Source organism: Theobroma cacao, chromosome 4, assembly GCF_053813885.1.
Source record: "Theobroma cacao isolate CCN51 chromosome 4, ASM5381388v1, whole genome shotgun sequence".
Lineage (NCBI taxonomy): Eukaryota > Viridiplantae > Streptophyta > Magnoliopsida > Malvales > Malvaceae > Theobroma > Theobroma cacao.
Window position 1 is genome coordinate 23804744 of NC_142642.1, and position 144179 is coordinate 23948922.

At 32.5% G+C, this 144179-nt stretch overlaps 7 protein-coding genes, 1 long non-coding RNA gene and 3 pseudogenes across 10 annotated transcripts; 7 read left to right on the plus strand and 4 right to left on the minus strand.

Annotated features, from left to right (window-relative positions):
- Positions 1–11472: 11472 nt before the first annotated feature.
- LOC18601527 (granule-bound starch synthase 2, chloroplastic/amyloplastic-like) lies at positions 11473–13243 on the minus strand (annotated as a pseudogene).
- Positions 13244–19244: 6001 nt separating this feature from the next.
- On the plus strand, positions 19245–22447 carry LOC18601528 (uncharacterized). Its single transcript, XM_007032492.3, has 4 exons — positions 19245–20354; positions 20649–21029; positions 21592–21812; positions 21929–22447. The coding sequence occupies exons 1-4, from the start codon at positions 19565–19567 to the stop codon at positions 22181–22183; spliced, it is 1647 nt and encodes a 548-aa protein (XP_007032554.2). The 5' UTR covers positions 19245–19564; the 3' UTR covers positions 22184–22447.
- Positions 22448–23210: 763 nt separating this feature from the next.
- SS2 (starch synthase 2) lies at positions 23211–28983 on the plus strand. The gene is made up of 8 exons (XM_007032493.2): positions 23211–23990; positions 24443–24974; positions 25102–25166; positions 25495–25572; positions 25676–25786; positions 26244–26288; positions 27008–27181; positions 27780–28983. Exons 1-8 carry the CDS (start codon positions 23688–23690, stop codon positions 28734–28736), a joined length of 2265 nt encoding a protein of 754 aa, XP_007032555.2. The 5' UTR covers positions 23211–23687; the 3' UTR covers positions 28737–28983.
- A 794-nt stretch (positions 28984–29777) lies between these two features.
- AAR3 (defective in cullin neddylation protein (DUF298)) lies at positions 29778–33465 on the minus strand. Its single transcript, XM_007032494.3, has 9 exons — positions 33192–33465; positions 32476–32608; positions 31886–31937; positions 31649–31724; positions 31419–31501; positions 30820–30916; positions 30697–30742; positions 30394–30482; positions 29778–30293 (listed from the first exon to the last, which is right to left on the minus strand). The coding sequence occupies exons 1-9, from the start codon at positions 33247–33249 to the stop codon at positions 29962–29964; spliced, it is 966 nt and encodes a 321-aa protein (XP_007032556.2). The 5' UTR covers positions 33250–33465; the 3' UTR covers positions 29778–29961.
- An 8789-nt stretch (positions 33466–42254) lies between these two features.
- On the minus strand, positions 42255–43597 carry LOC18601532 (Ribosomal protein L34e superfamily protein). Its single transcript, XM_007032498.3, has one exon. The coding sequence runs from the start codon at positions 43171–43173 to the stop codon at positions 42445–42447; it is 729 nt and encodes a 242-aa protein (XP_007032560.2). The 5' UTR covers positions 43174–43597; the 3' UTR covers positions 42255–42444.
- Positions 43598–51117: 7520 nt separating this feature from the next.
- On the plus strand, positions 51118–54600 carry LOC148763186 (cyclic dof factor 2-like). Its single transcript, XM_088805567.1, has 2 exons — positions 51118–51634; positions 52840–54600. Exons 1-2 carry the CDS (start codon positions 51407–51409, stop codon positions 54175–54177), a joined length of 1566 nt encoding a protein of 521 aa, XP_088661693.1. The 5' UTR covers positions 51118–51406; the 3' UTR covers positions 54178–54600.
- A 17524-nt stretch (positions 54601–72124) lies between these two features.
- LOC148763187 (cyclic dof factor 2-like) lies at positions 72125–75759 on the plus strand. The gene is made up of 2 exons (XM_088805551.1): positions 72125–72649; positions 73999–75759. Exons 1-2 carry the CDS (start codon positions 72422–72424, stop codon positions 75334–75336), a joined length of 1566 nt encoding a protein of 521 aa, XP_088661677.1. The 5' UTR covers positions 72125–72421; the 3' UTR covers positions 75337–75759.
- A 14592-nt stretch (positions 75760–90351) lies between these two features.
- On the plus strand, positions 90352–93987 carry LOC18601533 (cyclic dof factor 2-like). Its single transcript, XM_088805553.1, has 2 exons — positions 90352–90877; positions 92227–93987. Exons 1-2 carry the CDS (start codon positions 90650–90652, stop codon positions 93562–93564), a joined length of 1566 nt encoding a protein of 521 aa, XP_088661679.1. The 5' UTR covers positions 90352–90649; the 3' UTR covers positions 93565–93987.
- Positions 93988–111530: 17543 nt separating this feature from the next.
- Positions 111531–112466, plus strand: LOC148763188 (uncharacterized). Its single transcript, XR_016025764.1, has 3 exons — positions 111531–111812; positions 111929–111987; positions 112082–112466. It is a non-coding gene; the product is annotated as an uncharacterized LOC148763188 (long non-coding RNA).
- A 5599-nt stretch (positions 112467–118065) lies between these two features.
- Positions 118066–119356, plus strand: LOC148763189 (staphylococcal-like nuclease CAN2 pseudogene; annotated as a pseudogene).
- An 833-nt stretch (positions 119357–120189) lies between these two features.
- On the minus strand, positions 120190–123101 carry LOC18601536 (protein transport protein Sec61 subunit beta pseudogene; annotated as a pseudogene). 2 transcript variants are annotated; one of them, XR_001927316.2, is made up of 3 exons: positions 122964–123039; positions 121570–121638; positions 120190–120720 (listed from the first exon to the last, which is right to left on the minus strand). The product of XR_001927316.2 is annotated as a protein transport protein Sec61 subunit beta pseudogene, transcript variant X2 (transcript). The 2 variants fall into 2 exon arrangements; XR_016026041.1 differs by lacking the exon at positions 121570–121638 and having other exon boundaries at positions 122964–123101.
- Positions 123102–144179: the final 21078 nt, after the last annotated feature.

Here is a 144179-nt window from a genome sequence, read left to right on the forward strand (position 1 = left end):
TTGTGATACATAAAACCTAAGCATAAATGCAAGTCATGAGAAGAGATAATTCGTATGATAAGAACCGCTCAAGACTAAAAGCTAAGAAGATAACACCTGATACAAACACCATATTCTTTAAAGCAGCAATTTCCATACCCCTAGCCATCAGAAACAGCATAAGCAATTTGGTCTTGCTTGTATTTTTGCCATGTGGATCTTAATTTTGCAAGTGCTTGATCTGTTCTAATTGATGACTTTGTTGAGCATATGTTCTAATTGATGACTTGGTTGAGCAGTTTGGTTTCTGTATCTTTAGCACTTTGTTCATTGCTATTTCTTATTACTTAGTTTATCTTTAGGCTATGCGAATTCTTATTGTAATTTTTTTTTATATATTCTTATATTATCCTTCTACATTTTTTCTTTTTTCTTTTTGTATTTTATTGGGAACTCTTGTATGTGTTAGAAACACATTGCTCATGGGCTATTCTTAATCTTTCTTTACTTCATACTTACAAAGACATCTCACTAACACCCCATTACTTCTTTTGTGGTATAGTGTACCATGAATCAAAACAAAGTGTTTTAAATGTGAAATAGTAGCAGAACTTGGATTAAGTAGCTCTTTTATAATAGGTTTCCACCAATCCTTTTCCTCATACGTTGGAGGTAATTCATTAGATGAACATGGGAGAGTTCTCTTAAGTACAACCATAAGAATACTTCATTCTTTCTCTGTCATATGGATTTTGGAAGCTAAGGTAGCAAATGCATCTGCATAACGGTTCACAGTTCTTGGAGTCTGTTCAAATCTCCTTACTTGAAATTTCTCTAACAAGGATTAAACAAAAGTTCTATAAAAAGCAACCATGGGCTCTTTCAGGGAGAACTTACCATTGGTCTGCTATACCAAAAGATTAGAATCTCTACGAATGCAAAGATTACTTACTCTAATTGTTCTTGCCGCATACAAACCTAAAGCTAATGTTTCCTCTACTTGATTATTGATGCATGGGAAATCTAACTTGAAAGCTAAAGAAATAAGTTCTCTACCTGACTCTAAGGAGTTTATCTTTAAGCCTGGAATCAAGGAGTTCTCCTTTTCACTTGACGCTTTGAATACATGAAGATCTTTTCACTCCAAGGAGATATGACTTCTACTCAAATGAGAGGAGATTAACTTAAAACTCTGTATCAAGGAGTTATTTTTTCTACTTGGTGGAATGAGAATTATTCCAACACCTCCTCCAAAACTGTTTGAAGAGCCATCAAAGTATAAATTTCACTTCCTTCTTCTGTATTCACTGAACATACCTTTTCATGAAATTCAACTGGAATGGCATCAAGAATAACTTCTTCAAATTGAGATGGGAAACATGCTAACAAATCCAAAAAAGCTTGAGACTTGATAACTTTTGGCTGAACAACTAATATATTGAATTCTCCAAATAGAGTAAACCATTTTACTATTCTTCCTAATAAAGCTGGCATAAAGAGTAAGAACTTGATGGGGTCTGACTTTGTCACTATTAAGAGCTTGTGAGCTAAGAAATGTTGTCGGAGTTTTTGAGTTGTGTACACTAAAGCAAGATAATACTTTTCCATAGGTGGATAATCCACTAAAATAGTACATAAGTTTTTCTTCTCTATCCACTTCTTGCACAAGAAAGGCACCTATTGAATATGGAGTAGGAGTCGGATATAACATCATTGGCTTTCTTTTAATATGCATGATCATCATTGTTGGAGAAACGAGAATCTTCTCGATTGTCTCAAATGCTTGTTGTTGTGGTTCACTCCATGTGAATGAAACACTTTTTTTAAGCAAGACTTGGAAAGGCACTATGATTTCTCCTAAAGTTGGAAGGAATCTCATATTAGAAGAGACTTTCCCCAACACGCTTTGAGTTGTTTTTGATTCACCCAAGATGGCATAGATTGAATAGTCTTTTATCTTTGCAAAATCAATATCTATACCTTTTCTATGAACAACAAAATCCAAAAATTTCCCAATTGTTACTCCAAATGCACACTTCAAAGAATTCATGAGAAGGTTGTACTTTCTACACCGTTCAAATACTCTTTTCAAGTCTTCAAGGTGATTAGAAGCCTTTTTAGATTGCACCACTATATCATCTACATAATCTTCCATATAATCATGCATCATGTCATGGAAGATTATTGTCATTGCACGTTGATAGGTTGCACCTGCATTCTTTAATCCAAATGGCATTACAATGTAGTAAAAATTATCAAATGGAGTTCCAAAAGCTATTTTCTCCACATCTCCTCGTACCATCTTTATTTGATTGTATCCACTGAACCTATATATGAAGAAGAACATCTTATGACCAATTGTAGCACCCACTAAAGTATCAATATTGGGAAAAAGAAAGTTATACTTTAGGTATGCCTTATTCAAATCTTTGAAATGTACACACACCCAAATTGTTCCATTCTTCTTTTTCATAAAAACTACATTTGCTAGCCAAGTAGTATAATGTATAGGTTTGATGAATCCAACTTTGAGAAGTTTGTTAATGTTAATCTCCTTCTTTATCTGACTCTCTATCTCATGAGGGAATACATAAGCATGTTACGTCATTAGCTTACTTTAATGAGAAATACGTAACTCATGAGTAATAAGGTTTTCATATAGTCCAAGCATCTATTCATAAGTTCAAGCAAAAATATCCCATAATTTTCTTAATAACTCAATTAATGTAACTCCTTGCTCACTAGAATGACTTTTGCTTATGAATAGTAGCTTATTCATCTTTCATTTTTCCACTATATTTATTTTCTAGAACTTATCACCTTGAGGCTTGGGTTGTTCTTGGAGCTGTTCCTCCACGATTAATACCTCTTATATTTCTTTTTTCTTTGTGTCCACTCGAAGACATAATGGTGATGCATCCGGTGGCTCCTAAAGTTTAAGGTTAAGAGAAGATGTTTCCCCAAACCTCGTGTCCCATCATAAGCAATACACAATTTTTCCATTTTCATGTGCATAGGAGGTTACCCTATTAGATGTCTTTTCGTCAATTACTTCCTTATCTATAGAGTGTTTCCTTTTCTTCTCTTCCCACCTCATTTTTTCTTCTTGCCACTATTCTCTCCCTTATTCCTAACATACTTTTCCCATTACAAAAGTGGAATACCTATAGGTCTAGCCATGGTAGGTTCCCCATCTTCTGCTAGATCGTCAAAGAAAGAAGCATTTATATAACTCACCTTAGGCTGTTCAAACAATGCTTTAGTGGTTGGAATGAAAATCAACTTCCCCTTCCAATGTCCCTTAATACATTGAAGGCATGAGGAAGGAATGATACTATGCATGTGCAAAAACTTTCTTCCAATTAAAGCATGATAAGCCACATTTGCATCAATAATATGGAAACATGGTTGATCTTAAATCAGCCCATCTTGAAGTTCATAGTCACTTGACCTAGAGTCATGATCTCCTTGTTATCAAAAGAAATGATGGTCATAGGACGACGTAGACTCTTCAAATCTATGTTTACAGCCTTTAAAATGGATAGAAGTATGAGTTTTATAGAAAAACCATCATTAATGAATGTTCTCTTAATAGGATATCCATTGATAGTGGTTTCTATTATGATAAGGATGAGGTGTACACATGTTTGCTTTTGTAAACACAATAGTATTTTGATATGTGCTAAGCATCTTCCCTATAAGTCTTCCTATTAAGTTGTACTTCTCATACTATTCTCTAGCTATATGAACTTGTTCTATAGCCATTTCTTTCCTTGCTTATTCTGAAAATCTAAACTAGTCAAAGAAATAGTTGAAGCTAGGTTTCTTCATGAGTGAGTTAGTAACCAATGAAGTAACCACAATAGCTTCACTTGCATCATTGAACTGAGTGTTTGAAGAAGAAGGGTCATTATGGTGAGTGTGAATTATTACGCTTACCTACCTTCGAGGATTTAGATGAGTGGGGAGAGAGTTATTTTGGACTCTATTTTTTTCAATCAATACTTCTCTTACTTGCATTCATCAATGAAACATTCTCTGAAGGTTTCTGCATTCAGCAAGTGGATGACTAACTACTCGATGATAATCATAGTACCTTGGATTGGCTTTCTCTTTTGTTGTTAGTGGTCATGGGGTGTAGGGTAAGTTTATTTGTCCATCCCTAATCCATTCTTGGAGAAAAGCTCTCATTTTATCTAGAAGTACTGAGAATGGTGGACAAAAGTCATTCTCTTCATTTGGTCTTCTCCTTGGGATATCATTTCTAGTACATAAATTTGATCAAAATGGACCTTTTGTTTTTACCTTCTTCTTAAATGGCATTTATCGTTAGGGTATTTGTTCTATCGAAACGAGTGATTTTGTTTTATCTAAGAACTATATTATTGGTCCTTCACATAGCTTCCACTAAGGTAGCAAAGGTTGGAAGAGGTAGATTCTCCAAGAATTGTTTATACTCATCAAACATCCCTTGAATGCACATATTTACCAACTTTTTCCTATCATAAAGCTCCTGTATGTCTAATACCTTCTTTCTAAAGTGTTGGATATACTCCATGAGATTTTCCCTAGATTTTTGGAACTCTCTTCCAAGATCAATGAGAGTAACTTTCTCTTGAGTAAAGAATAATCTCTTCCTAAACATCCTACACATTTGATTCCAAGACTTAATGGAACCAGGGGTGAGGTTAACATATCATGTATCAGCCTTTTTAGTGAGAGACTTAAATAACTCTTTCAACTTTAGGTCATCATCCACTCTAGCAACTCCAAGAGTCTTCACAAAATTTATGACATGTTCCCATGCTTCTCCAGTCTTTCCATTGAATTACCTAAACTTGGGGCTAGTATAATCCTTAGGATATGGTTTTGCAACTACACTGGCTAGGTCTTCCATTGCTACAAATCCTTGGGCAGGAACATGTGAGATTACTACAGTAAAGGTAGTTATTGGCGTAACTGTAGCACTAGAGTTGATTGGGTTTAGGTTTGCAACAACTACTACATTAGCTGCACCTTCGTCATTTCCTCCATTCCCATCAATATTTGCAACTGAGAGAGTGGCTTCTTCAAATGCACTCTCATTAAGGTACACAGGTTAGGCTTGAGAATGGTGGTAATAGAGGACACAAGTTAAGATATAGTCTCCATCATCTGCCTATTATTATCCTCCAATGTTTGCATCCTCTCTTGAAAAGCTTGGATCATTCTTATCAGATCTTGAATGTTAGAAAGAACATGTATATCTTGGTTACCAGTGGAACTCTCTATCTTTTCCATTAACACAAAGTTGTGATTGTAAGAGTCTTACTTAATGGAATCACTCATCCTCAGTGGAGTCACCAAAATGTAAAAAAGGTTCTTGTGATAAGGAGAGGAAGCGTTACAAACAAGTAAATGATGCACTAAAGGCGACGGATAGGAAGATCGAAATAGTTCCTAAAGTATTGAGTGTGATGGTAGATGGAAAATAGTAGGAAAAGAATAGGTAGAGAACTAGATAATAAAAGAGAATTAGAGAGAAAAGCTCTAGGTGAGAATGTTATGGCTCTAAAAAAAGTCCTCCAAATGAATTGTGAAGGCTCTATATATAGTACTAGAAATGGTAATTACTCAAAAATAAGCTTTAATGCACGAAATGAATATGTAAATGACTAGGTACATGAAAACAAGGTAAAAGGGAGAAACATTTATACTTCAAGAACAAGTTAAGAGGAAGACCTCTTAATTACCTCCATATTTGAGCCACCAAGCAAAACTTTTAAGAACGTCTCAAGATGAAAGTAACTTGAGAACCCTGTCACTTACTCCTAGGGTTGTCAATGGGTAGGGTACTTACTAATTTTGAGGTACCCAAACCCTAACCTTATAAGAAATAAAATCCCCGAACCCTATTAACTACCCAAATATTTTTGAAATTACTACCCTTACCCTAACCCTAATACATCCCAACTACCCTATAATTACCTTAACCCATTTAAAAACTCGATTATGTAAAAAAATTATTAAAATGCTATTCATGGGTATCTAATTACCTGAACTCCAATCCTTACCCGTATCCATATACAATAATATTTCTCTTACATATTTCATATAATTTACTAATAATTAAATTAATAAAAACAAACAAATAATAAAAATTAAATTTAAATAATACAAACAAATATCTCAAACATAATTAATAATTTTATAAGTTATAATTTTTGTAATGTTAACACAAAATATAAAGAAAATATGTTTATATTTAAGGGCATATATACTAAAAGTATTTTAGTATATATATATATAATAGTAATTATATTTCTTATAATTGAACCCAATGTATATAAAGTATATGTATTAAAAGATATTACAAGTCAATTAATAATCATAGTTTCATTAATTAATTTAATTAACTATATAGGCTTGGCTTTAATTATAGAAAATTAAAAAAAAATAACTAGGTTTCAAAACTATTCTAATCTTACAACTTCTCTTTAGATTTATATATAATAAATTTATATAAATAAAGGTATATATAGTATAATTAATAATTATATAAGTTATAACTTTTGTAATATTAACACAAAATAGAAAGTAAATATGTTCATATTTAAAGTACATATATATATATATATAAGTATTTTAATATATATATATAATAGTAATTATATTCCTTATAAATGAACCTAATAAATATAAAGTATATATATTAAAAGACATTACAAGTTAATTAATAATTATAGTTTCATGAATTAATTTAATTAACTATATTGGTTTGTCCTTAATTACATGAATTTAAAAAAAAGCTCAGTTTCAAAAATATTTTAATCTCACAACTTTTTTATAGGTTTATATATTTTAAGTTTATATAAACAAAAGGATATATATTATAATTAATAATTTTATAAGTTATAATTTTGTAATGTTAACACAAAATAGAAAGTAAATATGTTTATATTTAAAGTATATATATACTAAAAATATTTTAGTTTATATATAATAGTAATTACATTTTTTATAAATTAACACAATATATAAACTATTTATATTACAAGACATTACGAGTTAATTAATAATCATAGTTTCATAAATTAATTTAATTAACTATATGGATTTGTCCTTAATTTCATGAAATTAAAAAAAAATAGTTAGGTTTCTAAACTATTCTAATCTCAAAAGCTCTTCAAGTATATTTATTATAAGTTTATATAAACAATAGAATATATATTACAATTAATAATTTTACAAACTATAATTTTTGTAATGTTAACATAAAATAGAAAGTAAATATATTTATATTAAATATATATATATATATAGTAGTAATTGTATTCCTTTATAATATGATATGGTATTCATATTATTTAAATATAATTAATAATCTAATATTTTTTAATTTAAATACATTAATGTCATCACATTAATAATTAGAGTAACCATATTTTTCATATATTTGTTAGTTTTTAACAAAAAGAATTGCTTGTAAAGTTGGTAAAAATTGCATATTTTTAATTTAATTATTAAAATAATAATAAAATATTTATAAATGGTAATCGGGTTCGGGGTAGTGGGTACCCAAGGGGTGGTATCCGAGCCTGATATGGGTAGTGAAATCACTACTCGAACCCATCCCAAACCCTATTATAGGGTACCTTAACCCTATATAACCGAGTCAAGTATTCGCAGGTACCTTGTTACAAAGTACCCATTGCCATCCTTACTTATTTCGGGTTATTTTCACTACTATCTATGTGGAGTGATTATTCTATATGAAGTAGTTGTCACATTTGCATTAGTTATTTCGCATGGAGTAGTGTTTTCTTTATTTTAATTGTTCTGTATAAAGTAGTGCTTCATTTTTTTTAATTGTTCTACATGAAGTAGTGCTTTACTTATTATAGTTGGACGAACTTCCAGCAAAACTGAAGAATCAAGTTTTTCCCTGAGAATGTTGAGTATATGGCACTATGGAAGTTGCAAAAATTGTCACAAATGGGATCATTGCAGAAGTTCATGAGGAACCTCTTTACTTTAAAGCTAGATATCAAAGATATGATTGAAAAGGATAGACTATTCTATTTCCTCGAAAGTCTGAAACCATGGGCGAATACGGAGTTACAACAATAAAAGGTACAAGATGTGACTTTGGTGATGACGACTACCGAGCACCTTACTGATTATAATGAAAACTCTAACAAAAGAAAAAACCCTTCATGCAGAACCAGTAGCTCTAGTTCAAACAATGGGGCAAATTTTCGAGAGTTTGCAAACCTGTGAGTGAGGGAGGCGATAGGATATCACCTACTAGAGACTCACCCCAATTGAGAACAAACAAGCCATGGAACTTCAAGCCACAACTTTTGATATCTTTTTTTCTATGTAAAGAACCATATTGAGTAGTTGATTGTCCTCACCAAGCAATTCTCAATGCGATATGCACTATCAATGTTGAGACACCACTACTTCACACCACATTGAAGAAGCCAAGGAAGAGCCAACATGAATGAGTTCCATTCGTTTCCTTAGTGCCTTACAAGTGCAATTAGAAAAGATGGAGAATGGCCCTCAATGAGGTCTAATGTACGTAGAGGTGTTGTTGAATGAGAAAAGAAGCAAAGCCATGCTCGACAAGGAGGCCTTAAACACCTTCATTACCTAGGGAGAGACAAAAAGATGCGATCTTAAAGTTGAGAAAGACTTTGGGTAGATGAAAGCAGTCAACTCACCAGCTTCAGCTATTATATGAGCTCTAAAGACATAAAGGTTAAGATTGGCTCTTGGGAAGGGAACGTATAGATGATTGTAGCCTTTATAGATGACTTTGATTTTGTCTTAGGCTTGGATTTTATGTCGAAAGCACAAGCGATCCCTTTCCCTACTATGAGCTGTCTAATTTTTTTAGAGAATGACCGTGTGTGATACTGGCTACAATTCTACCTAAGAGTGGGAAGATGATTATATCAGCTAAACAGTTTAAGAAGAGGATCAAGAAATGTGAGCCAACCTACGTGGCCATGCCTATTTACAAAGACGAAGATAACATGAATCCAATACCCAAAGAAGTGAAACTGGTTTTGGAAAAATTTCAGGATATAATGCCAAAATAACTACCCAAGGTCTTACCACCTCGACGAACCATCAATCACAAGATAAAATTACTCCCAAGAGTCAAGCCACTTACAAAATGGCCATACAGAATGGCTCCCACAAAGTTAGCAAAGCTGAAAAAACAATTAGACAAGCTAATGCAAGTTGGATTTATCTTACCATCAAAGGCACCTTTTAGGGCCTCAGTACTCTTTCAGAAAAAGTAGGATGGGAGTTTATGATTGTGCGTGGATTATCGAGCTCTGAACAAAGTCACAGTTAAGAATAAATATCCTATCCCTCTTACAGTAGATCTTTTTGACCAATTAAATTGTGCACTTCTACAAATTAGATTTGAGATCGAGATACTATCAAGTAAAAGTGGATGAGGGAGATGAACCAAAAACCATCTACGTAATGTGGTATGGCATATTTGAATTTCTTTTTATGCCTTTTAGACTAACCAATGCTCCAACTACCTTTTTCACATTGATGAATCAAGTGTTCCATGATTATCTGAACAAGTTTGTGGCAATCTACTTGGACGATATCGTGGTGTACAATTCAACCTTAGAGGAGCATCAACGACACTTGTTGCAAGTCGTTCAAAGGGTACATAACAACTAGTTGTATAAGAAAAGGGAAAAATATGCATTCGCGCAAATACGAATTCAGTCCCTTAGCCACATAATTGAACAAAGGCATATTCAGATGGACATGTAGAAGGCGAAGGCTATCAAAGAGTGGGCCATCCCTAATAATACAATTGAGCTTCGTTCGTTCTTAAGGCTAGCCAATTATTATCGGAGATTTATGGAAGGATATTCAAGAAGGATAGTAGTATTGACAAAATTATTGAAAAAGGAATAAAAGTGGAGTTAGATGTCGTAGTGCCAAGAAGCCTTTGAAGTCTTGAAAGACCAGATGATGATAAATCTCGTTTTGTCATTCCCGGATGTTGTAAAGCCCTTCGAGATACAAATGGATGCATCAAACTTTGCCCTTGAATAAGTGTTGTTATAAGAAGGACACCTAATTACATTCAAAAATTGAAAGTTAAATGAAGCTGACAGAAGATACGCAGCACAGGAGAAAGAACTACTAGTAATGAGTCACTATTTATGGACTTGGTGACACTACTTGCTAGGATCACAATTCGTAGTTAAAACCGACAACATAACTGTAAGTCACTTCCTCACACAGCCAACATTTACAGCAAAATAAGCGAAATGGTAAAAGTTCTTAGCCAAGTTTAATTTCTCCTTCAAGCACAAAGTTAGAAAGGTGAACCGTGTGGCAAATGCCCTTAGTAGGAAGGTCGAAAACGCAACTCTAAGGGTGATCGCACCAATGACAACTCACAAAATGACCACAGATATTCGTAATCTTATCAGGGAAAACTTGCATCTAGATCTTCAAGTAATGGCCATTATGAAGTTGGTGGAGAGTAGAAAATTGAAACACTTTTGGGTGGAGAATGGACTCTTACTAACGAAAGGACCACGTATATTGGTTTCAATAGTGGAAGAGCTTAAACAGAAGTTAACACGGGAATGTCATGACACTCCTTAAGCAAGACATCCAGGTTGGCAGCGAGCCATTACACTACTAAAACAGGGTTATTATTAGCCTCATATACGACAGGATGTGATGGATTATATGAAGACTTGCCTCATTTGCCAACAGGACAAAGTAGACAGACAATGACTGGTGGGAATACAAGAACCTCTACCAGTGCCAACCAAACCATGAAAAAGTATTTCTTTAGACTTTATTGTAGTACTTCCTAAAGTGGGAGACATGACAGCAATCTTGGTAGTGGTGGACCATTTCTCCAAGTACACGATGTTCATTTCAGCGTAAAAGTTTGGCTCTGTAGAAAAATGGCTCGTACAATTATTAAACATGTGGTAAAATATTGGGATGTTCCTAAAAACATTATCAGCGACAAAAATCCAAGGTTTACAAGCTTTTTCTAGAAAAAGCTTTTCAAGCTATTAAGGTCAAAGCTCAACATGGTTGGTTTACATATAAGCGTCCACTCAAGTACCGCACAAACTATCATGTACTTAAGTGATAGAGCGTGCTCCATAACACTATGAATACTTGTCGAACATCAATAAAATAAAATGTCTTTAATTTTATCAATGATAATAATAGTAATAGTAGTAGTAATAATAAATTAAATTTCAAATTAAATTAAATAATTTACTTTATGATATTTTTCTCTTTTTCCTTCCTTTATAAATATTAAGTCTAAAAGTTAAAAAAAAAAAAAAAAACATATGTTCAATTGTACTATCAACACTTTAAGACTCAAGGGGTGACTGCAATCACTTCAAAACAGGATTTCCACCAAGTCAACCTACTCTGCTAGCAACACAAGGTCAAAACGATCTATGCTCCATTGACAACAAACAGAGCTCACCATTGGTATTTGGTAGCCAAAAGTACCTTCTCATACTTCTTTGTAGCATTGTCCTAGTTGAAGTCTTACATCACACCCCGTCTTTACAGTCATTCCTAACTCTTTTTTTACTTGCGATAAGTTAATAAGCAGTTCCCTAATGCATGTATCAACTTGTTTGCATCCGCACTATCAAATGTCCCACCCAACTTTGACTTTTCAAATGCTTTGAAGGGCTGCACAATGTCCTTCATTCCATTAATGGCATGAACAACTAGAATTGTCCTATAGTTCATAGCATACATTTGGTTTAGTCCACAAGGCTAAAATCTTGATGGCATGAGTAAAATATCAACCCCGACTGTTATTCGATAAGCTGTCTTTACAAAGAACCCAACCCATTCCCTCACACTGTCATAATGTTGGTTTTCAAACTACCTAAGCATCTCTTCTAGGTCAGTCTGCCAATGCCTAACATGATTAATTGCACATCCTGGCCCATCATCTAGGGAATTGTCTTAGCAATTAGATCAACACCTTTTGGTGATCCAGTCTCTCAATAAAACTAATCAGTCGAACATCTTCTTGAAGAGGTAGCCCAAGCTTTTTTTGTAAGGCTGCCTTGCACTATGCCTTGCTGATTTTCATTGTTTCCAATGAGTAGTTAGTATAACCATATGATTTGAAGTGAAGAACACACTGCAAATTTCAGTCCTTTGTATCAATTCTATTCACTATTCCCCTCAATTCCACTCACTTTCATTTATTATCCCATGCAAATCCCAACCATATTTAGAAATTTTATGCTCCCTAACATACCCATGACTAACAGTGACCACTATGTCAGTTGTTTTTAGTCCTGCCGTAAAGATATTGAAGTGGTCACCTTCAACGGGTTCATATAACTTGAAAAGGTCCATGTAGTGTTCTAAAAAATCCACATGGTAGAAATCTTCCACAAGCCCCTTCCCCTGGATGCAATTATCAGTTAGAACAAGATATAAACAAATTCAATTAAATAAATCTATGAAAGCATTTCTAGTAATAGTAGTCAAAATTTCTTCTCCAAATGATATCCAAAGTTTAAGCAGAATTACATTCTTGACTTAGAATGTAGTTGACTTAGAATGTAGGCATTTTGAGAGACAGAAAAATTAAATTATCTTTTCACCTCAGCAAATATTCCTTTTTTGGGAGATTAATTCATGCACTTAGATGCAACAAAGCAGCAAACAAATCATCCAAGTTCATGGAACAACCATAATTGCCTTAGAGATGACAGTGGATAAGGCATGTGAATTGTCGTTTGTGATTTAAAATAAGTTATATGCAAGTCGTTTTTTGTTTAATAGGTAATACAAGATGACAATTTGATATTAATATATAAAATTCTATCTGCATGCAAAAACCAAAGCGAAGGATTAAGATAAAAATGTGAGTACACTTGGACATCAGTTGTTTATTTTAACGAAGAGTAAAGCATAAATATCAATGACCTGATTCCTTTTTACCTATAAAAGATCACATCAAGTGGCACTAAGGACACACTTGGTGAGCAATCTTATGGATAACGAGAACGGATCTAGTGAACGACATCAAACCATTGTCTCGATAATACGCCTTCAAGTACATTGGCAACAAAGCAGTTTGCCAATCATTAGCAATGAAAACTAGATTTCCATCTCCATAACAGGCACCCTTACATGGAACATGCCAAGGAACTTGAAAAAACCAACTTTTTCCTGTTATGACACTAATAAGATAATCAAACAATAAGTTACCTGTCATGTGGGCCTTAAAGACCATCTTGATGAATAATTCTAGAATAAAGCAAACCTATCTGTTTTGGCAATTGTTTCTAGCAGCTGTTCTGGAAACATGCCAATGGCAAGGTCAATAGATGAACTCCAAATTACATTCACCGCGGTTTATCTTAATCAGAAGAATTTAAAGGCTATTTAAAACCTTACATGATCAACAATCCCAATCGTGTGATTAATTGTTTTAATTAAACTTCCACATTAAATGTGTGATGCTTTAAGTAACACTAAATTACTTTTCCAGCTACAACTTTGATCCATCTATTTTCTCAATCATATGTCTATCCTACTCCTATTACAGGTTGCAGGGACCAAGTAGATATGTGTAATTAAATGATATGTGCAATCCAACTTTTAAGGTATGGGTTTAGCTCATTATTAAACGATTTGAACTTGAATGTTGGATTACTAAAATTTAAGCTATTTCTTTAAGTTAGGTATTTTTTGAAAGTTAGGAAATAATTAATATTTTGATGTTGGATGTGCTTCAAGGGGAAATTGAGCTATTTGACTCGATGGCAAGATAGAAGATGATCGAAGGCTGAAGTTGAAGCTTGGCAATGGGAGCACCTCCACTTTGTCACTATAAGTGTGTTAATTTAAAATGCATGTGATGCATGATGCTTGTTAAAGGCATTGTCTTGGTATTATATTAGAAATATGTAGATATGTATATAATTGCCTAGATGTATGTGCCTAGGCTTGAGAACAAAAATGTGCATTGTGTGTGATTTTGTGCCTTGGTTCAAGCACTTAGGTGGCCTATATTGTATGAACCTAAACTAAGATGTCTAGAGAATTTGATGAGCATCTAGGAGTAAGTTACCTTAGACAACAGATCGCTTTGATAAATTATGAGCACTTAATGCCTTATAAAAGTAAAGGCACCTAAATGAGATATTGAGCATATAAATGATTGAAGCTCATTAAGTGTGATTTGTGGTGTGATGTGGACACATGGGATGTCAAAGGCATGATGGCCTTATTTATGGATTTACATTACGTCCAAGGAATGAATTTCGAACGTCAATTTGATTTGAGGTTGAGTGGTGTCCAAACCATTGTGATTGTTTATGTGCTTGTAGGGATGGTGATAAGTAAGGACGGTAGTATTTGTCCAGCTAGTGATTCCCACCTGCAGTACTTTGATGCCACCATTTTGAGAACATTCCAAGTGATGCCAATAGTTAGGAGATTAGCCCGGTCGATGGCATTCTTTCTCTATCAATTGCTTCGGCACTAAGCGTGATTCGATTCTCCACCTATTGCTTCAACGAATGCATGATTTGTTCTTCGCTAGCGACTTTGCCCTGAGCATGTTTTGTCTTCGTTAGTTGGCCACCGCGTGTGATTTGATGATGTCCAAGAAATGACCACTCTATGATTATAATGTGAATTACGAATGATGTGATATAAGCTTATATCATTTGGTCATTTCTTAAAGGATGAGCCAAATGATTTGTATGATGATATTCGGAGACTTTAGGGTTGATAATATAACCCTAACTTTAGAGTTGTTTTTTTGAATGATTAGAATGCACCAATAGTACATTAAATAATTATTTGTTTACTAAATATATATATATATATATATATATATACACATATGATTTTGATTATCTGCATCCCTCATTGAGTATTAAATGACTCACTCTTTATGTACCATATACAGATAAATGGGCCATAAGACTATGTGGCAAGAGTCGCCTAGTGATAAATCGATTTTGGCATCCAGTAGGTCTCCACCCGATATGTCCACTTTGTTGTGTTTATTGTGAGCTTTCGCTCCACATTTGGTATTAGATATGTATGTAGGCACGATATGCCATTTGAACTTGTGTAAGCATTGTTATGAATGAACCCGATTTGATAGTTAATGTATGGCTTTATAATTATTATGTGAACTATAAGCCAAAGGGCAAACTAAATGTATTTGAATTTAATTATTATTTGATATATGGAATTGAGGACCCTTAGCTATATATGTTTGATTTTAAACTCTAAGACTTGCTTAAGTCTAATGGGCTTACTTGTTGGGCTCATGCGCCAATCATGGACCCTCAAGCTGGGTCGTGACACCTTGTTACCCTTCCTTTCAACATCTTCTTCGAAAACTCATACTTCTACTCGTCTCAACTTTGATAAATCCGCTTCCAATCCAAGGCGCACCGTTCTTGACTTTAACCCTCTCATGGCTAAATCTAAATTCTTTCTCACATCATTTTCAAAAACTCCTTTTGCCCTTTTTCGCCTCTTCCAACTCCATCCACCCATAATGCTTTGCCTTTTCCAACTTTGTCACTTGTTCTTCCCAAATTATCCTATAAGTTCAAGAACATTGTCAAAAATATCAAGAACTTAGTCAAAAACATGTTCAAAAATCAAGATCTTAAGGAAAAAAATAGAACAAACTATCAGAAGGATCGATAAAGTTTTACGTTATAGGCATGATATCAATGCTAGTATTCGATAGATAAATGTTACCCTTCGTGCCATTTTAAATGTACTTAAGTATAGGCAACTGAATCGGGTCAATGCTACTTCCCCTACCTCAAGTGATGCTATGATCCTACCCTACCTCTAGTGATGATCTTGGCTCAAGTGATGATTGGTTTTCTATAACTAAAAGAAAATTAATTATACTGGCTGTAATCATATTTATCAATATTGTACAACACATATCATACGATATGATACTAGTAGAAAATAATACATATCAATAATTATATCACATTTAATCAAAGTATCGAAAGCATATCGTAAGGTACATTCCATACATTTTTTATAAGCTTAATTTTAACTGATTATTAAAAAAAAATTTTGAGCTAAAATATGAAAAACTATTTTTTATGAGCTTTCAATCTTTAAGATTTAGATTTTAAACAAAAAATACTAAAAAAATCAAATTCCTTTTTTATTTCAACATGCTAAGTGTTTTTCAATTTTTAATTAATAAATTAATATGAAAAATATATATTATTAAGGAATATGTTGAAAGATTAATCATCTATTCAATTTACGCCTTATAATATTCAATTTTATTAAAACATATAACATTTTTATTTTTTTATTTTACACATATAAGTATTATTTATAATTAATTTTAAAAACTTTTACAATATCTTATGATATTCGATACTCAATACTCGATACTAAAAAATAAAATTTCAATACACGATACATATATCGATTTGACCACTATGATTTTAATACCTCTAAAGCATTTTGTATTACAATATTGTTATTTATTGAATTGTTATCAATTTATTAAAACCTTAATCCTTTTATTTTTATGGACACAATTAACTAAAGTAATTTTTATTCTTATGCTAGCTTTTTTAAATGGATCAGTCATTAACAATTTATTAATTGTATTATGATATTTTTACATCGCTCGAGTATTTTTATAAAGACGTTCTAAATCATTAATTCTTCCCTTAACTTTTTTTCACATATATTATGCAGTGAATTATTTATGTTATTTTGCTTTGGATTTTTATATATAATTTTAATTCTCAATTTGCTTAACAGTTACACTTTCTCTACACTTTTCTTAAATTTTATTTATTATTACATGTTAGTATTTCAAAATGTACTCCAATCTTACTCTTCATATTTGTAATGTATCTTGCTTTACTTGATTACAACACTATCTCTTTGATAAAGAACTCCTTTGCAATTTGTCACACTACCTCTTAACAATTCTATTTCGTCCTCTAGAGAAACCCTCGTACATTATTAGTGTACTTAAATGGAGTGAATTAATGGGACAGGAATGATACATCCTGATGCGATTGTTTAAAAATTAGGTGTTTGGACATTATCAACAATTTGTTGTGGTATTGGATGATTCTTTAGCGTTTGTTACACTTGATATGAATTGGTATCAGGGGCGACCCAATAAGTTCAAAGACTTAAAGCGAAATATTCAAATGAGGGTTTTTTTTATTGAAATTTAAAAAATTATTAAAATTTTATTCTCCTAACTTTTTGAGATGCAAAATTTTTAATTAAACTTTTATAATTAAGTTCTTCTAATATTTCTTTATCAATTGATAATATAGTCGATCCATTTAATCTTTCTTGAGACATTGTTGATCTTAAATAAGATTTTATTAATCTTAGTTTTGAAAAACTTCTTTCTCCTGAAGCAACACTTACTGAAATTGTTAACATTATTCTAAAAATATTTAACTATTATAATTATCTTATATTTTTTAAATGGCTAATATAAAATCAACAATCAAAATTTTTAATTCAAATAAATCAACTATCACATAAAATAAAAATAATATAACAATATAATATAAATCTAAATTAAAGTAAAAAAATCTGTAAAGATTAGAATAATAGTACTTAATTGTTGAATGCTTATTGCAAACCACAAATGAGGATAACAACTTCATGAAGATAATAAAAGAACAGACTTATTGTGTATTCTTTGGAGAAAAATAAAGTTAAAGGAAAAAAGAGCAAATAAGAAAAGAAGATTTCAAAAGTAGATATTATTCATTGAAAAAAATAATTGGTTTTATATATAAGAAAAAAATAGTTGTTGAAAATCATTAAATGCTTTGATTGGAAATAAGAGAAATAAATGAGAAAAAAAATAGTTGTTGGAGATAATTAAATACATACGACTGTTAGTTTATTAAAAATAAGAGAATATAGTTGAGAATTAATAACATTCTAGAAATAAGTAATAGAAAATTAAAATTTATTAGGCACATAATTAAAAAAAGATAAAAGAATAAATAATTTTATGAATTATTTTTTTTTATATATATTTTTAATATAAATAATTATATTATAATTATTATAAAATTATAAATCTTCCTTAAAATTGAGACCTCCCCAAATTGGGGACCTAAAGCCTTTGCTGGGGTGGTTTCAACCAAGGGCCGGCCCTGATTGGTATGTGGAACATTATTGGTTTGATATATGGTTGATGAAAGGAAAACAATGGCACAAAAACATGGAGCAAAATGTATTTTGAACAAGTGATGGGTTCTGGGAAGATTATTTTGTTGTACGAGTTTGGCAGGGGCAGTTGATATTATACAACCCTAAAATAAAAAGTTTAGAATGATTTTTGTTCATCATGTTGCAGATGAGTTTCAATTAATTAGTTAAGTTTTCAGTTTCAATTTTTCTTATAAGCCATATTTATTTGTTTGTTTGTTTGTTTGTCTGAATTTCTTAATGAAGGTATATATGGTCGTTTTCTTTGTCTAAACCACCAACCAGATTTCATATCATTTATAAAGACCACAGATCCATATTCTGTCAGATTTGCATCCCATGTAAATATCCATTCTTCGCAGTTTTTATTTTGTTTTTTAATCGCCGCTGGTTTGGAATGGTCATGATAGGAACTTCCAATCATCATCCTTACATGTGCTAATGCTAACATGACCAGACTTTGATCAATTGTTTTTCCAGTTAGGTTTGGTGGGATCCTTCGGAATGAGGTGTAAAAAGCCATTGACTTTGTTAATGTTTATCCAATGGTGAGGTAAGAGCTGATTGAAAGCAAGTCAAGATGCATGACATATTAATTACCAACACGGTTTTCGGCCACTGCCTGGGAAAGCTTTGTCATTCATTAAAGGCATACTTGTACCTTCACGCGTTAATTAAGCTTTCATCACGTCTTTGTTATCATCGTGGACAAAATGATAGGCAAAATTTAATAATATGAACTCCTTGCCCGAAAGACAAGCTCTGCTAACTTTCTAACTTGAATAGAACATTAACAGCTTTTCCTCAATCCGTTGGTTCATTTGCAGCCAAATGGCAGATTCACCCTTGATCACTTCTGTCAATACTCAAGACAGGAGAGGAGAATAGAGGGATTTTAGGCAAATTTGGTCATACAGTCAGAATCATTAGACAATTGTTCAAACGGATAGGATCCAAGTAGGCAAACAAGTTGTGTATTTTAATGCATTAACTAAAAAGTTAGTTTATTGTATCACAAAGTTTTTTCTGAGACAAGTTTGCTCTCTTGAAGACAGTGAAAGTTCCTTCTATATTTCCTGAATTCTGACCCATGAACTACTCTTTTTTCTATAGTGATTGGAGGAGAATTTTCCAATCTTGGCTCTTTCCTTGTCGTTTCATTCATTTGTCAGTGACCCCCCGCCTCCACCAAGTTTATATATGCTGTTGAGGGAATTAAGTTAATCAACTGCTAAAATCCCCCACAAACCACCAGGAAACAACTATCAGGCCTTCCTGGCATGAGTGTTCGGAATTAACAGGCCATGAAAAAGTACTGACCCTGACGATGGCTTACCTTGCTTCCTGTTGGCTTCTCATCGAATCTATTGTCATCCCTGATGGATATTTTCTGAAGTGGTTTTATTTGAGCTTCTATATCCATCCTGCTTTTCTTTTTGCTTGCCAGATTTTTCTATGGCTTAAATTGCTGACAAGATGTATTTTAGTTGTATTCATTTATCCTTTTAGAATCATTTCTTTTGTGTGTTCTTATGTTTATAGATTTTGTAGAAATTGTATCATCTATATCTTCTCCTTTTTTAGAGTTACCAACTTGCAAGTAGTTGAAGAGGTTGGTTCCAACTTAGAAGTGGTAAAATTTTCAGTTGGTAGTCAATATCAGCTTGTTAGCTTAGGTATTTCTTCCAGCATACTACCTTCAATTCCATGCAAGACTGAAGTGGTTGGACTTCAGAGGGATGAATTGGAAGATGCTAATGGTTGTGAAGATAATGAAATTCTTCCTGGAAGAGAGAACTCACATAAGGAAGACTGGAGCTTTTGTCTTCACAAAGACTTGAACTCGGACGAGTATTCATCGTCCTTTTGTATCTCTTCTCCATCCATTGATGAAGCATACTTGAATGAATATTCACCACTGTTTAGTTCCTTCAGCTCACCATTCATGAAAGAATATTCATTACCACCAGCAGCTTGCAGCTCTGGTTCTCCAGTTTCGGAGAGAGAAGTGATAACCAGAGCAACAGATGAGGTTGAATCAGAAGAATTCTACAAGAAATACTCTGAAAGAATGGGATGGTTCGATGTGCTAAACCATGACAGGACCTGTGGAATAAGTGGGTATCTTTTACTATCTTTTTCTATTATCCCATATATAGGGGGAAAAGAAGCATAAAAATTTATTGCAGGAGCTGCATATACCTTGTAGGCCATGTCATATATTTAGGCAAAAATGGCATGGCTAATTATTTGGTGTCTGATAAGCCAAATTTTTAAATGTTGAGTGGGGGAAAAGCCCTTGATCTTGAATTAACCTAGTAAAAATTCCAATATGACATAAGTTTTTCTAATAGAATGCATCTTAATGAGATTCAGATGCACTGACTGCAGTTCATGGTTGGCTGTTTTAGGTGCAATCTTGAATAAGGAAGAGGGAATACCAAGCTCACTGGAGAGCATCAAGGCGAAGGATTTCTCAATCCCCTACATATCATGGAGCAAAATAGATAAGAAAATGCTCTTAAGAAGTATAAAAAGTGATTTTGAGCTGGTCTATGTGGCTCAATCATGCTTAACCTGGGAGGCCCTCCACCATCAATACAGAAAGGTCAAGTTTCTCACCTTCTCCAACTACTTGTTTTCTGATGATGTAGCAGGGGAATTCCAAAACTTCCATGTACTGCTAGAAAGATTTATGGAAGATGAAAGGTGTTATCAGGGAAAGAGAGTTTGGAATTATGTTCAAAAAAGATTTGCTTCCAAGAGTCTTCTTCAAGTTCCAAAACTGTCAGGTAATTTTTAAATTCTTCACCATTTCCTCTCTCAATCTTAATTTTTATGTGATCCCATTTTAGTAGTTCATGTTTCCCTAGATTAAAGCTGTTAATCACCATGAATTTACTTATAAAACTAATCTGAGATTATCCACTTCTAACCATTTAAAGTACCATCTTTATTATATTGTAGGACTTTAATATAGTAGCCAATGTTCTTTCAAAAAAAAAAATAGTAGCCAATGTCTGTAAATTGGTTACGATGATATGGTTGTCATTTTTCTATTGGCTGAGACCACAATAGATTGTTTTCACTTTTGTCGATGTTAGATTGACTGATTCAGATGATCTTGAATTTGTAAAATCCGCACACTTGTCTCAATAACTATGTCAATTTGTCATCTTCTGTGAATGACATTAAATTCCAAGACGAAGACATTCTGCTCGAAAAGAAAAAATTTACCCACTGATGCCCCGTTGGATAAGTACATTGAGTAACATCCCAATCAATGGTTATCAAGCTATCTTTTCATACACTCAACTTGATGTATTAATTTACTTTTTGGGGGTCTTATTACAGGGTTCCTGGAAGATGAAAAGGAAAGGATTAAAGGAGAAACAGTGCATGCAAAACATGTGCTGAAGACCATAGAAGAATGCATCCGGGCTTTTGGAAAATTTGTTGCCACTGACCGGAAAAGGCTTTGGTGGAAATTTAAAAGTTCATCATGGACTTATCCCCCGGTGGAGGATCCAAGAGACTTAGAGCTCCTGGCTGACGTCACCAGAAGACTTCAAAAGGTATAGGGGAATATCTGAGTGGAAATGGTGTAAAAGTTTCCTGACAAGTTGATGTTTGACTAAGACTTTTTTGGGTCTGGGTCTGGGTTTTGGTTTTGGTTTTGGTTTTGCTGCAGAAGGAACTAGGGTTGAAAGAATTGCAAGGGAAGCAAAGGTGCTGGTTTAACAAAGCTGTGAACCCTGTGGAAGAGTCACAGAAAGAGGCAATACTGTTGACAATGATAGAAATGAAGCTGGTATCAAGGGTACTGCAAATGTCAATTCTATCCTCTGCTCAACTCAAATGGTGCCGGGAAAAGCTGGAAAACATTGAATTCAAAAGAGGGAGGCTCTTCAGGACTTCGAGTGGCCCTTTATTTCCATCTTGTTGATTTTCAGGCTGAATGAAAACAAAAAAAAAAAAGAAAAATTCCCAATTTTAGGGGTTCTCATTTAAGCTAAAATCTGGTCCACATTTAAAAGACAAGCCTGAGCTTTTGTGGATGCGTTAATATGTGTATATGTACCATGTGTAAACAACAAAAGCCAAAAGGGTGTCGTGTAATAATTTCAGGTTTTTGTAACAACACCAGGGCCTGTTTTCACGGACACGTTCCCTGCTGGCTTTGAATGTAATTGAGCTTCAATTTGCTTCAGACTCTTTGTTCATTTGCACTCCCTTAACATCATATTTTTCAACTTAATAATTGGAAAAGAAATGAGCAGATGCAGATCAAAGAAACAAGGTCCTAAATCTACCTCATCTTAGTCTCATTTGATATAATAATCATTGCAGCCCCTACTGCACCATTTCTCTTAAACCATCATTAAACTCCTAGTTGTTGTAAAGCCATGTATGAGTACCGTCATTTCCACCATTATTAAATCTTCAGTAAACTTTTCATATTAAAATTTGAAAATTAAGATTTTTAAATAATAACGTATGCAAAACTATAAAAAGGAGATATCGATTGAAGTATCAAGTGAAGATAAAAAAGATTTTCATTTTGATCATATAATTTTAATAATTTATAAAAAAAATTACCAATTCTTTCCTCTTTCTAAAACATGTCTCCAAACAAAACTTATCTTATCCAAAAAAAAATATTGCTAAGGAAAACAAACGTTCTAATTTGAATCACAATACTTTATATTAAATACGTAAAGTTTAAATCATAATCAGAAGAAAAAAAAACAATTGAAAAGTGTTGCAGTTATAAAGTTGCATTCAAAATTAGAAATCCATGAATATGGCTTATGCAAATCAAAGGGGTCATTTGCTCCTGTTGATATCCCACGTTTTACATTCTTGTGAAGACTAAGTGACCCCGCTACTTTTGTCTTAAACTTTGGTATTTTTTCCAAAATAAAGTCACAGAAATTTTTTTTAAAAAAAAAGTACTCTTAAAAGGCCCAATTTTTTTGTGGTTAGCTAAGCAGAGTCAGATATCTAGTAAACTCTCCAGTTTCTGCTCCCAAATTCTCAGCAATCATAAAACCTTTATGCTCTTATGATTTCCCAATTTTTGGGACCCACTTTACCTACAACTCTCCACAGGCATTTTGCTCTTTCTTTCCATGGTTTTTCCATCAATTTCTGGTGTAAAAATCTATACTTGTCCACTTTGTAATTTGTCAATCACCCTTTTCTTGTGTTGGGAATTCTCCAATCCTATTTTCCTCACTTAGGTTCTGTTCATTTCTCATAAATCTCATCTGGGTTATCTCACTCTCATTCTTTCACTAAAACTCGTTTCTTGTTTTCTAAAGCGAGATACTTTTTTCTTGGATTTTAGTTCTTTCCACTTCCCAAATTATCTTGTAGTTGCTAATAAAGAAACTTTCTTTTTTAGATCTTTTTGGTTTATTTTCAGACATAGTGTCTAGCACCGGAAAATGGCTTACATTGCTTCTTCTTCTTCACCTTTTATCATTGAAAGCAAACGAGAAAATAGACCCGTTTTCCCTTTCTCAACTTTTAGGCCAAGAAAGAGTAAAAGCTTGGCTGTTTTGAATGTTTCGACATGTGGGTTTTCTTTGTTTTCTAATAAAGGACTGCTTTGGAGGTTTAAGCCTGTGAGAGTGGCAGGCTCTTTGGATGGTGTAGGTGGCGGTGGTGATGACTCGGAAGATACATTTCAGGCTACTATTGAGAAGAGCAAAAAGGTTCTTGCTATGCAGAGAGACCTACTTCAGCAGGTACTTTTTTGGCATACTTCTTGTTTTCCTTGGAAACCTTAGTTTTGGATTGTAAAGGTTATGCTTTCATTGAGATGTTGCTTTTGGATTAAATATGAGTCGTTAATGTAAATGATAGCTGTTTTATTTTCTGGGTCGTTACTGCTTCTTTGTTGCTTTCTTGAATGGACTTTATAAGTGTGAGAGTTTGCAGAAGATAAAGATTGCCAAATTTTGAACTCTGAACGTCATGTTGCTACCGCTTAACAAAATTTGGCAATGAAAACCTTTTAGCTTATGGAGTAATGTTAACCAGCTTTATGAATGAGTAAATTTGTGATGTCCATTCTTGTTCACTATAATACTATTAGTCAAATCTTATCTTTCAAGAGCTATAATCACTTCATCTGGCTGTTTTTATTCATAAGAATTGAAATCTTAATGGTGTTATTGGTTTTCCTTATCCATGGCAGATTGCAGAAAGAAGGAAATTGGTTTCATCCATAAAAAGTAGCATTACTGACCAAGATGAAGATGAAGTTTTTCATGAACAGAGGGATGACTATCTTCCCAAGGTGGATCTTGCTTCAAGCAGCTCTGACGGAATGGATGAAAACAAAAATGGCAGCATTCTTTTAAGCAGTCATGTTAATCTAACTATGAAGGATGTACCAGAGATCCCACCTTCTGATGAAGTTGGACAAGAACCTGAACAACACTTGGCTCCAGAAAAGGCTTCCTCTAATATAGGTCCTTCCAAACAGTTGAAAACCACTGATCATAAACCATTAAAGTCTGATGTGCTTCCTTCTTATCTCTCAAGTTCCTCTGACACTGCCCGACTTGCAGTTGAAGAGAATGAAAATTTGACTGAAGCAGGTTTGGAAGAGGTTGGTGAGGTAGATGGTCCTGCAATTGAAGATGAAAAACCCCCACCACTAGCCGGTGCAAATGTCATGAATGTTATATTAGTAGCTGCTGAGTGTGCCCCGTGGTCTAAAACAGGTAATATATCTTTGACAGATAATCTAAGATGACAGTCTCTCTTTTCTTTTCTTGATAGAGGGATGCCAGTCTCATATACCATGCCCTTTTTGTATATAACTTGGAGACTGATGTAGTCTTATTGTAGGTGGCCTGGGAGATGTTGCCGGTTCTTTACCAAAGGCTTTGGCTAGACGTGGACATAGGGTTATGGTAATATGTTTTTCTGCTTGTCATGTTAAATTGAATTTCTTAGCATTGCAACATATGAAGTATACTCTATATACTTCCAAGAGGTCTCATTAAATGAAGCAAATCATTTTTAATTTGTGGCTTAGTTGAGTTGACCTTTTATATATGTATCTATTGTTTCTCTAGTTTCTCCAGTAACCATTCTTTTACGCTGTTAGTTTATGATCCTCTAAACAGTTTGAGTTCGGCACTGAAGCATTTGCTTTATGTTTGGACCCAATAATGAACCTACATATGCCCATGACACTTTATATGGCATGATTAGTAAATTCCTTTCTTTTTTGCTTAGGTTGTAGCACCTCGATATGCTGATTATGCTGAACCTCAAGATACAGGAGTTCGAAAGAGGTATAAGGTGGATGGTCAGGTATGACAGAGCTAGTACATATTGTTGTAAATTACTTCGCATTTGATTGTTAACCAACATAAGCTAATTCCACAGCATAATCTTGATGATATGTTATTTGCAGGATGTGGAAGTATCATACTTCCAAGCCTATATTGATGGTGTGGATTTTGTTTTCATGGATGGTCCTATGTTTCGCCATATGCAGAAAAACATATATGGAGGAAACCGAATGGTAGGATATCTTTTCTTGTGTTTTTGTTATGATTGGTTAATAATTAGGATAATCATTATTGTAATGAGGCCTTGCTTTAGGTTGATTCCAGAATACATCTGCTATGTTCTTAACGTGCCAAATCTATTACAAACCTGAGAGAAAATAGAACTTAGAAAATTGGCCACAAAGTGCTTAATTTTAATGTTAATGTAAGAGTGATTATAACTTATAAGTTTTCTAAAAACCCTTGTTTAACTTCTTTAACATTTTATAATAGTGTGATGAGGTGGTTGCAGTGCTGTTAGCATGAATTACTTGCAGCACGTTAGTTGAAACATTATGTTTTTTAATCTATATTTTTGTATGAAAACAGAAGTAGCCTTACTGATTTGGGGTTGCAATAAACTCGATTGCATTTCTTGGATTACCATAGTTAGTATTTTGAATCTTAGATAACTTTAGTATTGTGGTGCAGGATATTTTGAAGCGCATGGTATTGTTTTGCAAGGCAGCTGTTGAGGTAAATTTTCTAAAGTTCCTTAAAAATTATGTAGAAATTGAATTATTCCATGGTTCAGTTTGGTAATCTCTGTTACTCCTATTTCATTTAATTACACATATCTGCCCGGTCCCTGTAACCTGTAGTTGGAGTAGGATAGACGTATGATTGAGAAAACAGATGGATCAAAGTTGATGGTAGCTGGAAAAGTAATTTAGTGTTACTCAAAGCATCGCACATTCAATGTGGGAGTTTAAATAAAACAATTAATTACAAGATTGGGATTGTTGATTGTGTGAGGTTTTAAAAGCCTCTAAATTCGTCTCATTAAGATAAACCGTGGTGAATGTAATGTGGAGTTCATCTGTTGAACTCACCATTGGCATGTTTCCAAAACTGCCAAAATTGCCAAAATTATATAGGTCTGCTTAATTCCAGAATTATTCTTTAGGATCATCTCTATGGCCCACATGACTGGTAGCTTATTGTTTGATCTCATATGGAAAGAGTTTTTTATATGGCTTCAGTCAAAGAAACATATTATAGATGGGTGTACCATGGAAAGTAAATGATGCTTCTTTTTTCCCATTCTAGAATGATCTTGCATAGATAATTCTTGGTAAACTTTAAGGTCATCTTGTGACCACTTTCTTCTTTTCTGGCATAGCCTCATTTTTGGTTAAATATAATTGATTGATTATCTTATTAGTGTCATAACGTGAAGAAACTGGTTTGTTCAGGTTCCTTGGCATGTTCCATGTGGGGGTGTCTGCTATGGAGATGGAAATCTGGTTTTCATTGCAAATGATTGGCATACTGCTTTGTTGCCAGTGTACTTGAAGGCATATTATCGGGACAATGGTTTGATGTCGTTCACTAGATCTGTTCTTGTTATCCATAATATTGCGCACCAGGTGTGTCCTATGTGCCATGATAATTCACTTGATGTGATCTTTTATTGTGACAAAGGAGTCAGGTCATTGATATTTATGCTTTGTTCTTCATTGAAATAAAGAACCGATGTCCACGTGTATTCACATTTTTATCTTAATTATTTGCAATCAGATAGAATTTTTGTATATTAATATCAATTTGTCATCTTGTATTGCCTATTAAACAAAAGAGGACTTGCATAGAACTTATCTTAAATCACGAATGACAGTTTACATGCCTTATCCACAATTATCTCTTGAAGTTCGTTTACATCAAGGACAACTATGGTTGTTCCATGAACTTGGATAATTTGTTTGCTGCTTTGTTGCTAAGGCATGAATTAATCTCCCAAAAGAGAGATTTGGAGAATGAGAATCCAAAAACATTTACTGAGGTGAAAGGTAATTTAGTTTTTCTGTTTCTTACAATGTCTAACATTATGAGTCAAGAATGTAATTCTGCTTAAACTTTGGATATCATTTGGAGAAGAAATTCTGACTGCTATTACCAGAAATGCTTTCATAGATTTATTTATTTGAATTTCTTTGTAGCCTGTTCTAACTGATGAGTTGTATCCAGGGTCGGGGGCCTGTGGAGGATTTCTCCTATGTGGATCTTCCAGAACACTACATGGACCTTTTCAAGTTATATGACCCCGTTGGAGGTGACCACTTCAATATCTTTGCAGCAGGACTAAAGACAGCTGACAGAGTAGTCACTGTTAGTCATGGATATGCTTGGGAGCTTAAAACTTCTGAAGGTGGTTGGGGTTTGCATGGGATAATAAATGAAAGTGACTGGAAATTGAGGGGAATAGTGAATGGAATTGATACAAAGGACTGGAATCCACAGTATGATGTTCACCTCAAATCAGATGGTTATACTAACTATTCCCTGGAAACACTGCAAACCGGCAAGGCACAGTGCAAGGCAGCCTTACAAAAGGAGCTTGGGCTGCCTGGTCGTGAGGATGTCCCACTGATTGGTTTTATTGGGAGACTGGATCACCAAAAAGGTGTTGATCTAATTGCTGAGGCAATTCCCTGGATGATGGGCCAGGATGTGCAACTAGTCATGTTAGGCACTGGCCAACCTGATCTAGAAGAGATGCTTAGGCAGTTTGAAAACCAACATCGTGACAAAGTGAGGGGATGGGTTGGGTTCTCTGTAAAGACAGCTCACCGTATAACGGCCGGGGCTGATATTTTACTCATGCCATCAAGATTTGAGCCGTGTGGACTGAACCAACTGTATGCTATGAACTATGGAACAATTCCAGTTGTTCATGCGGTAGGTGGATTGAGGGATACTGTGCAGCCCTTCAAGCCATACGAAGAGTCAGGGCTGGGTTGGACATTCGGTAGTGCGGATGCAAATAAGTTGATACATGCATTAGGAAACTGCTTGTTGACTTATCGCGAGTACAAAAAGAGTTGGGAAGGACTGCAAAGACGGGCTATGATGCAAGACCTCAGCTGGGACAATGCTGCTGAGAAGTATGAGGAGGTCCTTGTTGCTGCCAAATACCAGTGGTGAGCTCTGTATGTTGTCCACGGGGCGTACATAGTTTTGACCTTGTGTTGCTAGCTGAGTAGGTTGACTGCAGCAGCGCCTGAGCCTGTTCCTGTTCCTGTTCCTGAAGATGCTCAACAGTTTTTTTTTCTTCAGTTTTATGTGTTAAAAGATTTGCTGAGTATTTCATTTGATACCCTGTTCCTCTTCTGTTGTACAAAAGATCACCTGACCAGAGTTTGAATACAAAATCTAAAATAGTTTGACATCACCATGATGAAACTTGAATTCGAATTATAATTAAATGATTCTGTTTAAAAATGAATAGCTAAATAAATAATAAATACTTTGTTAAAGTAAACAATTTTAAAAGTTTAAAAATATTATTATTATTTGTAATTAGTACACAATTATATAAATCATATTTTTCAACATTAAATATTTGAATTGGATTATGAAACTAATTTAAAGATACACTAAATACGAATATCAAATGATTTTTGTTGCTAACCCTTATTATTTATAACAACTTAGTATAGACATTGATGTTATTAATTTGACATTTGAATATTTAATTTCACATTTAAATAGTAAAGTGAGAATTTGGAAATTGAAAATGTTTGGAGAGTTCTTTTTTTATGTTTGCCGCACGCTTTGTTATTATTTTAATTTATTTTCTTTTGCAACTTTTACACTAAATATTTATAGAAAGAAGAGAAAAATATCATAAAAGTGACTTATCTAATTTAATTTGAGATTTGATTGATTTATTATTATTATTGATGATAAAATTAAAGACTTATTTTATTTTATTTATGTTGGGCAAGAATTCATAGCGTCTGCCTCCTTAGTCAGCAATGTGGCTTGATAATAGTAACACCTCAGGTCCCACCATTTCTATCTTTTCATTTTTCTTTTTTGGAATATTTTTATTTTCTCTTCTACAATTTAAATTTTTCATTACTATCACATTAACTTCCAATAAAAAATTTAATGTCACATATTATTTTATACTTATTAATTTATTTTAATATAATATTCTTATTAAAAGAAATACGAATCAAATGTAGCATAATTCTTTTATTAGTTATTGGATTACAACAGAAGAGGAATGTAACATGCATCAACCAAGGAATGACAGCACCCCACAAACGTAGGAAATTAACCCACAAAATCATAAAACCCCCAAAATCATACGACTCGCAAAGCATATTTTCCCATAATTCTTAAACTCTCTCGGGTGGGAGCTCTATGTATACGAAACTCTTCTTTCCCGATCAAACTGCATATACGAACGACTTGAGAAGAGCCCTGCGAAACCCTTTGACAGGCAACCTTCAACTGCACATGGAGACTTGGAAGAAACCATTGGACTACTGTGTTTAACAACTTCCATGCAGGAGGCATCAGATGAACTACGGGTACGATTATCTTCCCTATTAACTGCTCTGTGCGTTATCAACCTGCTTCTCTTAGAACTCAACAAGTCGGCAGGGTTGGAGAAGTGTGGATCTGAGGTCTCCATTATGTCACTGTGACAACCGGGCAGCTTCCTCTTCAACCCAGGAAATACCCGTAATCCTGCCACATTATATCATTATAACATTAATTATCACTTGCTGTTTCGGTATAAGTAGGAAACTTATTTAAAGGTGAACACAAAAACTAATATTTGACATACCCGGCAATGAGTCCTCATACGTGCACGACTGGGAATCTGAATCATCACAGCTGCAGAAAACATTTGAATCTTTATTGGACCCAGAAATCCTGCAATGGAAAGTAGGGGGGTTTAAACGTCTAGCCAAAACATTACCATACAAGAGTCATCAATAAAATACAAAATTGAAAAGAAAAATCATACAAGGATGATATAAATAAATACTAAAAAAATTACAATAAGAATTTGCATAGCCTAAAGATAAACCAAGTAATAAGAAAGAGCAATGATCAAAGGAAAGTGCTGAAGATACAGAAACCAAACCTGTACATATGCTCAACAAAGTCATCAATTAGAACAGGCCAAGCGCCTGCAAAATAACCAAACTAAGATCCACATGGCAAAAATACATGAGAGCCCATAAGACAGATTTAGGAAACTTAATACCTTCAGGATCATACCCTTCCAGGTTTTCATGCACACACCGACTAAAAGCTAAAACTTGCTGCCAGGTATCCTCAGAAATATTGTGTCGCTGATTTTTCTAAGAGGAAATCTAAACATTAGTTGCCTTAATCAAGAGATTAGCAGTAGGTCATATGCAGTTATTCTTTCAACTTAAACCAATAGTGCAAAAACAGAATACATAACCAGCCCAAGAGACGACTATCATTCAAATTCACTAACTTGGCATGCACGGCTTCACATGCCCTGTATAATGATTTTCCAACATGTATAAGGCAACCAAACTAAGACTTTTAGAATGCTTCTTACACACTAACAATTGAAACTGGAACAGCAGAGAAGTGACTCCCTCTATGATGGAATGAAGTACAAGATAAAATCTTCTACCTACTATGTTAAATAATAAATCATTAATGTCATTCAATTTAATTATAAAGTAACAACTAATGCCACAATTCTAATGAAAGATTAATGCAAAGATTACAGTAATCTTATACGTTGGAACAATAACCAAGAGTTTCAAAAGATGCCTCTGAGACAAACATAAAGGGTTGGCCACTTAGTATCAGTCATACTCATACCTCAACAAAGTCGCACCACTGGTTAAGCAATCGAAACCTGCCAGCTAAGACTAATCTCCATGCAGCAACCGCCCTGTTTACAGCTATCAATCATGCCACAAAAAGAAGAGATTTAAGCACAAGACCAAAAAAATTTATCATAATTTACAGCTTACATATCCTCAATATTTATTCCAGGGATAAATCAATAAAAGCATTTGCATTTAACTAAGTAGTATGAGAAAACTTACTAATATTCTTTTGACCATTTTCCCGGCATACAAAGAAAACAAAATCATAGAAGCACGAGAATTCAGAAAAGTCTACCTACAAGAAACAACAGCAAGTCAAATTTCAGTATGGAAAACATGATATCAAAACATAAAACCAATGTAGAAAAGTGAAGAACTGCAAAGATACTTCATACTGGAGTCTAAAATTCTAGTTAAATCTGTCCCTCAAAGAACTTCAATGAAGAGGAATCTCACCATCAAGTCTAGTTGTAACATAAGCTTGAGAAGTTCATCAAAGATTGCAGTCCTGTCAAAGGAAACAAAATAAAATATTGAATAAATGCAACAATCACTAGTGTGCAACTGAATTATGACTGAATAACCAATAAACAAGACTGGCTACAGAATCTTTTTTCTGCCATCCACCTTCCTTTTGAGAAAAATTCTGTCTTGGGCCATAATATATTTTTCATTCAAATATTAGATTAAATTTTTCCTTGGTTTACACATTATCATTAATGATAGAGTAGTAGTCTACGCACATGCAGGATGTGTAACATGGTCTACAAGGGATTATTGCAACTCAGGATCAAGCTGGAGTCTTCAAAATTCAACCTTAAGATGTGATTTGTAGTTTCCAACAGTTGCAGCTAAATCAAATGTACCTAAGACAAGAACTACCTAAGAATGATAGTTCTCACATGGCATCCCTTCAATATCATACTGGTTTGTCCATGAGAATAATTGTCAAGTCTTTTAACACTAAAAAACCAATTCTCCAATCCTCCTAAGGGTAAACCAAACTCGATAAACTCCTATATACAGATTATAGATATGTGTACTACCTTGTGTGCATCCTTGACTCCACCATTTTCAAAAGCTGATTCAATGCATCCCTAGAAAATTTAGCTCTTTGTGAATTCTCATCTTGTCGATAGCCTTCTACACCACAAACATAATCATTTCCTATTCTAAGTTCTGCAAGACAGTTCAAAAGTTAAGTAAATGACAGCAAGAGCCCTTTCGAGCCTCAACCCCCTCCCTCCCCCACCCCCAAAAAAAAAAAAGTACCAAACCAAATAAAATTTAAAAAAAAAAAAAGAAAAAAAAAAGTGGCATCCCAATCACAGCACAAATATTCTGAACAGTTGAAAACTGTGAACATTTAACCAATTGTTTAATCAAATCAAATTACTAAAAACAAATTAACCTTGCTTAAAATTTGTTAAAACCCAATTAAATTACCCATATTTTCTTCTTCTCTTTTATTAAAATTTTCTGGATGCTAAATTACATTAATATTTTCACAATTATTCAAATCAACTAAAGTTTAAACTTAAAGAAAAAAAAACCATTTCAACTCCCTTCCCCCATAATTATTAAACCCAAGAACCCTTATACAGTTTTCGGTCTTTTACACCCAAAAAACCACCAAAAATATAGAAATTTTCAAATTCTCATTTTTTACATTACACCAAAACGCTTTATTTGTTTTTTAAAGGGATACAGCAAACGAAGTAAAATCTGGAGAATAAATAAAGAAAAGTTAAAAAAAAATTACCACAGAATCGCCTGTAAATCTCGCAGATATCAAACCCATTCGGACCCAGAGAGTCCATCGAATTCTCAACCGGCCTGGAGCTCCGGGGTGTTATGTTTTCTTCTTATTTATTTTTGTGAGTTTCAAAGAAAAACCCACAAATCTATTTTCCGGCGTCCTTACAAACTTATAGTATCCTCTCTTTCTCTCTTTGAACGTTTACTGTATTTTAACAATCAGATTTTTAAGCTTTGTCCTCTAGATTTTGTATTCAGAGAGAGAAAGAGAAGAGAGGAAGGAAAGGAAAATACTGGTTTTCGGTGAAATTAACAGGGGACTAAACCGGATCTTCCTTCCGGTTCAGGTGAACCGGGTACTGAAATGGCATGTGCTGTATCTTATTCTTTCCCCCCCCCCGCCCGCTCGCATTTTCTTTAATATATAAATAAGAAAAAGCAAAACTTTTAAATAAAAAGGATTTTGGTTTGAAACTCTTTTACTCTAACCTTGAATATATTCGTCTTGAATTTTTATGTATTAAATTAAAAGATAAGTAAATAAAAGATAGAATTATTTTTTAAAAAAAAGATGAAATAGTATTAATTAATTATAAATTATTTGGGATAATATTATTTTATTTTTTGATATAATATAACCCACCTAAACTTTTTAGGCTGCATGCCAAGTTAGCAGGTGGTCATCTCTTTCAGGCATGTGATTGTAAACCTACCCTTAGTCTAACTTATTTTACATTCATAATTTTCTTGTTACCAAGAAAACAACATACTATACAATGTATTTCAAAAGAAAAAAATACAAAACGACAGAACAATTTTATGAAATGGATATTTTAATGATGTTAGTGGAGTGCAACAACTTCACATTTACAAATAAATGTGTTTGGTACATAAGATGAAAGCTAAAATTGGGTAAAATAAAATAAAGTAGTTAATAGGATCCATATATTACTAATTAATTTCAAAATTTAATACCTACCAATTACATGTATGTAAGTTCAATTGTTTTGATGATGCTTAAATTCTTAAATTATTTTTTTAAAATTCTTAAATTATTTTTTAAAAAAATTAAATAAATTTTTTTTATTTTGGATCAAATATGTAGACTCTGACTAATAATTATTAGTCAAAATATGGCATTTACATGGTATTAATGTGTGGGGTTAAATTGTCACATGGACATGTCTCGTCACCATTTATTATGATATGACAGCATACCACGTTAATATCAAGTGACATAAAATAACAAGTAACGACTTGATAAATAATAATTAATCAACCATCAATTATAAGGGTCTATTTGATTCAAAATATAAATATAATACTTTATTGAATGCAATAAAGAAATAAAAATTTATTTGACTTTTTGTGAATAATTTTAAAACATTCTTATGTATTATGCCGAAAATATATTATGATACGAATTTAAAATTTTTTACCTAACTCTCACCCACTATTTGGAAATGGTTTCAATAATCTTTTATAATGTAATTTATCAGTTTCATAAACTTTACAACTTTATGATACTTACAAATTGTGTAATTTTAACTATTTACACATGTGATGCATGAATGACTCCTTTTTTTTTTTTTTTTTTCAAGTCACATGCCTATTGAATAAAAAGGAAAAAGGAAGAAGAAGATGGAGTGGCTTAGAAGGTACTTACTTAGAATACCTTGCTTTCTCCACTTTACTATTAATTACACTTGAAAATGGAAAATGCCAAAAATAAAATGGAACAAGAATATACCATGCATGTGGTGAGCTTCAAACTAGAAAAAAATTTATTTAGAAGCTAAGTAGATATGGAAAGTCTCATCCAATAAAAGAAAAAGGAAAGTTATAAGTTGTTTAATTTAACAACTGATTTGAAAGAAAGATATGATGAGACAACTAAGCAAGAAACTTAAAACACAATTTGGGGTTGATTTCATAATTGTATAATATAATTTGAAAACAAAGAGATGAGTCAATATACAATATTACAGTAATTGCAATCAAAGCATTTTCATGCAGCAATTGCTATATATATGGAAACTTAAGATTGTATATTTGCATTCAAAATTTTCAAGCCAATTCTCATTTATTGTTGAATCAGAAAGAGGAATTAGGTAAGCAAACTTGAAGTTTATAAAACATCTTTGCTCTTTTTCCCTTTTCAAGGGAAGAAAAAACCAAAACTCAAGAGTTGGTAAACTGCTAAATCCTTTGAATTTTTTTTTTCTCACTTCATCAAATGGTAATTTCCTTATTTCCATACCAATAAAAACCTTCAAAACCAACTAGTCAAAGCGACAATTACAATTTGCAATACCTTGATGTATACCAAGTTAAATAAGCCCTTGATTTGCCTACTTAAAACCTGGGTTATATACATTCAATCTCCTATCAAGTCGAATTCTATCTTCTAATTCAATTCCCTTTGTAAAGGTGCTTGTAATTAAGCCCTACAAATATCTTCCAAGCATAAAAAACTAAAATCCTTCTTATTCAAAAATGAATTACTTATAGAGATTTTTTTATTCATGACAAGGTTTTTAGTTAGATATATATCTATATATATTTTAATTAATCTTGAAATTATAAAATCAAATTTTAGACTTTAGAATGGATAATCACACAAATAAGAATAAGTTATCCAATTTGATTTTGCAAATATAAAGCAAATTAGTTAAACTTATTAATATCTGACAATGTATAGCTTTTATAGATGAGTAGATCCCAAAATCCTGACACCTCATTAGCAAGCTATCATTTTGAAAGAAATAAAAAGTTGATATTAATTTTATGAACTTTTTATTTCTTTTAAAATAATATCCCAGGAAGAAGATGTTAAGATTTGGAGTCAATGTATCAAATATTTTTCCAAACATATGTGCTAAAACTTTAAAGCAATTCTTTCCTTCTTAGACAATATCTTCGATCAAATATATGAAGCAAACTACTTACATATTAAGTACATTCCTTTCTCGTAATTTCGTAACAATATTCTTACCATATTTTTATTTTTACTTAAGAAACTCATTATAATATGAAACAAATATATAAACAAAGTTGGCAAAGTTGATCCGAATTGAAAAAACCATTTGACCTGTCCAATTCCAAATCTAACCCAATTCGAATCAAAAAAAAAATCAACAACTCAAATTCGTTCAACCTGAATTCAAATTGATTAAAATCCCAAATAAATTGAATACAAATGATTCAAAAAATTATTCTAAAATAACTTAAATATGAATAATTCCTCCAAAACCAAATTAATTTGGTTTTTAAAAAAATAAAAATTTAAACTTAAAATAATTCAAATTAGAATTAATCAAATCCGAAATAATTTTAACTCGAAATCATCATCTGAATTCAAAATGATACAAGTAAAAAATAATTCAAATCCAAAACCATTAAAATTTTATTTAATTCAAAACAACTCGACCCACGCAATTATCGTCTTTATATATAAATAAATAATCTTTTAGTATATCTTAGGAGTTTTTTACTATCACAAATGTAAAGAAAGTTGAGTAACAATTTATGATTGAAAATTAATAACAATTCCATGAAAAAGAGAAATCATCAAGCCGTAATGTGAAACTACTTATGAGTTAAGATCACAAACTATATACTGCTCATAGAAATCAGAAATATCTTATCATTTAGTTTGAATTAAAATTGTCACGAATTCAACCCTTTTTTTTTAAAGAAAAAAACCACATTATAACTTCTAGTTGAAGTCCTTTAGGATTCCACACATCTGACTTGTCACCTCTTTGCCACGTCCCCAAATCTTCCCCGATTCCCCCGCCTTTGTCCCATGAAACTTCAACGTAATCTCGTACGACATCAAACATCCTCGTATCTACATTGTTCGAACTTTCCAGAACCGCCTCCAATCCTATATGAAATCTTCTCTCTTCTTCCAGTTTTATTTCATAAAATTTTCTTCTTTTTTTCTTAAATCAAACAAGTGAAAGAAGTCTCTTGTTTCCTCTTCTTTGTTTGCTCCTACATTCAAATGGCGGATCTTACCCAAATCCAAAAACCTCCTCGGATTGTCTTCCTCGTAATTCGCCTTGGCGACGGCGGCGCCTGCCCCGGCTTCGAAGGCTTCCATTGAAGCCATGCCGAGGATAAAAGTGAAAGAGAGTGGCAAAGATTGCAGTATTTGTTTGGAAGAGTTTAAAGTTGATGAAGAAGCTAGGGAGACCCCATGCAAGCACGTGTTTCATTCGGGTTGTGTTGAAAAGTGGCTCCGGATACACGGGTCATGCCCGGTTTGTAGGTTTTTGATGCCCGCTGAGGAGGAGGAAAGCGGAGGCGATCGCAGTGGCGGTGATCGTGGTCAGGAAAGTTTGGAAGGCGGGGAGATTGGTTCAGGATTTGTACGGTCGGTTTTAGCTTTTACTAGTTTGATGGCTATGGCGGGTTTGCATGTGGGTTCGGATCAAGTTGATGAGGATGACTGTTCAGCTCAAGACATGGATGGCAACTGAAACAAATCAGCTTGCTTTTGTTATTTTCTTTTTAAAACGAATGTATTTTTTCATTTTTACCCCTTGAAGATGGGGACTATAATGTACAAAGAATTAGAGATCAAAAGGGATTTTAGTTTCTGTTAGATACAAAAGGGAGTTCAATTATTTTATTTATTAGTCTCACTTTTTATTTCATTTTTTACAAATTATCTCCAAACACCCCCTAAATTATTTTTAAAATTCAAATAAATTTTTATTATTTTACTATTTGTAATTTTTACGTTGAACCTATTAAGTAATTACAATATCACTTATCATTCTATATCATGTGACATAACGAGATATGCTGGCATGTCATAATGAATGATATTAATATTTGATATGGCATGATCATATGATATTTTTCACCTATCGCATCAGCGCACACATTAATGTTATGTCAATGTTATATGGATATAAAATGACAAATGACATCTTGACTGATAACAATTAATCAACCATTAATCACAAAAACTTATTTAACTCAAAAATAAAAGTATATTGACTTAATTAAATGTAATAAAAAAATAAAAATTTATTTAAATTTTTGTGAATAGTTCAAGGATCTTTTCAAATATTATGTCTTAATTTTTCTTATTGGAAGAAGGAAATCATTTCACTTAAATTAATTGTTTTACTAGCATTTTTATTACCGTATTATTTCTTCAATCTTTTTTGATCATAGGGGAGAAAGAAATGAAGTAGTCCCCTTTCCTTTCTCCATTCTTTTCTCATTTTCTCCTTTGTGTTTTTCCTTTCCCTTTACAATACAGTGTTAGTGGCGAATTCTGTGGGCAGTGTGAGTTTTGGGTTTGGTTTTTGTTGGCAAATAGACGTGAGCCACTAACAAGGCTTATTCTTTAGCTTTTCTAGCAAGGACTAGACTATGGTTTTAGGCAAGTTGCATAATTGTTTGTTAAGTAATCACCATCATCTCCTGTCCTTACAGCTGACGGATAAAGGGGAAATGAACATGGCCCTTTCAATGTTTTTTTTTTCTCTGACAAAAACTGTGGCCAAAGTCTCATGGAGGTCGGCTAGACATTAACGGATAGCATGGGTATGTTCACAGGCTGTCCTAGGACAAAGACATGTACAACACGGGTTTGAGATCCCTGGAGAAAGGGAAACACGCGAATGCACATATGAATAGTGATGATAAGTGTATGGAATCATCCAAGTACTGTTTGTGACCCAAAGCAAAAGCTCTTATGGATCCACATATGGAGACATGTCCTGGAAATTTTAGTCTCCCAAAACCTGGAATTTATGCTTCATGATTGACGTATGGATCTGAGTCCTTTTTTATTCCATGAGTGCTGATCTCAGTATATGATGACTGATGAGAATCACTTATAACATGAGAATAGATTTTGATTCTCCAACCGGGATGACACAAACCAAATCCTAATTTGGTTGCAGAGTTAGATGATAGTAATAATAGCTCCAAAACAAGCAACTCTATACCTGGGATTTCATCTATCGGCCTAATTATAAAGTCAGAACTTTGACTTTGTCAGGGAAAGAGCTTAGGCTAGGGTTTTGTCTATGGTATTCTATCACCATCATTCTTTATTTTATACTACCAGCCTGAGAACAATGCAACAGAAAAGAGAAGCTACCTACTCTAAACTAAATACAACAGCCATTGAAAAGTAAGATCTTGTAACAATCTCTGCACTAGTTGTTTTAAGAGTTAGTGTCCGTCTCATGCAATTCCTTGAGCACTACCACATCTGACTCTCGGCACCTGCCCCCCAAAATCACAAGGTAATAAGGAAGCATGGAACAGACACTAACTGAATCTTATCTAAACATAATGAGTTCTTACAATGATTTAAAATTTCAGGAGAGAGAAAAACCTCCTTTCAACAATTATAAGGATTGTCCAAGTTGACATGTCTATCTGTCTGAATGGACTCTGCATTAGCAGAATACATGGAACATTACCACTCACACAGTTTTCAGCCTCTGGAAACCCCACAAAAATTGTAGCAAGGCACTCAAATCCGTGAAGATGAAAATTTGCTGCTTCCAACTCTGCCTATCCTTCACTAATTTGAGAACTTTTAGCTGCCTTCAGTTATCACTATATATCTGAAAACTAGCAACGCCTATGTTGGTTAACACAGAGAGGTGGTAAAGTTAGGCATTCTGGTGCAAAAGGTAGAAAGAGTTTAAAATTTGAAAGCATAATGTAAAATCGGATTCAATACAGAATTATTATATAAATAAATAAGGAAAGCACACAAATTCACCAAATCTTTAAAGCTTCAACAATACTTGGCTCTTTCTGCTTCTTTAGTTTACAACAACCATAAACTAACAACCATTATTCAATTGAGAAACTTTGATAAAGAAAAATATTGTTTGTGAAGTACATTTTACTTGAGTGATTCAATATAAAGATGGAGCTTTGCAATTTCATTCACTTCTGTATTCCCCTACTTTATGAGATAAAAAATTGCTTGGAATGGTATCTAAATCATTTAAGTTGGCAAAAGTACATAGCATTTGGGTGATTCAACATAAAGATGCGCTTCCCAATTTCATTGACTTGTGTACCTATCCTGCTTTATGAAATAAAAGATTGCTTGGAAGCGTATTTTTTAAATCATTTAACAAGGCAAAAATTTTGGTGTTGCATATAATGTACAAATAGAACAAACAAGGAATTTACAGAGGCTAGTCCATAAATCATATAACACTAACAGATTTCTGGTATTATGACTCAACTACAGCTAAACTCAGGTCATCTAAGCCTTAATTTGCATTAAACCAGTAACTATTACCAGTATGTTAGCGAAGACGAAAAAAAGCACTTTTGGACTTTGATAATCCATTCCATCAAATTGTTTGATTCAGCAATATCTTTGCTAAATCAAATCAACCAGCATCTTGAAATAATTATACCAAGTTAAACCTATTTAATTATCAATTATCTAAAATTTAGCAGATTTTACATTGATCAATAACTCTCTTCATGGAAAAAATAGAAAAGAAAAACATCATACTTACACTCACAAGGTTGAACTAAAGTTAAACCACGACACAAAGCAAAATTCGTTTACCCTCTAATGCTGAAAGAAAATTGGGTAAAGATATTTAAAATCCAATCCTGCTTTTGATTTTTTGTTCCAGAATTGTCACTCACAGCTAAGACTAATAAGAACCAGCTGGACTACAACAGAGTAATAAAATGCTGTTTAACCATAAAAAGGGAATAACTGAAAGGAAGCAAGTGAAATTACCTTTGCCATACCTCCACATGCTTGATCATCTTGCCCTTTTCTCACTTTAAAATATTCCAACATGACGAAAGGCAGTTTTAGCTTAAACAAAAGGCTTCGGTGACATGAAAGAGGAGACTTGTAAGCAATATAACAATCAACTTTCTTATATGGTGGTCCATTAAAAGATATGTAACTAACTAAAAAGTATGGAAGATGGATTTAGATGTGAGAATAAGAGAAAGCGCAAGAAATCAATTAGTTAATGTCCGACCAGGATGTGAAGAGCAGAATTGCTGCACTGGTATAATATGATATTCACATATTTGTTCAAGTAGAAAAGAATATGTTCTACCAACTTACATGACAATTGAACATGAAGATTTGGTAGATAACACTAGATGGACTATCACAAGAGACATTTAATCTTCTCGAAATATCTGTTCAGGAATTTACAATGAAGTTATTGTTATTTGTGAAATACTACAACGAAGCTCGAAATGTAGGCAAAGTTATGGTTTCTATGCCTCAGATGTATCTGATCAAACGAGTCTGGCATCTGTGCCAAAAACTAATTCCTCAGAAGTGGCAAAATATTGAATTAGCCGGTAAACATTGTTAGGTTTTAAAGTCTTGCACTTCCTAACAAAGATAAATAACATAGCATGAAGTTCTAGCAAGGAGAAAAGAAAAAAGAAACTAAGGCTTCTCAATTCTTGCCAGAATTACCAGAAGGAGTTCAGATCTATCAAACATAAGTTGGAAATGATGCAATCTTTGAGGAATGATCATAGGACAATAGACGCTGACTATCTGCATCGACAGTATAACACTCTCTATTGTGAGTAAAACAGATTAAAAATCATGATGCTTAGATATTCAAAAGACCCTATGAGCCCTATAGTATACCTTACTTGTTTTTATCCTGATTAATATAAAGGACAGACTACCATGAGGAAAAATATTCAACACCATGGGCTATATGGTACACCAAAACAATCACTATTTCGTCTTAGGTAGAATCAAGCACTTTCAAATATGTTTAGTTCAATAGTTACCTTAAGAATTTAACAATCTACATCTCAAAGGAAAAAAAAGTATTTGACAATCTTCTTCTTCTTCTTCTTCTCATAATTTAACACAAGCACCAATCAAATAGTTCAACATAGTGCATAATAATTTAATATCTTTTAAGTGTCAAACTTCAACAATCACCAAAATCAATAAAAAAGAAATTCTAAAAACTATAACTACATAAAATAAATTGCAACATGAAGAACCCAATACATAAGCTTTAAGAAGTAAATTACCATTAAATAGTGATTAAAATAAATGAACGAAAGGATTCTTATATTCTCCACTATAACCAACTGTATATAATCCTTACAACTTATTGCCAAGAGAGCTTATTTAAAGACAACATAGTTTCTGATTAAACTAACCAGAGAAGGCACTCCTCTCTGCATTATGACTACTTTCTGTATTGCTTTAATTCCTCTCTATATCATATCCCAAAATCCTATTTCTTGATCTTTCTTTGCTTCTTAGGCCCTGGAACCTCCAATCTGCCAACAGAACAGCCACACCTAGCTCGAAAAACAAGCACTGCTCTTCCATTAACCGGCGCCATCTTCTTTAGCTCAGCTTCCAATTCCTTATGATGATCTCGGGGCAACTCAAAAAGTCCTTTTTTAACACCATCTTTAACCAAAGTGCTGGAATTCTTCACACACTCCTCAGTTTCCAACTGAATATCAAACTCGGCTGCCTTCCTAAGCCCTTTACAATTAGGATTCCCACATTTCCTAGTTGTACACAGAAGCAAAACCCAAGCAGCTATTGCAGCACAACAAAAACCAAGTCCTATAGATCCATATATCATTGGAGTTCTCATCATTTCCTCTTTAACCAAATAAAAGGCAGTTCCAATGAATTCAATCAATTTCAGAGATATGCACTTTATAGTTGGAAATAACAGGAACCCACAAGCAGCAATCACAGCAATTAAGATAACAACATCAATGGCAGCAGATCTTGATCTTTCACAAGATGGAATTTTTAAGCAACTTGGTGAATTGAATACCTTCTGTTTCTTGTAAAAATTGTTCCTTGATGATGATGATGATGATGATGATGATTTGGTATTCATAACAAAATCATTTGAATTCACAGAATTTGCCATGCTTGTAGCTGAGGAAGCCTGGTCAACCGACTTGCAGACTGAGATTGAGCTATGGAAATAGACCATTTCAAATCAAACCCAGAATTTTAAAGCCAAAAGTAAAAACAACCCTATAAAGAAAAACGGAAACTCTATCAATTCTCCTCCAACCCAAACTCTAAATCCAGATCAAACCCACCTCATAAAAGCTCAAAAAGGAAACAACTTAATTATTTCCACCTCAAGATCAGGTGATTTTATTAGTACCCAAATGATTAAATTCCTTTCAAAGCACCACAAAGATATTGAAACTTTCAATCTCAAATCTCAATTTGAGATTGAATTATAAGGAGAAAAAGAAGAACTGGAATTGAATGAGCAAAGGCCGGCTATTGAGATTTGAGAGAGAGAAGAAAGACAGAGAGAGAAGGAAACAAAGGAAGAGTCTTTTTTAACCTTTTGGCATTGTTATTTCTTTTATCACAAAAATTTCTTGAGCTAACAAGTAAGAGCTGTGGCTTGTTTTTGTGTTATGTTTTTGTTGTAAAAGGGAGAGTCCGACACGTTTGAGGAGAAAACAATTAAAAAATAAAAATAAAGAAGTTTATTCGGTGGGCTTTTGATGATTACAATGGGCTTGGACTTTGCTTTTTGAAGACTTGAGTGTTCCAATCATATATTCATGATTTTGTGGGGTATTATTCTATGGGCTTTGGTCCACCATCTCTCTTTTTTACCCTTATTTATTGGATTAAAAATTTTCACTTACATTGAAATTAGAATTGTTTTATTAAATGAAGCATTAGAATTCTTTTAGTTAAAGATATTAACAGGTAGGGTACCTATTAATTTTGAGATACTCGAACTCTAATCTTATTAAAAATTAAATATCTTAACCCTATTAACTATCTGAATAATTTTAAAAATTACTACTCTAATTTAACCTTAATACATTTTCATTACCTTTTAATTATCCTAACCTGTTTAAATATCTGATTAGATAAAAAAATTATTAAAATCTTCTTCATGGGTACCTAATTACCCAATTAATTATTCTAATTTCATAACTTTCCTTTAGATTTATATGTTATAAGTTTCTACAAATAAAGGTATATATATTATAATTAATAATTTTATAAGTTATAATTTTTGTAATGTTAACACACAATAAAAAGTAAATATATTTATATTTAAAGTATATATGTATATATACACACACGCATACATAAAAATATTTTAATATATATATATATAATAGTAATTATATTCCTTATAAATGAATCTAATATATATAAAGTATATATATTAAAAGACATTACAAGTTAATTAATAATTATAGTTTCATGAATTAATTTAATTAACTATACAAGTTTGTCCTTAATTATATAAAATTAAAAAAAATAACTAGGTTTTACAACTATTCTAATTTCACAACTTCTCTTTAAGTTTATATAAGTTTATATAAATAAAGTTGTATATATTATAATTAATAATTTTATAAGTCATAAATTTGTAATGTTAGCACAAAATAGAAAGCAAATACGTTTATATTTAAAGTTTATATATACTAAAAATATTTTAGTATATATATAATAGTAATTATATTTCTTATAAATTAACACAATATATAAACTATATATATTAAAAGAAATTACAAGTTAATTAATAATAATAGTTTCATGAATTAATTTGATTAATTATACGGATTTGTTCTTAATTTCATGAAATTAAAAAAAATTAGATTTCAAAACTATTTTAATCTCAAAAGCTTTCTTTAAGTATATATATTATAAGATTATATAAACAATGGTATTTATATTATAATTAATAATTTTATAAGTCATAAGATTGTAATGTTAACACAAAATAAAAAGTAAATATATTTATATTAAAAGTATATATATAATAGTAATTATATTCTTTTATAATATGATATAATATTCAGATTATTTAAACATAATTAACAATATAATAATTTTTGAATTTAAATATATTAATGTCATCATATTAATAATTAGAGTAACCATACTTTTCATATATTTGATAGTTTTTAACAAAAAAAAATTGCTTATAAAGTTGATAAAAATTGTAAATTTTTAATTTAATTATTAAAATAATAATAAAATATTTATAAATAGTAATCGAGTTCGGGTAACAAGTACTCAAAAGGTGGTACCTGAACTCGATACAAGTTGTGAAATCACTATCTGAATCTATTCCAAATTCGATTATAGGGTACATTAACCCTATATAATCAGGTCGAATATCTGCGATACTTTATAACTGGGTATCCATTACCATCTCTACTTTTAGTTTAGGAAAGGTTGAAGGAGATGGCAATCTTCCTCCTCCATCTTCTTGATAACTTGTTAAACAGATAACGCTTCTAATTTTGGATCACAAGTCAAATAATGGAAGAGAGTCAACCTTATATAAACTGGGTTTTCCTTTTTGTCACAAAATAGAAAAGAAGAAGGTTCATGTTTTATCCTACAAGCCATGCTTTGGAGTTTGAACAATTTCTTGGGAAAACTAGAAACTTGTACTTTGTTAGATGCATGAACAAAACGTTGAAATATATTCAAAGGGAAAAGATATATTCAATAAAAACAGAGCTTAATCAAGAGAAGGGACAAAGTCAAGATTTTTGGCTTGGGGGATGCCATAATAATAATAATAATAATAATAATAATAATAATATATTTAGTTATACCTCTAATAACACAAAAATTATAAAGAAATTGTCATTGATGCAAAAAAAATAGTAAAAATTAAGCATATCAAATTCAAATAATGCAGTACGTAATTAATGTGTAAACAATATAAATATCTAATTTTGATAATTTAAAAGAATATATATCATATTGCTTCGGAATTGTATTGAAAGTATATGTAAAATTTACTCAGTGTCATCGAATCATTATTGAAACATTTTATCTAATTTTTCTAAAGGGTTTGGTGTTTGATATTTTCCTGCATCTAATCTAATGACACCCATGTCGTCATTAGCCCTTCTACCTACTTCTTTTTTTGAAAATATATCTAACATTGATCGAATCTAAATTGAATTCGTTTTGATATCACTTTATCACATTATTATTGTATTTTTTTCAAAAGACTAATTTACTGAAAAAGAGATTGAAAATCTTTTATATAATTTTTTTAAGGCGCTTGACGTGACACCAACACCACTTGAATTCCCTTATCAAGACCAATAAATTAAATGAGAATAGCAGGGTAAGAAAGTTTGAAAATTTATTATTTAAAAGTTGCATGTATGTTACGTTAACGCCGGTAAAATGTAATAAGTCCAAGTAGATGCGTTCGCACTAAAAGCCTTGGCTAGAAAAACAAAACAATTAAGGAGAAACGAAAGCATACAGCCAAACTTTTTTGACTCAAGAATATCAACAGTCTGAGCACATCCATTACGTTTGGGTTTGGAGCTTATTCAAAAGAATAGAAAACAAGGAAGAGATGTTTGATTTTTTATTCGTACAAATGAAGGAGACGAGCATTACATGGTGGGAATGCCTGTGCACACAAAAGTCTTCCGAAACCCTAATGCAAGTCTCCATTTTAGTCAACCCTAAATTCTGTGGAAAGAAAATTTTTCAACGCCATCATGTGCTTGCAAAGACCCCAAGCATCAAACACCACATCAGTTTTGGTGGTGGAAAATCTGAATGGGGGTTTATAGTCAGAGAGAGATATATATTTATGTCACAGTTACCCCATCATAATATTTCTTTTAAATAATTAAATAGATAAATAAAAAGATACATATAAATACATGTGTATATATATATTTATATATGTATGTATACATGATTTCAATATGATAATTCTACTTTCTTTTTAGATTTTCAAATTTGAACAGATATATATATATGATTAACTGAAATAAAAAATATTTATACATGCGCTCGATTATTTTATAAAAATTCTCGTGCTTGTAGAGAAAATTTTCTTAGAGTTGTTTTGATATATTTGATATATGAGTTTTAAACCTAGGAGTAACAACAGTTGGTGGATAATTAACTTTGTTTAAATTAGATGCCTCTAATAAACTATTGAAAATTTTTAAATGATTCAATCTTTAATTTCGATGCATATTTGCAAATCCCCTATTGGACGATTTTCAATAAAAATGTGTTGAAAATGTTAAGTAGCTAAAAGCCAGTAAGTTAGTTGTTGTATTCTGTCAATTCATTCAAGGAAAAATATGTTATTTAATTACATTAAATTTTTTTCTTTTTAATCATATATTCTTTCCTTTTTAACTTTCATAACAATGCAAAATATTAATTATAATTAAAATTATAGCTCTCTTTTACAAAAAACAAAAAATTCAAAAAGAAAATATATTTCAGTATTTAATTTTAATATCGTAAATTGATCAGTCTTTAAAGTTTTTCTGAACTAAAAATTGAATAAATTAATATATAACTTTTTAGGGTTTGATATGTAAAATATAGCATGGATTTTCATCTTTCCGGCCATGGCTTTTTAGTTGAAAAGGGATTTCAATGATTATACTAATTTCTTGGTTAGGGTATGATCAACATATATATATATATATATATGTATATACTCAAAAGTATGTACGTAAAAGGCAAGAATTACTTAAAGTAATTAACAAGAAGAAAAGGGTTATTCCCATGACCAAACTTTTTGATGAATAATTAACCAAATTAAGCAAGCAAATTATGAATCATGAATGGAAGTTAATTAGAAAATCACAAATGCAAATATTCCTCTCATCTCTAATGGAAAAACCGCACGTACTGAGCGGTAGAAAAAAGAGTTGTGGGAAGGAAAATGAAAAGGATATGCTGGGAATGCATGCCTCATTAATTAATTAATGCCTGCCTCTAACTTCACCTAGTTTCTTTTCAATCAAATTATCATTATAATTAATTACCTAAAACACTTTTGTTTAATGTGCTTCCCTTCTTTAATTTCCCATGATGCCTGCAATTCACTTTTCCATATGTCATTTCATATCATATATGCTTATGCTCTAAACTAGTTAACCCCCTAAGTGATTAGTCTTGGTTAAAAACATTGGGTACCTTTGATGTTTTAGACATTACTCCAACAAGAACAAAAATTGTACAAATGCTAAAACATATAGCATAAAACTATGCCTTACACATTGTTAGATTATCAAACTCTAATTTCAGATTCAATGACTTTAACACCTGAAACCTCCACCTAATTACTATATGGAGACAAGTCTGAATGAATTCCAAACTACAGTACATGAAGTAGTAAAAACTTCAAATTGATGTACCAAAAAAGATAAATTAAGAGTTCAAATTGGGCTGATTGGATGAACTTTTAGGTCCAAAAAAGTGATGCACATGGGAAACTCCAATTCCTTAAATTTGGGGTTTGAGCCCATGATATTGCTGAGAATGAGCTTTTAGGTCCAAATGTGATGGGACATAGGAAACTTATGGGCTTGTGACTTTAAGAACTTGGGCCCTTTACGAAACTTGGTCTCAACTCCCAAGTGATCCATGAGACCAACTAGTGCCTTATTAGTAATGTAATAATATCTCTTTCATTTTCAAATAAAAAAAAAAAGGTCTAAAATCATCAAAAGGTTTATCCACTTGGGAATCCACGAAAATAACTAGAATTATCCATTTCTGGCTAACAAAATATTGATGATATAGACACCCCAGCCCACTTGTACATTTTAACTAAAAATTATTTTTTCATCGAATTAAGAATTAAAAGTTTTTGTAAATTTATCTAGCATTTTAAAAAACAAGGTCCATATAAAATATTATATAATTAATCTTTATTTACATATAATTTTAAATTTCATCATAGAATATAATTTCAACTAAATTTTAGATTCTTGACTAAGAAAACACTCATATGTTATTTTACTATTATGTGTCGAAAAAAAAAAGAAAGAGAGAAAAAAAGCAATACAACAAATTGCATCATAGCTTATTGTTTTCACAAAAAAACAAAAAGAAAAAAGAAATGATAAAATATCAAATTACATTTTATATAATTGTTTTACTAAAACTTATCCACGTGTCAACAAACCTAGAAAAGCAAAGATTTCAGAAAAAGTTTAAGTCGTATGGGTGACCTGTTAGGGCCTTTATTAATATTTTATTACTCCTAATTTGCTTCACCAAATCAAAATGTCACGCGAGTGAAGGCCAAGAAAAGACATGCTCTAACTTTTTGTCGGGTCACACGTGTCAACTCCTCAGCCAACCTCCACCCAACAAGGGGAATGCTCAGCCACTAGAAGAAAGATTCTTCATAGGCTCTTTTTCGAGTTTCTTATTTTCCAAAAATTGGTTCACATGTGTGGAGAAAAAACTTGACACGTGCGAGCACACCAGAGGAGGGATTTTTTTTGGTGAGAATCCGTTGGGGTGGGCTTTTTTTTTTTAATTTTTGCACTTTTCTTTTTGGGAGGTGGGTCCCCGTAAGAATATGATGCTGATGTGGCAAAATTCTGTGAGTTTTAGAATTCGTTGGTGGGCCCCATCACAAGTGGTGCTTTGACGATCGGATGGTGACATGGATTTTTTTTCATGTGGGTTTCAGACTTTGTAAAAAGCACTTGCCTTGGTTTTCTCCGCCTCACCCGACTTTAAAAACTCGTCAAAAAATCGGACAGCTTGCATTTGTTTACTTTTTTTTTTCTTCTTTCTAGACGAAGACAAAGTTATATGAATCTTTTATTAAAAGAAAATAATGTCTTTAAGTACTCATTTTATCTTTCTTATCATAGAGCTCTAATCAATATTTAATAATAAATATTGTATTAAATTGTTTAAAGGAGCAATCAATTCTTTGTTGAAATCATGAGATTGAAATTTTTAACAAAGTGCATGTTGACTTTTGAATAAGTTTCAATTGACCTAATACCTAGTTCATCAATGATGAATGCATTTTCATCCTTACTTTTTTGGATTGAAATTTAGAATTTCTTCAACTATTGAGGTTCAATAGTTTATTTTTTTAACTTTAATTTTATGTAGAATATGGAAAAAGTGTTAAGAAATAGATAATGAAACGTCAAATTGTGGAAAGTTGAATTCATATTTTAAGTGCTTTTAAGAACAAAGATGATGGGTATATAAGAGGAAAAGCAAGATGTTCTTGTCATTTTTTTATGATATGATGCTTGATTCTTGTAGCACCTCATCCACATTTAACATACCTAAGACACATCTATTATGTTTGAAATTGTCAAATATGTAGAGTAAAAGTAAATGAGCTTGCATAAATAAATTCATCCTTTAAAGTTGGCAATATCTCTCACTTGGATGAGTAAGATACGTCACAAGCACTAACCTTATGAACCATAGAAAAAGATATGAAAAGACTAGAAAGAGGAGTAGTGGGCCAACTTACAATGTCAACCACAAATAACCTTGAAAGAAAAAAGCAACAACAAAAGAAAAGGGCAAAAGATTTTCTAGTTTTCAATGCCAAAAAAATCGGCGAGTAATTGAAAAATAAAAATATAAAATTAATTAAGAAAAAAAAGCTAAAAAGGTGTTGAGGAAAAGTAAGGAAAGTGAAAAAAAATTGTTGATTAGGATATTAGAAGAAAAAGAAAAAAAAAGAGAATAAAAGAAGGATCAATTCGGTTAACGAAATGGTGATCTAATTAAATTAGGTTTAAAAAATTAAATAATGATTACATCAAATTAACGTTGAGTTGTACAAAACACATTGAACTTGAATGATGGTTTGTTTGTCTAATTAGTCTAAAGCTTGGCAAGTAATCAAAAGGAGAAAGGGGAAAAAGTGTTCAAGAGGAAAAAAAAAAAAAAAAAAAGGGAAGGTATAAGAAAAGAAGAAAAAAATTGCTGACTAGGATTTTGAAAAGGACAAAAAGGCTGGAAGGAAAAAAAAAAAAGGGAAAGGGAAAGATCTTTCAAGGCCACAAAAGGAACTTGTGGCTGAAAATTTTCCTTTATGCTGACGTGGCAACGCACCTGCTTAAACTGATCCAAAACGTAGACTCCACGAGACCAACAACGATTACACTCTCTTCTCTTACAACAAAAACATTAAAAAAAACACACAAACGAAAACAAAAGAAAACATTAAAACAACACAAAAACTCAAACGTATCAGATCTCTTTCTCTCTCTTTTCATCCTTCTACAAAACTCTCTCTCTCTAGAAAGTTTCAGTTTTTATCTTCCGTTGGCAGAGGATTTAGAGAAAAAAAAAAGAAAAAGAAAAAAAATTATATAAGTTCAGAAAAAAAGAAGGGAAAAAACAGAGGAAAAGGAAATAGAAAAAACAGGGTAAGGGAACAGAAAATGTCGGAACCAAAAGACTCGGCGATCAAATTATTTGGAAAAACGATTCCTTTGCCTGAGAAATCTCCAAAAGCAACAGCAACAGCAACATCAGCTAACTTTTGTGCTACTTGTGGTGATGATAACAACAACAACAACAATAATAATATTGATCAAGATGAAGATCGTTGTTGTTCTACAAATTCTTCGCCAGATGAAAATAAAACGGAAGAGAGAGAAGCTGAAAAGGTAAGAATTTTTTCTGGAATTTAGAAGAATACCCATTGCTTAGAATATGGAAATGAAAAATGGGTTGGTCTTAGATTCTAAGTTTTTGTTGCTTAAAAAGGTTGGTTTTGGGAAGTAATAGTATTTGATTATAGGGGGGATTGGTTAAATTTTCGTTCTTGGTTTAAGTAAAGTGGAAGTTTTGGGATGTTGAAGATTGGTTTTCTAGATGTGTTAGCTATTTGTTTTATAAACATAATATAATTGTTCAAAAAAAAGTTGTTTTGGTTAATTTCTTTTAGATTGGTTGGCTATGTTCCTGGATTGGCATGATTATAAAAGTTAGTACTAGCTTGCTGCCTGACTGCTGAATTTTGTTTTATACTTTTGGCATTTAATAGGGTACTTCTCATTTCCTGCATCGTTTTGGATGCTGGTTTCGGGATCTTATTTATGATTTCACCATTTTTTATATTTCTAACTTAGGAAAAATGTCTGGCTAGTTTCTTTGAACTTGATAGTTTAGCTTGATAACCCTCCCTCCCCTGCTATCTTTTAGTTGAATTGCATGTTGTATGGCGTTTTGCACCACTGTTTTCTTTTGTTTCCAGTACTTTTGCCTCCCTTATTATGCCGAATGAGTATTTTGTGTTCTGCTAACTTTCCTGATCTAGGGAAAGCTCAATTTTTCTGGAATCAGACATCTACTCATTCCTGAAGAAAGTTACTATCAGTTTTAACTGCTTCTTAGCCCTACTAACTTTTCTATGTTTCTATAGTAATCATGCTCCTTCCTAAGAAATCAAAATACAAATTTAAATAAAAAATTTGTAGTTTCTTTGCAGCCACTATGATCCTAATTTGTGTTGCAACATATCTTTTTAGGGTATTTTCCCCTAATCTTGGTTACATAGCCATACGGAAGGAATATTTGAATCCTGGCATTGATACAGTTAGTAGAAGAGCTTTGAGTCTTGCCTAACTTTGTATGAAGTCATAACTTCTTAAGCAACTTTTCGAGTAAAATTTCTATTATAGCTGTCAGAATGTGGTGGTCAAACTGGTTCTTTATCTAGCAAACACCAGAAATGGAAACAAATTGCAGTTAGTTCTCCCATGATTTGTTCTTTCTAGTTGTCTCAAACTTATATTTCCTCGTTAAGTACAATAATTGTACTGGTTAGAATTTAGTTCTCATGCTTATTTTCTCCCCATGAATTATTCAGGATACTTTGGGCGATGAAACAACTGAGACTGAACAGGAAGTTGGAGGTATAAAGGAGGACGGGCTTAAACAGGAAGGTGGTGCTCCTCCAGTTACTTCTGGTGAGTCTACAAATTTGGAGGCAACCTCTGGAGCAAGTGAGAACAGTAAAACACCTTCTGTTGAGAAGGAGAGCACTGCTTTAAAAACTTCAAAAGCAGAAGAGGATCAAAGTGAGACAAGTAATTCACAAGAAAAAACCTTGAAGAAACCTGACAAAATTCTTCCATGCCCCCGCTGCAACAGCATGGATACTAAATTTTGTTACTACAACAATTACAATGTCAATCAACCTCGGCACTTTTGCAAGAACTGTCAGAGATACTGGACAGCTGGTGGGACCATGAGGAATGTGCCTGTGGGTGCTGGCCGTCGCAAGAACAAGAATTCAGCTTCACACTACCGTCACATAACTGTCTCTGAAGCTCTGCATAATGCTCAAACTGAAATTCCTAGTGGAGTCCACCATCCTGCACTGAAAGCTAATGGTACTGTTCTCACCTTTGGCTCGGACGCACCCCTTTGTGAATCGATGGCTTCTGTTTTGAACCTTGCAGATAAAACAATGCGTAATACCACACGAAATGGGTTTCATAAGCCTGAGGAGTTAAAGATTCCTGTTTCTTATCGAGGTGGACAAAATGGGTTTGAGCGTTCAAATGGATCTTCTGTCCCAACGTCAAAGGATGAGGCAGGTAAAGCTGGGTCACAAGATCAAATGGTGCGGAATTGTCAGGGTTTTTCACCACAGATGCCATGCTTTCCTGGGGCTCCTTGGCCTTACCCATGGAATTCAGCTCAGTGGAACTCCCCTATACCTCCACATGCTTTCTGCTCTCCAGGCTTTCCCATGCCTTTCTATCCTGCTGCAGCTTACTGGGGTTGTACTGTACCAGGCACATGGAATGTCCCTTGGCTTCCTCAGCCATCCTCTCCAAAGAAAACTGCCCCCAGTTCTGGTCCTAATTCACCTACCTTGGGAAAACATTCAAGAGATGAGAACATGGGTAAACTAAGCAACTCTGGAGAAGAGGAGCCAGTAAAAGAAAATAATGCTGAGAAATGCCTTTGGATTCCAAAAACATTGAGGATCAATGATCCAGGAGAAGCGGCAAGGAGCTCAATATGGGCAACACTCGGCATTAAGAATGATAAACCTGATTCAATAGGTAGTGGAGGACTCTTCAAATCATTTCAATCAAAGGGTGATGAGAGGAATCAGGTTCCTGAAACCTCTCCAGTCTTGCAAGCAAATCCAGCAGCATTGTCTAGGTCAATAAACTTCCATGAGAGCTCATAATGTAAATTATGACTCTAATTGGTTTATGGTGTTGCATACAGCTTGGTGGTGTTAATTATTAGACACAAAGTCAGTCCAACTTCGTTAGTAGCTGGGGTCATATTCATTCACGTTCCCCTCTTTATAACCAACTCTCAAAGCAGGCCAACTGAGGAAAACAGAAGAAGAGTTCCTGTCATATCCTTTGAAGGCAGAGTGTTTAGCTGAAGTAGAAACTGATTTTTATCTTTTTCCTTTTTGTTTATGGGGTTCCGTTTTTTCGCCAATGCCGGTATGAGCAGGTGTTTTTTGTTTTCAGTTAGATGGTTTGCGAGTTCTGTACATAAATATATATGAAATGGTGAGGTAGGATAAAGTAAGTTTCTGTACTATAATCCCAGTTGTATTTAAATAAAAATGGGAACTGAAGTCAATCTTTTTATTCGTCTTCCAGTGTTTTTGGTAATGTTTGCTCAATCTACCTTAAATTGCCATGATAAGCATCTTGTGTACGTTCTTCTTTAAAGGTCTAGATTCTCATGAATGTGTGAAAGCAGATTCTCCGATTATCATAAAGTGATATAGAATCCAGTGTCACGGCCACTGTGCTATTTCTCTGCAGTTGGGAAGATACACAGCCTTCCAGCGCAGCATGCAGCAATATCAAGCGATGGGATTGAAGGTTGTTAGTTGTCCATTTGTGTTTAAAAATTCAACAGTACAGTTAAACCGAATTGAATGAAGCCAAAGGAGCAAGTATCATCAATCTGCACATAAATAAGTTTGGATGGGATTTTGGGGGTGTTTAAGGTAGAATAGAAATCGGGTGCAACTTGGAAAAGCAGAAAAGTCCATGTAGGCCCTTGTTTGGCAGATAGACTTGAATTCTTATCAGAAAGGCCGAGCACCTTTCCCTTTCCACGACTATAGAATCCAAACAACTAGCTGCAAAAGGTCGAAAGTTGATCATAAAGTTTTTCTTTTCTCATCTGTAGTTGCTTTCTTTTCTTTTCTCTTTTTTTTTTTCTTTTATTTTCCTCTAATCATCAGTAACATAACACTTAGTCCAAATAAAGCACAAACAAAGGAAAAATCAGAACAAATACTCTATAACCCTTTGTTGTTCACCAAGAGAAAAGGACCCTCTACCTTATTCTTAACATTAGATTGTATCAACTAGCGTGTGAAAATCTATAGTTAAAACAGCTAGTCCACGTCCATTCCAAGTTCCAAATGAGCAATCCTCCATTCAAGACTCAAGTCTTAAAAATCTAAGATTTAGACATTACCACTTGTATGGAACAACCTGCCTTGACTTATGTCTACAGTGTTTAACAACCTGTCATGTAACTTAAAGGTTTCTGCTAGCTAAATTTGTAATCTCATGTACAAGTACAATTACTGAATTTTAATTTGTTTATCGTCTATCGAAATCAACCTAACTATGTTTTTAATAGATTAGACAGGCAAAAAACACATGGAGATATTTTGTGTTATTTCCGGAAATTTTTGGCTACCATGAGCCAGGCCATTAGCTGGTTATGGGACCCAATGCATGTGATGCTATTAATTTTCTTGGCTGCTATCTTGTTCCTACTTTCCTACTTTCTGTCTCTTTGCCTCATTCCTATTAGGTGAATCTGGTTGTTTTGCCCCTTCATTTTTGGTCATATCTATTATCTGATGCTGATGAACTTGAGTCTGATATAAAAGCAAACTTTGTTCAGGTAATGCGGTTTTTTAATTCTAGCCACTATCTTTATCTGCTAATGGATATTTGGCTTTGGATTCTGATATGATCTGTTTTACATGCCACGTGAAATCATCAATCACACTTAAAACAAATCGTGTGGTTCTCTGCTCCTGCATTTAGATCCTTGCTTGTCATTATACCTTGTGGGAAAGGGCAGCATTATTTTCATTTAGAATTTGAAAATGCGTGCCATTTTGCATGATATATTGTAGCTAAATCATTATCAACCCCATGGAAAAGTAGGACTAAACCACATAAATGAAGGAAAACTAGAGAGCTGGTGTACAATCACAACCACAAGCTTCTACCGTTAGATGTTGCACGCAGACTGGTGAAGCATGATTCTAAGCCACATACAAACAACCACATATATGCTGAAGCATAAAAGTAGGGTTGGATGTCGTAACGTGCCCGTCCAAAAACCCAACCACCAGACGCGAGTGAAAACTATAAAAACTAAGAGTCGTTATCAATTTTTTTTACTAAGTGCGATTGGTTACCTATCGACTCGATTCTAATCGACGAAGCTTTAAATTAATTTTAAGCCCACCGAAGAAAATCTTAAACTAGTCTACGGTTTTTTAGATCTAGGCTTGGGAGTACGGTTACACCCGGGGAAAGATTAGCACTTTCGGGACGCCTGTTCCTTGAACGGTACCATTTTTAGATTATCCTATTAGGCTTTAATTTTTAAGTTCACTATATTTTCTTAGTTATTATTCTCTTATTTTATCTTCTATTTAACCTAAAATGGAATGCAAATGTGAGGAAAGATGAGATGCATGGTGTGGGATAAAAATGTCTAACGAATAACTTTTTATTGAGGACGTTCTCCCGAATCCGCCCATCATACTGGTGGGATCCGGGGTTTTCTCTCACCTAGGGAATTATCCAATAAACTCGCATTCGTAAATTCAACGAATAATTCCCATCATCGGGATCATCGTACGTTTTTCTTTAAAAATAACGTTTTCGTGCATAATAAACCTAATACGAACGAAAACCTTTTATTAAAGATGTTTTTCTAGCCCTCCCATCATACTGGTGGGACCCGAGAACATCTTTTCACATAGAGAACTTTTCAAGAAATACCTGCATTCGCAAGATCTTCAAAAGATCCCATCATTGGGGCTTAACTCGTAAACAAAAATACTTATATACAATGATGTGTATGATACAATATGTAAATGCTATACTCGTGAAATTAATTATTTTTATCATTATATTTTTTTATTATCATTATATCCTTTGTTTTATTTTTTTGTATCCTTTTTATTCTAAGTTTCTCTTATATTTTCTTTGCTATTTCTTATGAATCTTCCTTCTCCATATTTCCTTTTTGTAATTTGGTACCTTATAAATTATTCATGATTCTATGTTATCTTAGTGAACAAAATTTTATTTATTTTATTTTTTACTATTTTACTATCTTATATTTTTTATTAGTATTATTTTTTTGTAATCAATCTTTTGTTCAAACCTAATGCCTAAACTCTTATTTTATATATCTATATTTAATTCCATTTTTTTTCTTTCTACTTTCTATCTTATTTCTTTTACATAATATTTTATTAATCTATAATTTATACCATTAGATATTTAATGTTTAATTTTTAAATTATTTATTGTTTTGGATTTTTCTTATTAATAGTTTTTATTATTTGTCTATTTATTTAATGTCATGGATGTTAACATTTCACAAATTTATTATATATATTTGAATTATCATTATTATTTTTATTTTTATCTATTATTATTTATTTATTATTTTTTTAAAATGATTTTTGTATAGTTAAATTTTATTTATAAAAATTTCGGGATCTCAAAATCGAGGCCTTCCCATCGTACTGGTGGAGCCTTAATTTGGATTTCGAACTTAAGGAAAATTAGCCCAGGATTGCGACTCCTCGCGTCCTGACCAATCATCCCATCATCGGTACAATTTTGTATTCTTTCCATGGTTAATAGTATGGTACCTTAAGGCTCACTTAATATACTATTAAAGCTACAAATATTGTCCTAAAACAAAGGATTTGTTGTGGTGACTAAAAAAAATAATTAAACTTTTTTACTACCTTCTATTATTAACATTATTGTTTCACATTTTTTTGTTAATTTAAATCTTCTAAAATATTATTAAAAGGATTTCAAATATCATGCTCAAACCATTTAATTTTTTAAAAGAATGGGCTAGCCCCAAAACAACTAGTTCATCATAGATCCCTAAAAAAAATTTTACCTGATCGGGCTTAGTTTGCCCAAATAGCTGCAGGACCCTGGTTTGCCTTGGAGCGAAACTGCTTGGAGTTTGGTGTGGCAGCCTCCAAGCAACGAAACGATGTAGTTTGAATGGGTCAGAAAGGGCTTAAAACGACGTAGTTTTAAGGCTTTTAAACCTTAGCTATAAAATCCTCTTTTTCTCCTTTCCTTCTCATTTCCCTTTACCATTTTCTCTCTCTACCTGGCGGCAACCTTCCCTCTCTCTAAAACCGATCCTTTTTTGTCAGCTGGATTCCCACTTTCTCCATCGATTCTGGTGCCCGGAATTTCTACTCCTCCTGACCGGTGACAGTTGAGCCCCCACCTTTCCTCTATCCCGCGGTGCGGAAGCCTTTGTCACTGTCCTTCTCTTTCTCTTCACTGGTGACGCTAGAACCACTGGATGCGTACCTCTTTGTCTCACTCTCTCGTTGCCCGAATCGTCGGCCACTTTAAATCTCCCTCAAAACGCCGTCGATTGACTCCCCCTTCGACGACGATTGGCTTTTCCTCTCTCTCTCTATCTAAAACTCCTACCGGCATCGGTTTCCTCTCACCCAAACTCTAAGAAAGAAATCCCCCACCACCGACGGTACAAAGGCCTCCTTCACCTTCGATTTGAGCCATCCAAAACCCAAATCCTATTCTTACAGCCGGCGGCACCTAAAGCTTCCTATTACTCTATTTTTTTTCTTTGTTTATTTTTTATTTTTCCTTTTTTTATTTTTTTTTAGTTTGATTGTGGATTGTGGTTTTTTGGCTGCTAGACTAGGAATTTGATTTATAGGTTGCTAAGGATTTCTTAGGGTTTTTGCTTACCGATCGCTCTTTGATTTTTGGCTCCAGTGTCTCTTTTATACTCGATTTTGCAACCGAGTACCATTCCAGCCGGATGCCTTCTTCCCACTACTTTGCCAGACGCGAGTTTTTCATGTTTGGCACTGTAATGGTGCTTGGCTGGTACTGGCAGGTGCGTCCGGGCCTTGCCAGTATTTTTTTCCTTTTTTTATTTCTTTTCTAATTATTTAATTAATTAATTTTCAATTATTATTTTTTTTGTTTGTTTAAGCAAAATTACAGTGTCTACATTGGAGGCACCCAATCATAGAAACCTCAAGGCTGTCTGGCATGATAGTGAGAGCCCCAAGCATCCCCAACTGCTGAGAAACCAACGCTGGAAGGGGCCTAGTGTCAACATCCTTTCACAACTCTTAAGGGCTCATGAAACCAATGCTGAGAAACCTTGTCTTCCTCCTTGTTCTCCATCTGATACTTTACATTATTTTTCCTCTAGAGATATCATTAATGTTAACTATAAGGTTTTCCATGTTATACAAGTTTTGTTTTTAATAATCTAAATTTCTAATTTTAGCTAAAATAATCCCCATGCATTTTTCCTTTTCGAATAAAATTTAAATAAAATCTTTTAAATTGAAATCGATAAATTAATAGAATTCAATTCAAAAAATCAATAACATGTCAAAAGTTAATTAAAAATACTATGTGTATATAAAATTTGATCATTACTTATTGAACAATGAAAAATTTATAATAAATTTTACTTAAAAATACCCATACTTAATCTATATAACAAAACCATTCAATTTATTATTTTTTTTTTACAAAAAAGAAACCTCACCAACTTAAAACCCCCCTAAGAAACATCTAAAGCTTACCCTCTTAAATTATCAAAATGCTATAGTTAGGCAGCAGTAATATTCCTCTCCTAGACTTTCCACTCATATTCTAAAACCGTGTTCCCTTTCTGATTCTAATATACAAAAAAAATCTAACTCGCCAACTTAATTGTTTGATTCCGCATTAATCAGTCACTAATTAATCATTTAAGATTAAGATTATTAAAATGGAGGAAAGTACAGCTAATTAATCATTGGGATTTGGGATTGTAAAGTCAACCCTAAGTTATAAATCATGAAGATAACTAGTCTAAGTTATCCAAGCTTCATTCATCACTCCCTCACCCTTTCTCTTTGCTCATTCAACACCCCTTCGCCTAAAGTTTCATCAACATTCATTTTCTTCACTGCCAAAGCATACAAAGGTGAAAGTATACAAAACTTAATTTTCACGATCACTTCTATTATTGCATAATTCAATCGTCAGATGGATCGAACAATTTAATTTTTATATTTTGTTTTAATTTTTTTATTCTAGTTAATTTTTGACATAAAACTTGAAAAATTTATTAAGCTATTCAATTTAAATAAGATCTTATTTTTCTATTACGTTCAATTAAGCTTTCATATTTTTGTTTTGAGTCAAATGGACTCTTATAACTAACGATTGATTAATTGTTATTAATTAAAATATAACTTGTTATTTTATACTCATGAGATGTTAATGTGAAAGTTGAAAATGTGACATGCCATATCATTATGTTACATCAACATGCCATGTTAATTATTATTCATTATGACGTATTATCTTATCATGCTAGTATCATGTGACATAAAATGACAAGTGATATTTTAATTCATTTGTTATAAGGGTTTGTTTGATTTAAAATAAAAATATAATGGTTTGATTGAACTCAATCAAAGCATAATAGCATATTTGAATTTTTCTAAATAATTTAGAGACTTTTTAAAATATTATACCTTAACTTTATTATTATTATTTAAAGAGAATTCTTTGTTTTTTGATTTCACTTGTTCATTTTTCTAATGGTAATGTAGAGAGAATATGTTGTTGGTTCCATGGATAGTTGATAGTATTTAGCTAATAAAAAAAACAATAATTAAATAAAGAGAGGTCCATAAAACGACCATTTATAACATACTTAAGTGGAGATTGAAAGCTTTACTTTGCCTAAAAAGCAAGCCTTCCACAAAGCCAACTTGTTGTTGCCTACTTGCCTACCCATCCCTTAGTGGGATCAAACCTAACTTAACTTAATTATTCATCTCATATACTAATTATATACTTTATATTCATTTTCATTCGTTAAAAAAAAAAAAAAAGGAACAGAAAAGAAGGCCAGCCCAATTCCAATCGAACTTTACAATCAATTAACTTAAGAATAAGAAAAGAAGCTAAGGAAATGAAGATGAGTTATTTATCTTGACAAAGCCTTATAATTATGGCCCTTAATGGGGGCACGTGCTACTTCTAGCTATTTCACTTCACATGGCAGGCGTTCATGGGCTTTTCACGTGTGTGTAAACACACGTGCACCGGCATACAAATAACCATATATACACCAAAGCTCAAAATCACTCTAATTATTATATATATTAAAATTAATTAGCACTAATTATCCACATGACACACTATATTATATGGTTGTTTCAATTGTTAAACTATAATTGTTTTATAATGATCCATCCTCACCGTCTTACAGAAAATAGGTTATATGCACACATGCTTAAACTTTACAACTTGATATGAATAAACACCAATTAAAACAAGAAGGGTTGATGATGTATATTAAAATTTTTTATGGAATATAGATTATGGTTATTCTTCGACATTAAATTTAAATAATTACCACACATGACGTGATTGTCGAATGTAAAAAATAAAATAAAATAAAATTGTGTAATTGGCTAATCGAGGGTTAATGGTTTTCATGATTAAAGCTTGACATGCTGCATTATCATCCTGATTTTTCAAGAGATTACTTTCTGCTTTGACCAATTAATAAGATTTCTAAAATCGTCTGATAGATCCCATCAAACTTGAGAACCTAGGTTCTTTAAAGTGGCTTTAGTCTTGTAAGTTGATTTTCTTTATATATATATATATATTCTAACAATTCAAACCATATTCATTAATGATAAAAACAAAAATAATAAAAAATAGTATACACATGATTAAGTCAATATTAACATGTTGTTTTGAATTTTCAACGATTAATAGAAGCAAAAAAGGAAAAAAAAAAGAGTTATTAGGTTCATTTTTTAAATACAAAACTAAGCAATTACTTTTCAGAAAATTATTGTTACTTATTATAATTATATATTTACTTTATTATCATCATTTGAATAAAAGCAAAATTTAATGAAGAAAGTGTTACTAATCAGTGATTATATTAGTAGTATGCCCTAAACTAAAGAACTAAATTAGGATTCTTTGCAAAAATTTATGTTCTGGTTGGTTTTATGAAAATTATAATTTTTAAATATTACTGCTAATCATACATAATATAAATCATAGACATCGAGATATAATATGAATTTAAATAAAAAAAAGAGAAAAAACACAAGATACAAAATGAATACACATCTTAGTTTTCTAGGTCAACTTCTTATGCAGGTGAAAAGCTTATTTATAATTAAGAAAACTCTATCTTTATTTGCAGTCAAGTTAGACGTGAAGCTACTGAAATTCACCAGTTATATGAATTTTGTAATTATTTAAATGAATATAGACATTTTGTAACATTTTATGTATGCCCATTTACACGCAAATTGTAATATAAAAGGTATTTTCATGAAGAATTGATTCACTTTCAGAAGAAAAAAGTTAATAGGATGAAAATGTTGTTGTTCCATTCTAGCTTTACATGTATCGATTGAAGCATCTTGCAATTAAAACGTACAAGTCTTCTAAACATAAAACAACCCAAATTTTGGTTTTAAAAGAATATTCTTATCTCTAATTTTATAATAATTAATTTTTTTCACACTTATCTATTCAAACAAACTTACCGCAATTCAATCAGTTAATAAAAATTTCAATGTTAAATGGAAATAAAAATTAGTGAATATTTTAATTTAATGAAAAAAATTATTAATTAAGGAATAAAATAATTAATTCTATAAATTATTAAGGATATATATGTTATTCATTATTTACACTTTTAAATAAAATTCAATAATGATAAGGATTTCATTGGTCTTGCTTTTGTTTTTAACATCAATAATGATAATAAGATGGTTGTGAATGCTATTTCAATGTTTGTTATTTTTCTGTGTGTTAATATGAACTTACTTACAGTAATTTGAGAGATGTTCTACAGATAATAAGAGGTCAAAGTCACCTACATATATCGTGAAGTTAATACAATTATTGATTTTTTAACCAATTTCAAATTTTCTTTTAATATTTTTTATGTTGCTTATAATAATCCTTCATCAGGAATTAAAAATTTATTATTATATGATATGATGGAAATATATTTTTCCCTGATGATTCTAGTTTAATATTAGAGCTTTTCCATTGAAAAAAAAAATCATTAGTTAAGCAATACTAAAGTACAAACTCAACATATTTTCTACAGCAAATTAAAGTTTGATTGAGAGCAAAACAGGAAAATTATTACGAAATTGGTATTTAGCCGGGCAAGGTCAAAGAAAACCAACTTGGGTATCTTCATGCAAGTGTCGCATATTTATATTTTCAATTCAAAAGATATTTTTGATAAATGAAAAAAAATTTATTTATATATTCCAAACACATTATTTCCTTACTAATATAGAATCGGTGACATAAGTATAGAGTTTTGATTTGAAAATTCAAGTAATTATTCGATGATATCCTATAAAAAAAAGCAACGTACTACTTATTTGATGATAAAAGTATTGGAAGGTGAATTTGGCAAAATGACAAGCTTGACAACTAGATTTCCTCCTTCATATCCAACTTAAGATTTTGCTAACATCATATAATATCACGAATACATTCAATTCGTTGTACTAATTATTTTTAATTTAATAAAATAAAATTAGTAAAAAAATATCAACTCCTTTTTCCCTTTCTTTTCTTTGATTCACTCACGCACTTAAAAGATTAAAAAGATTTATAGATAGGATTTCTCATAATCTCAACATCAAGACAATATGGATATGATCCAAAATTACATGACTATTTGATTGAACGTTGATGGATTTATCTCTATTTAAATGTCCAATTTCAAATTCCCTTCTCTCAGGAAAAATAAGAAGTGTTTAACATTTGATAATCAAAATTGTACTTACTTGGACCAAATCATAGAAAAAAAGAAAAAAACAAATTTCTTCTAGGAAAGAGATATATGTTTCAGTGTCAACTTTTTTTTGTTTTACTCTTCTCCCATTTGCAGCCGCCATTAGGTCCTGTTAGCAAAGTACAATTGCAGAGAAGAAGTGACAAATTCGAAGTGATCTGCCAACAATGGTAGTCCGTTCTTTTTTTGTTTTCGTTTGTCTTTTTCTGCATTAAAGAATTGTTCTAAAATAATCCCAAAATCTGATAGACATGAGCCTCCCCTAATTAGCTGGAAAAGGCATTTTTTTAATAGGAATAGAATAAGAAAAATCCCATAAAACACACCCATCCTGGCCAGTGGCCACTGTCTGCAAAGTCTATACCCACCAAAAAGTCATTCACAAACTCCAAAAAAACAAAAAAAAGAAATAAAAAGTCATCTAAAATTAGATACAGCTAACTATAATATTGTCTACCATTACTGCTAAAAACTTAACAAATTTCGATGCGAGAAGCAGGATTCTCCCCCTCACCTTGACATCACCGAAAGTGGGTTCTGAAAAGCAGATTTTAACAAAAAAAAAAAAAAAAACAACAGAAATCTCGTATTCTGTTAAGTTCGTTAACAGTGGTAGTGTGCAAGGATCATGTACACTAAGAAAAGCTTGGAAACAGATTATAAAAAGGTGTTAAGTTCGTTAGCCTATGCACAACATCAAAATGGAAACAGATTCATGAGTATTTTACAAGAATTTGAAGACGAGTCAGCAGTGCTCAGATTGGAGAATTTTACCACATGTGACACACATCAATGCATGGCTTACAAGTTTTAAAGGTATAGAATTAAGCTGTGTACATAGGAAAGCCAATTAAGGTGGCAGACTGGGTAGCTAGCCCTATCAACTGGGTTTAAGTAATCCCATCCTCCTTAGTACACATTCTTAACAAGGTTGGACCTTCAGCTCCTCGTTACTGTTAGTAAAACAGGAGGGAACATAGAGGGGATAGAACTCCTCATTTTGTTACCCAAGTTGTCCAACAACAAACTATAAGTTCTTCGCATAATATACTGGATAAATAATGGAATATCTTTTCTGATTGACCAAAAAAATAAAACTTGCTATTATTATTGTTTATGTGAATATAAATAAAAAATAAATTTTTACAAAATTATTTGATTGAGCTAGTTTATACTGTATTTATTTAACATATGTAAATAAATATGTGATTGAGTTAATTGAAATAATAATTTTATTAGATTAATTTTTAAATTTCATTAATGCAAAAAACTGAAATCTCTTTTTATTTAATAAATGACTTAATTTTCAAGAAATTATTTTAAAGCCAAAAGTAAAAACAACCCTATAAAGAAAAACGGAAACTCTATCAATTCTCCTCCTACCCAAACTCTAAATCCAGATCAAACCCACCTCATAAAAGCTCAAAAAGGAAACAACTTAATTATTTCCACCTCAAGATCAGGTGATTTTATTAGTACCCAAATGATTAAATTCCTTTCAAAGCACCACAAAGATATTGAAACTTTCAATCTCAAATCTCAATTTGAGATTGAATTATAAGGAGAAAAAGAAGAACTGGAATTGAATGAGCAAAGGCCGGCTATTGAGATTTGAGAGAGAGAAGAAAGACAGAGAGAGAAGGAAACAAAGGAAGAGTCTTTTTTAACCTTTTGGCATTGTTATTTCTTTTATCACAAAAATTTCTTGAGCTAACAAGTAAGAGCTGTGGCTTGTTTTTGTGTTATGTTTTTGTTGTCAAAGGGAGAGCCCGACACGTTTGAGGAGAAAACAATTAAAAAATAAAAATGAAGAAGTTTATTCGGTGGGCTTTTGATGATTACAATGGGCTTGGACTTTGCTTTTTGAAGACTTGAGTGTTCCAATCATATGTTCATGATTTTGTGGGGTATTATTCTATGGGCTTTGGTCCACCATCTCTCTTTTTTACCCTTATTTATTGGATTAAAAATTTTCACTTACATTGAAATTAGAATTGTTTTATTAAATGAAGCATTAGAATTCTTTTAGTTAAAGATATTAACAGGTAGGGTACCCATTAATTTTGAGATACTCGAACTCTAATCTTATTAAAAATCAAATATCTTAATCCTATTAACTACTCGAATAATTTTAAAAATTACTACTCTAACTTAACCTTAATACATTTTCATTACCCTTTAATTATCCTAACCTGTTTAAATATCTGATTAGATAAAAAAATTATTAAAATCTTGTTCATGGGTACCTAATTACCCAATTAATTATTCTAATCTCATAACTTCCCTTTAGATTTATATGTTATAAGTTTCTACAAATAAAGGTATATATATTGTAATTAATAATTTTATAAGTTATAATTTTTGTAATGTTAACACACAATAAAAAGTAAATATTTTTATATTTAAAGTATATATATATATATATATATACACACACACGCATACATAAAAATATTTTAATATATATATATATATAATAGTAATTATATTCCTTATAAATGAATCTAATATATATAAAGTATATATATTAAAAGACATTACAAGTTAATTAATAATTATAGTTTCATGAATTAATTTAATTAACTATACAAGTTTGTCCTTAATTATATAAAATTAAAAAAAATAACTAGGTTTTACAACTATTCTAATTTCACAACTTCTCTTTAAGTTTATATAAGTTTATATAAATAAAGTTGTATATATTATAATTAATAATTTTATAAGTTATAATTTTGTAATGTTAGCACAAAATAGAAAGCAGATACGTTTATATTTAAAGTTTATATATACTAAAAATATTTTAGTATATATATAATAGTAATTATATTTCTTATAAATTAACACAATATATAAACTATATATATTAAAAGAAATTACAAGTTAATTAATAATAATAGTTTCATGAATTAATTTGATTAATTATACGGATTTGTTCTTAATTTCATGAAATTAAAAAAAATTAGATTTCAAAACTATTTTAATCTCAAAAGCTTTCTTTAAGTATATATATTATAAGATTATATAAACAATGGTATTTATATTATAATTAATAATTTTATAAGTCATAAGATTGTAATGTTAACACAAAATAAAAAGTAAATATATTTATATTAAAAGTATATATATAATAGTAATTATATTCTTTTATAATATGATATAATATTCAGATTATTTAAACATAATTAACAATACAATAATTTTTGAATTTAAATATATTGATGTCATCATATTAATAATTAGAGTAACCATACTTTTCATAAATTTGTTAGTTTTTAACAAAAAAAAAATTACTTGTAAAGTTGATAAAAATTGTAAATTTTTAATTTAATTATTAAAATAATAATAAAATATTTATAAATAGTAATCGAGTTCGGGTAACAAGTACTCAAAAAGTGGTACCTGAACTCGATACAAGTAGTGAAATCATTATCCGAACCTATTCCAAATTCGATTATAGGGTACATTAACCCTATATAATCAGGTCGAATATCTGCGATACTTTATAACTGGGTACCCATTACCATCTCTACTTTTAGTTGAGGAAAGGTTGAAAGAGATGGCAATCTTCCTCCTCCATCTTCTTGATAACTTGTTAAAAAGATAACGCTTCTAATTTTGGATCACAAGTCAAATAATGGAAGAGAGTCAACCTTATATAAACTGGGTTTTCCTTTTTGTCACAAAATAGAAAAGAAGAAGGTTCATGTTTTATCCTACCAGTCATGCTTTGGAGTTTGAACAATTTCTTGGGAAAACTAGAAACTTGTACTTTGTTAGATGCATGAACAAAACGTTGAAATATATTCAAAGGGAAAATATATATTCAATGAAAACAGAGCTTAATCAAGAGAAGGGACAAAGTCAAGATTTTTGGCTTGGGGGACGCCATAATAATAATAATAATAATAATAATATATTTAGTTATACCACTAATAACACAAAAATTATAAAGAAATTGTGATTGATGCAAAAGAAATAGTAAAAATTAAGCATATCAAATTCAAATAATACAGTACGTAATTAATGTGTAAACAATATAAATATCTAATTTTGATAATTTAAAAGAATATATATCATATTGCTTCGGAATTGTATTGAAAGTATATGTAAAATTTACTCAGTGTCATCGAATCATTATTGAAACATTTTATCTAATTTTTCTAAAGGGTTTGGTATTTGATATTTTCCTGCATCTAATCTAATGACTCCCATGTCGTCATTAGCCCTTCTACCTACTTTTTTTGAAAATATATCTAACATTGATCGAATCTAAATTGAATTCGATTTGATATCACTTTATTACATGATTATTGTATTTTTTTTAAAAGACTAATTTACTGAAAAAAAGATTGAAAATCTTTTATATAATTTTTCTAAGGCGCTTGATGACACCAACACCACTTGAATTCCCTTATCGTTAATTGATCAGTCTTTAAAGTTTTTCTGAACTAAAAATTGAATAAATTAATATATAACTTTTTAGGGTTTGATATGTGAAATATAGCATGGATTTTCATCTTTCCGGCCATGGCTTTTTAGTTGAAAAGGGATTTCAATGATTATACTAATTTCTTGGTTAGGGTATGATCAATATATATATATATATATATGTATATACTCAAAAGTATGTTCGTAAAAGGCAAGAATTACTTAAAGTAATTAACAAGAAGAAAAGGGATATTCCCATGACCAAACTTTTTGATGAATAATTAACCAAATTAAGCAAGCAAATTATGAATCATGAATGGAAGTTAATTAGAAAATCACAAATGCAAATATTCCTCTCATCTCTAATGGAAAAACAGCACGTACTGAGCGGTAGAAAAAAGAGTTGTGGGAAGGAAAATGAAAAGGATATGCTGGGAATGCATGCCTCATTAATTAATTAATGCCTGCCTCTAACTTCACCTAGTTTCTTTTCAATCAAATTATCATTATAATTAATTACCTAAAACACTTTTTGTTTAATGTGCTTCCCTTCTTTAATTTCCCATGATGCCTGCAATTCACTTTTCCATATGTCATTTCATATCATATATGCTTATGCTCTAAACTAGTTAACCCCCTAAGTGATTAGTCTTGGTTAAAAACATTGGGTACCTCTGATGTTTTAGACATTACTCCAACAAGAACAAAAATTGTACAAATGCTAAAACATATAGCATAAAACTATGCCGAACACATTGTTAGATTATCAAACTCTAATTTCAGATTCAATGACTTTAACACCTGAAACCTCCACCTAATTACTATATGGAGACAAGTCTGAATGAATTCCAAACTACAGTACATGAAGAAGTAAAAACTTCAAATTGATGTACCAAAAAAGATAAATTAAGAGTTCAAATTGGGCTGATTGGATGAACTTTTAGGTCCAAAAAAGTGATGCACATGGGAAACTCCAATTCCTTAAATTTGGGGTTTGAGCCCATGATATTGCTGAGAATGAGCTTTTAGGTCCAAATGTGATGGGACATAGGGAACTTATGGGCTTGTGACTTTAAGAACTTGGGCCCTTTACGAAACTTGGTCTCAACTCCCAAGTGATCCATGAGACCAACTAGTGCCTTGTTAGTAATGTAATAATATCTCTTTCATTTTCAAATAAAAAAAAAAGTCTAAAATCATCAAAAGGTTTATCCACTTGGAAATCCACGAAAATAACTAGAATTATCCATTTCTGGCTAACAAAATATTGATGATATAGACACCCCAGCCCACTTGTACATTTTAACTAAAAATTATTTTTTTATCGAATTAAGAATTAAAAGTTTTTGTAAATTTATCTAGCATTTTAAAAAACAAGGTCCATATAAAAAATTATATAATTAATCTTTTTTTACATATAATTTTAAATTTCATCATAGAATATAATTTCAACTAAATTTTAGATTCTTGACTAAGAAAACACTCATATGTTATTTTACTATTATGTGTCGAAAAAAAAAAAAAAGAGAGAAAAAAACCAATACGACAAATTGCATCATAGCTTATTGTTTTCACAAAAAAACAAAAAGAAAAAAGAAATGATAAAATATCAAATTACATTTTATATAATTGTTTTACTAAAACTTATCCACGTGTCAACAAACCTAGAAAAGCAAAGGTTTCAGAAAAAAGTTTAAGTCGTATGGGTGACCTGTTAGGGCCTTTATTAATATTTTATTACTCCTAATTTGCTTCACCAAATCAAAATGTCACGCGAGTGAAGGCCAAGAAAAGACATGCTCTAACTTTTTGTCGGGTCACACGTGTCAACTCCTCAGCCAACCTCCACCCAACAAGGGGAATGCTCAGCCACTAGCAGAAAGATTCTTCATAGGCTCTTTTTCGAGTTTCTTATTTTCCAAAAATTGGTTCACATGTGTGGAGAAAAAACTTGACACGTGCGAGCACACCAGAGGAGGGATCTTTTTTTTGGTGAGATTCCGTTGGGGTGGGCTTTTTTTTTTTTAATTTTTTCACTTTTCTTTTTGGGAGGTGGGTCCCCGTAAGAATATGATGCTGATGTGGCAAAATTCTGTGAGTTTTAGAATTCGTTGGTGGGCCCCATCACAAGTGGTGCTTTGACAATCGGATGGTGACGTGGATTTTTTTTCATGTGGGTTTCATACTTTGTAAAAAGCACTTGCCTCGGTTTTCTCCGCCTCACCCGACTTTAAAAACTCGTCAAAAAATCGGACAGCACTTGCCTTGCATTTGTTTACTTTTTTTTTTCTTCTTTCTAGACGAAGAAAGAAAATAATGTCTTTAAGTACTCATTTTATCTTTCTTATCATAGAGTTCTAATCAATATTTAATAAAAAATATTGTCTTAAATTGTTTAAAGGAGCAATCAATTCTTTGCTTGAAATCATGAGATTGAAATTTTTAATAAAGTGCATGTTGACTTTTGAATATGTTTCAATTGACCTAATACCTAGTTCATCAATGATGTATGCATTTTCATCCTTACTTTTTTGGATTGAAATTTAGAATTTCTTCAACTATTGAGGTTCAATAGTTTTTTTTTTAACTTTAATTTTATGTAGAATATGGAAAAAGTGGTAAGAAATAGATAATGAAACCTCAAATTGTGGAAAGTTGAATTCATTTTTTAAGTGCTTTTAAAAACAAAGATGATGGGTTTATAAGAGGAAAAGTAAGATGTTCTTGTCATTTTTTTATGATATGATGCTTGATTCTTGTAGCACCTCATCCACATTTAACATACCTAAGACACATCTATTATGTTTGAAATTGTCAAATATGTAGAGTAAAAGTAAATGAGCTTACATAAATAAATTCATCCTTTAAAGTTGGCAATATCTCTCACTTGGATGTGTAAGACAGGTCACAAGCACTAACCTTATGAACCATAGAAAAAGATATGAAAAGACTAGAAAGAGGAGTAGTGGGCCAACTTACAATGTCCACCACAAATAACCTTGAAAGAAAAAAGCAAAAACAAAAGAAAAGGGAAAAAGATTTTCTAGTTTTCAATTCCAAAAAAATCGGCGAGTAATTGGAAAATAAAAATATAAAAATTAATTAAGAAAAAAAAGCTAAAAAGGTGTTGAGGAAAAGTAAGGAAAGTGAAAAAAATTGTTGATTAGGATATTAGAAGAAAAAGAAAAAAAAAAGAGAATAAAAGAAGGATCAATTCGGTTAACGAAATGGTGATTTAATTAAATTAGGTTTAAAGAATTAAATAATGATTACATCAAATTAACGTTGAGTTGTACAAAACACATTGAACTTGAATGATGGTTTGTTTGTCTAATTAGTCTAAAGCTTGGCTTTTTTGGTGACTAGGGAAAAAAAGGGCAGGTAAAAGAAAAGAAGAAAAAAATTGCTGACTAGGATTTTGAAAAGGACAAAAAGGTTGGAAGGAAAAAAAAAAAAAGGAAAAGGGAAAGATCTTTCAAGGCCACAAAAGGAACTTGTGGCTGAAAATTTTCCTTTATGCTGACGTGGCAACGCACCTGCTTAAACTGATCCAAAACGTAGACTCCACGAGACCAACAACGATTCCACTCTCTTCTCTTGCAACAAAAACATTAAAAAAAACACACAAACGAAAACAAAAGAAAACATTAAAACAACACAAAAACTCAAACGTGTCAGATCTCTTTCTCTCTCTTTTCATCCTTCTACAAAACTCTCTCTCTCTAGAAAGTTTCAGTTTTTATCTTCCGTGGCAGAGGATTTAGAGAAAAAAAAAAGAAAAAGAAAAAAAATTATATAAGTTCAGAAAAAGAAAGGGAAAAAACAGAGGAAAAGGAAAAAGAAAAAACAGGGGAGAAAACAGAGTAAGGGAACAGAAAATGTCGGAACCAAAAGACCCGGCGATCAAATTATTTGGAAAAACGATTCCTTTGCCTGATAAATCTCCAAAAGCAGCAGCAGCAGCAACATCAGCCAACTTTTGTGCTACTTGTGGTGATGATAACAACAACAACAACAATAATAATATTGATCAAGAAGAAGATCGTTGTTGTTCTACAAATTCTTCGCCAGATGAAAATAAAACGGAAGAGAGAGAAGCTGAAAAGGTAAGAATTTTTTCTGGAATTTAGAAGAATACCCATTGCTTAGAATATGGAAATGAAAAATGGGTTGGTCTTAGATTCTAAGTTTTTGTTGCTTATAAAGGTTGGTTTTGGGAAGTAATAGTATTTGATTATAGGGGGGATTGGTTAAATTTTCGTTCTTGGTTTAAGTAAAGTGGAAGTTTTGGGAAGTTGAAGATTGGTTTTCTAGATGTGTTAGCTATTTGTTTTATAAACATAATATAATTGTTCAAAAAAAAGTTGTTTTGGGTTAATTTCTTTTAGATTGGTTGGCTATGTTCCTGGATTGGCATGATTATAAAAGTTAGTACTAGCTTGCTGCCTGACTGCTGAGTTTTGTTTTATACTTTTGGCATTTAATAGGGTACTTCTCATTTCCTGCATCGTTTTGGATGCTGGTTTCGGGATCTTATTTATGATTTCACCATTTTTTATATTTCTAACTTAGGAAAAATGTCTGGCTAGTTTCTTTGAACTTGATAGTTTAGCTTGATAACCCTCCCTCCCCTGCTATCTTTTAGTTGAATTGCATGTTGTATGGCGTTTTGCCTGTTATTTCCTCTAGTTCACTGCTTTTGTAGTCTGGGAGAAATGTTTTCTGGAACCCTTTTCTTTGAATTTCATGAGGAGTATCTCCTACAATTAGGATCTCGGCGATTAATGTATAAATAGGAACCGCAATCTGTGTTGCACCACTGTTTTCTTTTGTTTCCAGTACTTTTGCCTCCCTTATTATGCCGAATGAGTATTTTGTGTTCTGCTAACTTTCCTGATCTAGGGAAAGCTCAATTTTTCTGGAATCAGACATCTACTCATTCCTGAAGAAAGTTACTATCAGTTTTAACTGCTTCTTAGCCCTACTAACTTTTCTATGTTTCTATAGTAATCATGCTCCTTCCTAAGAAATCAAAATACAAATTTAAATAAAAAATTTGTAGTTTCTTTGCAGCCACTATGATCCTAATTTGTGTTGCAACATATCTTTTTAGGGTTATTTTCCCCTAATCTTGGTTACATAGCCATACGGAAGGAATATTTGAATCCTGGCATTGATACAGTTAGTAGAAGAGCTTTGAGTCTTGCCTAACTTTGTATGAAGTCATAACTTCTTAAGCAACTTTTCCAGTAAAATTTCTATTATAGCTGTCAGAATGTGGTGGTCAAACTGGTTCTTTATCTAGCAAACACCAGAAATGGAAACAAATTGCAGTTAGTTCTCCCATGATTTGTTCTTTCTAGTTGTCTCAAACTTATATTTCCTCGTTAAGTACAATAATTGTACTGGTTAGAATTTAGTTCTCATGCTTATTTTCTCCCCATGAATTATTCAGGATACTTTGGGCGATGAAACAACTGAGACTGAACAGGAAGTTGGAGGTATAAAGGAGGACGGGCTTAAACAGGAAGGTGGTGCTCCTCCAGTTACTTCTGGTGAGTCTACAAATTTGGAGGCAACCTCTGGAGCAAGTGAGAACAGTAAAACACCTTCTGTTGAGAAGGAGAGCACTGCTTTAAAAACTTCAAAAGCAGAAGAGGATCAAAGTGAGACAAGTAATTCACAAGAAAAAACCTTGAAGAAACCTGACAAAATTCTTCCATGCCCCCGCTGCAACAGCATGGATACTAAATTTTGTTACTACAACAATTACAATGTCAATCAACCTCGGCACTTTTGCAAGAACTGTCAGAGATACTGGACAGCTGGTGGGACCATGAGGAATGTGCCTGTGGGTGCTGGCCGTCGCAAGAACAAGAATTCAGCTTCACACTACCGTCACATAACTGTCTCTGAAGCTCTGCATAATGCTCGAACTGAAATTCCTAATGGAGTCCACCATCCTGCACTGAAAGCTAATGGTACTGTTCTCACCTTTGGCTCGGACACACCCCTTTGTGAATCAATGGGTTCTGTTTTGAACCTTGCAGATAAAACAATGCGTAATACCACACGAAATGGGTTTCATAAGCCTGAGGAGTTAAAGATTCCTGTTTCTTATCGAGGTGGACAAAATGGGTTTGAGCATTCAAATGGATCTTCTGTCCCAACGTCAAAGGATGAGGCAGGTAAAGCTGGGTCACAAGATCAAATGGTGCGGAATTGTCAGGGTTTTCCACCTCAGATGCCATGCTTTCCTGGGGCTCCTTGGCCTTACCCGTGGAATTCAGCTCAGTGGAGCTCCCCTATACCTCCACATGCTTTCTGCTCTCCAGGCTTTCCCATGCCTTTCTATCCTGCGGCAGCTTACTGGGGTTGTACTGTACCAGGCACATGGAATGTCCCTTGGCTTCCTCAGCCTTCCTCTCCAAAGAAAACTGCCCCCAGTTCTGGTCCTAATTCGCCCACCTTGGGAAAACATTCAAGAGATGAGAACATGGGCAAACTAAGCAACTCTGGAGAAGAGGAGCCAGTAAAAGAAAATAATGCTGAGAGATGCCTTTGGATTCCAAAAACATTGAGGATCGATGATCCAGGAGAAGCGGCAAGGAGCTCAATATGGGCAACACTCGGCATTAAGAATGACAAACCTGATTCAATAGGTAGTGGAGGACTCTTCAAATCATTTCAATCAAAGGGTGATGAGAGGAATCAGGTTCCTGAAACCTCTCCAGTCTTGCAAGCAAATCCAGCAGCATTGTCTAGGTCAATAAACTTCCATGAGAGCTCATAATGTAAATTATGACTCTAATTGGTTTATGGTGTTGCATACAGCTTGGTGGTGTTAATTATTAGACACAAAGTCAGTCCAACTTCGTTAGTAGCTGGGGTCATATTCATTCACGTTCCCCTCTTTATAACCAACTCTCAAAGCAGGCCAACTGAGGAAAACAGAAGAAGAGTTCCTGTCATATCCTTTGAAGGCAGAGTGTTTAGCTGAAGTAGAAACTGATTTTTATCTTTTTCCTTTTTGTTTATGGGGTTCCGTTTTTTCGCCAATGCCGGTATGAGCAGGTGTTTTTTGTTTTCAGTTAGATGGTTTGCGAGTTCTGTACATAAATATATATGAAATGGTGAGGTAGGATAAAGTAAGTTTCTGTACTATAATCCCAGTTGTATTTAAATAAAAATGGGAACTGAAGTCAATCTTTTTATTCGTCTTCCAGTGTTTTTGGTAATGTTTGCTCAATCTACCTTAAATTGCCATGATAAGCATCTTGTGTACGTTCTTCTTTAAAGGTCTAGATTCTCATGAATGTGTGAAAGCAGATTCTCCGATTGTCATAAAGTGATATAGAATCCAGTGTCACGGCCACTGTGCTATTTCTCTGCAGTTGGGAAGATACACAGCCTTCCAGCGCAGCATGCAGCAATATCAAGCGATGGGATTGAAGGTTGTTAGTTGTCCATTTGTGTTTAAAAATTCAACAGTACAGTTAAACCGAATTGAATGAAGCCAAAGGAGCAAGTATCATCAATCTGCACATAAATAAGTTTGGATGGGATTTTGGGGGTGTTTAAGGTAGAATAGAAATCGGGTGCAACTTGGAAAAGCAGAAAAGTCCATGTAGGCCCTTGTTTGGCAGATAGACTTGAATTCTTATCAGAAAGGCCGAGCACCTTTCCCTTTCCACGACTATAGAATCCAAACAACTAGCTGCAAAAGGTCGAAAGTTGATCATAAAGTTTTTCTTTTCTCATCTGTAGTTGCTTTCTTTTCTTTTCTCTTTTTTTTTTTCTTTTATTTTCCTCTAATCATCAGTAACATAACACTTAGTCCAAATAAAGCACAAACAAAGGAAAAATCAGAACAAATACTCTATAACCCTTTGTTGTTCACCAAGAGAAAAGGACCCTCTACCTTATTCTTAACATTAGATTGTATCAACTAGCGTGTGAAAATCTATAGTTAAAACAGCTAGTCCACATCCATTCCAAGTTCCAAATGAGCAATCCTCCATTCAAGACTCAAGTCTTAAAAATCTAAGATTTAGACATTACCACTTGTATGGAACAACCTGCCTTGACTTATGTCTACAGTGTTTAACAACCTGTCATGTAACTTAAAGGTTTCTGCTAGCTAAATTTGTAATCTCATGTACAAGTACAATTACTGAATTTTAATTTGTTTATCGTCTATCGAAATCAACCTAACTATGTTTTTAATAGATTAGACAGGCAAAAAACACATGGAGATATTTTGTGTTATTTCCGGAAATTTTTGGCTACCATGAGCCAGGCCATTAGCTGGTTATGGGACCCAATGCATGTGATGCTATTAATTTTCTTGGCTGCTATCTTGTTTCCCCTTTCCTACTTTCTGTCTCTTTGCCTCATTCCTATTAGGTGAATCTGGTTGTTTTGCCCCTTCATTTTTGGTCATATCTATTATCTGATGCTGATGAACTTGAGTCTGATATAAAAGCTAACTTTGTTCAGGTAATGCAGTTTTTTAATTCTAGCCACTATCTTTATCTGCTAATGGATATTTGGCTTTGGATTCTGATATGATCTGTTTTACATGCCACGTGAAATCATCAATCACACTTAAAACAAATCGTGTGGTTCTCTGCTCCTGCATTTAGATCCTTGCTTGTCATTATACCTTGTGGGAAAGGGCAGCATTATTTTCATTTAGAATTTGAAAATGGGTGCCATTTTGCATGATATATTGTAGCTAAATCATTATCAACCCCATGGAAAAGTAGGACTAAACCACATAAATGAAGGAAAACTACAGAGCTGGTGTACAATCACAACCACAAGCTTCTACCGTTAGATGTTGCACGCAGAGTGGTGAAGCATGATTCTAAGCCACATATAAACAACCACATATATGCTGAAGCATAAAAAGTAGGATTGGAGGCACCCGATCATAGAAACCTCAAGGCTGTCTGGCATGATAGTGAGAGCCCCAAGCGTCCCCAACTGCTGAGAAACCAACGCTGGAAGGGGCCTAGTGTCAACATCCTTTCACAACTTTTAAGGGCTCGTGAAACCAATGCTGAGAAACCTTGTCTTCCCCCTTGTTCTCCATTTGATACTTTACATTATTTTTCCTCTAGAGATATCATTAACGTTAACTATAAGGTTTTCCATGTTATACAAGTTTTGTTTTTAATAATCTAAATTTCTAATTTTAGCTAAAATAATCCCCATGCATTTTTCCTTTTCGAATAAAATTTAAATAAAATCTTTTAAATTGAAATCGATAAATTAATAGAATTCAATTCAAAAAATCAATAACATGTCAAAAGTTAATTAAAAATACTATGTGTATATAAAATTTGATCATTACTTATTGAACAATGAAAAATTTATAATAAATTTTACTTAAAAATACCCATACTTAATCTATATAACAAAACCATTCAATTTATTATTTTTTTTTTACAAAAAAGAAACCTCACCAACTTAAAACCCCCCTAAGAAACATCTAAAGCTTACCCTCTTAAATTATCAAAATGCTATAGTTAGGCAGCAGTAATATTCCTCTCCTAGACTTTCCACTCATATTCTAAAACCGTGTTCCCTTTCTGATTCTAATATACAAAAAAAATCTAACTCGCCAACTTAATTGTTTGATTCCGCATTAATCAGTCACTAATTAATCATTTAAGATTAAGATTATTAAAATGGAGGAAAGTACAGCTAATTAATCATTGGGATTTGGGATTGTAAAGTCAACCCTAAGTTATAAATCATGAAGATAACTAGTCTAAGTTATCCAAGCTTCATTCATCACTCCCTCACCCTTTCTCTTTGCTCATTCAACACCCCTTCGCCTAAAGTTTCATCAACATTCATTTTCTTCACTGCCAAAGCATACAAAGGTGAAAGTATACAAAACTTAATTTTCACGATCACTTCTATTATTGCATAATTCAATCGTCAGATGGATCGAACAATTTAATTTTTATATTTTGTTTTAATTTTTTTATTCTAGTTAATTTTTGACATAAAACTTGAAAAATTTATTAAGCTATTCAATTTAAATAAGATCTTATTTTTCTATTACGTTCAATTAAGCTTTCATATTTTTGTTTTGAGTCAAATGGACTCTTATAACTAACGATTGATTAATTGTTATTAATTAAAATATCACTTGTTATTTTATACTCATGAGATGTTAATGTGAAAGTTGAAAATGTGACATGCCATATCATTATGTTACATCAACATGCCATGTTAATTATTATTCATTATGACGTATTATCTTATCATGCTAGTATCATGTGACATAAAATGACAAGTGATATTTTAATTCATTTGTTATAAGGGTTTGTTTGATTTAAAATAAAAATATAATGGTTTGATTGAACTCAATCAAAGCATAATAGCATATTTGAATTTTTCTAAATAATTTAGAGACTTTTTAAAATATTATACCTTAACTTTATTATTATTATTTAAAGAGAATTCTTTGTTTTTTGATTTCACTTGTTCATTTTTCTAATGGTAATGTAGAGAGAATATGTTGTTGGTTCCATGGATAGTTGATAGTATTTAGCTAATAAAAAAAACAATAATTAAATAAAGAGAGGTCCATAAAACGACCATTTATAACATACTTAAGTGGAGATTGAAAGCTTTACTTTGCCTAAAAAGCAAGCCTTCCACAAAGCCAACTTGTTGTTGCCTACTTGCCTACCCATCCCTTAGTGGGATCAAACCTAACTTAACTTAATTATTCATCTCATATACTAATTATATACTTTATATTCATTTTCATTCGTTAAAAAAAAAAAAAAAGGAACAGAAAAGAAGGCCAGCCCAATTCCAATCGAACTTTACAATCAATTAACTTAAGAATAAGAAAAGAAGCTAAGGAAATGAAGATGAGTTATTTATCTTGACAAAGCCTTATAATTATGGCCCTTAATGGGGGCACGTGCTACTTCTAGCTATTTCACTTCACATGGCAGGCGTTCATGGGCTTTTCACGTGTGTGTAAACACACGTGCACCGGCATACAAATAACCATATATACACCAAAGCTCAAAATCACTCTAATTATTATATATATTAAAATTAATTAGCACTAATTATCCACATGACACACTATATTATATGGTTGTTTCAATTGTTAAACTATAATTGTTTTATAATGATCCATCCTCACCGTCTTACAGAAAATAGGTTATATGCACACATGCTTAAACTTTACAACTTGATATGAATAAACACCAATTAAAACAAGAAGGGTTGATGATGTATATTAAAATTTTTTATGGAATATAGATTATGGTTATTCTTCGACATTAAATTTAAATAATTACCACACATGACGTGATTGTCGAATGTAAAAAATAAAATAAAATAAAATTGTGTAATTGGCTAATCGAGGGTTAATGGTTTTCATGATTAAAGCTTGACATGCTGCATTATCATCCTGATTTTTCAAGAGATTACTTTCTGCTTTGACCAATTAATAAGATTTCTAAAATCGTCTGATAGATCCCATCAAACTTGAGAACCTAGGTTCTTTAAAGTGGCTTTAGTCTTGTAAGTTGATTTTCTTTATATATATATATATATATTCTAACAATTCAAACCATATTCATTAATGATAAAAACAAAAATAATAAAAAATAGTATACACATGATTAAGTCAATATTAACATGTTGTTTTGAATTTTCAACGATTAATAGAAGCAAAAAAGGAAAAAAAAAAGAGTTATTAGGTTCATTTTTTAAATACAAAACTAAGCAATTACTTTTCAGAAAATTATTGTTACTTATTATAATTATATATTTACTTTATTATCATCATTTGAATAAAAGCAAAATTTAATGAAGAAAGTGTTACTAATCAGTGATTATATTAGTAGTATGCCCTAAACTAAAGAACTAAATTAGGATTCTTTGCAAAAATTTATGTTCTGGTTGGTTTTATGAAAATTATAATTTTTAAATATTACTGCTAATCATACATAATATAAATCATAGACATCGAGATATAATATGAATTTAAATAAAAAAAAGAGAAAAAACACAAGATACAAAATGAATACACATCTTAGTTTTCTAGGTCAACTTCTTATGCAGGTGAAAAGCTTATTTATAATTAAGAAAACTCTATCTTTATTTGCAGTCAAGTTAGACGTGAAGCTACTGAAATTCACCAGTTATATGAATTTTGTAATTATTTAAATGAATATAGACATTTTGTAACATTTTATGTATGCCCATTTACACGCAAATTGTAATATAAAAGGTATTTTCATGAAGAATTGATTCACTTTCAGAAGAAAAAAGTTAATAGGATGAAAATGTTGTTGTTCCATTCTAGCTTTACATGTATCGATTGAAGCATCTTGCAATTAAAACGTACAAGTCTTCTAAACATAAAACAACCCAAATTTTGGTTTTAAAAGAATATTCTTATCTCTAATTTTATAATAATTAATTTTTTTCACACTTATCTATTCAAACAAACTTACCGCAATTCAATCAGTTAATAAAAATTTCAATGTTAAATGGAAATAAAAATTAGTGAATATTTTAATTTAATGAAAAAAATTATTAATTAAGGAATAAAATAATTAATTCTATAAATTATTAAGGATATATATGTTATTCATTATTTACACTTTTAAATAAAATTCAATAATGATAAGGATTTCATTGGTCTTGCTTTTGTTTTTAACATCAATAATGATAATAAGATGGTTGTGAATGCTATTTCAATGTTTGTTATTTTTCTGTGTGTTAATATGAACTTACTTACAGTAATTTGAGAGATGTTCTACAGATAATAAGAGGTCAAAGTCACCTACATATATCGTGAAGTTAATACAATTATTGATTTTTTAACCAATTTCAAATTTTCTTTTAATATTTTTTATGTTGCTTATAATAATCCTTCATCAGGAATTAAAAATTTATTATTATATGATATGATGGAAATATATTTTTCCCTGATGATTCTAGTTTAATATTAGAGCTTTTCCATTGAAAAAAAAAATCATTAGTTAAGCAATACTAAAGTACAAACTCAACATATTTTCTACAGCAAATTAAAGTTTGATTGAGAGCAAAACAGGAAAATTATTACGAAATTGGTATTTAGCCGGGCAAGGTCAAAGAAAACCAACTTGGGTATCTTCATGCAAGTGTCGCATATTTATATTTTCAATTCAAAAGATATTTTTGATAAATGAAAAAAAATTTATTTATATATTCCAAACACATTATTTCCTTACTAATATAGAATCGGTGACATAAGTATAGAGTTTTGATTTGAAAATTCAAGTAATTATTCGATGATATCCTATAAAAAAAAGCAACGTACTACTTATTTGATGATAAAAGTATTGGAAGGTGAATTTGGCAAAATGACAAGCTTGACAACTAGATTTCCTCCTTCATATCCAACTTAAGATTTTGCTAACATCATATAATATCACGAATACATTCAATTCGTTGTACTAATTATTTTTAATTTAATAAAATAAAATTAGTAAAAAAATATCAACTCCTTTTTCCCTTTCTTTTCTTTGATTCACTCACGCACTTAAAAGATTAAAAAGATTTATAGATAGGATTTCTCATAATCTCAACATCAAGACAATATGGATATGATCCAAAATTACATGACTATTTGATTGAACGTTGATGGATTTATCTCTATTTAAATGTCCAATTTCAAATTCCCTTCTCTCAGGAAAAATAAGAAGTGTTTAACATTTGATAATCAAAATTGTACTTACTTGGACCAAATCATAGAAAAAAAGAAAAAAACAAATTTCTTCTAGGAAAGAGATATATGTTTCAGTGTCAACTTTTTTTTGTTTTACTCTTCTCCCATTTGCAGCCGCCATTAGGTCCTGTTAGCAAAGTACAATTGCAGAGAAGAAGTGACAAATTCGAAGTGATCTGCCAACAATGGTAGTCCGTTCTTTTTTTGTTTTCGTTTGTCTTTTTCTGCATTAAAGAATTGTTCTAAAATAATCCCAAAATCTGATAGACATGAGCCTCCCCTAATTAGCTGGAAAAGGCATTTTTTTAATAGGAATAGAATAAGAAAAATCCCATAAAACACACCCATCCTGGCCAGTGGCCACTGTCTGCAAAGTCTATACCCACCAAAAAGTCATTCACAAACTCCAAAAAAACAAAAAAAAGAAATAAAAAGTCATCTAAAATTAGATACAGCTAACTATAATATTGTCTACCATTACTGCTAAAAACTTAACAAATTTCGATGCGAGAAGCAGGATTCTCCCCCTCACCTTGACATCACCGAAAGTGGGTTCTGAAAAGCAGATTTTAACAAAAAAAAAAAAAAAAACAACAGAAATCTCGTATTCTGTTAAGTTCGTTAACAGTGGTAGTGTGCAAGGATCATGTACACTAAGAAAAGCTTGGAAACAGATTATAAAAAGGTGTTAAGTTCGTTAGCCTATGCACAACATCAAAATGGAAACAGATTCATGAGTATTTTACAAGAATTTGAAGACGAGTCAGCAGTGCTCAGATTGGAGAATTTTACCACATGTGACACACATCAATGCATGGCTTACAAGTTTTAAAGGTATAGAATTAAGCTGTGTACATAGGAAAGCCAATTAAGGTGGCAGACTGGGTAGCTAGCCCTATCAACTGGGTTTAAGTAATCCCATCCTCCTTAGTACACATTCTTAACAAGGTTGGACCTTCAGCTCCTCGTTACTGTTAGTAAAACAGGAGGGAACATAGAGGGGATAGAACTCCTCATTTTGTTACCCAAGTTGTCCAACAACAAACTATAAGTTCTTCGCATAATATACTGGATAAATAATGGAATATCTTTTCTGATTGACCAAAAAAATAAAACTTGCTATTATTATTGTTTATGTGAATATAAATAAAAAATAAATTTTTACAAAATTATTTGATTGAGCTAGTTTATACTGTATTTATTTAACATATGTAAATAAATATGTGATTGAGTTAATTGAAATAATAATTTTATTAGATTAATTTTTAAATTTCATTAATGCAAAAAACTGAAATCTCTTTTTATTTAATAAATGACTTAATTTTCAAGAAATTATTTTAAAGCCAAAAGTAAAAACAACCCTATAAAGAAAAACGGAAACTCTATCAATTCTCCTCCTACCCAAACTCTAAATCCAGATCAAACCCACCTCATAAAAGCTCAAAAAGGAAACAACTTAATTATTTCCACCTCAAGATCAGGTGATTTTATTAGTACCCAAATGATTAAATTCCTTTCAAAGCACCACAAAGATATTGAAACTTTCAATCTCAAATCTCAATTTGAGATTGAATTATAAGGAGAAAAAGAAGAACTGGAATTGAATGAGCAAAGGCCGGCTATTGAGATTTGAGAGAGAGAAGAAAGACAGAGAGAGAAGGAAACAAAGGAAGAGTCTTTTTTAACCTTTTGGCATTGTTATTTCTTTTATCACAAAAATTTCTTGAGCTAACAAGTAAGAGCTGTGGCTTGTTTTTGTGTTATGTTTTTGTTGTCAAAGGGAGAGCCCGACACGTTTGAGGAGAAAACAATTAAAAAATAAAAATGAAGAAGTTTATTCGGTGGGCTTTTGATGATTACAATGGGCTTGGACTTTGCTTTTTGAAGACTTGAGTGTTCCAATCATATGTTCATGATTTTGTGGGGTATTATTCTATGGGCTTTGGTCCACCATCTCTCTTTTTTACCCTTATTTATTGGATTAAAAATTTTCACTTACATTGAAATTAGAATTGTTTTATTAAATGAAGCATTAGAATTCTTTTAGTTAAAGATATTAACAGGTAGGGTACCCATTAATTTTGAGATACTCGAACTCTAATCTTATTAAAAATCAAATATCTTAATCCTATTAACTACTCGAATAATTTTAAAAATTACTACTCTAACTTAACCTTAATACATTTTCATTACCCTTTAATTATCCTAACCTGTTTAAATATCTGATTAGATAAAAAAATTATTAAAATCTTCTTCATGGGTACCTAATTACCCAATTAATTATTCTAATCTCATAACTTCCCTTTAGATTTATATGTTATAAGTTTCTACAAATAAAGGTATATATATTGTAATTAATAATTTTATAAGTTATAATTTTTGTAATGTTAACACACAATAAAAAGTAAATATTTTTATATTTAAAGTATATATATATATATATATATATATACACACACACGCATACATAAAAATATTTTAATATATATATATATATAATAGTAATTATATTCCTTATAAATGAATCTAATATATATAAAGTATATATATTAAAAGACATTACAAGTTAATTAATAATTATAGTTTCATGAATTAATTTAATTAACTATACAAGTTTGTCCTTAATTATATAAAATTAAAAAAAATAACTAAGTTTTACAACTATTCTAATTTCACAACTTCTCTTTAAGTTTATATAAGTTTATATAAATAAAGTTGTATATATTATAATTAATAATTTTATAAGTTATAATTTTGTAATGTTAGCACAAAATAGAAAGCAGATACGTTTATATTTAAAGTTTATATATACTAAAAATATTTTAGTATATATATAATAGTAATTATATTTCTTATAAATTAACACAATATATAAACTATATATATTAAAAGAAATTACAAGTTAATTAATAATAATAGTTTCATGAATTAATTTGATTAATTATACGGATTTGTTCTTAATTTCATGAAATTAAAAAAAATTAGATTTCAAAACTATTTTAATCTCAAAAGCTTTCTTTAAGTATATATATTATAAGATTATATAAACAATGGTATTTATATTATAATTAATAATTTTATAAGTCATAAGATTGTAATGTTAACACAAAATAAAAAGTAAATATATTTATATTAAAAGTATTTATATAATAGTAATTATATTCTTTTATAATATGATATAATATTCAGATTATTTAAACATAATTAACAATACAATAATTTTTGAATTTAAATATATTGATGTCATCATATTAATAATTAGAGTAACCATACTTTTCATAAATTTGTTAGTTTTTAACAAAAAAAAAATTACTTGTAAAGTTGATAAAAATTGTAAATTTTTAATTTAATTATTAAAATAATAATAAAATATTTATAAATAGTAATCGAGTTCGGGTAACAAGTACTCAAAAAGTGGTACCTGAACTCGATACAAGTAGTGAAATCATTATCCGAACCTATTCCAAATTCGATTATAGGGTACATTAACCCTATATAATCAGGTCGAATATCTGCGATACTTTATAACTGGGTACCCATTACCATCTCTACTTTTAGTTGAGGAAAGGTTGAAAGAGATGGCAATCTTCCTCCTCCATCTTCTTGATAACTTGTTAAAAAGATAACGCTTCTAATTTTGGATCACAAGTCAAATAATGAAAGAGAGTCAACCTTATATAAACTGGGTTTTCCTTTTTGTCACAAAATAGAAAAGAAGAAGGTTCATGTTTTATCCTACCAGTCATGCTTTGGAGTTTGAACAATTTCTTGGGAAAACTAGAAACTTGTACTTTGTTAGATGCATGAACAAAACGTTGAAATATATTCAAAGGGAAAAGATATATTCAATGAAAACAGAGCTTAATCAAGAGAAGGGACAAAGTCAAGATTTTTGGCTTGGGGGACGCCATAATAATAATAATAATAATAATAATATATTTAGTTATACCACTAATAACACAAAAATTATAAAGAAATTGTGATTGATGCAAAAGAAATAGTAAAAATTAAGCATATCAAATTCAAATAATACAATACGTAATTAATGTGTAAACAATATAAATATCTAATTTTGATAATTTAAAAGAATATATATCATATTGCTTCGGAATTGTATTGAAAGTATATGTAAAATTTACTCAGTGTCATCGAATCATTATTGAAACATTTTATCTAATTTTTCTAAAGGGTTTGGTATTTGATATTTTCCTGCATCTAATCTAATGACACCCATGTCGTCATTAGCCCTTCTACCTACTTTTTTTGAAAATATATCTAACATTGATCGAATCTAAATTGAATTCGATTTGATATCACTTTATTACATGATTATTGTATTTTTTTTAAAAGACTAATTTACTGAAAAAAAGATTGAAAATCTTTTATATAATTTTTCTAAGGCGCTTGATGACACCAACACCACTTGAATTCCCTTATCGTTAATTGATCAGTCTTTAAAGTTTTTCTGAACTAAAAATTGAATAAATTAATATATAACTTTTTAGGGTTTGATATGTGAAATATAGCATGGATTTTCATCTTTCCGGCCATGGCTTTTTAGTTGAAAAGGGATTTCAATGATTATACTAATTTCTTGGTTAGGGTATGATCAATATATATATATATATATATATATATATATATATATGTATATACTCAAAAGTATGTTCGTAAAAGGCAAGAATTACTTAAAGTAATTAACAAGAAGAAAAGGGATATTCCCATGACCAAACTTTTTGATGAATAATTAACCAAATTAAGCAAGCAAATTATGAATCATGAATGGAAGTTAATTAGAAAATCACAAATGCAAATATTCCTCTCATCTCTAATGGAAAAACAGCACGTACTGAGCGGTAGAAAAAAGAGTTGTGGGAAGGAAAATGAAAAGGATATGCTGGGAATGCATGCCTCATTAATTAATTAATGCCTGCCTCTAACTTCACCTAGTTTCTTTTCAATCAAATTATCATTATAATTAATTACCTAAAACACTTTTTGTTTAATGTGCTTCCCTTCTTTAATTTCCCATGATGCCTGCAATTCACTTTTCCATATGTCATTTCATATCATATATGCTTATGCTCTAAACTAGTTAACCCCCTAAGTGATTAGTCTTGGTTAAAAACATTGGGTACCTCTGATGTTTTAGACATTACTCCAACAAGAACAAAAATTGTACAAATGCTAAAACATATAGCATAAAACTATGCCGAACACATTGTTAGATTATCAAACTCTAATTTCAGATTCAATGACTTTAACACCTGAAACCTCCACCTAATTACTATATGGAGACAAGTCTGAATGAATTCCAAACTACAGTACATGAAGAAGTAAAAACTTCAAATTGATGTACCAAAAAAGATAAATTAAGAGTTCAAATTGGGCTGATTGGATGAACTTTTAGGTCCAAAAAAGTGATGCACATGGGAAACTCCAATTCCTTAAATTTGGGGTTTGAGCCCATGATATTGCTGAGAATGAGCTTTTAGGTCCAAATGTGATGGGACATAGGGAACTTATGGGCTTGTGACTTTAAGAACTTGGGCCCTTTACGAAACTTGGTCTCAACTCCCAAGTGATCCATGAGACCAACTAGTGCCTTGTTAGTAATGTAATAATATCTCTTTCATTTTCAAAAAAAAAAAAAAGTCTAAAATCATCAAAAGGTTTATCCACTTGGAAATCCACGAAAATAACTAGAATTATCCATTTCTGGCTAACAAAATATTGATGATATAGACACCCCAGCCCACTTGTACATTTTAACTAAAAATTATTTTTTCATCGAATTAAGAATTAAAAGTTTTTGTAAATTTATCTAGCATTTTAAAAAACAAGGTCCATATAAAAAATTATATAATTAATCTTTTTTTACATATAATTTTAAATTTCATCATAGAATATAATTTCAACTAAATTTTAGATTCTTGACTAAGAAAACACTCATATGTTATTTTACTATTATGTGTCGAAAAAAAAAAAAAAGAGAGAAAAAAACCAATACGACAAATTGCATCATAGCTTATTGTTTTCACAAAAAAACAAAAAGAAAAAAGAAATGATAAAATATCAAATTACATTTTATATAATTGTTTTACTAAAACTTATCCACGTGTCAACAAACCTAGAAAAGCAAAGGTTTCAGAAAAAAGTTTAAGTCGTATGGGTGACCTGTTAGGGCCTTTATTAATATTTTATTACTCCTAATTTGCTTCACCAAATCAAAATGTCACGCGAGTGAAGGCCAAGAAAAGACATGCTCTAACTTTTTGTCGGGTCACACGTGTCAACTCCTCAGCCAACCTCCACCCAACAAGGGGAATGCTCAGCCACTAGCAGAAAGATTCTTCATAGGCTCTTTTTCGAGTTTCTTATTTTCCAAAAATTGGTTCACATGTGTGGAGAAAAAACTTGACACGTGCGAGCACACCAGAGGAGGGATCTTTTTTTTGGTGAGATTCCGTTGGGGTGGGCTTTTTTTTTTTTAATTTTTTCACTTTTCTTTTTGGGAGGTGGGTCCCCGTAAGAATATGATGCTGATGTGGCAAAATTCTGTGAGTTTTAGAATTCGTTGGTGGGCCCCATCACAAGTGGTGCTTTGACAATCGGATGGTGACGTGGATTTTTTTTCATGTGGGTTTCATACTTTGTAAAAAGCACTTGCCTCGGTTTTCTCCGCCTCACCCGACTTTAAAAACTCGTCAAAAAATCGGACAGCACTTGCCTTGCATTTGTTTACTTTTTTTTTTCTTCTTTCTAGACGAAGAAAGAAAATAATGTCTTTAAGTACTCATTTTATCTTTCTTATCATAGAGTTCTAATCAATATTTAATAAAAAATATTGTCTTAAATTGTTTAAAGGAGCAATCAATTCTTTGCTTGAAATCATGAGATTGAAATTTTTAATAAAGTGCATGTTGACTTTTGAATATGTTTCAATTGACCTAATACCTAGTTCATCAATGATGTATGCATTTTCATCCTTACTTTTTTGGATTGAAATTTAGAATTTCTTCAACTATTGAGGTTCAATAGTTTTTTTTTTAACTTTAATTTTATGTAGAATATGGAAAAAGTGGTAAGAAATAGATAATGAAACCTCAAATTGTGGAAAGTTGAATTCATTTTTTAAGTGCTTTTAAAAACAAAGATGATGGGTTTATAAGAGGAAAAGTAAGATGTTCTTGTCATTTTTTTATGATATGATGCTTGATTCTTGTAGCACCTCATCCACATTTAACATACCTAAGACACATCTATTATGTTTGAAATTGTCAAATATGTAGAGTAAAAGTAAATGAGCTTACATAAATAAATTCATCCTTTAAAGTTGGCAATATCTCTCACTTGGATGTGTAAGACAGGTCACAAGCACTAACCTTATGAACCATAGAAAAAGATATGAAAAGACTAGAAAGAGGAGTAGTGGGCCAACTTACAATGTCCACCACAAATAACCTTGAAAGAAAAAAGCAAAAACAAAAGAAAAGGGAAAAAGATTTTCTAGTTTTCAATTCCAAAAAAATCGGCGAGTAATTGGAAAATAAAAATATAAAAATTAATTAAGAAAAAAAAGCTAAAAAGGTGTTGAGGAAAAGTAAGGAAAGTGAAAAAAATTGTTGATTAGGATATTAGAAGAAAAAGAAAAAAAAAAGAGAATAAAAGAAGGATCAATTCGGTTAACGAAATGGTGATTTAATTAAATTAGGTTTAAAGAATTAAATAATGATTACATCAAATTAACGTTGAGTTGTACAAAACACATTGAACTTGAATGATGGTTTGTTTGTCTAATTAGTCTAAAGCTTGGCTTTTTTGGTGACTAGGGAAAAAAAGGGCAGGTAAAAGAAAAGAAGAAAAAAATTGCTGACTAGGATTTTGAAAAGGACAAAAAGGTTGGAAGGAAAAAAAAAAAAAGGAAAAGGGAAAGATCTTTCAAGGCCACAAAAGGAACTTGTGGCTGAAAATTTTCCTTTATGCTGACGTGGCAACGCACCTGCTTAAACTGATCCAAAACGTAGACTCCACGAGACCAACAACGATTCCACTCTCTTCTCTTGCAACAAAAACATTAAAAAAAACACACAAACGAAAACAAAAGAAAACATTAAAACAACACAAAAACTCAAACGTGTCAGATCTCTTTCTCTCTCTTTTCATCCTTCTACAAAACTCTCTCTCTCTAGAAAGTTTCAGTTTTTATCTTCCGTGGCAGAGGATTTAGAGAAAAAAAAAAGAAAAAGAAAAAAAATTATATAAGTTCAGAAAAAGAAAGGGAAAAAACAGAGGAAAAGGAAAAAGAAAAAACAGGGGAGAAAACAGAGTAAGGGAACAGAAAATGTCGGAACCAAAAGACCCGGCGATCAAATTATTTGGAAAAACGATTCCTTTGCCTGATAAATCTCCAAAAGCAGCAGCAGCAGCAACATCAGCCAACTTTTGTGCTACTTGTGGTGATGATAACAACAACAACAACAATAATAATATTGATCAAGAAGAAGATCGTTGTTGTTCTACAAATTCTTCGCCAGATGAAAATAAAACGGAAGAGAGAGAAGCTGAAAAGGTAAGAATTTTTTCTGGAATTTAGAAGAATACCCATTGCTTAGAATATGGAAATGAAAAATGGGTTGGTCTTAGATTCTAAGTTTTTGTTGCTTATAAAGGTTGGTTTTGGGAAGTAATAGTATTTGATTATAGGGGGGATTGGTTAAATTTTCGTTCTTGGTTTAAGTAAAGTGGAAGTTTTGGGAAGTTGAAGATTGGTTTTCTAGATGTGTTAGCTATTTGTTTTATAAACATAATATAATTGTTCAAAAAAAAGTTGTTTTGGGTTAATTTCTTTTAGATTGGTTGGCTATGTTCCTGGATTGGCATGATTATAAAAGTTAGTACTAGCTTGCTGCCTGACTGCTGAGTTTTGTTTTATACTTTTGGCATTTAATAGGGTACTTCTCATTTCCTGCATCGTTTTGGATGCTGGTTTCGGGATCTTATTTATGATTTCACCATTTTTTATATTTCTAACTTAGGAAAAATGTCTGGCTAGTTTCTTTGAACTTGATAGTTTAGCTTGATAACCCTCCCTCCCCTGCTATCTTTTAGTTGAATTGCATGTTGTATGGCGTTTTGCCTGTTATTTCCTCTAGTTCACTGCTTTTGTAGTCTGGGAGAAATGTTTTCTGGAACCCTTTTCTTTGAATTTCATGAGGAGTATCTCCTACAATTAGGATCTCGGCGATTAATGTATAAATAGGAACCGCAATCTGTGTTGCACCACTGTTTTCTTTTGTTTCCAGTACTTTTGCCTCCCTTATTATGCCGAATGAGTATTTTGTGTTCTGCTAACTTTCCTGATCTAGGGAAAGCTCAATTTTTCTGGAATCAGACATCTACTCATTCCTGAAGAAAGTTACTATCAGTTTTAACTGCTTCTTAGCCCTACTAACTTTTCTATGTTTCTATAGTAATCATGCTCCTTCCTAAGAAATCAAAATACAAATTTAAATAAAAAATTTGTAGTTTCTTTGCAGCCACTATGATCCTAATTTGTGTTGCAACATATCTTTTTAGGGTTATTTTCCCCTAATCTTGGTTACATAGCCATACGGAAGGAATATTTGAATCCTGGCATTGATACAGTTAGTAGAAGAGCTTTGAGTCTTGCCTAACTTTGTATGAAGTCATAACTTCTTAAGCAACTTTTCCAGTAAAATTTCTATTATAGCTGTCAGAATGTGGTGGTCAAACTGGTTCTTTATCTAGCAAACACCAGAAATGGAAACAAATTGCAGTTAGTTCTCCCATGATTTGTTCTTTCTAGTTGTCTCAAACTTATATTTCCTCGTTAAGTACAATAATTGTACTGGTTAGAATTTAGTTCTCATGCTTATTTTCTCCCCATGAATTATTCAGGATACTTTGGGCGATGAAACAACTGAGACTGAACAGGAAGTTGGAGGTATAAAGGAGGACGGGCTTAAACAGGAAGGTGGTGCTCCTCCAGTTACTTCTGGTGAGTCTACAAATTTGGAGGCAACCTCTGGAGCAAGTGAGAACAGTAAAACACCTTCTGTTGAGAAGGAGAGCACTGCTTTAAAAACTTCAAAAGCAGAAGAGGATCAAAGTGAGACAAGTAATTCACAAGAAAAAACCTTGAAGAAACCTGACAAAATTCTTCCATGCCCCCGCTGCAACAGCATGGATACTAAATTTTGTTACTACAACAATTACAATGTCAATCAACCTCGGCACTTTTGCAAGAACTGTCAGAGATACTGGACAGCTGGTGGGACCATGAGGAATGTGCCTGTGGGTGCTGGCCGTCGCAAGAACAAGAATTCAGCTTCACACTACCGTCACATAACTGTCTCTGAAGCTCTGCATAATGCTCGAACTGAAATTCCTAATGGAGTCCACCATCCTGCACTGAAAGCTAATGGTACTGTTCTCACCTTTGGCTCGGACACACCCCTTTGTGAATCAATGGGTTCTGTTTTGAACCTTGCAGATAAAACAATGCGTAATACCACACGAAATGGGTTTCATAAGCCTGAGGAGTTAAAGATTCCTGTTTCTTATCGAGGTGGACAAAATGGGTTTGAGCATTCAAATGGATCTTCTGTCCCAACGTCAAAGGATGAGGCAGGTAAAGCTGGGTCACAAGATCAAATGGTGCGGAATTGTCAGGGTTTTCCACCTCAGATGCCATGCTTTCCTGGGGCTCCTTGGCCTTACCCGTGGAATTCAGCTCAGTGGAGCTCCCCTATACCTCCACATGCTTTCTGCTCTCCAGGCTTTCCCATGCCTTTCTATCCTGCGGCAGCTTACTGGGGTTGTACTGTACCAGGCACATGGAATGTCCCTTGGCTTCCTCAGCCTTCCTCTCCAAAGAAAACTGCCCCCAGTTCTGGTCCTAATTCGCCCACCTTGGGAAAACATTCAAGAGATGAGAACATGGGCAAACTAAGCAACTCTGGAGAAGAGGAGCCAGTAAAAGAAAATAATGCTGAGAGATGCCTTTGGATTCCAAAAACATTGAGGATCGATGATCCAGGAGAAGCGGCAAGGAGCTCAATATGGGCAACACTCGGCATTAAGAATGACAAACCTGATTCAATAGGTAGTGGAGGACTCTTCAAATCATTTCAATCAAAGGGTGATGAGAGGAATCAGGTTCCTGAAACCTCTCCAGTCTTGCAAGCAAATCCAGCAGCATTGTCTAGGTCAATAAACTTCCATGAGAGCTCATAATGTAAATTATGACTCTAATTGGTTTATGGTGTTGCATACAGCTTGGTGGTGTTAATTATTAGACACAAAGTCAGTCCAACTTCGTTAGTAGCTGGGGTCATATTCATTCACGTTCCCCTCTTTATAACCAACTCTCAAAGCAGGCCAACTGAGGAAAACAGAAGAAGAGTTCCTGTCATATCCTTTGAAGGCAGAGTGTTTAGCTGAAGTAGAAACTGATTTTTATCTTTTTCCTTTTTGTTTATGGGGTTCCGTTTTTTCGCCAATGCCGGTATGAGCAGGTGTTTTTTGTTTTCAGTTAGATGGTTTGCGAGTTCTGTACATAAATATATATGAAATGGTGAGGTAGGATAAAGTAAGTTTCTGTACTATAATCCCAGTTGTATTTAAATAAAAATGGGAACTGAAGTCAATCTTTTTATTCGTCTTCCAGTGTTTTTGGTAATGTTTGCTCAATCTACCTTAAATTGCCATGATAAGCATCTTGTGTACGTTCTTCTTTAAAGGTCTAGATTCTCATGAATGTGTGAAAGCAGATTCTCCGATTGTCATAAAGTGATATAGAATCCAGTGTCACGGCCACTGTGCTATTTCTCTGCAGTTGGGAAGATACACAGCCTTCCAGCGCAGCATGCAGCAATATCAAGCGATGGGATTGAAGGTTGTTAGTTGTCCATTTGTGTTTAAAAATTCAACAGTACAGTTAAACCGAATTGAATGAAGCCAAAGGAGCAAGTATCATCAATCTGCACATAAATAAGTTTGGATGGGATTTTGGGGGTGTTTAAGGTAGAATAGAAATCGGGTGCAACTTGGAAAAGCAGAAAAGTCCATGTAGGCCCTTGTTTGGCAGATAGACTTGAATTCTTATCAGAAAGGCCGAGCACCTTTCCCTTTCCACGACTATAGAATCCAAACAACTAGCTGCAAAAGGTCGAAAGTTGATCATAAAGTTTTTCTTTTCTCATCTGTAGTTGCTTTCTTTTCTTTTCTCTTTTTTTTTTTCTTTTATTTTCCTCTAATCATCAGTAACATAACACTTAGTCCAAATAAAGCACAAACAAAGGAAAAATCAGAACAAATACTCTATAACCCTTTGTTGTTCACCAAGAGAAAAGGACCCTCTACCTTATTCTTAACATTAGATTGTATCAACTAGCGTGTGAAAATCTATAGTTAAAACAGCTAGTCCACATCCATTCCAAGTTCCAAATGAGCAATCCTCCATTCAAGACTCAAGTCTTAAAAATCTAAGATTTAGACATTACCACTTGTATGGAACAACCTGCCTTGACTTATGTCTACAGTGTTTAACAACCTGTCATGTAACTTAAAGGTTTCTGCTAGCTAAATTTGTAATCTCATGTACAAGTACAATTACTGAATTTTAATTTGTTTATCGTCTATCGAAATCAACCTAACTATGTTTTTAATAGATTAGACAGGCAAAAAACACATGGAGATATTTTGTGTTATTTCCGGAAATTTTTGGCTACCATGAGCCAGGCCATTAGCTGGTTATGGGACCCAATGCATGTGATGCTATTAATTTTCTTGGCTGCTATCTTGTTTCCCCTTTCCTACTTTCTGTCTCTTTGCCTCATTCCTATTAGGTGAATCTGGTTGTTTTGCCCCTTCATTTTTGGTCATATCTATTATCTGATGCTGATGAACTTGAGTCTGATATAAAAGCTAACTTTGTTCAGGTAATGCAGTTTTTTAATTCTAGCCACTATCTTTATCTGCTAATGGATATTTGGCTTTGGATTCTGATATGATCTGTTTTACATGCCACGTGAAATCATCAATCACACTTAAAACAAATCGTGTGGTTCTCTGCTCCTGCATTTAGATCCTTGCTTGTCATTATACCTTGTGGGAAAGGGCAGCATTATTTTCATTTAGAATTTGAAAATGGGTGCCATTTTGCATGATATATTGTAGCTAAATCATTATCAACCCCATGGAAAAGTAGGACTAAACCACATAAATGAAGGAAAACTACAGAGCTGGTGTACAATCACAACCACAAGCTTCTACCGTTAGATGTTGCACGCAGAGTGGTGAAGCATGATTCTAAGCCACATATAAACAACCACATATATGCTGAAGCATAAAAAGTAGGATTGGAGGCACCCGATCATAGAAACCTCAAGGCTGTCTGGCATGATAGTGAGAGCCCCAAGCGTCCCCAACTGCTGAGAAACCAACGCTGGAAGGGGCCTAGTGTCAACATCCTTTCACAACTTTTAAGGGCTCGTGAAACCAATGCTGAGAAACCTTGTCTTCCCCCTTGTTCTCCATTTGATACTTTACATTATTTTTCCTCTAGAGATATCATTAACGTTAACTATAAGGTTTTCCATGTTATACAAGTTTTGTTTTTAATAATCTAAATTTCTAATTTTAGCTAAAATAATCCCCATGCATTTTTCCTTTTCGAATAAAATTTAAATAAAATCTTTTAAATTGAAATCGATAAATTAATAGAATTCAATTCAAAAAATCAATAACATGTCAAAAGTTAATTAAAAATACTATGTGTATATAAAATTTGATCATTACTTATTGAACAATGAAAAATTTATAATAAATTTTACTTAAAAATACCCATACTTAATCTATATAACAAAACCATTCAATTTATTATTTTTTTTTTACAAAAAAGAAACCTCACCAACTTAAAACCCCCCTAAGAAACATCTAAAGCTTACCCTCTTAAATTATCAAGATGCTATAGTTAGGCAGCACTAATATTCCTCTCCTAGACTTTCCACTCATATTCTAAAACCGTGTTCCCTTTCTGATTCTAATATACAAAAAAAATCTAACTCGCCAACTTAATTGTTTGATTCCGCATTAATCAGCCACTAATTAATCATTTAAGATTAAGATTATTAAAATGGAGGAAAGTACAGCTAATTAATCATTGGGATTTGGGATTGTAAAGTCAACCCTAAGTTATAAATCATGAAGATAACTAGTCTAAGTTATCCAAGCTTCATTCATCACTCCCTCACCCTTTCTCTTTGCTCATTCAACACCCCTTCACCTAAAGTTTCATCAACATTCATTTTCTTCGCTGCCAAAGCATACAAAGGTGCAAGTATACAAAACTTAATTTTCACGATCACTTCTATTATTGTATAGTTCAACCGTCAGATGGATCGAACAATTTAATTTTTATATTTTGTTTTAATTTTTTTATTCTAGTTAATTTTTGACATAAAACTTGAAAAATTTATTAAGCTATTCAATTTAAATAAGATCTTATTTTTCTATTACGTTCAATTAAGCTTTCATATTTTTGTTTTGAATCAAATGGACTCTTATAACTAACGATTGATTAATTGTTATTAATTAAAATATTGTCGTAACGTGCGGGTCCGGGAATCCGACCGCCAGACGCGAACGTGAAAAACTCACTAAAAAATTAAACTAGGAGTCGCCACCAATCTTTTTTTTACTGGGTGTGATTGGCCACCTAATGACTCGATTCTAATCGATGAAAACTTAAATTAATTTTAAGCCCACCGAAAACAACCTTAAACCGGTCTGTGATTTTTTTTAGCTCTAGGTTCGGGAGTACGGTTACGTCCGGGGAAGGATTAGCACCCCTGGGACGCCCGTTCTATGAACGGTACCATTTTTAGATTATCCTATTGGACTTTAATTTTTAATTTCACTATATTTCCTTAATTATTATTCTTTTATTTTATCTCCTATTTAACTTAAAATGGAATGCAAATGGGTGGCAAGATGAAGTGCATGGAGTGAGATAAAAATGCCGGACGAATAACCTTTTATCGAGGATATTTTTCCAAATCTGCCCATCATACTGGTGGGACTCGGGATATTCTCTCACCTAGGGAATTATCCGAGAAACTCGCCCTCGCAAATTCGACGAATAATTCCCGTCATCGGGGTCATCGTTCGTTTTCTTTTTTAAAATAATATTTTTGTGCATAATGAACCTAATTCGGGCAAAAGCCTTTTATTAAAGATGGTTCTCGAGCCCTCCCATCATACTGGTGGGACCCGAGGACGTCTTTTCACCTAGGGAACTTTTCGAGAAATACCCGCCTTCGCAAGATCCCCGGAAGATCCCATTATCGGGGCTTAAACTCGAAAACAGAGATATTTATATGCAATGATATGTATAATGCAATATATATATATGCTATGCTAACGCAATTATCTATATTTTTTAGTTATTATTAATTAATTATTATTTTTATTTTATTATATTTTTCATTATCATATTTTCTATTCTTATTTCTTATTAGTATTATTTTTTTTACACTTTACATTTTTTTGTTCTAAGTTTTTATGTTTTCCACTTATAGTTAGACAAATTGTTTATAATTCTATGTTATTTTAGTGAACAAAACTTTTATATTATTTTTTTATATACTATTTTTTATTTTTATATATTTTTACATTTTTATTATTATTATATTTTTCATAAGCAATCTTTTATTCAAACCTAATGCCTAAGATCTTATTTCATACATATATTTATTATTTTTTTTATCTTTATCTTCACATTTTTTTATAGTTTATGCCACTTAATACTCAATGCTTAATTTTAAATTAGTTATTTTTTACTATTATTTATTTAATGTCATGTATATTGTATTTTCACAAATTAATTATTTATTATATGTTTGAATCGTTATTATTTTATCATTTTTTATTATTTATTATTTATTTATTATTTTTATCAAGTAATTTTTTTTTTATAATCAAACTCTTTATTTATTAAGAATTTCAGAATCTTGAAATCGAGGTCCTCCCATCGTACTGGTGGAGCCTTGATTCAGATTTCGAGCCTAGGGAACATAAGCTCGGGATTGCGACTTCTCGCATCCCGATCGATTATCCCATCATCGGCATTATACTCATGGTCAACATCATGTTTTTCCTTTTTGGTGATTTTATTATTATTTATTATTTTATAAATTTATTATATATTTGTAATAAATATTTTCCTTCTTTGTTTTTTATTATTATTTTCTATTTTCTCTTAATATCTAATTATTTTTAAAGTATTTTGTCTTTTTATTTTACCTAATAACATACTAAAACTAATTTACCCTTCAATCAAATATTGGGCCAAACATAACCACAAAGATCAAATCAGAAAGAAATTTACCTTTCACGGGCTAAAATGACCCAAGATAATCGGATCACTTCAACCGGTCTGCTTCCCAAGGTCCTCAAGCCTCTCCCAAAACGCACCGCTTTGGTGTCTTATCCAGCAGCCCTTGGTGCGCCTAAAACGACGCCGTTTGGAGAGAATGAATCGGACTTTGGATGAGTTACAGGACGACGTCGTTTAAGGCCTCTGCGCCCTAGCTATAAGAACCTCTTTTTCTTTCCTCTCTCTCCATTTTCTTTTTTTGTTTCTCTCTCTACCCGCCTAACTCTCTCCCTTCTCTCTAAACAAATCGGATTCTGTTGGGTTTCTCCTTCTCACGCCGGCGAACTCCCCTTGGCCGTCGATCTGTTGGAGGACCCACGGCGACGAACACCTCTTGCCGGCGCGAACCCCCTTGGCACCGATCGGGTGCTTCTGCTTTCTCCCCTGTGCTGGGTCCGGTGGAGCGACGGTCGGGCTTCCTCTCTCTCACCCTTCTCCTACGCTTTGCTGGCTTTTCCCTCTCCTACCGCCGGTCGACTTTGTCGGCCTCTCAACTACCGTCGGTCGGCTTCTCCACATTGCACATTTTCGTATTTTTTTAAAAAATTTCTTTAGGTTGTTCTGGCTGCTAGACTATGGTGTTTTTTGATTTTTCAGGTTGCTTTTGGGTTTTTAATGGCTTGTTTGCTTTTGCTTGCCGGATTTAGGATTTTTCTCCGATTTTTCTCCTCTCCCCAAATGCTACAGTGCCCCCTCCCCTTTATACCCGGTTCTTGGGCTCTGGAGGGGGCACGCTCCACTGCTTTGTCCCTGGGCACCAGGGGGCAAGTTCCACTACCCTGCCAGACGTGAATTTTTCGCGTCTGACAGGTGAGAGAGGTGCCCAGTCGTACCTCTCTCATTTCTTTTTCATTTTTTTTAAATTTTTTTATATATTTTTTAATTCATTTTTTTTTGTTTATAATTTAGTGTCTACAGCTGCCCCTCTTTGAGCTTTTCGAAAATTCGAAATAGTGTAAAGACGTAGACACTGTATTTGACTAAATTCTTTAATTCTCTTACCAAATTATTATTATTATTATTATATATATACATACATATATATATATATACATACATATATATATATATATATATATATATATATATACATATATATATTTAAAAAAAAATAAATTCCTCAAAACTGAGGCCACAAGACTTTTAAAATGAACTCCTCAAAACTGAGGCAATGAGAACTTTTAAAAGTGATCTCCTAAAAGCTGAGGCAACGAGACTTTAAAAATGAACTCCTCAAAACTGAGGCGACGAGACTTTAAAAATGAACTCCTCAAAATTGAGGCGACGCGACTTTAAAAATGAACTCCTCAAAACTGAGGCAACGAGACTTTAAAAAATGAACCCCTCAAAACTGAGGCACCGAAACTTTAAAATGAACTCCTCAAAACTGAGGCAACGAAACTTTTTTCTTTTTTGAAATGGTGAAAAATAATCAATTCCTCATTTGAAATTCATATGATTTTAAAGATAAATTTCCCTCTTTTTCAATTGTTTTAAAATTTTGAACATGTCAATTCATTTTCATCAGTTTCCCTCTTTTTTTTTTTTGGTGTTTTTAGAGCCTTCTCTTTGATCAATGGGGGATGAATCGATCACGCTTCCGATCTCTCGTCTTCCCCAATTCATTGCTCATAACTATTTTCTTCCTCTATCGTATGCATGGTCCAATCATTCTTCACATTTTTACTGTGCTCCATTCTATTGCTAATTCCATTCCTTTCTTTCTCTTTTTAGACTCCATTTCATTCCCTGTCAATTACGATCCTTTTTCAAAATATTGCAAACATTTCTTACTTTATCATGCTCTTTATTAAGTATCATTCCAATTTTATGACAAATGCAATGCAATGTACTCATATCTCCTCTTTTGGCAGAATGGAAATGAGGGCATTGTTGGGAGCAAAAAGGCTACTTTTCATTAGAAAAAAGTGAAGTTTCTACTATCAAGTATAATGACAAGGAACAGGAGAATATTGATTAATACAAAGGGGATACAGTCCTTTCTTAATGACTGTTTCGATAGATATTAACAGTAGTCTCAAAATTTTATCTCGAAATAGGCACATTTGTCAGCTCCCTTGTCTTTTGTATGAACATCTCGGATCATGATCTTCACCCTTTCTGTGTTAAGCTTTTGTAGTACTTGGACCTCTTTCGTGTCTAGACAGCCCTTTCGGGTTTTCGCCCTAAACACATCTCCCAGATTCAAGCCGCATTTTCAGGTTTTCAACTTGAAAATTTTCTTTTTCTTCTTTTTTTTTTTATGCAAAATATTTCTTGACAGCATCGGCATTCACCGGGTTGGAAAACTCCCTTCCGTCCATCTCCGCCAAAATTAGTGCTCCTCCTGAAAAAGCTTTCTTCACCACAAATGGTCCTTTCCAATTCGGTGTCCATTTCCCGCGAGGATCATGCTGGTTCGGGAGAATTCTTTTCAATACTAATTCTCCTTCTCGGAACTGTCGAGAATATGCCTTCTTGTCATATGCCTCATCATTCTCTTTTGATATAACTGCCCATGGCAAAGTGCCGTCAACCTTTTTTCTTCTATGAGATTCAATTGCTCATAACAAGCATTAACCCATTCGGCTTCTTCCAACTGTACTTCTTTAAGGACCCGAAGGGAAGGAATTTCTACTTCAATTGGCAAAACTGCTTCCATCCCATACACCAAAGAGAACAGTGTAGCTCCCGTGGAAGTTCGGACTGTTGTGCGATAAGCATGCAAAGCAAAAGGTAACTTCTCATGCTAATCTTTGTATATATCTGTCATCTTTTCAATTATCCTTTTGATGTTCTTGTTGGCTGCTTCCACCGCTCCATTCATCTTTGGGCGATAAGGCGTTGAATTGTGATGCTTGATCTTGAACTTGGCACAAACCTCTTTCATCATCGAACCATTGAGGTTACTAGCGTTATCCGTGATGATCCTTTTCGGGAGATCATAGCGGCATATTATTTCCTTTTGGATGAACTTACATACCACTTTCTGGGTCACATTGGCATAAGATGCTGCTTCTACCCACTTAGTGAAGTAGTCAATTGCCACCAGAATAAACCGATGCCCATTTGATGCCTTCGGGGTTATCAACCCAATTACATCCATGCCCCACATTGAGAATGGCCATGGTGATGCCAATACATGCAGTGAATTAGCAGGGGCGTGGATTCTGTCCGCATATATCTGACACTTGTGACACTTTCGAGCGAAGTCTATACAATCCGTTTCCAACGTGAGCCAGTAATACCCTGCCCTTATGACCTGTCTTGCCAACTTATGTCCACTTGCATGTGCTCCACAAACTCCTTCGTGAACTTCCTCAACTATTCTCCGAGCTTCGGTTGAATCCACGCATTTCAAAAGCGTTTGATCCCTACTTCTCTTGTATAAGATGTTCCCATCCAAGAAGAAATTCATTGCCAACCTTCTAATGGTTTTTTTATCATTTTCTGAGCTTTGATCCGGGTACTGCTGAAATTTGAGATAATGCACAATATCATGGTACCACGGTTTCCCGTCTATTTCTTCTTCTACACTGGATCAGTGTGCGGGGCACTCTCGAAGATTAATCATGATGGGTTGGATATTGACATTAGTACCAACTTTGAACATTGCCGCCAGCGTGGCTAATGCATCGGCCATTTGGTTCTCTTCTCGGGGCAAATGGGTGAAGCAAATTTTATCAAAATTTTCAATCAGCTTTGAAACATACTTGTGATACCGGACTAACTTCGAGTCACGTGTCTTCCATTCTCCTCGCAGCTGATAAATAACCAAAGCAGAGTCCCCATATACTTCCAAAATGTGAATTTTCCTCTCGATTGCTGCTTGAAGACCCATGACACAAGCTTCATATTCAGCTACATTATTGGTGCAATAGAAGTTGAGTTTAGCTATGACGGGATAATGATCTCCTTCTGGTGACACTAACACGACCCCTATGCCATGCCCTAAGGCATTCGAAGCTCCGTCGAAAAACATCTTCCAATTCTCTTTCTTTGATTCCTCCCCACTTGTTTGACATATTGACATCAAGTCCTCATCTGGAAACTCAAACTCCATTGGTTCATAATCCTTTTCTACCCTTTCTGCAAGAAAATCTGCGATTGCACTTCCTTTCATAGCTTTTTGGGACACATATACAATATCATATTCAGACAATAACACTTGCTATCTTGCCACTTTACCTGATAAGGAAGGTTTCTCGAAGATGTATTTAATCGGATCCAACTTCGCAATGAGCCAAGTGGTATGATATAGCATGTACTGCTTGAGTCGATGCGCCGTCCATGCTAAAGCATAACACATCTTTTCCAACGAGGAATACTTGGACTCGTATTCAGTGAACTTTTTACTCAAGTAGTAAACTGCCCTTTCTTTCTTACCAGTTTCATCATGTTGTCCTAACACACATCCCATGGATCCTTCATTTACCGTTAAGTATAAGAGGAGGGGTCTCCCGACCACAGGTGGTACCAATACTGGCGGACTCAACAAATATTCTTTAACCTTGTTAAAAGCAACTTGGCACTCCTCATTCCATGCCCCCGGATTATGTTTGCGAAGGAGTTTGAAGATCGGGTCACATTTGAGTGTGAGCTGTGATATGAACCGGGCTATATAATTTAATCTCTCCAAAAATCCTCTAACTTCTTTTTGCGTTTTGGGAGGAGGCAAATCACGGATTGCTTGAACCTTATCCGGGTCAACTTCTATTCCTCTTTCACTGACGATGAAACCCAGTAGCTTTCCTGAAGTGACTCCAAAAGTGCACTTTGCCGGATTTAATCTGAGCTGAAATTTTCGTAACCTCTTAAATAATCTTTCAAGATTGGTCGCATGGTTCTCTGTTTTGCGAGCTTTTACAATCATATCGTCCACATACACCTCAACCTCTTTGTGCATCATATCATGGAAGAGAGTCACCATAGCTCGCTGATAAGTTGCCCCGGCATTCTTCAAACCAAATGGCATTACTTTATAACAAAAGGTCCCCAACATAGTTATGAAGGTAGTTTTCTCTCTATCCTCTGGTGCCATCTTAATTTGGTTATACCCTGAAAAGCCATCCATAAAGGAAAACATGGAGTGGCGGACAGTATTGTCAATAAGGGTGTCAATGTGGGGAAGAGGAAAATTATCTTTTGGGCTAGCTCTATTCAAGTCTCGATAATCCACACACATTCTCACTTTCCCGTCTTTCTTAGGAACTGGGACAATATTTGCAACCCATTCAGGGTACTTAGTTACTTCCAAGAATCCTGCATCGAACTGCTTTTTCACCTCTTCTTTAATTTTCAACAGCATTTCAGGTTTCATTCTTCTCAACTTTTGCTTAATCGGTCTGCATTCAGGTTTCAAAGGCAGTTTATGGGCTACAATGTCTGTATTGAGTCCTGGTATATCTTGATAAGACCATGCAAACACATCTATATATTCATGGAGTAGCTTTATTAGTTTTTCTTTTTCTATTGACACCAACATCATACCAATTCTAACTTCTTTCTTATTTTCTTCATTCTCCAAATTAATCGTTTCAAGTGTCTCTTGATATGGGACAATTTGTCTCCCCTCCTGTTCTACTAGTCTTAACAGGTCCGGAGTTAAATCATAATCCTCCACGTTTTCTGTATTATCAAGTTCACTGACACTTGTACCTTTTTCAAAATTAACTTAAAAACCACTGTCATTATCATCTTCGCATTCATTATTTGGAATCCTGGAAGGTAAAGGGAATTGAAATATGTAGAGCTATTTGAATAGGTAAACAGTTACAATAAAGGGATGAAATGACACGAATGGAAATGATTAATTATAAGAAGAGATATGAGAAATGCACTACGCGTGTCAATTTATTAAAATGATAAATGATAAAAAGCCCGATACATAAAATTCCAATGCTTTTGGGCATAAGCATGGATGTTTAGTTTGCATTACTTTGAAATTGAATCACAAGTGACTGGTAAATTCATGGTGGTCCAGCTGCTCAACTTTAGATTCGGTGGCCCGAGGTATGTAGTAGGAATCCCATCCACATTTCCCGACTGTTCTTCACTTTCCTCCGTTGCACATATTGATAAATCAGAAAAGGCTTCCCCTATAGCTGACACTGATTCTCGGCTCCCAACGGTTAGTAATTCAAGAAAGATGCAACCTCCAGATCGGAATGTCTCGTAAAGATGAGGATATGTCATTCCTTGAATTTTCAACTCATGCCCCTTAAAGCGAGCCAACCTTTCCTTTCTTCTTTCGACTATCATTTCTTCTCTTTCCTTCCTTGTTGGCTTGTACCCCAGGCCAAACCTTTCTTCATTTTTAGTAGTACGTATGGGACTTCTAATGCCTTGTAGTTCTTTTCCCAATCCTGCCCTCGCTCGGTATCCTTTTCCTAATATCTGACTGACAACCATCTTGGTGGTTTTGGAAAGCCTCGGAACAGGCGGTGTGGTTCCTTCTCCAACATACGTGGTGTTAACAAACTCGAAGGATCGGAAGGAACATTCAGGCACTTCTTCATACTGGTGTTAACATAACGTGCGGGTCCGGGAACCCGACCTCCAGACGCGAACGTGAAAAACTTACTAAAAAATTAAACTAGGAGTCGCCACCAATCTTTTTTTTACTGGGTGTGATTGGTCACCTAATGACTCGATTCTAATCGATGAAAACTTAAATTAATTTTAAGCCCACCGAAAAGAACCTTAAACCGGTCTGTGATTTTTTTTAGCTCTAGGTTCGGGAGTACGGTTACGCCCGAAGAAGGATTAGCACCCCTAGGACGCCCGTTCTATGAACGGTACCATTTTTAAATTATTTTATTGAGCTTTAATTTTTAATTTCACTATATTTTCTTAATTATTATTCTTTTATTTTATCTCCTATTTAACTTAAAATGGAATGCAAATGGGTGGCAAGATGAAGTGCATGGCGTGAGATAAAAATGCCGGACGAATAACCTTTTATCGAAGATATTTTTCCAAATCCGCCCATCATACTGGTGGGACTCGGGATATTCTCTCACCTAGGGAATTATCCAAGAAACTCGCCCTCGCAAATTCGACGAATAATTCCCGTCATCGGGGTCATCGTTCGTTTTCTTTTTTAAAATAATAATTTTGTGCATAATGAACCTAATTCGGGCAAAAGCCTTTTATTAAAGATGGTTCTCGAGCCCTCCCATCATACTGGTGGGACCCGAGGACGTCTTTTCACCTAGGAAACTTTTCGAGAAATACCCGCCTTCGCAAGATCCCCGGAAGATCCCATCATCCGGGCTTAAACTCGAAAACAGAGATATTTATATGCAATGATATGTATAATGCAATATATATATATGCTATGCTAACGCAATTATCTATATATTTTTAGTTATTATTAATTAATTATTATTTTTATTTTATTATATTTTTCATTATCATATTTTTTATTCTTATTTCTTATTAGTATTATTTTTTTTACACTTTACATTTTTTTGTTCTAAGTTTTTATGTTTTCCACTTATAGTTAGACAAATTGTTTATAATTCTATGTTATTTTAGTGAACAAAACTTTTATATTATTTTTTTTATATACTATTTTTTATTTTTATATATTTTTACATTATTATTATTATTATATTTTTCATAAGCAATCTTTTATTCAAACCTAATGCCTAAGATCTTATTTCATACATATATTTATTATTTTTTTTATCTTTATCTTCACATTTTTTTATAGTTTATGCCACTTAATACTCAATGCTTAATTTTAAATTAGTTATTTTTTACTATTATTTATTTATTTATTTATTTTTTTATTTATTTAATGTCATGTATATTGTATTTTCACAAATTAATTATTTATTATATGTTTGAATCGTTATTATTTTATTATTTATTTATTTATTATTTTTATCAAGTAATTTTTTTTATAATCAAACTCTTTATTTATTAAGAATTTCGAAATCTTGAAATCGAGGCCCTCCCATCGTACTGGTGGAGCCTTGATTCGGATTTCGAGCCTAGGGAACATAAGCTCGGGATTGCGACTTCTCGCATCCCGATCGATTATCCCATCATCGGCATTATACTCATGGTCAACATCATGTTTTTCCTTTTTGGTGATTTTATTATCATTATTTATTATTATTTATTATTTTATAAATTTATTATATATTTGTAATAAATATTTTCCTTCTTTGTTTTTTATTATTATTTTTTATTTTCTCTTAATATCTAATTATTTTTAAAGTATTTTGTCTTTTTATTTTACCTAATAACATACTAAAACTAATTTACCCTTCAATCAAATATTGGGCCAAACATAACCACAAAGATCAAATCAGAAAGAAATTTACCTTTCACGGGCTAAAATGACCCAAGATAATCGGATCACTCCAACCGGTCTGCTTCCCAAGGCCCTCAGGCCTCTCCCAAAACGCACCGCTTTGGTGTCTTGTCCAGCAGCCCTTGGTGCGCCCAAAACGACGCCGTTTGGAGAGAATGAATCGGACTTTGGATGAGTTACAGGACGCGTCGTTTAAGGCCTCTGCACCCTAGCTATAAGAACCTCTTTTTCTTTCCTCTCTCTCCATTTTCTTTTTTTGTTTCTCTCTCTACCCGCCTAACTCTCTCCCTTCTCTCTAAACAAATCGGATTCTGCTGGGTTTCTCCTTCTCACGCCGGCGAACTCCCCTTGGCCGCCGATCTGTTGGAGGACCCACGGCGACGAACACCTCCTGCCGGTGCGAACCCCCTTGGCACCGATCGGGTGCTTCTGCTCTCTCCCCTGTGCTGGGTCCGGTGGAGCGACGGTCGGGCTTCCTCTCTCTCACCCTTCTCCTGTGCTTTGCTGGCTTTTCCCTCTCCTACCGCCGGTCGACTTTGTCGGCCTCTCAACTACCGTCGGTCGGCTTCTCCACATTGCACATTTTCGTATTTTTTTAAAAAATTTCTTTGGGTTGTTCTGGCTGCTAGACTAGGGTGTTTTTTGATTTTTCAGGTTGCTTTTGGGTTTTTAATGGCTTGTTTGCTTTTGCTTGCTGGATTTAGGATTTTTCTCCGATTTTTCTCCTCTCCCCAAATGCTACAGTGCCCCCTCCCTTTTATACCCGGTTCCTGGGCTCTGGAGGGGGCACACTCCACTGCTTTGTCCCTGGGCACAAGGGGGCAAGTTCCACTACCCTGCCAGACGCGAATTTTTAGCGTCTGGCAGGTGAGAGAGGTGCCTGGCAGGGTGCGTCCGCACCCTGCCAGTCGTACCTCTCTCCTTTCTTTTTCATTTTTTTTTAAATTTTATTATATATTTTTTAATTCATTTTTTTTGTTTATAATTTAGTATCTACAAATATCACTTGTTATTTTATACTCATGAGATGTTAGCGTGAAAGTTGAAAATGTGACATGCCATATCATTATGTTACATCAACATGCCATGTTAATTATTATTCATTATGACGTATTATCTTATCATGCTAGTATCATGTGACATAAAATGACAAGTGATATTTTAAGCCATTTGTTATAAGGGTTTCTTTGATTTAAAATAAAAATATAATGGTTTGATTGAACTCAATCGAAGAATAATTGCACATTTGAATTTTTCTAAATAATTTAGAGACTTTTTAAAATATTATACCTTAACTTTATTATTATTATTTAAAGAGAATTCTTTGTTTTTTGATTTCACTTGTTCATTTTTCTAATGGTAATGTAGAGAGAATATGTTGTTGGTTCCATGGATAGTTGATAGTATTTAGCTAATAAAAAAAACAATAATTAAATAAAGAGAGGTCCATTAAACGACCATTTATAACATACTTAAGTGGAGATTGAAAGCTTTACTTTGCCTAAAAAGCAAGCCTTCCACAAAGCCAACTTGTTGTTGCCTACTTGCCAACCCATCCCTTAGTGGGATCAAACCTAACTTAACTTAATTATTCATCTCATATACTAATTATATACTTTATATTCATATTCATTCGTTAGAAAAAAAAAAGGAACAGAAAAGAAGGCCAACCCAATTCCAATTGAACTTTACAATCAATTAACTTAAGAATAAGAAAAGAAGCTAAGGAAATGAAGATGAGTTATTTATCTTGACAAAGCCTTATAATTATGGCCCTTAATGGGGGCATGTGCTACTTCTAGCTATTTCACTTCACATGGCAGGCGTTCATGGGCTTTTCACGTGTGTGTAAACACACGTGCACCGGCATACAAATAACCATATATACACCAAAGCTCAAAATCACTCTAATTATTATATATATTAAAATTAATTAGCACTAATTATCCACATGACACACTATATTATATGGTTGTTTCAATTGTTAAACTATAATTGTTTTATAATGATCCATCCTCACCGTCTTACAGAAAATAGGTTATATGCACACATGCTTAAACTTTACAACTTGATATGAATAAACACCAATTAAAACAAGAAGGGTTGATGATGTATATTAAAATTTTTTATGGAATATAGATTATGGTTATTCTTCGACATTAAATTTAAATAATTACCACACATGACGTGATTGTCGAATGTAAAAAATAAAAGAAAATAAAATTGCGTAATTGGCTAATTGAGGGTTAATGGTTTTCATGATTAAAGCTTGACATGCTGCATTATCATCCTGATTTTTCAAGAGGTTACTTTCTGCTTTGACCAATTAATAACATTTCTAAAATCGTCTGATAGATCCCATCAAACTTGAGAACCTAGGTTCTTTAAAGTGGCTTTAGTCTTGTAAGTTGATTTTCTTTATATATATATATATATTCTAACAATTCAAACCATATTCATTAATGATAAAAACAAAAATAATAAAAAATAGTATACACATGATTAAGTCAATATTAACATGTTGTTTTGAATTTTCAACGATTAATAGAAGCAAAAAAGAAAAAAAAAAGAGTTATTAGGTTCATTTTTTAAATACAAAACTAAGCAATTACTTTTCAGAAAATTATTGTTACTTATTATAATTATATATTTACTTTATTATCATCATTTGAATAAAAGCAAAATTTAATGAAGAAAGTGTTACTAATCAGTGATTATATTAGTAGTACGCCCTAAACTAAAGAACTAAATTAGGATTCTTTGCAAAAATTTATGTTCTGGTTGGTTTTATGAAAATTATAATTTTTAAATATTACTGCTAATCATACATAATATAAATCATAGACATCGAGATATAATATGAATTTAAATAAAAAAAAGAGAAAAAACACAAGATACAAAATGAATACACATCTTAGTTTTCTAGGTCAACTTCTTATGCAGGTGAAAAGCTTATTTATAATTAAGAAAACTCTATCTTTATTTGCAGTCAAGTTAGACGTGAAGCTACTGAAATTCACCAGTTATATGAATTTTGTAATTATTTAAATGAATATAGACATTTTGTAACATTTTATGTATGCCCATTTACACGCAAATTGTAATATAAAAGGTATTTTCATGAAGAATTGATTCACTTTCAGAAGAAAAAAGTTAATAGGATGAAAATGTTGTTGTTCCATTCTAGCTTTACATGTATCGATTGAAGCATCTTGCAATTAAAACGTACAAGTCTTCTAAACATAAAACAACCCAAATTTTGGTTTTAAAAGAATATTCTTATCTCTAATTTTATAATAATTAATTTTTTTCACACTTATCTATTCAAACAAACTTACCGCAATTCAATCAGTTAATAAAAATTTCAATGTTAAATGGAAATAAAAATTAGTGAATATTTTAATTTAATGAAAAAAATTATTAATTAAGGAATAAAATAATTAATTCTATAAATTATTAAGGATATATATGTTATTCATTATGTACACTTTTAAATAAAATTAATAAAAAAAATCAACTCTTTTTTTCCTTTCCTTTTCTTTGATTCACTTAGACACTTAAAAGATTAAAGAGATTTATAGATAAGATTTCTCATAATCTCAATATCAAGACAATATGGATATGATCCAAAATTACATGACTATTTGATTGAACGTTGATGGATTTATCTCTATTTAAATGTCCAATTTCAAATTCCCTTCTCTCAGGAAAAATAAGAAGTGTTTAACATTTGACAATCAAAGTTGTACTTACTTGCACCAAATAATAGACAAAAAAAAAAAAAACAAATTTCTTCTAGGAAAGAGATTATGTTTCAGTGTCAACTTTCTTTTTTTTACTCTTCTCCCATTTGCAGCCGCCATTAGGTCCTGTTAGCAAAGTACAATTGCAGATAAGAAGTGACAAATTCGAAGTGATCCGCCAACAATGGTAGTCCATTCTTTTTTTCTTTTCGTTTGTCTTTTTCTACATTAAAGAATTGTTCTAAAATAATCTCAAAATCTGACGGATATGAGCCTCCTCTAATTAGCTGTAAAAGGCATTTTTTTAATAGGAATAGAATAAGAAAAATCCCATAAAACACACCCATCCTGGCCAGTGGCCACTGTCTGCAAAGTCTATACCCACCAAAAAGTCATTCACAAACTCAACAAAAAAAAAAAAAAAGCAATAAAAAGTCATCTAAAATTAGATACGGCTAACTATAATATTGTCTACCCTTATTGCTAAAAACTCAACAAATTTAGATGCAAGAAGCAGGATTCTCCCACTCACCTTGACATCATCGAAAGTGGGTTCTGAAAAGCAGATTTTAACCAAAAAAAAAAAAAAAACAGAAATCTCGTATTCTTGCTGAAAAACAACGGCAGTTACTATTTTTCCAACTATAAAAGCCAAAGCCTTCGAAAATAAAACAGGATCTCGAAAAAGTGGTCCTTGCAGACTTCAGTATTTACGCACTCACTCTTATATATTGAAGTAAAAATATGCTTTTAAAGTCCTTTCATTGGATCTGAAGACGCTGAAAAGCCTGACAGCTGAAGTTAGCGGTTTCCTAGACACCTTCAACAAAAGCCTGTTAAACTATCTTTTCTTTTCTTCATGTCTTTATAAAATCTGAGAACTACCCATTTCCCAGGATTGTTCAAGAAAAAATGGGTCGTTCTTCATTTCTCAAGCTACTTCTTCTTTCTATGCTTTTGGTTCTCTCCTCTCAAGGTACTATTTTGTTTCTTGGCCTTCTGTTTTTATTTGTGTTTTTTTTCCCTTTTCTTTGATTCTTTTTGTTTGTTTTTTAGTCTTATACGTTCTTATCTGTTGTTGTCAATTCTTAGGATTCGGTAGAAAAGTGATGGAGACTGTTGAGTTTGAGGAATCCACTGCTCAATCGGAGGTTGGTTTTTCTCTTTTTCTTGGTTTCTCAAGAGTCTTTATGTACCGTTTTCAGGGGCTAAAACTGGTGTTCTTTTATAATGTTTGGCTGGCAGGAATTTGCAGGTACATCAAGGGAGATGATTGAAATAATGGATTATAAAGATCCAGGGCCAAATATTAACCCCAAAACTGGGTACATATTTAGCCCTCCTCCACAAGGCTAGTTGAGAGAAATACATATAGGAGGGAGGGGTTCTTTTTCCCTAAATTACGTGTCAGTGAAGCAGAATTAGCAAAAATGGTTTGAGGAAGTTAGAACTTCACTTTCGTTGATTGGTGTTATGTTTTTGTTTTCTTATGGAAATTATGGTTTTCCCTTTCATCTTAAATGTGCCATGTAAGAAAATGCTATGCTCTCTGTATATGAGCAATAAACATGAAAATGACAGCCTGTTCTGTTATTAGAGTAACTCTTATCATGAAAAGAAATTTCTCTTATGTATATATGTATATATACATGAATGTATGTTGATTATGAGGTAATCAATTCTAGGATGGCACTACTTATACGCATTGAAAGTGACATGAATCCAAGAACCCCATGAATTGTAATACTAGCAACTTTCAACTTTCAACTTTAGCCATAATCAATTTGTTTAGAATCTTACTGTTGAAGAAGTCGTAAAATTGAAATTGCTGCACTGGGGCTTGTTATCACAAAAAATAAAAATTGAAATTGCTGCACTGGGGTGTGTGAATGACAAAATATCACAATTTCCAAGTTTTTATTTTATTTCTGCCTAAGACAATATAAAATGATTTGACTTTGAGATAAAGTGCCTACTACAAGGCATGTGTAAGGATAGAGAGAGAGTATGAACTGGAAGCTCTTTTTTCTCATTGAAAAATGAATACAAGTAACAGAGTATTTATACTCTGGTTCTCAACTAACTAAGCTTAAAACAACCAATCAGAAAAAAGAGTAAAGGTTCTAAGTCAGTTATCCTCAACTAATTGATATTTACAACTTATTAAACGGTAACAATAAAACAGTAACTAATAAATAACATGTGAGTCCCACGTGCTTTCTTCTTCACTCCTTTGTTAAGCCTTTCAACTTGGAATTCATCAATCTCTTCTCTTGATCTTCAATCAGCTCCTTACCAGGTTGATACTCCAGCTCAAGATGCATGTGTATGTTATTAACATGCATCTTGCCAAGTAATCTATAAAATTGTTTTGGCTGTAAAGCCTTAGTGAACAAATCTGCAATTTGATCAATTGTTGAAACATGAGTTGGTTCAACCACCTTTTCCCTTATAACATGACAGTCAATTTCTATATGCTTGGTGCGCTTATGGAAGATTGGATTTTTACTCATATGTATTGCGGATTGATTGTCACAATAGAGTTTTATTGGAGTGTCTTGACTGATTCCAAAATTTGTCAAAAGGCTTTTTAACCACATCACCTCACAGATTGTAGATGCCATTGCTCTATACTCAGCCTCAGTTGAACTCCTTGCTACTACCTGTTGTTCTTAGATTTCCAACTAACTAAAGAATTGCCAAGAAAAATAGTAAAACCAGTCACCGATTTTCTTGTATCTGGGCATCTTGCCCAATCACTATCATAGTAAGCAGTACGCTTCAAGTCTGAAACAAATTTCATTAATATCCCCTGTCTTGGAGACCCCTTCAAGTACTTCAACACCCTGTGTGCTGCTACTTGATGCTCTTCAATATGATTGTCCATAAATTGAGACAAAGTTTGAATTGCATATGAGATATCCGGCCTTGTAAATGTCAAGTAAAACAGCTTTCCAATTAACTGTTTGTACCCTGTAGAATCAACACCTTTATCTGCTTTTGTTTTCTTTTTTAGTTCATGATTATAGTCGATTAGAGTAGTTATTGGCTTTGCTCCCAGTAAACTAAACTCTTTCAGAAGATCCAACATATATTTTATCTGACATAATGAAATGCCTTCACTTGAACTTGCAACTTCTAATCCCAAAAAGTATTTCACAAGTCCAAGATCCTTAAGTTTATATTTAGAGCTCAAGTAGGCTTTAACATCACATATGGCTTGAATTGAATTGCTGCCTAACAATATGTCATCAACATAAACTAACAAAGCAACAAACTCACCTTTATTTGTGACCAAAGTGAACAAAGAATAATCTGACATTGACTGCTTGAATCCATATTCTAGAAGTGTAGCAGTAAACTTTGAGTTCCATTGCCTTGAAGCTTGTTTAAGTCCATTCAAAGACTTATGTAACTTGCATACCAATTTAATACTAGGTTTAGTATGCTGATACTCCCTCTTAACAGAGAACCCTTGAGGTAATTGCATATACATAGTTTCTTCAAGATGACCATTGAGAAAGGCATTGTTGATGTCCAGCTGAGACAATTGCCATTCTTGTGACGCTGCTAAAGCCATAAACACTCTAACTGTGGATTGCTTAGCAACAGGATTAAAGGTTTCTTGGTAGTCAAAACCTTCTCTCTGATTGTATCCTTTCTCAACCAAACGAGCTTTGTATTTATCCACACTGCCATCAGTATTCATTTTGATCTTATACACCCATTTGCAGCCAATAGCATGAGAATTTGAAGGTAAAGGCACTATACTCCATGTACCATTTTCTTCCAAAGCTATTAGTTCAGCAGTCATGGCATCTTTCTAATGAGAACAAGTGACAGCATAATTATAGGATGTAGGTTCAGAAGTGTGACATAAAGCTGTAGTAAAGGCCTTATGTTTATGTGACAATTGATTGCTGGACAGATATTTGATGATAGGATAGGTAGTGACATGATTCATGTGAGAAGGAATATTGACTTGATATGCTTTTAAATACTTAAAAACATGTTTAATTCTAGTACTTCTCTTAAGATTAGAACCAGAATTTGAAGCATATTGTGAAACAGAGGAAATATAGTCTAAAAGAGGTGAATTGGATAAAGAGATATGAGTATATAATGTGGAAGCAATATCAGAAGTTGAAGGAAGTTGAGAGATGGGCAACTCAGTAGATAATGAAGTAAGAGGAGCAGAATTAGCAGAATTGAAGTAAAAAAAAAAAAAAAAAATAAAGAGTAGGGTCATGCATACCAACTGTTTTAGGAAAAGCAGATGAACCTATGGCAGACTTTGTACTCTGAAAAAGAAAAAATGCTCATGGACAATGACATTCCTGGAGATGAGTACTTTGTTGGCATCAATATCATATACCTTAAATCCTTTTGTACCATTGGGGTAGCCTATAAACACACATTTACTAGCTTTTTTAGCAAATTTTGTTCTATGACTTTCCAAAGTTGAAACATAACACAAGCTACCAAAAACCTTGAAGTAGTCATAACAGGGTGACTTATGATAAAGACATTCATATGGAGACTTGTTATGAAGAAGCTTAGATGGTGTTCTATTTATAATGTGGGCTACAGTAAGCACTGCATCACCCCAGAATTTTATTGGTAAACTAGACTGATGCAAAAGGGCCCTAGCTACATTAAAGAGATGTTGATGTTTACGCTCAACAACTCCATTTTGTTGAGGCGTTTCAGTACAAGACAATTGATGTATAATACCTGTGGAATTAAAAAAATCAGAAAGTCTAAATTCCTTACCATTGTCTGATCTGATGCATTTAATGGTGACTGAAAATTGATTTTTAACAAGGTTGTAAAAATAAGGCACAATGACAGAAACCCCAAACTTATTTCTCATCAATCCCAAGTAAAAGTTGTAACATCATCTATTACGGTGAGAAAATAATGATGGCCATTAAGAGTTGGTGTTGTATATGGTCCCCAGATATCAGCATGAATAGTTTCAAAAGCAAAAGTTGTATTTTGAACATGAACAGGAAAAGGTAATATATTTTGTTTTGCCAAAGGACATATATCACAAATCAAGTTATCTGAACAATGTAATTTAGGATGCTGTCGATGTAATACACTTATTCTATTTGAAGGTATATGACCAAGCCTAAAATGCCAAATATCAAACTGATTCCGAATTGTTTTACAACCATTAGCAAAAACAGTAGAAGGAAATTTTAAAATCTTATCAATATTAAATTTTGATAAATACTGATCATCTTGATTGTCTTGTACAAAATATAGGCCAGAAGACATTCTAGCAACCCCAGTCACTATCCAAGAGTCCTGAACAACACAATACTCATTAGTAAAAATGACACAGTTTTTCTAAGAGCTAGTTAGTTTACTTACTGAAACAAGGTTGAATTGGAACGAAGGTGCACACAGCACATTGTGTAATACAAGTAAAGAGATTAGTTTGATAGTTTCTATGAGTGTGACAGTAGCTTGAAGATTGTTAGGCAACTGAACAAAGCAATTATTAACAGGATAAGCAGTACTAAAATTTTTTAAAGAACATGAAACATGATCACTTGCTTCAGTATCCATTATCCAGGAATTTGATTTAACCATGATGCTATGAGTATGATTCTGTTTAATGGAAGTACTATGAACTGTGTGAGAACAAAAATGGTTGGAAAGCATACCTGCAACATTAGAATTGACCAGGGAGGATTTGGTTTGTTGAGTTTTTGAAGAAATGCCAATGCCATGATCAGTGTCACCATTGTTTTCATTGATGAATGCCATTATCTTTTGAAGCTAATGCTTTATAAGAGAAATTTGGGACATAAAGTCAAGACCAATGAGCTCTTCTTCTTGGCTTAACTGAATTGGTGTCTCTACAAATGATGATGAACCAGCAGATACACTGTTAATAGATGATGTATGTTTCCTGAAACTTCCCTTGTCCTTGTCCTTAGTGAATTTGAAGTCTTTAGGAAACCCTATTATCCTAAAACACTTCTCCTTTAAATGACCTTTTTTACCACAGTGGCTACAACTGATATCAGGTCTCCTTTTCTTTTTGTTTTTAGAAGTGCTCGCCATTGTGGATGCCTTAATCACTAGATTGGACTGTAATAAAAGACTTCTTTGATTCTCTTCTCATAAAACCAAGTTATATACCTTATCTAAGTTGGGAAAAGGCTCCATAGCAGTAACCTGAGTCCTTAAAGCAGAGTAAGTGTCATTAAGCCCATTAATAAACTTGAAAACCATGTTTTTCTTGTACTGATCAGAATATTTTTTAAAACATCCTGGCTTGCATTTCCCACACTCACATTGTGGTAGAGGTCTATAATTCCTCAACTTTTCTCAAATGCCCTTAAGCTCAATGAAATAAGAAACCACTGATCTACTTCCTTGTGATACATTGCCAAGGCTATATTGTAGATTACAAACTCTTGTGTCGTCTGGTTGATCAAAGTTCAACTTTAAGGTATTCCACACTTCAGTAGTAGAATTCATATAAAACATAGTAGAAGCAATACGAGGTGTAAGAGATTCCAAAAGCCTTGCTAAGATCAAATTATTGCAACCAACCCATGGTTCAAAAAGTGAATCAATTGTAGCTGCCTTAGGAATTGTTCCATCTATAAATCGAGTTTTATTTCTGATCGATAGGGCAAGAATAAACGACCTACTCCAAGCAACATAATTGCTGGAATTGAGTTTAGGGGTGATTACAATTGATCCATGGTGATTAGTGTGATGTAAATAATATGGGGATTGTAAATCCTTAATGGCAGATGTTGAAGTTTTTTGAGTTGTTCCTTCCATTTTCCAGAAAATAAAAGCTCAAGAATCTCAAAAAGAATTTACAAACAAATCAATGAGATTCAACACAAATCGAGAATTGGATCTTGTGCAATTACAATTGCATATCAACAAATTACTAATCACCAATCATCAATCATTCAATTAGGAAAAGATCAAGAACACATATCGGAAACCCTAGTTCCAACTCTGATACCATGTAAGGATCGAGAGAGGGAAGATGAATTGAATTCTCTGGAAGCTCTTCTTTCTCATTGAAAAATGAATACAAGTAATAAAGTATTTATACTTTGGTTCTCAACTAACTAAGCTTAAAACAAACAATCAAAAAAAAGAGTAAAGGTTCCAAGTTAGTTATCCTCAACTAACTGATATTTACAACTTACTAAATGGTAACAGTAAATTAGTAACTAATAAATAACATGCGAGTCCCACATGCTTTCTTCTTCACTCCTTTGTTAAGCCTTTCAACCTGGAATTCATCTATCTTTTCTCTTGATCTTCAATCAGCTCTTTACCAGGTTGATAGCATGTATTATGAAAAATGTTGGGACCATAGCTTCTTAAATTATCCCTCATGTATCAAATTTGTCGGTCATGAGTTGTTTGACAGAGTTGATGTTTGCAAGCATGATGAATTCAAATATACATAGATGGGTGATGTAGAGGGGTGGCTTTTCAAGTTCGGGGTTGACAACTGTTTCTGAAAGAGTGTAAATTAGATAGGGAGAATAAATTAGGCCATTGAGTCAGTTCTTTTTTGTAAGCAATCAATAGCTAAAGCCTAAACTTTGGCCTAAAAAACTGGTGTGAAATATTCGATTAAAACCACAAACCCTTGGGTCCACCAAGATCATGCACCCGAGACCATCGGTTTTGAACTGCATTTGCATTATATTAAATGACTTCAACGTAATTTTAATCTTGATTTGGATTCAAGGTCCGCTATATAATCTCGTGTATTTCCACCGAAAGTCATTTTTTTTTCTTTCTTCGGTCAAGGTCGGTTATATAATCACTGTATTCCCACCATAAGTCATTTATTTTCCTCATTCGATTTCTGCTAGAGTCCCAAGATTGCTTCAACCCCTTGGTGTCCCAAGATTAGCTAAAGGAGTGTTATTTAAGATGCATACATTAGCGGTATGTACGAGTTTGATACCAGACGGTGATGGTATTAATGTATATGTTAGTATTAGTGATCCCTTAGAGTTATGAAAGGTACCTAAAGATGTTTTCCTAGCTACTGTCGAAATATCTAAAGCACGTGTTAGAAGAAACTTTGACAAGGTAAATGAACTTTGTTAGAAAATAAGCCAAGTAGGATACCAGTTGATAAATCATGAAAACAAAGAGATACTTACTCGAAAGCATCAACTTCGACTAAGAGGTATCGATACACCAAAGAATGATATGCACGGAAAAGAAGCCAAAAAAGAAGTGATTAAGTTGGTTCGTGGGAAGCAATTGATGGTACTCGTTTATGACATGGATCATTACGGTCGCTACATGGCGGATGTGTGCTGTCATGACACTCTTGTAGAGGAAGTAACGTTAAAGAAAGGGCCTACATGACATTATGCTGCTTATGTTCATCACCCTAAATTGGCAATTTGGGAAAATGAGGCTCGAGCTAAGGGAATCAGTCTTTTGGCATCACCAAATCCTGATAAGCCATGTGACTGGAGGAAGGACAGTCGAGAAGGGAGATAGCATTGTCTTTGCTGGAGTCATTATCCTTATTAGAATTTGTTGGGGTCCAATCCCATGCAAGGGGCATTATTTTCTTATTTTTCTCGAAAATGATTTCTCCAACGCCATTAATTGCAGTTGGATTTGAGGATTGTAGTAGTTGTTGAAAGGAATTTTCTTGCAAATTTTATGTAAATGTAGAAGAATTTAGCTAAATTGGATAGATTACAATTTGACTGTGTCATCTGCTTCAATAAATGTTGAAGATATGTGAAAAATAGTTTTAGACAAAATAAGAACGTATGGGTGAGGAATCAAAGAGAACCTTTGACTTTAATTTCATACAAATTCTCTGCTGAATTGTCTGTAGAGTTCTACATTAAATCTAAGGTTGATAGGGTATTATAAAGTTCATTCATTGACGCCATGCAAACCATATCTATTGCACATGTATTACGCCAAAGTTTGAAGTGTTCCATTATTAAAAGAGAGTTTGTGCCAAAGGTTTTACAGGCACTCACCTTCAAAGGTGGTAAGCTAAAAACCGATTCAAGATTTTAGATTTGAATAATAGTACGGCCATGTTGTATGAAAGAATAAAAGAAATGTACTTAGAATCCTTATATAGGATAGAGGGTATAACATCAAAATGGAAAACTTAATTCTAAAAATTTACATGAATTATAGTAGATGATATGGAATATGATAATTGGACCAATGTTGCATTAATTTTAATGTTGGAAGTGTCTGAATTTCAGGTTTATCACTTCCTCACAATCCCATCTCATCTTTATGTACTGATTACAACTTTATCTGATATACTTGTCAAGATAATAAAAAATATCGTCTGAAAATTTATGGTAATAAACTTCCACATCTTTGTTATTGCATTCGTCATGTTTTAACAGATGAGCTATAGCAGTTCTGGTTCTCCATTGAACTTGAGCTAAAAACTGATAAAATATGAATATGAATTACAGTATCTTCCTCAAGTAAACTGAGCAATGACAACTTAACCTATTTTAAGCATTGAAAATATACTGAATCTTGACAAAAGACTCATTTTTCATTAAAAAAAACCTTGTGATTGATCTCAAATTAACCCTGTTGGATTTAGTTCTATTGTTTGGCACACTTTCAAGCCTCTCTACGAACAAAATACAGCTTACCCATGACATGAAGAATGGCAACAAAAGCTATGAAACCGATACTCATGACAAGCACAACATTTGGAGAGATCTTGAGGCCTGGAGCATCATCCGTGTAAAACTGGAGCATGGTCCCAGCTGCCCCTCCTGAGGCTGCACCACTTGTCGTTCTCCTCCTACGCAGGCTTGCGGCAGCTGCTGCACTTCCTCTTGGGGGAGCTGTTCCACCAGCCATTTCTGTAACAAACAACACACCCAAGTTAAATAATTTCTACTAATACCAAGAGAAAATGATAGAAATAACAATTTTGCTAAATCAAACATAGATTTTGTTCCTTTTCAAAAAATTTTAGGTTGGATATAAGTGCTAGGGGGATCAAGCTACTCTGTTTACACTTTCTGCACCTAATCATTTTTACTCAACCCTATAGAAAAATATAGTTAAAGCTTTAAAGGGTAAATAGATAAAGAAAAATAATCAAATCAAAGAAGACTGGAAATTTCTTCGTATCTTTATTGTCGAGGTAAAATTATGGTTCTACCATCAACAGTGATGCTTAAATGCCTAAAATATAAGGGATAGTGAGAAAAGTCCGAGTTTAACTCTACCCCAACTCTCTAACAATTAAGTTAGTGAAAAGTAGGAAGATAGAGAGAAAGTAGAAAAGAGTAAACCCCCTTTATGGAGGCAAGCTTACTATATCTAGGAATAAAGTCATAAAAAATTTACCCTAATGCCCACAGTACATTTTCACCACTAGCCCTTTCTGAGCCCGAGCTAGTAGACTAGGTGAAGAGAAGAAAAGTCAATGGACTTAATGCCAAAAATTGTTGGTGTTTTCCTAATGTTGTTGCTAGTATAAGATTCTCAAGATAAGTCCACAGGGGTGTTAGAAATTGGTTCTATCTTTACAACTTATGGCTGGTTGAGGTAGTGTGTTGAAAGATTCTTAAAGTTTGAAAAGTAATGGTTGGTAAGCATTCCAAATAAGATAGCAACGCTTGGGATACCTTGACTTCAGTACCAAAAATAAGAATTTATTGCAAATATTCTACACTAAGCTTGAAAAGAGATAGCGCTCTTACAAACTTTCTTGATCAAAACAAAGTCTCACATGACAACTACAATGACCCTTGGCAATTAAACGAATCTCTCTGCAATAGAGTAAGAAGTGCAATTACTCTGAAGATAAGGATAATATATGAAATACAAATATTCTCTCTACATATTTATCACCTACAAAGGGAATAATAAATTACAACTATCTTTTTCTTTGAGCTGCAACTTAAAGAAACCAACCAAAAACTATATACACTAGCATAAAGATAGATTAGCACCAAAATTTGCCAAACACCAACTAGAAAATTTTTTACCTTAAGAATCTTTCAATACACTACCTTAACTGGCCATAGATTGTAACAAAAAACCAACTTCTAACCTCTGATGTTTCTTAATTAAGCCTTGCACAAGCAACAACATTAAGAAGATAACCACATTTTCAAACTAACTTCTTCAGCAACCTGGCCTAGTGCATTAGACCTGTACTCCCTTTGGTTAATCTATGCTAGCTTGGGCTTTGGGAACTGGGGGCTATCGTTGTGGGAGAAAATTATACCAAGGGCATTGTGAAAATTTTTCTGTTACTATATATATGATAAGTTCATCTCCCTAAAGGAGAACTCTCTTTCCACTACTACTAGACTGTCTCTACTTTCACATTATACTATAATCAGAAGTTCGGACAGAGTTTCTCTCACCATCCCTTCTTTGCATACCAACGATTAAGCACCATGATTGATAGTAGAACCACATTTTTACCTCAACATTTATCAATAATATGGCAAAAAATGTTCAAGCTAAATATGATAGCCCATTTGGCCTTGTTCAGAAAACACTTGGGTATATTACCCAGCAAGGTTCGATACTTTGTGATTAGAAATGATTTACGGTAAATTCCTTATGAAGCCAGCAAAATTTTCCATTTTTTAAACAATTACACAGCATACAAATAAAGTAAAATGTGCCCAATTTCCCATTTCCTTGAAATAAAGCATCAGATTCAGAACCAAAAACAGATGTTTCAAATCCCCAACATACCCAACAAAGCAAACATCTTGTAAATCTCAATAACAAATAGCTAACCACCCCACCCAGAGACAAAATTAAAATTATTCTCTTTCCAACATAAAAAAAAAAAAAGAGAAAAAATCTTTAAAAGGATAAAGAAAACAAAGTAGTCAATAGAAAAGGCAAAACCAGATTCATGCAGTGTTAGATTTTCTTGAAAAAGAATAGAAAATTCCACAAAACAAGAAAAACCCAGACAGATTAAATGGTTTTAAAGACTAAAAAGTTTCAGTAGAGATCAATAAAAGCGACTTATAGAGTGGATTAACAATAACAGCTAAAAAAAGAAGCAAACAAAAGGGACTGAAGAACATCAATTGGAAAAGCAAATCGGTAAGAGAGTAAAAGGTACCTTCGAAATTGCGTATCTTCAGCTTTGAAGGGTTTGGATCTAGTGTGAGAGAGAAAGACGGAAGCTACTGGAATGGGGGTTATAGTTGGAGATGGAATATATTTGATGGCATTTCTGTAATTTCTATAAACATATTAATAAATAAAAATAAATATAATATCAAAAAATTTTATTTTATAATTTTGATAATTTTTTAGGTGAAGAGTGACAAGTAAGGAAAAAATTTATTTTAAAACTTTCAAATTAATAAATTTTAATCCAAAAAAGAAAATGTGTTTGTGTAAAAAAAAAAAAAAACCAATGAGTTATGATAATGTAAAAGAAAAACAGAAGTAGAGCATTCCAATTCAAAATACTTACCATGAGAGGAGAGAAGCATTTCCCTTCTTTCCTTTATTAGGAATGAAATATGATTTCTTGATTCACTATCAATTAATTTGAAAATGCTTCATGTATATAAAATTTAATTTAGATAAAATCTCATACTACTCTTTTGGATTTTCTAAATTAAAATAAAATTAGGATATATATAATATTGTATTTAACCAATGATATCCACCTTGTAAATTTAATTATGATAGTAATTATGAAATACCCCATACTTTGATATGGTGATAAATAAAATTGATCGAATGCATATTGAGGTCAATTAAAATGTTTAGAAGTGATAAAAGACGAAAGGAGTAGTTTAGGATAAAATGTTTCGCAAGTGAGAAAATAATAATAAAATAATAATAATTTTATCAGAGAAGAATTTGTGAGATAAAAGGCAATTTGGAAGTCAAGTGAGGCATAATAAGGTATTTTGGGTACCAAGGAGACAAGATAAAATTTTTAGAATAAAATAATATTTTATTAATAAAATATTATTAAAATATTAATATTTAGTCGGATGTCGAAGTCAATCAAGAAGAAAGATCATATGGTTGATCCAAGTGGGGGAGAAGATGACAAGCTCGACTCTATAAAAATATTTATCATGACATACATGTGATAGATAGCATGTTTTCATGCTAGGAGAGTTCCGAAAAATTTACAAAAGTCGGTATTGTACCTAGAGGTACAATAAAGTTGATTTAAGCCTCGACTAGATCAAATAGAGAATTTACGCTAAATCACCTCGAATGGATCAGCCTATTAGAGGGGCACGGTAAACTCCATTATATTATTACCTCGAATGGAGAGGCGTGTAGGGTATCTCCTGGGGTAAAGCTTAGGGTTCACTTCACGCTAAATCACCACGTGAAGGGGAACTCAGCCAACGCCAAGGAATGGCTGTATTTTTCTCAAACTAAAAATATATTTTAAGTGTATATGAAATTTTAACAGCCTTGGCGGACTCGGTTGGATGCCCTGCGTAAGGTATCACCGAGTATGAGTTTTGGCACGAGCCAAAGTTTTAAGAAATTCATAAGCCAAGTTGATTACTCGATTTATATGGATTGATTTTATTTGGTTGAAATGAACTGAAAGGTAATGAAATTACAGTATGATGACTTATTTTAATTGTCTCCATTTCTCGACTTTAGATGCTTTAGATGGTATCTGTTTACTCACTGGGATTATAAAATCTCACCCCTTCTTCCTATACATTTTTCAGGCTCAGGACAGTTTGTAGATAGTCGAGTGAGACGAGAACTAAGCTCGAAACTGCATTATAGAAAGTAAGAGTTCACAGTCTTACATCCTCTTGGTCAATTGGAGCCCACGTGTCATTGCAGATCAAAACTTATATTTTGGTTATCTGTATTTCTATTCATACAATTTTTACTTTACTTTCATGTGCGAAAAATTATTTACGAATATTTCTATAAAAATTTATTTTATAAGAAAATATAATATTTTATTTATTATTTTTGAATAGTACTAGTTGTCAACAATTTGCTTTCAAATGAACGTTTTAGATACTTAATTGTTTTTAAAACATTCAATATATATTTTTTGCTTACCTACTACATTTTTAGCAAGTTTTGAGATTTTTGACGAAAAATTATGAAAATACCCATGTGAGCCAGAAAATAATATTTTATTGTTCTTATTTAAAAATGACTTATGATTTTTTTGAAATGCGAGATTTAATAACTGTTGCTCACCGGGGAGATGCGAAAGTTGATGCTAAGCCTTGCGAGGTTTCAATCGACATTCGGGGTGAAGAATGTCTGTCGAGGCCTCGCGACGGTTGTCACGGGCCCGATGGAGAGTTCCGGGTCGTGACAATTTAGATTGGTATCAGAGCATGGTTTAAAGATCAGATATTTTGATTTTAAAGCTTTGGATTTTAAAGTTTTTGATTTTAAAGTTATTTTAAGGAATCTACACTGACACTGAGTGGCCCCAAGTCTAGTTAAGTTAAGATAAGTTAAGATAAGTTAAGTTATGTTAGATTGAATAGAATGTATGCATCTTCATATAGAAATCTACATACTTTTGAGATGCATAAATAATTAAACAATTACTATTTGATTGCATATAGGTTTTGAGGTGCACTGGTGACATACACACCATGTCTAGAAAATGTGGTAGTCTCAATACCTCTCATAGTGATAGCGAGGGATCTCTAGATTCTACGGTTAGAAGCAAATGGCACCCTGATATAGGTGATTCGGAAGGTGGTCCATCCCGAATTCCTAATAACAGAATTCCTCTAAACTTAGCAGAATGGGTTCATAATAACGAAAACTTTGAGAGTAGCCAGAATTTTGAAAGTGAGAGTAGCTCCAATATTCTGAAAACTAATATAGATTTTCTTTTGAAACAATCTGAGGAGTACCATAGAGAACATACGAGGAAGGCAATTGCAAGGGGAGATATTCATCTTAAGAAGGGGGTAAACGTTGTACGCCATTTTCCTCCTGGATGTGGAAGGAATGCTGCACTGGTGAGTGCCGAGGAAATTAGGAGAAGACAACAAGCTTGGATTGAAAAACAAAGAAAGAAATCTTAGGAGGAGGAAAACCTGGAAGAGAATCTTTAGGAGGACTCGAAGTAGAATCTTCCGATAAGATCAGATTAAGATGATGATCCCAAGGACATGTAATATTTTCGTAGGATTTTACACTACCTTAACTCTAAGTAGATGTTGTGTAAAAGAGATAATAATTATCTATACAAAGAAGTAAAAATAGTTTGGCTTTTAAAGTATAGGACTAGAATGTATTATAAAATGGCTGTTTAAGTAACTGAAGGTATATGGGAATCTTTAGTATGATAGGGATAAATTGGTAATATAATTATTGAGGAAGGTTATAGAAGGAAGCAATAAGGTTATAAATGACATTCGGAATGGATAATGTGATTAAGTTAGTGATTGTAATTTAAGCATGAAGGGGATTATTCAGTGATGTTATGACACTATGAGGTAATAGTTGGGCACAAATATAACCCAATGAAGTTAAATTATGGAATATGGGGAATATAAAATTTTGTTTCAGTAAGGATTGTGAGAATAAAATAAGGAGGAAGCTGAGCTGTTTTCGTAGTTAATTATACCGAAAGTCAATAAGATTATTGGAGTATAAGACAAAGAAGATAATTGGATAGGGATGACAATAAATTTGAGGAAAGTTGTAGATAGTAAGCAACTTATGTGTGGAGTGGTATATGTATCATGAATTTATTACATTGTATGGAAAGGATGTTATGAGGTGGAATTTTATGAACGTTGATAAAAGTCAAAAGATGACATGAGATGAAAATATTAATCTGGCATAGTGTGTATGACAAGAAAATAAAATGTATCTATACTTATGGAACTCATGATATATATCTAAAAGGGAAACCACTGGTTGAGAATGATTGATGTGGTGACTTTGAATGCAGACAAATAGCTTTGATGAAAAAATTTCTAATAGCTACAGTACTTCAGCATTGACTGTTCAATGTTATACTGCTCCGAATACCTCACGCTTATGATGCATGAGTAAGATGGGAGTGACACGATAATGAGCTTACAAATTGAATTTTGGTTGTTGGTCATTGTGTTTTGTTATTTGGGAGTGTTGAATATTCTGGAGAATGTTTACCCAAATGAATTGAAAAACTTCTTTATTGCCTTGTATATAGGCATATAATTAAAAGAAAAAAATTTGAAAGATTCTTGAAATGACTATATTGAGATGAGATACCAAATAATGAAAGTGTGAAGGAAGAATTACGAGACTGGTATAGAAAATCAGTTTATATAGAATATCATTATGAGAATTTGTAATATCTGTTTTGATACAGTAAAATGACAAGGGTTAGTAACAACATGAGGCTAATTGTGTGGCACCCTAGAAACTTATGAAGATGAGTTAGGAGTTGAATGGATGAGTATGTATTTATATATCTTTAAGAGTAAATGTTTTAGGAATACATAAACATCTTTGAGAAGAGATTCTAATCATACACAGCAAGTATGAAACGTAAAATTTTTAAAACTTGCTGAGAAGCCTAACGGCAAAATCACAAGTTAAGGGATCACATGCTGTGAGACATAAGTTTAAGATAGATATTCCCAAGGAAATACTCAAGAGAAGTTTTGCTCTGGATCTCGTTAAAGCAAGCACTAAGTTATGTGATTATAAAAAGAAGTTGTAAGCTGAGAGTGATATTAGTATTAGTATTGAAAAATACTTGAGGAGAATCTAGTTTTAAGTTTTACAATTTCAAGTACAAATTATAAATTAGTTAAGGAAGAATGATGTTATGTTCATATGAAGGAGTGGAACAAAGGATGATAGAAGTTGACCTTGAAAATGAAGTCAGATAATGAAACTTTCCTAATATATTATGGAAATTAGAATTCGAAAATGCTTAAGGCATACATGATTCAAATGGGTTTGAGTCTTAAGTGACAAATCAATATCGTAATGCAAGAAAGATACAAGGTAATATAGAGGCATGAAAGATGATTAAGGACAAAAAGGATGACTCTTAGGAATTGTGGTATTGCATGAGATGCAATGATCAAGTTGAGATAAATCTTTGAGGCATCAATAGGATTATAAAGCATACACATATAATAGATTATAATTCAATGGAGATGACATTGTGATGAATGATATATAGTATAAGGAAACTCAAACATATGGTTGGAAATGATATGAATGATATGAAGTTATACACAAGTATAATAAGAAGGTTGACATGCACTATAAGAATTATTATATTGAAACTAGGATTAGGATATGGATGAATAAAGGGGGAATGTAGTCCAAGGCATGTGAACACATGGATTCCTATATATAAAGAGAGATGTTGACATTTGAAAATGCATGTATCTATGTATATATGAAATTGATAATTTTACTAACTAAAGTGAAGAATGGTTCTCAGTAATTGGGAGATTTTGAAATAGTGTCCAGAGAGGTCAGTGAGCTAAAGTGTTAACGGACATGCAATGAACGATTAAAGTTATGAGTGACTTTGAAGGTAAACCTTGGATTGTTTAAGTTCTTAATGGAACTCTATTAAAGGAAGTGTATAGACCAGTATAAGATGGATGAATCAAGGTTGAGAAATTTGGTACGCAACGAATTAATAAAATGATGATTAGGTATACATAAGTAAGTATGATATGTGATCGAAATCGGTATAATTGAGATGAAGTTATGGTTCAAATGTAATAATGGAGATAAAGGCATGCTTAGTGTCTAGATATAAGAGATCATGGTTGTGAAAAGTATTACTGATCCGGTTCCAAAGGATGATAATTGCCTTAAATAAAGCATTTAATTGAACTGAAGGTGAACGAGGGAAATAAATTGAATGTCCCTATAGAAGGAACAAGGAGTAGGATCATAGAAGGAGATTGGTAACGCAACATCAACAGGAATTCGAGGACGAATTCTATTTAAGTGGGGGAGATTGAAATACCCCATACTTTGATATGGTGATAAATAAAATTGATCGAATGCATATTGAGGTCAATTAAAATGTTTAGAAGTGATAAAAGACGAAAGGAGTAGTTTAGGATAAAATGTTTCGCAAGTGAGAAAATAATAATAAAATAATAATAATTTTATCAGAGAAGAATTTGTGAGATAAAAGGCAATTTGGAAGTCAAGTGAGGCATAATAAGGTATTTTGGGTACCAAGGAGACAAGATAAAATTTTTAGAATAAAATAATATTTTATTAATAAAATATTATTAAAATATTAATATTTAGCCGGATGTCGAAGTCAATCAAGAAGAAAGATCATATGGTTGATCCAAGTGGGGGAGAAGATGACAAGCTCGACTCTATAAAAATATTTATCATGACATACATGTGATAGATAGCATGTTTGCATGCTAGGAGAGTTCCGAAAAATTTACAAAAGTCGGTATTGTACCTAGAGGTACAATAAAGTTGATTTAAGCCTCGACTAGATCAAATAGAGAATTTACGATGAAATTAATAATTTTAAAGTCTCAGAATGGTTTAATATGGTGATTCGGAGTTCGAGGATCAATTTGGAGTCAACCTGGAATTTTCACTATCCAGGGGTAAAATGGTCATTTGTCACCTAGGGACAAAATATAAATTTTAGAAAAGATTTTTTGGCCCCATTTGACTTATTGAAGTATAATTTGACTTATTGGAGTAAGATTTTAGGTTTAGAAGTGAAAAATTTTAATTTCGGTATAATTTGGAGTAAAAGGGTAAAATAGTAATTTTGCCACCCCAGGGGCAAAATTGTAATTTTCCACCACCAGGACATTTTTCCAGCACATGGTCTTCCTTTATCCTCATTTTGACCATTGACTAATTGTGTGGTGGAGATAAAAAGGATTAAAATTTTTAAAATTTTAAAAACGGGCCAATGACATGATGCCACGTGTCATACCTTTATTATTTTATTTTTTCTTTATAAAAAGGCATAAAATCAGCCCATCTTCCACCCCATGGCCGGCCAAACCAGCAAGAAGAGAGAGAAAATGAAAACAAAACCCTAGAGAGAGAAAATCAAAGAAAAAGTGTGAATTTTCAAGGAAATTAAGTGAAAAAGGTGAGATTTTTTCTATTAAGCTTGATTTTTCTTATTCCCAAGCATTTCTCTTTATTTTTCATGATTAAATTACATGTTTTCATGATAAATTCAATTCTGAAAAAATGGGTTAGGAGAGAGAAAGTTGTTAGATAAATTTGATTTTGAGCTATGTTAGTGTTTAGTGTTAGTTTAGCATGTTTATGAGTAAAACAACAAGAAAAATATTTATCTTCTCCATGAATTTCCCTAGGCCGAATCTAGCCAATGGTATGTGAGGATGAGGTTGACTTTATTTTAAGAGAATTGGGTGGAAAAATGATGAATTATGAGGTTGGAAATTAAATGGGAATTTTCGGTGCAATAAATTGAAATTTTTACCCACTAGGGGTAAAAGCGTAATTTATAGTCCGGACTGATCAATTGAACCAAATTCACAGTCATTGAGGTATTGTGGATATAATTGGATAATTGAAATTGAAATGGATGGAATTGGAGTCGAATTAGGGATTTTAGGACTTTACACCGTGTATAGGCGAGTTAGGTCGGACACCGCAATTAAGCAATTGTTTAAACATTTCAAATCCTATCTAGTGCATACGCATGGATAAGAGCCTGAAATAATTTATGATAAATTGACACAATTTATTGAATTTTGTGTCATAGATTATGGATAGGTGGTGAGTCAATTGTTTCGGGTAAGAGACTACACCCAAGGGCGAAAGATAGGAGTATTTCTACTCCTAATACTGTGAGTAAACTTATTATCGTCTTAATTCTCTAGAGTAGTTTTATACAACTGTGTGATTTTATGAAAAATGGGCTTAAATGGTAAATTGCTATGTTTTAAGAGAAATTGTAATTTTATAAAATGATTTTATAAATTTTCTGGAAAATCGAATATTGGTTTTGAAAATAGAGTAATTGGAGACTGCTAGTTTGTGTTGCAAATTTATGGTTTTGAATTGAATGGCTTATGACAATAAATGAGCATGAATGGCTAAACTGATTTTGGTGTTAGAATTATTTATATTGTGTATTTAGCCTTGAGAGGCTAGGTTGCGATAAATTGCCATGTCATGTTAGAATGAATTTTATTGATTGGTGGATTATATATTAATTATTTACTGCAGAGGGGGTTCCGTGGATCAGCCTATTAGAGGGGCACGGTAAACTCCATTATATTATTACCTCGAATAGAGAGGCGTGTAGGGTATCTCCTGGGGTAAAGCTTAGGGTTCACTTCACGCTAAATCACCACGTGAAGGGGAACTCAGCCAACGCCAAGGAATGGCTGTATTTTTCTCAAACTAAAAATATATTTTAAGTGTATATGAAATTTTAACAGCCTTAGCGGACTCGGTTGGATGCCCTGCGCAAGGTATCACCGAGTATGAGTTTTGGCACGAGCCAAAGTTTTAAGAAATTCATAAGCCAAGTTGATTACTCGATTTATATGGATTGATTTTATTTGGTTGAAATGAACTGAAAGGTAATGAAATTACAGTATGATGACTTATTTTAATTGTCTCCATTTCTCGACTTTAGATGCTTTAGATGGTATCTGTTTACTCACTGGGATTATAAAATCTCACCCCTTCTTCCTATACATTTTTCAGGCTCAAGACAGTTTGTAGATAGTCGAGTGAGACGAGAACTAAGCTCGAAACTGCATTATAGAAAGTAAGAGTTCACAGTCTTACATCCTCTTGGTCAATTGGAGCCCACGTGTCATTGCAGATCAAAACTTATATTTTGGTTATCTGTATTTCTATTCATACAATTTTTACTTTACTTTCATGTGCGAAAAATTATTTACGAATATTTCTTTAAAAATTTATTTTATAAGAAAATAGAATATTTTATTTATTATTTTTGAATAGTACTAGTTGTCAACAATTTGCTTTCAAATGAACGTTTTAGATACTTAATTGTTTTTAAAACATTAAATATATATTTTTTGCTTACCTACTACATTTTTAGCAAGTTTTGAGATTTTTGACGAAAAATTACGAAAATAACCTTGTGAGCCAAAAAATAATATTTTATTGTTCTTATTTAAAAATGACTTATATTTTTTTGAAATGCGAGATTTAATAACTGTTGCTCACCGGGGAGATGCGAAAGTTGATGCTAAGCCTTGCGAGGTTTCAATCGACATTCGGGGTGAAGAATGTCTGTCGAGGCCTCGCGACGGTTGTCACGGGCCCGATGGGGAGTTCCGGGTCGTGACAAATTACTACTAATACTTACGTGTAAATTTTATACATTATTTTTAAGCTTTTTATTTTCATTCACTTTAGATTTTAATCTTTGCATTGTTTCTAACATTTTTTATTCGTCTATTATATTATTTCGATAAAAGAAATATTCATGTGAAATACTAAGAGCACATTCACGTGATATTTTACGTAGTTTTAATGTGGTGAGAATAATTTGACAAAAACATCAAAATAGAATCATTTTAAAATGTTAAGAATTTAAAGATTAAAAATAAAGTGAAATTAGGCATCATTACAATTTTTCTCACTTATTTTGCTAATTTCTTTACATTGAGAAAAGCTTTCATGAATTTAAGTTCATGTACTGTTTTTTTAATATTTAAATAAGGTTAAGGGAGGGATAAAAACTAAACAATTAGCTCAATTAACCGTATGAATGATTAAAATCTTAAAATATCCATTTTTTTTCTTTCTCCCACTCATTTTGGTGTCTTGGAGATACTAATGATGGGGTTGAAGTCATGTTGGTGTGTGGACAGAAATACTAAGAGCACATTCACGTGATATTTTATGTAATTTTAATGTGGTGAGGATAATTTGATGAAAATATCAAAATAGAATCATTTTAAAATGTTAGGAATTCAAAGATTAAAAACTAAAGTGAAATTAAGCATCATTACAATTTTTCTCACTTATTCTGCTAATTTCTTTACATTGACCAAAGCTTTCATGACTTGAAAGTTGAAAGTTGATTATCAAATTAAGTTCATTTACTGTTTTTTTAATATTTAAAAATGATTAAGGGAGGGATCAACAACTACACAATTAGCTTAATTAACCGTTTGAATTTAAAATCCTAAAATACCCATATTTTTCCTTTCTCCCACTCATTTTAGTGTCTAGGTGATATTAATGTTGGGGTTGAAGTCATGGTGGTCTGTAGAGAGAAAGAGGAAAGATCAAATTGAGAGAGATACAGGAAGAAGGTGAAGAAATTGTGTAACATTCTGATTTCGGCATACTAAGGCAGTATTGAACATTCACTAAATATGGGAGAGTTTGATAATAGAATTAGGTAAATAGGAGGTTAAAGTAGCATACTTATGACTTGGGTGTGTGACTTTGAAGATTTATGAATGGTATTGTATATATATGTATAAGGTATTTAAGTGTATTTGATAATTTGCATACTTTGAGACTTGATTGAGAGATTGGCTATGCTTTGATGAATATATATTGAAGTAACTTGATGAAATTTTTGAGAAAAGTAAAGTGGGGATTGAGTTAGAGACTTTAAAAATGGAGTTAGAGGTTGAAAATGATGGAAAACAAGTATTTTGTGTAAACTCTATCGGTAAATATGAACCCCAAGAGCATTTAGAAGCATTCTATATGGAATTTATCGATAGATTCACCAAATCTATTGACAGATACAAACCTGAGAACATTTAACAGCATTTTGTGTGAAATCTATCGATAGATTCACCACATCTATCGATAGATATGAACCAAGAGCATTTGGGGGCATCTTGTGTGAAATTTATCAATTGACGAGCAAATTTATCAATAGATTGAGGGCAAAATTATTGAAAATTGTGAGAAATCGATAGATTCGCAAATTTATCGTTAGATGCATATACTAGTGCAAGAAATATAAAGGGCCTTAGGTTGAACACCCAATTAGTTTCTTCTCCAAGCCGAGGCACTCTCCCATTTTCTCCCATGGCAGTTCCAAGATTGGATTAAGGACTGGTTTTAAGGTAAAAGTAAACCGATTAAAGTAAGTATTCTTAACTTTGGATGAAATCTACTGATTGTTTTCTGTGAATTTCATTTGACATTAAGAAAATTATGGTTTTGTGTTGAGGTGTAGAAGTTTTGTAAGGTTTGGTGGATTTAAGTGTGTTTTATCTTAGGTAAAAATGGTTTATCTTGGTATTTAGAACTTTAAATTGAAGTTTTGGAACTGCTAGTGTAGTAATATGTTTGAACTAAGCTTAGTGAAAGCTGGAAAAATATTTGAAAGCTAGAAAGTTAGAGTGTTTGAACTATTTGGAGGTAGTTGAACTTGAAAAGTGATTGTTGAGTTGAAATTCAACTAGGAAATGGTAGAGAGTTGGGTATATGCTAATGGCTATGCTTTGGTTTAATTATAAATTATAGTTGAAGCACAATTTGGTAATATTGAACATTGCTGAGCTGTGTTGGGCAATGTTGCTATGTCGTGAGTTGGAAAGCTTGGGAAGAATTAAATTATGCAAGGCTTAAGCTGATTGTGAAGTTGAGGATCAGTTGGTGATAAGAAAGTTGTGAAGCGTTAGCTTATTAAAAGTTATTTGTCGCTGTGAGTGGGTGGCAATTTCAAAGTATGCATATATATATATATCCAATATACCGAGGATCATCGGTTACAATTAGAAACTGTTGAGAATTTTGAGAATTTTTGGTAAGAAAAGTTGTAAAGAATTTTTGATATGAAAAGTTGTAAAGAAAACTTGATATATTGGTAATTTTTCAAAAGAAAATTTATAGATTGAAAACCTTGCCTTTTTCTTCCCTTCTTGAAAGTTTTATAGGGAACATATTACATTTTTATTTACGTTCCATTTACATTTCATTTCATTTGATTTCATTTACATTTCATTTGCCTCTGAATTGTTGGTGTTTGAAAGACTGAGTCATCTTCTTTTCTTCTGCTTTGATTCCCTTTGTCGAAAGCATGCAAAGGCTATCTTGGCTTCTGCTTTTCACCATCTTCTTTTCTTTTGCTTTGATTTCCTTTGTCGAAAGCATGCAGAGGTTGTCTTGTCTTTTTTGTTTTTGAAAGACTAATCCGTCTTTTTTTGTTTTGCTTTGATTCCCTTTGTCAAAAGCATGCAGAGGCTGTCTTGTCTTCTGATTTTCACCGTCCTCTTTTCTTCAGCTTTGATTCTCTTTGTCGAAAGCATGCAGAGTCCGTCTTGTCTTTTGCTTTTCATTTTCTTTTTGGGGGAATGTAATCCTCATCCTTGGATAGATTTGTGGTTTCTCTTGAAGTTGTTGACTCTTCTTGTTTTTCTTGTTCCTGTTCTTCATCAGAATCAAGAGATATGAGCATTTCTTCCATGATCTTCTTGTATTCAGTCTTACTTTTTGCTTGAGCAAGTAATGCACTTGCATTTGATTTAACTTGAAGAAATCTTGCCGTTTCTTGAGATAATTTGCCCGTTTTGTAGAATTTTGGATTTTTGTTGAACCAGTTGTTAAGGAACTGATGATCATATTTCCTGTCATGAAACTTGTCCCACCACTTGGTTTTGAATGTGCGAACAACCACAAGTGCTCCATTTTGGGGATCAACATCATACGCATAATCCCATGATGTAATTCAAAAGATAATTAATTTTGAGAAAAAATGAATTGAAAAATGTAATTTGTCCTGATCAGGTTCAGGTTGAAATTTTTGGGAAAATTTTTTTTACAAATTGTCAAATTTTGGAGGAAGTATGTCCCTTAATGGACCAAACCAATTCCACCAGTGTGTGAACCATAATGGAAATTTGTATTGGTTTTCAAATTTGAAAAATACTAACTAGGAATGTCTGGTGTGTTTGTTGTTGAAGAGAAAGGTATTAAACTAGGCTTGTTGATAATCCCAATAATTAAAAAGAGGACAATGGTCTATGGTTGTAAATTTGGTTGGAAACTTTTGAAGTTGGTTTAGATTTTCTCCCCAATCAATGGGTCTAAGGACTTTTAGGATTTGGGCTGTAGAATGGGTAATAAGATTGGGATCATTTTTTTCTGTATAGTGTTTGAAACAAACGGATCCTATTTAAATCAGAATATTTTCATAATATTGTTGGGGTTTTTGGAGATCCAGTGGTTTGTAATGCTACCCTTGAAAGGCTTTCTAATTATGATATTTAGAAGTTCTTACGAAATTTTTCTTCTACAAGTGAAACTTTTTGGAAGTATTTTTTGGAATAGTATTGGGTTGAAGTTTTTTGGGAGGAAGACTCTATCTAGGATGTAGGGAAAATAATTTGGAGGGGTTTTGGTTTGTGTAGACCAATCTCTTTTTCCTTTGATTTTTCAAGTGCTGAGATAGCAATTTGTTTGAGAGAGATTTCCTTCCCTGTTTGGGAAACCAATGCTAAGGCTACTTCTGGGGATTGGGAAAGGGATTCTATCCATCTTTTTACTTGTGAATCCAATTCATTCGGATCTTGAGCATCTTGATAGATATTTTGTGTCTTGGAAGGACTTTTTTATTGTTCTTGGGTACAAATTTCGTATTATGATTTGATTTCTTTTTGGGTACCATTTTTGGGTGAATTCTCTCCTTTCTCTTGTTTTTCTTTTCCTTTCCTTTTTTGATCTCTTAATTTTGGAGGCATGTTTTACCCTATAAAAATTCTCTAGTAAGAAAATCTGGTAAAGAATTTGATTTTCCTTTGATATAATCTATATCAAAGTCAAATATGCTTAAGATGGCTTGCCATTTTGCAAAAATTTGTTTTCATGCAATATTTTGAACATTTCTTTGTAAAACTTCTTTAGCAGATTTGTAATCAATCCTAAAAGAAATTTTTGATTGAGTAAATCACTTTGGAATTTTGAAATACATAAGACTATTGATAAAATTTCTTTTTTGATAGTATTATAATTTTGTTGAGCAAGAGTCCAATGTTTAGAGGTAAACTAGACTATTTGTTCCTTATGATTTTTGACTTGTTTAAGGATGCTACCATATCCTATGTCAGAGGCATCTGTTTCTAATATTTTAGAAGCATTTGGGTCTGCTAAATGCAAACAAGGGAGTTCTTTAATATGCATTTTAATTTATCTGAACAAATTAGTATGGATGGTCGTCCAAGGAATAGGATTCCTTTTAAGTCTGTCATGCAAAGATTTGCATATTTTGCTTAGTCCTAGATAAAAATCACTGACATAATTAAGGCTTCCTAAAAACCTTTGGAGTTGGGTTTGTCTAAAATTTTGTCAGGAAAATTTTTTACAAATTTTATGGATCTTTCTATTGGTGTTATGGTTCCTTGAGTTATGTAATGACCTGGAAACCTAATTTTTGTCAAGAATAAACTAATTTTGGATCTAGAGACTACTAGTCCATTCTTTTTGATAATACTAATAAAGATTTTGAGATGTTTGAGAGTACTAAAACATCATCAATGTAAACAATAATAAATTGGGAATATGGGTTGAGGCTTTCATTCATTATCTTTTGGAATTCCGATGGTGCATTTTTCAGACCAAAAGGCATAACATTCCATTTATACTATCCAAATGGAATAGCAAATGCTGTTTTATATCTTTCATTTTCTTTGATTTGGATTTGCCAAAATCCTGATTTCATGTCAAATTTTGAAAAAATATTTTCCTTACATAGTTTTTGCAGAAGATCTTTTTTATTTGGGATCGGTTATCTGATCCACTGTAATGCTTTATTTAATGGTTTGTAATTGATTACTAATCTTGGTGTTCCTCTTTCTAATTCTACATTTTTTATAACATAAAAAACAGAACAGTTCCAAGGTGAACTACTTTTTCTTATAAGGTTTTTCTTTAATAAATCTTGGATTTCTTTTTTACAGAATTCTTCCATTTCTTTATTCATTTGAATTGGTTGTGCTTTTGTAGGGATTTGTTTTTCATTAAAATCTTTTTGATAAGGTAATTCTACCTCATGTTTTTTCCTATCCCAAAAAGCATTGGGGATATTTGAACAAATTGTTTGTTCTATTTCATTCTTAATTTGTCCAATTTGTTGTTGGATTTGTTTATTATTTAATTGTTCATTTATTCTTTCAAAAGAAACTTCTTCTTTTAAATAAGCAATTTGTCTTTGTTTATGATTGATTAAGGAATTGAGTTGGTTTGTGTGAATTGACAAAGATTTTAGTAAGTTAATATTTTTGATCTTTGGTTTTTCTATAAAAGGAAAGATTATCTTGGTTTTTAGTATCTCAGTAGTAATTGCCTGATTTGTGACTATATACGGTTTTAGTAATGATATGAATGGAGTGCCCAAAATAACATCTTGGGTTATGTTTTTAACCATTAGAAAACGAGTTTTGAATTTGATTCCTTGATTACATACTTCTGCATTAGGAACTTTATATGTAATTTTGAGTTTTCCTCTATTTGCAGTTTTTAAGCATTCTGAGGTTTTATCATAATATTTTGTTGGAATTATTCTTTTTTTTGATACAGTTTTGATCAGCACTAGTGTCAAAAAGTGCCATTGTTTCTATTTGAAATTTATCATTGATTAAAAGATGTATCTTGATTAGATATCTTTGTATCGACACTTCTGTGAGAATTATCATGTATTCTTGTGATTTTTGTTGTTTTGATTTTGTGTCTGAGGAGGATCATTTCATTTGATTTGTTGAATTTGTTAAGCATTCGACTCGGTGTTTTATTTTTAGTTGTTTTTTCTTTAGTTCAGAGATTTCTTCTCTTATATCTTTTATTTCTATATGTAGTTCTTCTTTTGTTATTTGTTTTGGTTTAAAGTTTTCATATTTATCAAAAATGATATTTTTAATGTTATACATATTTTCTTGATTTGTCATTATGGGTTGGTCAATTTTTTCTTCTATCAAATTTTTTAGTTTTTCAAGATATTCTTTTTTTTAATGTTGAGTCTTGAATTTTATCAATGATTTTAATCATGAATTCTTGGTCTTTAGTCAAGATATTGATTAGAGTGTCATTATCTGTTGAGGATTGGGGTGTTGTGTGTAATTCATCTATTTGTAAATCTTTTGAAGATTCACTATCTGCAGATGTTTCATTATCAGATGTAGATCCTATGAGGATTTCATTAATTTTTTGTTTAGTTGCTTCATCTAATTGGAGTTGACTAACTTTTCTTTTAATTTTACAATATTTTGAAATGTGACCTGTTTTTCCACATCTAAAACATTTTATTGTTCTGTGTATTTTTGTTGTTGGTTCTTTTTGTTTCTGTTTTGTTTTTCTATACTTTCTATATTTTGGTTTGTGATAATATTCTGGTTTATTTTTCTTACATTTCTTTGGTTTTGTAGGCAGCAGAGTTCGAAAAAGAAGGTACATCAAACTATTGGCAAAAAGATCCCAATTCTTTTGCATAATGGTACTGTTCTTTTTTTTAGTTGTTTTTGAAGTTTTAAATCTTGACATATTTTTAAACCTTCTTTTTGGGTGAAACTTATGAGTTCACCATATGTAAGATTTTCATAAGGAATTATTCCTTTGTAAGTTTCTCCTTTTTGATTTCTAACTTTGTCCCTTAATAATGTGGGAAGTCTTGCTAGAAATTTTTCTTTCCAAAAAGGTTGTTGGTTATCTAACCTTTGCATTACTCTTGTCATAAAGATATCTTTGTACCATTTGAAATATGTCAATTTTTTGCATTTCAAGTTTGATAATAATTCGGAATTTCTATCTTTGAGATGAGAAAGATCTCCTATGAAATTGTTGTTCATTTCTCACGCAAGTGCACGTATCGTTAATAAGTAATATAGTAATGAAATAGAGTATTGTTCCTACAGAGAATTGTTTAATTCCTACTATTAACTACTAAAATTATAATACCCTAATTTTATCTAAATAATTAAAATAAAAGAGAAAAATTAAAACTAATAAACTCACTTAACTACCAGACCTAAGTTTATAATATTCCTCAATACTTCATCTGATTATTGTCTCTCTCTTAACTCAGTTTAATGGATTAAGTTGTTAACTTAGGGTCCTAAATTATTTACAAGTCTCTGTCGATTTCTCATAAAAATACCTCTCCCAATTAATTTATTATATGTCTATACAAATTATTTTGAAGAAAGATTCATTAAGTTCTTGCTCTAATTTTGGCTATGTATGGCTTATAAGTGTATGTCTACTCTATATGCAAATCAAATCACCTAATCAACTAAATGCATTCAATCATATGCTATTCTATTAAAGGTCTACCAAAATCTCCTTCGTCAAAGTTTAACTTAGGTTTCCAATTCAATCTAATTGGTGATAAGGCAATTAGAAGCATTAAGAATATAATAAAATAAACAACTTAAATCTATCAAATATAAGTAAAAGAGAGATAAATAATTCAGACTATATATTGAGTTCAATCATAATCTTAGATTAAAAATTTAGTTCTCCATCAAGTTACACATTATCATCGAATAAAGTTTAAACAATAAAAACAAACTAAGGAAATAAAAGAATAATAAAAAAGAATAAACTCAAGAATTATAATCTTGATCTTTCAAGTCTTCTTGAATCCTTCAAAATCTTCTCAGCTTCAATGACTTTGTGGCTCAACTCTTAGCTTTCAATCTGGTGTTTTTTTTCTTTTTCCTTTAAGTCCTCCGAAAGGTTATTTTTATAGGCTTTGAAGTTTGACCAAGTTGGGTGAAGAAAGAAGTCAATTTTAGCTGAGATTTTCTCATCAAACTATGTAAGTCGCAGCTTTACCAAATTAATTAACAGAAATTATGATTGCTCTAAGACTGCTATAGTGTGTTAACTTTGATAAGACTTTTGACCATCCTAAAAGCCGAACTGGGTGAAGTCATAAACATAAAAGTTGTATATTTTTCTCTTATCTTTGCAATGGTATAAGAATCACTTCATTTGAAGCTCTGTAGAGAAAGGTATGGCCAAAATACCAAAATATATGCATTAGAAGTTTGCACCTTAAAATTGCTCTCCTTCTTCCACTAAAATTCTTCTTTCAGACACCTACAAAAGCACAAATAAATCAATAACAACCTATCTTAACCACATTAACACCAAATTAAGTATAAAATTAACCAAAATTAGATTGACTCACCTAAAATAACTAATTTAAAATAATTAAATAAAATTTACTAATTTCTATGCATTACTACAAAAACTAAGCCAAATTATTATCAAAATTAAGCTCAAATAACTTAATATCATAGAGTTATCACACCCCCAAACTTAATACATTACTAGTCCTTGAGCAAAACATAGAAAAGGGCCTAACTTACGAAAATCAAATTCAATTAAAGAAAACTCAAATAAATATAGTTACTACTACTGCTACTACTACTCCTACTACTATTACTAGAGATAAAGTGCACCAACTCAATTATTCTCCTTAATTTCCTCAAAAGTATGTCTATCAATCATTAACCTAAGGAAAAATATAGGCATCATTTAAATTCATGTTTCAATTCTAATGCAAGCACATTCTCGAATGGATTTCCGTGTGTGTGTGAAGTCTTTTACTAAGAATATTATGACATTCGGATGAGTTTATGCCAATACAAATTTTGTCAAGCCCTACTCTATTATATACTTGTCATGTCATTCATGTACTTGATAGCATATCTACATACTGGGATGCCTCAAAGAATCGTTAAAAGTCGGTATCGTATCTAGTGGTACAATTAAGTTGATTAAAACCTCGAACTAGTTTGAATAGAGATTTTAGGATGTATTTGAGAGTTATTGAACCTTAGAATGTTTTAATATGGTGATTCGGAGTTCGAGGATTGATTTGGAGTTAATTTGAAAATTTTCATAACGTAAGGGGTAAAATGGTCATTTTGCCACCCAAGGGTAAAATTGGAATGTTGGATAATATTTTGACTAAATTTGATTAATTAGAGCATTATTTGAATTTGAGAAGTGAAAATTTTCAATTTTGACATTTTTTTGAACATAGGGGCAAAACGGTCATTTTACGTGTCCACGGGGACGTAATTGGAATTTTTGGAATTTTACACCATCGTGACACTTGTCAAACCCATGAATTTCACCCATTATTTTTAATGTCAAGCTTTAATATTATTTTAATTGCCTATATAAACTCATTTAAAACTCTCACATTCACACTCTTATGGCTGACCATGCAAGGGAACAAAGAGAAAAAGAGAAGAACAAACCCTAGGAAGGAAAAATTCAAGAGAAATTGTTTGATTTCAAGGAATCAAGCAAGTAAAGGTAAGATTTTTTAATTTTAGCTTGTGATCTACCTTTCCCATGCATTCTTTTTCATTCTCCATGGCTAAAATTCAAGTTTTCAAGAGGGAACCTTTGCTGGCCAAATCTAAAGAGAGAAGTTTTGGTGATGAATTTTGCTAGATTTCATAATATCCTAGTGTTTTTAGTCATTTTGTGATGTTTGGAAGGAAAAACAAGCAAGAAAATCACATGCCCTTCAATAACCCTCATTTGGTCGAATTTTCTATAGGGCATGTTGATGATGGATTTGGTTGTAATTCATGTTATTTAGCTAGGAATTGATGAATTATGATGTTGGATATCAAAATCGGAATGAATTTCGGTTATGGTGAATTAAGTCACAATTAAGCTCATTGAGGTACTTTGATGTATTTAGAATATTGGAAGTGTAATGAAGATATTTGGAGTTGAATTTGATGTTTTGGCTAATTAAACAAGGCATAGTGCGAGTTAGGTCGAATGCCAATTCAGTCCGATCATAATTGAACCCACGTAGAACAACGTCTTTAAGTGATTATTCAAACCAAAACATAGAAAATGAGAATTGTCTGAATAATCACTTAAAGACGGTGTTCTACGTGGGTTCAATTATGATCGGACTGAATTTGTATTCGACCTAACTCGAACTATACACTGTTGAATTAATCAAAACATCCGATTCAACTTCAAATATATTCATTTCACTTCCAAAATTCCAAATACACCTAAGTACCACAATGGGCTTAATTGTGACCTAATTCACCATAACCGAAATTCATTTCGATTTCGATATCCAACATCATAATTCATCAATTCCAAGATAAATAACTTGAAATACAACAAAATCCATCATCAACATGTCACCCATAAAATTTGGCCAAAGAGGGTTGTTGAAGGGCATGTGATTTTCTTGCTTGTTTTTCTTGCCAAACATCATCAAACAGCTAAAAACACTAAGATATCATGAAATCTAGCAAAATCCACCATAAAAACCTCTCTCCCTAAGTTCGGCTAGCATGTATTCCCTTCATGAAATCTTGAGTTTCAACTATGGAAAATGAAAAAGAGAACATGAGAAAGGTAGGTCTTAAGCTAAAATTGAAAAATCTTACCTTTAATTGTTTTGTTCCTTGAAATTCAACAAAATTTTCTTGGATTTTCTTCTCTAGGGTTTGTTCTTATTCTTTGCTCTTTGTTCTTTGCTTTGGCCTGGCAAGAAAGAGTGATTTGGGAGAAATGTGTGCTAGTTTTTAAAGGGAATTATAAAAGGATTAAAATTTACCACGTGTCACCATATAATTGTTCCATGGTTAATAACTTAACAATCAAGTATTTGCTCACCACCACATGTAATTTCTTAATTATCCAAAGTCTAAAATGATAATAGGTGAAATTCATAGGCTGGACAAGTGTCATGGTGGTGCAAAATTCTAAAAATTCCAATTACGTCTTCATAGGCATGTAAAATGACTGTTTTGCCCTTATGCTCAAAAAAATGTCGAAATTAAAATTTTTCATTTCTCAAATTCAAATCATGCTCCAATTAGTCAAACTTGGCCAAAAATTTCATCAAACATTCCCATTTTGCCCTCGATGGTAAAATGACCATTTTACCCTTACGTTATGAAAATTCCTAATTTGACTCCAAGTTAATCCTCGAACTCCGAATCACCATATTAAAACATTCTAAGGTTCAATAACTCTCAAATACATCATAAAATCTCTATTCAAACTATTTCGAGGGTTTAATCGACTTAATTGTACCACTAAGTACAATACCAACTTTTAACGATTCTCCAAGGCATCCAAGTATGCAGACATGCTATCAAGTACATGAATGACATAGCAAGTATATTATAGAGTTGGGCTTGACCCCTTGATTGTTATATTTTATGACACTTAGAATTACAAAATGACGGGAGATCGATCTTGGATGTACCGTCACTTAACTTCTGATGGATTCATTAAAGATGAATTTGTAAATGGAGTTAAAGAATTCATTCATTTTGCACGTTCTAACACTACATTTATGTGAGAGAATAAAATTAGATGCCCTTGCTCTCGATGTAGTAACAACATGTTT

What these genes read in the sequence shown, in the direction of transcription:
- LOC148763186 (XM_088805567.1), top strand. Translation starts at nt 51,407, where the DNA reads ATGTCGGAACCAAAAGACTCGGCGATCAAATTATTTGGAAAAACGATT. An exon ending in AAGAGAGAGAAGCTGAAAAG is followed by an intron (nt 51,635 to 52,839) that starts GTAAGAATTTTT and finishes TGAATTATTCAG; the next exon opens with GATACTTTGGGCGATGAAAC.
- AAR3 (XM_007032494.3), bottom strand. Translation starts at nt 33,249, where the DNA reads ATGGACTCTCTGGGTCCGAATGGGTTTGATATCTGCGAGATTTACAGG. An exon ending in AAATGGTCAAAAGAATATTA is followed by an intron (nt 31,502 to 31,648) that starts GTAAGTTTTCTC and finishes CATGATTGATAG; the next exon opens with CTGTAAACAGGGCGGTTGCT. An exon ending in TTTGTTGAGCATATGTACAG is followed by an intron (nt 30,483 to 30,696) that starts GTTTGGTTTCTG and finishes TTTCCATTGCAG; the next exon opens with GATTTCTGGGTCCAATAAAG.
- LOC148763187 (XM_088805551.1), top strand. Translation starts at nt 72,422, where the DNA reads ATGTCGGAACCAAAAGACCCGGCGATCAAATTATTTGGAAAAACGATT. An exon ending in AAGAGAGAGAAGCTGAAAAG is followed by an intron (nt 72,650 to 73,998) that starts GTAAGAATTTTT and finishes TGAATTATTCAG; the next exon opens with GATACTTTGGGCGATGAAAC.
- LOC18601528 (XM_007032492.3), top strand. Translation starts at nt 19,565, where the DNA reads ATGGCTTACCTTGCTTCCTGTTGGCTTCTCATCGAATCTATTGTCATC. An exon ending in TGACAGGACCTGTGGAATAA is followed by an intron (nt 20,355 to 20,648) that starts GTGGGTATCTTT and finishes TGGCTGTTTTAG; the next exon opens with GTGCAATCTTGAATAAGGAA. An exon ending in TCAAGTTCCAAAACTGTCAG is followed by an intron (nt 21,030 to 21,591) that starts GTAATTTTTAAA and finishes GTCTTATTACAG; the next exon opens with GGTTCCTGGAAGATGAAAAG.
- LOC18601532 (XM_007032498.3), bottom strand. Translation starts at nt 43,173, where the DNA reads ATGGTCTATTTCCATAGCTCAATCTCAGTCTGCAAGTCGGTTGACCAG.
- LOC18601533 (XM_088805553.1), top strand. Translation starts at nt 90,650, where the DNA reads ATGTCGGAACCAAAAGACCCGGCGATCAAATTATTTGGAAAAACGATT. An exon ending in AAGAGAGAGAAGCTGAAAAG is followed by an intron (nt 90,878 to 92,226) that starts GTAAGAATTTTT and finishes TGAATTATTCAG; the next exon opens with GATACTTTGGGCGATGAAAC.
- SS2 (XM_007032493.2), top strand. Translation starts at nt 23,688, where the DNA reads ATGGCTTACATTGCTTCTTCTTCTTCACCTTTTATCATTGAAAGCAAA. An exon ending in GACGTGGACATAGGGTTATG is followed by an intron (nt 25,167 to 25,494) that starts GTAATATGTTTT and finishes TTTTTTGCTTAG; the next exon opens with GTTGTAGCACCTCGATATGC. An exon ending in GGTATAAGGTGGATGGTCAG is followed by an intron (nt 25,573 to 25,675) that starts GTATGACAGAGC and finishes TGTTATTTGCAG; the next exon opens with GATGTGGAAGTATCATACTT.